Genomic DNA, 118,894 nt, shown 5'->3' on the forward strand with positions numbered 1-118,894 from the left:
GAACTTAAGAAGTGCCTGCTTGATCAGGCCAATGGCCCATCCTGTATCTTATAATTAATTTCTTTGTAATTTCATAGAATCATAGAGGTGGAAGGGACTCTGAGGATAATCCAACCCCCTGCAATGCAGGAATACGCTGCTGTCCCTTACCTGCAAACTTGGTGTTATTGGCACCAACCTTAGCCAACTGAGCTACCCTTATAATAAAGGGGTGCTCATCTTGAGTGTCCAAAGAAACCTTTGGTGTGACATGAATCAACTGTTTAAAAACATTTTCTGAACAGGGCTTGGTTTGACTCCTGAAAAAGTTCCCTCTTCTCATAAGCATGCTTTTAAGATTGAGTGTGAAGTACACACACACACTCATAGACATGCTCCCCAACATGTGACATGAGGCTAAGCAACAACAGAGGAAAAGGGGAACCTTCAAGTAATGTTTTAGGAACAAAGAAGCCTTATACCAAGTCAGACTATTGGTCCATCGAGCTAACTGTTGTCTACACTGATTGGCAGTGGCTCTCCAGGATTTCAGAGAGAGAGAGTCTTTCCCAACCCTACCTGAAGGTGCCAAGGATTGAACCTGGGGTCTTCTGCATGCAGAGCAGATGCCCTTGAGCTGCAGATTCTTCCCAAAGATAAGCAGGGGCACAAAACATAAAGAGGACTGAGCCCACATTGGTCTTCCAAAAAGCACCTTTACCCCCACCCAACTTCCCTATTCAGAAAGTACCGGTAGAACTTTCTGTCTCTTTTTTATTTACAGGTTTGATGCTTAGGAAGTCCAAGCTGTAAAAGTCAGCATCTGAACCCCTGATTAAATAACTTTGCTGTTTGAAAAGCAGTCCACCTATAAATTCTCTGCCTCCCTTTTAGCATTGCCGACTTTTATGGCAAATTCTCTTATAAGAGCAGTTTCTTCTGCAGCAAATAGCCAGATTACTTCATAGGAGAGTGAACCCAGGGAGTCTGTTTCCGTTGAATACTAATACTGTACCCAAATCATAAAGAACGTTATTTTTAGTCATCAAACTAAAACTTAACTAAACACGCTTTTAAAACTAACAACTAGTCTTTAAATTAAAAAAAAACAACACTTAAAAACACTAACATAAAAAATACCATTCCCCTCACCCGGTAATTACAACTAAGTTTAGACAAAGATACAGTCAATTTTCATGTTCTTTATGTTTAACCAGATGATGAGCAAACCGAAACAGATTAAGGTTTCTTCGCCTTCCCATTCTAGGGAATAAGATGTCAGTCACCAGCTGTGAGCAAAAGGTAGTGAGCAGGGCTTGGGCAAAGACAAAGTCATGAGACAGAAACAGGTGGAGGCAGCAGAAAAAGGTTGGGATGGATCTGCAGCTTCTACCTGCATAACTTCCAGAGACAGATGCAAGCAGAAGCTGCAGGTCCATTCTAAATCAATGTCAGTCTTTTTATTCTGCCTGCTTCTCTTTCTGCCTGCTTTCCTTTCCCCTCCCTTCAGCCTTTGTCTCTCCACCTGCACCACCTCCTCATAAAAAGGTAAAGGTAAAGGTACCCCTGATTGTTAGGTCCAGTCGTGGACGACTCTGGGGTTGCGCGTTCGTCTCGCTCTATAGGTGGAGGGAGCCAGCATTTGTCCGCAGACAGCTTTCTGGTCATGTGGCCAGCATGACAAAGCCGCTTCTGGCGAACCAGAGCAGTGCACAAAACACCGTTTACTGTCCCACTGGAGTGGTACCTATTTATCTACTTGCACTTGACATGCTTTTGGACTGCTAGGTGTGCAGGAGCTGGGACCGAATAACGGGAGCTCACCCCGTCGCAGAGATTTGAACCGCTGACCTTCTGATCAGCAAGCACTAGGTCAAGGCAACTGAGACAGTCTCTCTGGCAAGTGAGAGAGCCCATCTATACTCTCATTGAGATGGATCCCCCCCTTTTTTTTACACATTAGGGTGGGCTCGGGACCATGGTTTATTTCCAAATCTTGAAAAGAGAACAGTAGAGAGTTCAACAAAAACACTGCTGCAGTATATGGCAGCTGTGAAAAGGGCGAATCCCATATTAGGGATCATTAGGAAAGGGACAGAAAGTAAAATTTGCCTTTGTGCAAATCTCTGCTATGAGTACACCTGGAATACCGCAAAAAAGTTCTGGTCCACACCGCAAAAAGGCTATTGTCATGGTGGGGGGAAAACAGCAGAAAAGAGCAAGCAAAATAATGAAGGGGCCAGACCGACTGCTCCATAAGGAAAGATGGGAACATCTGGAGCATTTGGGTTTACAGAAAAGATGAGTAAGGGGGGGCATGATATAAGTATTTAAAATTGTTTTTGTTGTTATTAATTGAATTTATTACTCACCATTCACCATAAGGTCCCAAGGGGGGGAGGAGGTAATTTAAATAGTAATTTAAAATACAATATTAAAAACAGCATAAAGTAAATCAAGAATAGGGTAATCTGTATTTATATCTACACAGTGTCAATATTGATGGTGGTGGAAAAGTCGATGGAGATAAGCAGTGCTGGCTGACGTCCATTGTGGCTGGTAGGGTGGAAGACGGGGAGGCGAACAGTAGGTGTCGCCAGAGCCAATGACAAGCAGAACCAACTACTGAAAGTTCTAATCTTGTCCCCATCTTCTTCCCCCCTGAGTTCCACAAAGGCAGCAGTGACAGTAAGAACTAGGAGGAAGCTGGCAGTTGGGGCCACCCCCTGAGACTGCGTCTAAGAAACAAGGCATGTTGGTAGGGACTGCACAGGGCAGATTGCGCTTGGTGGGGTAGTGCTGGATTGGGCCCACCAGAGCAGCCTCCTTTCAAATAATTCCCCCTCTTTCTCTCATAACCCTAGAACCCAAGATCATCCACTGATGCTGAACGTTGAAGGGTTCAGGAGAGACAAAACGAGGCACACCGTGCGTAATGGTGAAACTACGGGGCTCAAAGCCACAAGTTGTAGTGGTGTTCACTAGATTAAATGGTTTTAAAAGGAGACTGTCTGTGTGACACGTTGGGAGAAAGCAACTAAGCCAACACACACCCTTCTCTGTTCTCCATCCAGGTGAGCATTCCCAGAGCTCAAGGGCACATCCCAGCCAGGCAAAAACACTCAAGGAAGGTGTGAAGCAGTACCAGTGATGGGTGTGACCTGGGGAGAAGGGGGTGTGCCCTAGGGAGAGTCCTGAGGGCTAGGTAGTCTGGAGGGCCACATTCAACTCTCTGACCTAAGTTTCTCTCCCCACCCCCACCCTGCACTATGGTTCTGACACAGGAAGATAAAAACAGGAGAGTAGGGAGTGCCACGTTCCTCCTATCAGCAAGGTCAGTTGTATGTGCCGGTCAAAGCGGACTTTGAAATGCAGCTGTTGTAATTGAGTAATACATTCCTCCCTCCCCCCCCCCCCACGTGTTGCAAAAGCGATACAGGAACAAACATGCCTTTGCCATGTAATATCCATTTAAGTATGGAGGGGGGATGTGTACACCTCTACTTGTCATAGCTTTAATAGTTTCCCTTGTAAACCTGCTGTTTGCTTTTCGTGATAGGGGAAAACTTCGCTATGGTGACACCTGATATGCAGGCCTCAAGGTGAAAGTGTTTCACTTCATGTTATCCCCGCTCTCAGTGCAAAGTTATACACATGAGTAAACAGGCAAGCAAAGGAGAAACCCCACTTCTCTATTTCTACATATCAGAAGGAACATCTGGATCAGGCCAGGGGCTCCTCTAATGCAATATCCTGTTCTCTCAGTGGCCAACCAAATGTATTTGTTTGTTTGTTTGTTTGTTTGTTTGTCCCCCGCCCGTTTTTCTAAGCCTGGCTAGAATGTAGGGGAGAGGGGGGTACATTTCAACATGGGGCACCTTTCAACAACTGGAATATCTGACTTCTAATACTGCACAATGATTGGCCAATATGCCAGCCAATAAGCTTTTAGTATGAGTAACTGCTGACATTTAGTTTTCAGCCATTTCTTTTTACAACTGTTGTGTTACTCAGTGGATCAATTTCTAACACCCCAAAAGTGAAAAAGAAACTTTGATTTTGAAACAGTTAATCAACCAGTAATCTTTTAATCAAGTAAGTTATATTTATTCACCTAATAGTTTATTTAATTATGCTTCTAAATACACTATCAATAAGTAACAAGTATTTTTCTAAAATGATTTACAATACTTTAACCAAAATGGCTGCACCAGGGGCAGATTTCAACAGAGCTTAGGGGGGTACATTTCAACAGTGTTGAAAAGTGTCCCTTACCATTTTTCAGTTAAGTAATTATGAAAATTGACTTGTAATTTTTTAGATCAACACCTAGCTTGGATTAAAAAGTTTCAGGATAATTGTAGGCTACAGTTCATGTCTACATGAAGCATGATAAGCCTAGGCCTATAACAGTCTATAGTAGGACTATTAGGCCTAATCAGGGTTGTTACATTTAAAACACTCAACTTCGTTTTGTTAGGCCTACTGTTGCTTTATAGAATTTATAAACAAATAACTCATTAGAAGCATCAATAAAATCTTTTTTCCTCTTAAAATTGTAATAATCACTTAAAATATTCAAGACAATTTATTATTTGTTTTTGAATTTAAAAAAAAGTATAAATTTAGATTTGAAAAGTTTAAGATGTTACTTTTCATACAGTTTAAGACATGTATTTTAATATTAAGATCCTAATAATTAAAATGCTTAGCCCCATTATTTTGGCTCTTTCAGATTATGTCAGGGAATTGTCCCTGCTGCAGCGGAAGGTGGTGGAAGGGCTCTCCGGATGCTACAAGGAGCCCCAGTCCCACCTTGCCAGCAACTCCTCCTCTGGTAGCGAGAGGAGCGGCGAGACGTCCAGCGAGGAGGGGGAGAGTTCACAGGGGAAAGGGAGTAGAGGCTCTGGGGATGCAAGAGAGTCCCAGCACTCCCACAGTCCCGAGGGAGATACAGGGGGAACGCAATTTCCGTCACCCCACAGACGTCATGGGGTGAAAAGAAAGGATGGAAGGCGAGGTTTTCGTATTCTGAAACTCTTTTGTTGGGGTCAGAACCGGAAGGGGGAATTCCCGGATTCTGACACCGCTTGATACAGACATGAACTTTTTAGCTCTGCACTGTACATAGTTTGCACAATAAAATATTTAAAGGAAACAGCGGAGTTCTGGCTGCTTACTCATGAGCAACTAACTGAGAACCTTACAGCAATCCGGGAATCACTGCAGTTATATAATAATAACTATATTATTTTGTGAATGAAGTTTATTTTGGAAAAATGTATGAACTTAGTAGATTTTTTTCTATTGTTGAAATGTACCCCACCTCCCGTTGATAACTGCCCCCCGGGAGGGGCAGATTTCAACAAAGTACATGCTTCACTAAAAATGTAAAATTTGGTATTTTGCCTTTGTCTAGAAACTACGGCAAAAATTGAGAGGATACCTCAAGTATGAATTTAGTTAATGGTACTTAGAACTTTAGTTTTTAAAGCAGTATTACTTCACAAATAATTCTTAAGTAAAAATTGTTGAAAGGTGCCCCCCTCTCCCCTATCCTCAAGGTGGCATTCGAAGTTCTCCTCCCTCCTCATAAGAACCCTGGGAGGTAGGTTAGGCAGCGAGTGACTGGCCCAATGTCACCCACTAAGCTTCATGACAAGTGGGGTTTGAACCTTGGTCTCCCAGGTCTAACCACTAAACCAGCACTCTCCTCACTTGTGATTCCCAGCAAAAGGGCATCCAGAGATGTACTGCCTTTGACAGTGGAGGGAGAATATAGCTATGGCAGCCACCGATAGCCTTATTCCCTGTGAATTTGTCTGATCAAATACCAAAACAAAATACAGTATATTCTGGCGTATAAGACTACTTTTTAATCCAGGAAAATCTTCTCAAAAGTCGGGGGTCGTCTTATACGCCGGGTGGAAAATCTGTGGTTGAGTATATCTCAAACTCTATATTTTAACTGGAAAAGTTGGGGGTCGTCTTATACGCCCAGTCGTCTTATACGCCGCAATATACGGTACATGGAAAGATTTAAAACCACACCCAACTAAAAGACGGATAACAATTAAGAGAGAAATGCCTGGGAGAACAGAAACAAATTCACCAAATGACTAAAGGGTGACAATGATGGTGCTCCTTCAGCGTATCTTTCTGGGAAAAACTTTCCACAGATGGGGAACCAGCACTGAGAAGGCCAGATTTTGTGTTTCCACCTTCCATACCTTCCTCAGAAGGGGCATACAAAGGGCCTGAACCCTCAGATGAGGATCGCAAGTTCCAGGTTGGTTCATAAGGGGGGAGGCAGTCCTTGAGGAGTTGCGGTTCTGAGCTGCAAAAGGCTTGATAGGTCAAAACCAGCACTTTGAATTGTGCCCAGAAACTAACTGGCAGTCAATGTAGTCAGGCCAGAATCAGTGTGATGCTTTCAAACCTCCTACTTCCAGTCCACACTCTGGCTGCTGAATTCTGTACCAGCCCACCGCAGTTTCCAAACTGTCTTCAAAGGCATCCCTATGCATTGCAGTAATCTAACCTAAGATCATGGCCACTGGTCCCATCACCTCCTGGCAAATAGAAGGGGAAGAAATGGAGGCAGTGAGAGATTTCACTTTCTTGGGTTCCATGATCACAGCAGATGGTGACAGCAGTCACGAAATTAGAAGACGCCTGCTTCTTGGGAGAAAAGCAATAACAAACCTAGACAGCATCTTAAAAAGCAAAGACATCACCTTGCCGACAAAGGTCCGTATAGTTAAAGCTATGGTTTTCCCAGTAGTAATGTATGGAAGTGAGAGCTGGACCATAAAGAAAGCTGATCGCCAAAGAATTTATGCTTTTGAATTATGGTGCTGGAGGAGACTCTTGAGAGTCCCATGGACTGCAAGAAGATCAAACCTATCCATTCTTAAAGAAATCAGCCCTGAGTGCTCACTAGAAGGACAGATCCTGAAGTTGAGGCTCCAGTACTTTGGCCACCTCATGAGAAGAGAAGACTCCCTAGAAAAGACCCTGATGTTGGGAAAGATGGAGGGCACAAGGAGAAGGGGACGACAGAGGATGAGATGGTTGGACAGTGTTCTTGAAGCTACTAACATGAGTTTGGCCAAACTGCGAGAGGCAGTGAAGGATAGGCGTGCCTGGCGTGCTCTGGTCCATGGGGTCACGAAGAGTCGGACACGACTGAACGACTGAACAACAACAATCTAACCTAGAAGTCACTGGAGTGTAGCAGACCCACCAAGTGTCCCTATTTTCCAGGGACGTCCCTGATTTAGAGAAGCCATACTGGTTTCTGATTTGATCCCGGAATGTCCCGCTTTTCCTTAAGGTAAAGGTAAAGGGACCCCTGACCATTAGGTCCAGTCGCGGACGACTCAGGGGTTGCAACTCTCATCTTGCTTCATTGGCCAAGGAAGCCAGCGTACAGCATCCGGGTCATGTGGCAAGCATGACTAAGCCACTTCTGGCGAACCAGAGCAGAACACGGAAACGCCATTTACCTTCCCGCTGGAGTGGTATCTATTTATCTACTTGCACTTTGACATGCTTTTGAACTGCTAGGTTGGCAGGAGCAGGGACCGAGCAACAGGAGCTCATCCTGTGGCGGGGATTTGAACCGCCGACCTTCTGATCAGCAAGCCCTAGGCTCTGTGATTTAGACCACAGCGCTTTTCCTTAGTACGTCCCAATTTTCATTGAAGAAACGTTGGAGGATAAGGAGTTATAGAAGAAGAAGAAGAAGAAGAAGAAGAAGAAGAAGAAGAAGAGGAGGAGGAGGAGGAGGAGTTTGGATTTGATATCCCGCTTTATCACTACCAGAAGGAGTCTCAAAGCGCTAACATTCTCCTTTCCCTTCCTCCCTCACAACAAACACTCTGTGAGGTGAGTGGGGCTGGGTGTGACTAGCCCAAGGTCACCCAGCAGCTGCATGTGGAGGAGCAGAGACACGAACCCGGTTCACCAGATTATGAGTCTACCGCTCTTAACCACTACACCACACTGGCTCTCTACACCCACTAGCCATCTGAAGGCAATCTTTTATAGAGAAATTTTTTTAAAAAATGTTTTATTATGTTTTTATATACTGTATGTTGGAAGTGGCTAGGGCAACCCAGTAAGATGTGTGGGGTATAAATAGTAAAATTATCATTATGGAATGGCAGTCCCTATTTTCATGGGAGAAATGTTGGAGGGTATGGTATAGACAATAGTATCTAGGCTGCCCCTGTCCACTTAAGGTTGCATCTGAGCCACCAGTCAAAGTTAATGGAAGGCACTCCACAGGTCACTTGTGCTTTATGCTTTAACATTGTGAACCACCCTGATATTTTAATGATATTGTGGTGTAGAAATACTTTTATTAAACAAGCAAGCAGATTGGTGCATTTGTACGCTGCTTTTCAGCTGAAAAGGCTCCCAAATAATACATTTGTTTATTTTAGATAATTTGCTTGATGATGGCTTTCATTATTTTTGCAACATGCAACCTAAGAGAATCAAACTACTGTACAACCTATGAAGCTTGCTAAGTGTCACTCATAGGGGATTCCCGGGAGATGGTTGCTCCTAGAATCCAACTTGCCCCACAATGCTTAGGCAAAAGGCTCAGAGATTCTGTAGACTTTTTTTTTGTTACCCTCCCCAACCCACCAAAAGGTTTTAGCTCTTTAAAGCAACTTCTTGGTTTAACTTCTCCCCTGACAATAAATCAATGTTTCTTTTTAATATTACCATGAACTGCTTTTGGAAGTTGCTCATTCCTGAAGAGCGATATACTGTATAAATATTTCAAATGACAACAACAAACAAGTGAATTGGGCGGGGGGGGGGGGAGCAGAGAAGGAAGATGATGAAAAAACACCCCTCCAGACTTTACAAAAAGTGACTGTGTATTTGGGGAACATCTCAATGTACATGCCTAAATAAACTTCTGGACTTAAAAGAAAGAGTTTCGTTCTGCATGGGTGAATGCTGCTCTCTAATGTCTTTGTTTGGAATTGCATTCAACATATTTTCCCAGGCAGGGGAGTAGCAAGGGGGGGCATAGGGGGCGGACCACCCCACGTTCCAAAATGGAGGGGGTGACAAATCATCAAGAAACAATTACTGTCCTACTAGGGCGGTTCATAAAAAACTTTTTTTTTAAAATGCCTGCTCCAAAAGACTTATCTTACTGTACTAGGGATTATATAGCTATATATGAAATTTCATGCATATCGGTTAATATCTTGACCCTCCGCCACCAAAATAGCTGTTTACTTGGCTGTTTTCCTATGTCGTGAAGGCTGAAATTTCAGTTCAGTGGAGCACTTACTGTTCCCAACCCTAACCCTGTGGAAAGCCATCTAATTAGACTTTAATTTGATTTTGAGATGTTCTTAAGAGGTAATTTAATTATGGTCTGATTTTATACCAATGTTATGTATCTGATGTTAGCCACCCTGATCCCAACTTCAGCCACGGAGCGTGGGATATAAATAAAAGTTTATTATTATTATTATTATTATTATTATTATTATTTATTTATTTATTTATTCCTTTGTAAGAAAATATGAAATAACGTAAAACCATTTGGGGGGGGTGTCAATGGAGGGGTGACAAGAAATTTTCCGCACTGGGTACCACCTGACCTTCCTACGCCTCTGTGAAAGGTATATCTAGGTACATATGAAGCCACCTTTTACAGGGAAGGCTGCTCTATGTGGGCAAGTGGGGCTCTGCCTCCACCAACCTCAGTCTGCCCTCAGCCAGACAGCGCCTGCCTGCGTTTTTACATACAACCAGTCCAGGGAGTTGTACTACTTGTCAGTTTACTCCTCCTCTTGAGTCTCAGTGCTGCCATTTGTGGAATGTAGAAGGAAAGAGAGTGGGGACAAAACTGAATGAGTTGGCTCTGCCTGTCATTAGCTCTGGCTCCCCCTACTGTTAGGCTCTCTATCTTCCACCCTACCAGTCCTAATGGGCACCAACCTTATCATTTGTTTTGGGAAGGGAGATAAAGGTAAAGGTACCCCGACCATTAAGTCCAGTCGTGGACGACTCTGGGGTTGCGGCGCTCATCTCGCTCTATAGGCCGAGGGAGCTGGCATTTGTCCACAGACAGCTTCCGGGTCATGCAGCCAGCATGACTAAGCTGCTTCTGGCGAACCAGAGCAGCGCACGGAAACGCCATTCACCTTCCCGCCAGAGCAGTACCTATTTATCTACTTGCACTTTGATGTGATTTTGAACTGCTAGATGGGCAGGAGTTGGGACCGAGCAACGGGAGCTCACCCTGCCGCAGGGATTTGAACCGCCAACCTTCTGACCGGCAAGCCCTAGGCTCTGTGGTTTAGATATTAGATAGGAGGCATTAATTGTTTTACCAAACATAAGAAGAGCCTGGCTGGATCAGGCCAAAGGCCCATCTAGTCCTGCACTCTGTTTTCACAGCAGTTAACCAAGTGCTCCAATGGGAAGCCTGAAAGCAGGGCTGGAGTGTAACTGCATTCTCCCCACTTGTGATCCCCAGAAAACTGGCACTGAGAGACATACAGCCTCTGACACTGGAGGGCAAACATAGCCATCACGGCTAGGAGTCATTGATAGCTCTTAGGAAACCACCAGAGTTGGTGGCCATCACTACCTCTTGTGAGAGCAAATTCAGAAGGACAACAGGAGGTAGGATCAAGAAGCAAGCTGGCATACTACAAACCTTTGGTGAAACCGCATTTGGAGTACCGTGTAGAGTTCTGGTTGCCTCACTCTAAAAGGGTTCTGTAGAGTCACAAAAGGTCCAAAAAAAGGGGCAACTAAAATTATCAAGGGATGGAGCAACTCCCTTATTAAGAAAAGTTGCCAGAGGAAGAGCCTGGCAGCTCACAAGAGCAGTACAAATGGAACATTTTTTTCCACAAGGCAAAGAAGCGAAAGTGTTGCTATTTTTTGGTTCTTTTATGTGTGTGTGTGTTTGTGTGTGTGTGTATGTATATATATATATATATATATATATATATATATATATATATATATATATATATATACAGGGACACGTAACACAAACTCTGGCTAGTCAAGAGAGCCAGTCAGAGTGTCTGATAAGTTCCACACCATGCTTTGCTACCCACACACCCCTTTCCGTGATTAAAAAAAAAAAGGTTCTGCAAATATCCATCTGAGAGATTTGACGTATATTTGCCTGAGCACTCTCGCAGATAAGTTTGAAGATAAGTTTGCAATATGCTTTCTCTCGCTGTGAAATCTGTCAAGGTCAAAGATTTGCTTTAGAGATGCATTTTCAATTCCTCTTTTGGAAAGGTCACAAGTGTTGGGAAACCAGCAAGAAAAATATTGTTACGGTCATCATCACCTTGAGCTTTGTCTTTTTCACAGGAAACATGTGCACATTTGATTCCCTACAATGGTTTTCTTCTGCAGCCACAACCCTCACTTCAGAGGTATCTGAAAAAGAGAAAAAAGTGTCTCAAAGAGAGGGGGAGAAGGGGTGCCTGAAAGAGAAAGAAAGAAATGGGGTGAGAGGGTGAGAGAAAGGGGGAAGGGGAAGGGGTGTCTGAAATGAGTGTTTGAAAGAGAAAGAAAGTGTCTGAAAGAGAAAAAGGCAGTGTCTGAATGAGAGAGAGAGAGAGAGAGAGAGAGAGAGAGAGACAGAGACAGAGACAGAGACAGAGAGAGAGAGAGAGACAGACAGAGAGAGAGAGAGAGAGAGAGAGAATAGGGTAGCTCTAATTCCATCTGTCACTTGCCCTGGCCCTGTGCACTGCTGTTATGTGGCTCACAAAAGATGACCCCTAAAGAAAGGGGGTGTTTGTGTGTGGCTGAGTTTTTCCACCCCTGCTCTAAACACAGAGAGAGTTCAATCATTTTTAATAGACTTTCAACACTTGTCCATAAAACTACATTCCCTAAATGTAATCAACAGGCATGCAAATACAGAGATTAAAAATGTGTGCTTGGGGCCGTGTGTGTGTGTGTGTGTGTGTGTGTGTGTGTAACCATCTTGCCTGACCTCGACTTGGCTCTTGTAAGTCTCACTCACCACCAGCAGAACATTCTGTATTGAGATTTAATGATTGTAGGGAAAAAGAACGCGCAGAACTCACAATGCAGTGGAAGGGTAAGAAATCTCCAAGCTAGTGCCTGGGCTATATCTCTCAAGAGTTTGGGGATGAGATAATAACAGCAAAAAGTGATGTGATGACTTAGGCTGATCAAAGGCCAGTGGAGGCTGCCCAGTTAGACCAAATGGGGCACCACTCTATGAACACCAGTTTGTTCTTGGCCAGCTCCCACCTGCCAGCCTGCCAGCTTCCTCCCCCTTAGTCTTTATGTTGCCTTGTAGAACTAATGGGGAAGAGGTTGTAGACAATACTAGCTCTGTCTCTCATCGCTTCCAGTTCTGCCTGTCCATAGGCTCTGGTTCCACCTACTCCTGGCCTCCCTGCTTTCCACTCTGCTGCTCGGTTGGTAAGAGCATGAGACTCTTAATCTCAGGGTTGTGGGTTCAAGCCCCACGTTGGGTGAAATATTCCTGCATTGCAGGGGGTTGAACTAGATGACCCTCATGGTCCCTTCCAACTCTGTGGTTCTAACCAACAAATGTGGTGGGAATGTCCACAAATGGAACATAACAGATAGTTCCAATGGGTAACAGCCATCCTAGTCAAAGTCCTGGAAATAGCAGAAGCATCCTCTGAAGGATGAGGGCCATTTACAGTATGTCAAACGTGGAGAAAGGCCACCAGTGCTGCAGCCCATGGGAAAACGGGTTTCCTTTTGGCTTTGTTAAAATGGTTCAGAAACTGATGCTACTGCAGCTTGCTGTTGCTGTAATACACCAGTGTATTAATGAGCACTTCAGAACGATGGTGTATAATAACTGTCCCGAGATACCTGGACTGGCTGGCTATATGTTGCTTGGCTCCATTTGCTGTGCTGAAATTAACACTAAGGTCACCAAGTCTTTTAGGCCTTATGGGCACATTGGGATTATTGAGCAAGCGCTGTGGGAATTGCCTCCTCTGGTCATTTCTCATTTCTCATCCACCACCCCCTTGGAACAGCAACCTCCAGGCAACACACACAGAGAGAGAGAGAGAGAGAGAGAGAGAGAGAGAGAGAGAGAGAGAGAGAGAGAGAGAGAGAGATTTCAAGGGATCTGTGGGTCAGATGCAGGAGAATTAAGAGTCCTGAAAAGCACATAGAGCTGAAAGGGGAAGTGGGCAAAACAAAACAGAAAATAAAAATAATTCCTTCCAGTAGCACCTTGGAGACCAACTAAGTTTGTTCTTGGTATGAGCTTTCGTGTGCATGCACACTTCTTCAGATACACTGAAACAGAAGTCACCAGACCCTTATATATAACGAGAGGGTCGGGAGGGGTATGACTCAGAAGGGTGGTGGGTGTCCTCCTTCAGCTCTATGTACTTTCAAGGGAGCAAAAGGTAATCATCCTCGCCACCTCACAACCAATGGAGCAGTGAGAAGTAGGGGCATTGAGGCTCAGGGGTGCTTTAACATGTTGTTGTTGTTGTTATTCAGTCGTTCAGTCGTGTCCGACTCTTTGTGACCCCATGGACCAGATCACGCCAGGCACGCCTATCCTTCACTGCCTCCCGCAGTTTGGCCAAACTCATGCCAGTCGCTTCGAGAACACTGTCCAACCATCTCATCCTCTGTCGTCTCCTTCTCCTTGTGCCCTCCATCTTTCCCAACATCAGGGTCTTTTCTAAGGAGTCTTCTCTTCTCATGAGGTGGCCAAAGTATTGGAGCGTCAGCTTCAGGACCTGTCCTTCCAGTGAGCACTCAGGGCTGATTTCCTTCAGAATGGATAGGTTTGATCTTTCTGCAGCCCATGGGACTCTCAAGAGTCTCCTCCAGCACCGTAATTCAAAAGCATCAATTCTTCAGCGATCAGTCTTCTTTCTGAACATATAAAGCCCTAAATAATTTGGAATAATAATTTGGAATCCCCATAATAATAATAATAATAACCCCCATAATAATAATAATTTGGAATCCCCATACCAGCCAGCCTGAGCCCAGAGATCAGCAAAGGGAAGAGAAGCTGGTCAGAAGAGAAGCATTACTTGATGTGTAGGGATCCGGAAGGGAGCCTTCCTAGTGGTGCTGGTGGTGCCCCCTAGTTGTGGGACTTCACACCCCCAGGAAGCCTAGATGGAATTTTGCCACATGGTGCAGACCTATTTGATTTCTCAAGGCTCTGGAGGTTATTTATAAATAACGATGATGGTTGTGGCGCTTGTGATTTTGACCGAATCTCCATTTTCTGTTTGTTCTTTTGCTACTGTTTCATTAGGGATATGCTTAAATTGCATTTTATGAATCTATATTGTTTGTGGAAATGGCTTTGAGATCACTCGTGCACAAAGTGGCATTCTACAGCTCTTGATAAAATAAAAATAAATAAACATACTTAGTCTGAATCCAACTCCTGGAAATCAATAGCATTGTAGATTTCAATTTATATTGAGCATTCTCTCATAATATTTTTTTTAATGCTAGTCTTGTTACCAATTAACTCCTGACCTAATTTACAGACTGCCTGCTACCTTCCCCATCAGCTTGTCAGGGAAATTACCTTCTGAGCACCCACTGTGAATTCTGCAGCTCCCTTCTGAGGGTGGATGCTACATTCTCCCTCCCTCTCTGATCCTTAAAGGAGCACAACCACCCTTAATTTTTGACCAAGTGGTAGCATGCAAATGTGGAAGACTATCTTGGTGGGATCTGCTGTAGGTAGAAATGGGAGGAAAATTGGATCCAGTATGCATTTAACGCCAAATCTATTGAATTTGGCACTTTCTGAAACAACATGAGAAGGGGAAAACAGCCATCCTAAAAGTCAGATCTAGTAGAAAGATCCATCCTTGAAGATTTGCACTTATCCATATTTTGCAGTGCAGTTCTCTAACCAAGCAATGTGTACAAAAATGCAGATGCTGGAGGGAAGTGTGCATAAAAATGCATATATTCATAAAAATACCAACAAATGCATTGTATTAAAGGAAATTGCAAAAATAAAGTGTACATTAGACAAAACTGCATATGAAAACACTCACTTTCCTAGAATCATAGAATTGGAAGGGAATCCCAAGGGTCATCTAGTCCAACCCCTTGCAATGCAGGAATCTCAGCTAAAGCATCCATGACAGATGACCATCCAACCTCTGCTTAAAAACCTCCAATGAAGCAGAGTTGTTGAACAGCTCTTACTGCCAGAAAGTTCTTCCTGATATTTAGCTGGAAACCTCCTTTCTTGTAATTTGAAACCATTGTATCAAGTCCTACCCTCCAGAGCAGGAGAAAACAAGCTTGGTCCATCTCCCATGTGACAGTTCTTGAGATATTTAAAGATGGCTATCATATCTCCTCTCAGTCTCTCAGTTTCATTTAACAGAAAACATTTAGAAGGTCACCTGCACATTTTGTTCCATAACTTTCTTTCTAGGAGGAGGAGATACTTACCAGTACTTCAAAAAAAGAAGAAAGGAAACTCAGAATCTGGGGCACCTGCCCAGGAGCACCAGTGAAAGCCTTTGCAGGTCCTATGGCTTCTGTGTTGACCTCTGCTGTAAGCAAATCAGGATGAAGGCAGAGCAAATGCTTGCTGTCATCAAAGCCATGTAAACATATCAGAGCAGCACCCTGTTCTCACACTGGCCAAACAGATGCCCATGCAAAGCCTGAAAGCAGGACCTTAGCACAACAGTGCTTTCCCCACCTATATCCACAGCAGCTGGTAATTAGCAGCACTTTAATCCACTTTAATATTTCTGGTATGCATTTGAATCCCTCCTGCAAAGTACAATCTAGAGGCAACCTAAGACCCAGCCAACCGGGCCAGGGGCCTGGGTAAACTTCAATGCATCCGTGGCCCCCAGGGAGCGTGGCATCTTCTCAGGAATGCCAAGTGCAGACACCAGTCCTGTCTCTACAGGGGGGGGGGAGGGGGGGAGAGAGAGAGAATCCAAACTGTAAACAGCAGGACCAAAATACCATGAAATGGAAGAGGCAGCTGTTGGTCTGCGACATTTTATGCAGAGACAAAATGTATACAAATCCGAACACTTCATGAAATGTAGTTCAGTCAGTGGCTGAGCGCATGCTTTGCATGCAAAAAGGCCCCCTCCCTGTTCGAATCCCCGGCATCTCGCGTTGGAGCTGAGTCTGAAAACTTCTGTCTGAAGCCCAGGACAGCCAGCGCCAGTCAGTTTGTAGAGTCTGTATTGTATATCAGGGCTCATCAGCCTTCATGTGCAGGAACCAGCAATGCTGGATGCAGCGGAGTATTGATTTCAAACTTAATTTTGGCAGGGACCCTGTGGAAGTGGCACCAAGCTGGCAACACCTGCTGCAGAAAAATGGAGATCTAGATGGACCGACCAATGTTCTGATTTGGTTTAAGGCAGCTTATCAGAATAGTCCCACTTGATCAGGCCAAAAGCCCATCTAGTCCAGTGTCTTGTTCTGACGTAGTAATGATAATAATAATTCCTCCCTATGGAACGCCCTCCCTTCAAATGTCAAAGAGATAAAGAATTACATAACTTTTAGAAGACACCTGAAATCGGGAAGTTTTAAATGTTTGATATTTTACTATGTTTTAAATGTGCTGTAAGCCACCCAGAGTGGTTGGGAAAACCCAGTCAGATGGGTGGGATATGTATAATAAAATTGTTGTTGTTGTTTGTTGTTTGTTGTTGTTGTTGCTGTTGTTGTTGTTGTTGTTAGTGGTCAACCAGATTTCCTAGTGGGAACCCCAGAAGTAGACCCTGAGTGTAAGAAATGTGCATGCACATGAAAGCTCATACCAAGAACAAACTTAGTTGGTCTCTAAGGTGCTACTGGAAGGCTTTTTGTTTGTTTGTTTTTTGTTTCTCCCCATTGGTATTGAGGCATCGAGCCTCCAGCAGTGAAGGGAGAACATAGCCATGAGGGCTTCCAGTCACAGATGGAGTTACCCTCCATCAATTGCTCTCTGTTAAAGGTCAGCCAAGTTACCAAACTCCTGCGGCAGTCCATACTTTTAATCATAACAAGTTAATTCTCACACACAACATCTTGCCTGACATACTTTAGACACAGGCCCTAAAGCCACCGATTAAAAAGCACAGTGCGTCTGGACACGTGCAGAGCGCCTGTCCTCCCCACCCCACCCGCTTCCCAGGGAACTGAGATGGGGAAGAGCTTCCAGGCGCTCCCGAAATGAAAGACTGGATTTGCGCCAGGTAAGGCATCGGCGTCGAGGGCGGGGGTGGCGTAGTTTTTCGGCCGTTCTCTTCTGCCTCCCCCCCCCCTCCACTTCTTCCGTGCGCCCCTCGCCAAATCTGGGCGGACCCAATCGCTCGGAGGGAGGAGAAAGGGAAAGAAAGAGAAAGCGGGGAGACCGGGCAGCTCTCTCCGGTTGCTCCAGCAGCCAGGACCAACGCAGGATCCCGGGGCTTTCGAGGCGGGGCGGTATGGACGATGGCGTTGGAAGCGGCTCCCTTGACTAAGCTGAGGAGCCGGCGTGCCGCGTTGCTGCGGAAAGGAGTCAGCTTTGAATGCGAGAGCGACGGCGACAAGTAAGGGAGCAATATTGCTATTATAGAGTGGATGCTTTGGGAACATCGGGCTGGATCTCTTGGTGGGAGGGGGTGCCTCTAGTCTCAGTAAGCCATCTGGGAGGGACGATCCATCCGCTCTGGATCCCCACACACCTGCATAGAGTGGTTGCTGCCGTAGCTTTGCCACGTTGGGATCTAGGAGTCAGAGCGCCTGCTGCAGTAGAAGATCCTAACAGGGGTCGGATGGGTTGGGACAGGCATACCCAAACTCGGCCCTCCAGCTGTTTTGGGACTACAGTTCCAATCATCCCTGACCACTGGTCCTGTTAGCTAGGGATGATGGGAGTTGTAGTCAGCTAAAGGGCCGAGTTTGGGGATGCCTGGGTTGGGATGTTGTCTCCCCACTCCGCCGAGTCCATCCCTGCTCTCTCCTCTTAACAGAACCTAACCGAGCCCAGGAAGTAGACAGCATTAAAGAGACACCCCACCCACAAGAAAAAAACCCACCCACCTGGCTTTCTTGATCCCGGATCCAGTTCCCTTCAAAGCTCTGCTGACGTTGTGTTGTATTCCAACTAAATTCTACTCCAAGTAGACCCGTTGAAATGAACGAACCTAAGTTAGGCACGCACGTTGATTTGAATGAGTCTACTCTGAGTAGGACTAACACTGGCTTTTTGTCTGTTGTGCAACCCATTCTATGCCGCTGTTATGTACTGTGTACTGTAGTTAATTATACGGTGCGAAAATATATCTATATCGTTTGCGCATATTGGAAACAGCAGGGTCTGAGTTTGGAGAGAATCTGCTTAGAAGGAAAAAGAGACTGGGGCCAGTGGGAGAAAGAAGTGCCTCAGTTTTGAGTCTGGGAGATCTCAGAAAGCGTGCTTCTGAGTTCATGAAGACTGCACTTTTCTTTCCACTGAGGAGCTACAACTGCACGAGGAACTGCGTATAGCCCCCAGTGGTGACTGGTGCTTGCTGGGACTGGTGGGGCAGATGGCAACAGGGGGTGGAGCCAGAGCCAGTGATGGGCAGAGACAGACCCCATAACAGGTGGGATCACAGCCAGTGAAAAGCAGAGACAACTAATTCTGGTTGTGCCCTAATTCTTCTCTTTGCTGAGCCCTACAAGAGCAACATTGAGAGTGAGGAGGAGGAAATGGACAGCCAGGGCCACCCTCGGATTGAACATAACAAGGCAGGGGTAGTGTTCCCCACCCCCACCCTCCAAGATGTTGTGGGACCACAATTCCCATCATCCTGAACCATTGACTATGCTGGCGAGGCAGTGTGTTTTCTGCCCTAACTCTTTTGCCTCAACCACAAGAATGCTGTAAGCATTGGTGTAGCCAGGATATATGTTAGGGGGTAGGCTTATGTTGGGGGTGGGGGGCGGGCAGAACCGAGCTACCTTTGACGAGATTGGTAAATTAGTTAAGTATTTTTATTTATTTATTCACTGTACTTGACTTTGGGGGGGAGAGGCGGCTGCCCCACTGTCCTCCCTGGCTACACCCATGCTTGTAAGTAAGCTCACTAGAACTACTGGCCCTCTGCATTTCTGTGCTAGGCAAGGAGGAGGAAGCTTCCATCCCCTGGCCGCCCGCATAGTTTCTGTGGCAGTTGTGGAGCAGGGATAGTCATAATCTGGTCCAATAACAGATCTGTAAGGCTGGCCAGTGGTTGCATGCTCACAGAGAGCACTGAGTGAGTAACTTGCTCCAGATGGGGACCTTTAAAACCTTTATCTTCAGAGTACCTCTTCAGGCTCCTCCCCCTTGTGGAGAACTTCAGAGTTTTAAAGGGCCAACCTTCTGCTGTGGAGATGTGCACTCCTCCAGTGTGGTGAGAGCCAGTGTGGTGTAGTGGTTAAGAGTGGTAGACTTGTAATCTGGTGAACCGGGTTTGTGTCTCTGCTGCTCCACATGCAGCTGCTGGGTGACCTTGGGCTAGTCACACTTCTCTGAAGTCTCTCAGCCCCACTCACCTCACAGAGTGTTTGTTGTGGGGGAGGAAGGGAAAGGAGAATGTTAGCCGCTTTGAGACTCCTTAGGGTAGTGATAAAGTGGGATATCAAATCCAAACCCCTCCTCCTCTTCTTCTCCTCCTCCTCCTCCTACATCCCATAGCCTCTTGTGTGGTACAGGTATGTGCCATGTGTTGTTGGATGGTGAGGTGCAGTGGGGGGCATTACTCAGGCTTAGGAGATGGCATCTGTGAGGGTCTTGCCTCTGACCCAACAGGCTCTGACCCAGCCTCAGGCACAGTGGTCTTCTGATCCACAGCAGCCAGCTCAGAGCCCTGAGCTTGGTCCAGCTCCCTAGTTGGTGCCTCTGAGTCTGGATTGCTGCTAGGTTCTGGGACCATAGCAGTGATGGAGCTCTACATTTCTTCCTCTAGTCCATTCACCTGCCTGCCCACAGTTCCTCCTTCTCTGTGTCTACCAGACTAGTAAGAGAACTAGCTGCTCTTATACCTAGTCAGATTATTGGTCCGTCTATCTCAGTGTTGTCTACACTAACTGGCAGCAGCTCTCTGAGTTATTGAGGCAGGGGTTTCTCCCAGTCCTATCTGAAGATGCCAGGGATTGAACCTGAGACCTTCTTCATGCAAAGCATGTGCTCTGCCGCTGAACTATGGCTCTTCTCATAAACATACAATAAGATTCTAGTCCTCGTGGTTCTGAATAAAGGGTTAATTCACGCAGGAGTCTGCCTTACACTGTGTCAGACCATAAGGCAGCTAGCTTCCTATGAGATGTGCACCTTAGAACATGCTCCAGAATCCTGTACCTCAGAACCAGCTCCATGGCAGAGGTGTTGATATGTTTGTTTTGGAAGCTTGCCAATATAAAAAAGTGTTCCCTGAGGGTAGAATGTTTCAATCCATTGAGAGATTAACTCCCTGCCCTAAATAAATATTAAACCTCCTCCCAATGATATGTGGTAAAATCATGTTCAGAGTGCACTTTTTATTAGAGAATTTACACAGGAGTAGACCTACAACCTAGATGTTCTACATCAAGCATCTGAGGCTTTACCATATGTTGTAGGACTCTAATGCCCATCAGCCCCAGCCACCATGGTCTTTAATCAAGGATGATGAGAGTTGTAGTACAACAACATCTAGAGGACCACAGGTTGTTTGAGGTGGTGGTGGTGGGGGAACGTTCCCATAAAAATGGATCCAGAAGAAGAGACTTGAGTCCCTTTCTTCTAACAGCACACTTAATTGATTTATTCTAGGACATTATACTACCCCCAAGAGACATTTGAATATGACTCGGGGGCCTAAAAATGTCCCTCCCAAATCATTTGTCTATTGTAGTTTAATTGGCTTTAATCCAATCCAACTGTTCCAGAAGGATGTCTTAAAAATGGGCTTGGAGCAACCTGGTAAATTAAGTAAGCGCTTCTCCAGATGACTTGCATTCATCCTGATTTGCTTGCACAAAGCTTGTGTGGTGGTTAGAGGTTGTCTGATCTTTATCACACACTTGTTCTGTTTCGTTTACAGGGTGGTTCTACTGCTTTGAGCATTAATCCTACATATTTCCTGGTTTGCTTGCAGGGTGTTTATGCACCTTCCTGCTTGTCATTTGTTCATCCTACAATGAGTGGGGGGGGGGCGGACGGACTTCAAGTGTCGGAGTACAAAGTGATGCACCCTGGGGCAGAATGGCCCGAACTTGACATATCTTCCTAAATACATAAAAAAATGTAATGTTGTTGTCATATTGGAGTTCGTGTTGTGACCAATAGGTGGCCACCCCAACTCCAGCATATAAATGGCAGGCAAGTGAGCCAGCGAGCAGCTATGGTGGCAGGTGGCCCAGGCGAGCAGTTTAATGGAGAGGAGGAAATCAATCCACAGAGAGGGTTAGCAAGCCACTCTGTGAAGCACCGCCTCTCCTTTAAATGTGGCGGCAGCAGGGTTTTACGGGGGGGGGGGGGGAGGTGCTTCACCAAGTAGTTTTAGCAAGCCACTCTGTGAAATGTCTCATCCTTTAAAATGGTTTGGGGTGAGCTGTATGGGGAGCGGTGAAAGGGTGGGTGAAGTGTAAAAGGAGGGGAGTTTTTCAGGTGTGGGGGGGAACACAGCTGACAAATGGGTTGGTGGGGTGACAGGGTTGGCAAGCAGGGGCGCATCCCCTAGTAAATTGATATAAATATAAATTGAAAGGATGCGAACTGGTGGGGGCTAACCAGGAAAGTGTTTTTTTTGGGTTGCGGCAGCTAGCTCAGTGAAGCTGTCAATTCAGCATTCAGCGTTGGTTGAAAAAAAGCAAAACTCATGCTAGGGATTATTGGTACTGGGGATGAATATAAGGCAGTTCAGTGTCTGTCATGGTGTTATATAAATCCAGAATGCAGCTGCACTCAGAATACTGTGTATTAGTTCTCGTTCTCTCTCTCTCTCCAGAAAAATAAGAATAACATAGTTATTAAACCAAAGTACAAAATAGAAGATTTGAGATGCATTTTAATAGGGAATGGTAAATATGGCCTCACACATCACAAACTTTCTCATTCCAGTAAGAAATTTAAAAAACACCCGCCTATCAACAGATTAGTTGAATTTGGGACCGTTTTATATAGCAAAAAAGAAGAATATAACTTTATAGAATTCTGCACAGCATGGAGAATGTTTGCACGGCTGTATCTGTATCAATCTTTAGCCATACATATATCAAATATCCATCAGGGTCATGCAATGAAATTGATCGGTTGGCAGTGGGCTGAAGCCAGAAAAATGAAAGTATTTCTTCATACTATACATAATTAATGTACGAATTCGCTGCCACAAGATGCTGTAAAGGCCACTCTGTTAGATGGCTTTAAAAGGGGAATTAGATGAATTCCTGGAGGAGGAGGAGGAGGAAGAAGAAGAGAGGGCTATCAATGGCTATTAGCTGTGTTGGCTGAATGGAACATCCACCATGAGGCTCTAAACCCCAGAATATCTAGTTGCTGGAGAATATGAATGTCTACTTGCATTTACTGTGAGCTTCCTAAGGGCGTCTGATTGGCCACTGTAAGATTGAACACTGGACCAAGACGGACCCTTTGATCTGATGAATCAGGGCTCTTGTTACAATATTTTATCCTATCTATGTTTCTCTGAAATTCTCCAAGAGAGGAGGCTGATGCAGCAGCCTTGTTACGGTTTAGGGGAGTTTGCAATCTAGACTCCCCCCACCCTGTCATTAAAAGCCACTGCTAAGCCCCCTCCACCCACCCACCCACCTGGAGTTGTATGCAATGTTAGACCTACTCAGAGCAGGCCCATTGAAAGTAATGACCCTAAGAGAGTTATTCATTTCAATGGGTCTACCCTGAATAGGACTATTAGTGGGTACACCCCCTGGGTATTAAAGCACAGATCAGTTATCAGCCCAGTTTGCACATAGTGGCAAGCCATAGCTTATTTGGGTTTACTGTGAATGAGCACGGAACATGCCCCACTCTGTTCTCTTCCCTGGCAGGGACAAAACAAATCCGATGGGTTAACTTAGCATTATGTGAGAATGAGCATTCTTGGAGGGTGCAATGAACAAACCTTGGCTTCCCCACTTCATCCAGTCTCTATGGTCAAACAAATTGGGATGGATACTCAATAAACAAGCTCTCTGGAAGCAACCCATGAAAAGGGAGAGGAGATAGACCACTGTCTATCAGCAGATCTATTGAAAATTACCTGTGGAGCCTTCCATTATTGAATTAGTTTTCCTCCCCCCCCCCCACTCCAAACTGTTCTTTCATATGGTTTGGCACACAGTTTGGGTGTTGTTGCTCAAACTGCTATACCGTACATCTGTGCCTATTTGTTATTCCTTTCCAGGTACCTACCCTTCTCCTCCCCCCATTTCTTGAAGGCCTTTAACAACCAGCAAGGGCATCTTTGTCCAGCATGAAGTTGAGAAAGCCTTCACCTGTTGGGTTTCTGTCTGCTTGGCAACTAATAAAGATTCAAAGATCGTGTCAAGAGATGGCGGGTCACAGGCTTATCTTTCTATTTAATTTGTTATTTATGTTCAGTACTACAGCCTAATGTAACTGTGATTTTTCTTTGGCTAGATTTCCCCCTCTTCCCTTGATTCTTCTAGGATTTGTTTTTCATAGGACTAGACAGAAATATCCTTCCTTTTTGGTTCCTCATGGTTTTGGCATGTGCCTGTATGAATTTCTTGGAAATTACAGCCTTAGCCGTGACGGTGACAATGTTGGGTTCCTTTGCTGCAATATTGCTTTGAGGTCTTAAAAGCTGGCGAACGATGAGAGTGGATTTTAACATTTCCCCCAGCGCTGTGGACAGAATAGCCTATGCCAGGTCTCTTGATGGCTTTGCTATTATAATCCTTGTCCCGTTTAAAAGAAAATGTTGTGACAACTCATCTAATTGATTTCTAGGCCACATTTTTATGTGAATTGGTTTGCATATGTAAATATTTGATTTCCGTCAATGTTATGCAGGGTAGAGTGGAGGAAACACCACAGTACCAATTCATCTTTGATCCCTTTAATTGAAATTGGATGCCCACTGTTATACTTTTTCTCCTGAAAAGGTTTCATTTTTTGAACACATGGGAGCAAGAATCGCCCTCAAAGGAGGCCCCTGTTTCTGCATGAAATACTATTTCCTGACTGGAAAGGAGCCTAGCTGAGAAAGGAGGGATTGTCTCTCACTGGCCGAGGACCCTTTTTTCTTTTTGCATGCAGAAGGTTCCTATGTTAATTGGACTTCGTAAATGGGCTCCCTGCCTCTCTAAATGGCAAAGTACAGGGTCACTTGCCACAAAACGTGCTTCATTTGGGGGCCTCTTCCACTGAGCAGAGCCCTGGACCTCTGCCCTAAACTCCAGCTCTGACAACACTGCTGAGCAGAGGATGGGGGAAACCTCTGCCTGAGATTCTGGAGAACTGCTGCCAGTCAGAGTAGACAACTGAATCTGGACTGAATCCACTGAAGTAGCTTCCTGTGTTCCTGAACATCATGCAGAAATGCAACTGCAAGCTGCTCTGGGGATTGGCAATTTGACTGTATCTTTGCACTGAAATGACTGCATGATCCTATCACAGCTGCTGCACAGATGTGGCAGAATCAGTGGAGACTGAGAAGTGTTCTGTTCAGAGGAGTTTGTCATGTAGAAATCACCACCCGTGACTTAACTTTAAAGTCCACGATCAGATGCATGATTTGTTATCCCAAGGTGTGTGTGTGTGTGTGTGTGTGTGTGTGTGTTGATATCTGTCTCTGTCTGTCTATCTATCTAAAGTTAGCAGTGAGGTTAGAAAGAGATGCAATGCAATAAATGCAGACTGTGTGATTACTGCATTAGAGCTTTATTGTATATAAAAATAATTACATCACATTTTGCAAAGCAGTCAAAGATGGCAGTTGTAACCTGCTTAACAACTGTAGTGGAATTAAAAGCCCACTTGGCTGTATCCAGTACTAGGCCTACTCAGTGTAGAACCATTGAAAATAATAGACATGACTAACTCGGGACTTTTAATTTCAATGGTCTACTCTTAACCTGTTTGGGCCACAGGATGGAACTAATAATAATAATAATAATAATAATAATAATAATAATTTATTATTTATACCCCGCTCATCTGGCTGGGTCTCCCCGGCCACTCTGGGCGGCTTCCAACAAATATCAAAATACAATACAAAGTCACAGATTAAAAACTTCCCTAAACAGGGCTGCCTTCAGGTATTTTCTAAATGACAGGTAGTTGTTGTTCTCTTTGACATTTGGTGGGAGGGCGTTCCACAGGGCGGGCACCACTACCGAGAAGGCCCTCTGCCTGGTTCTCTGTAGCTTTGCTTCTCGCAGTGAGGGAACCGACAGAAGGCCCTCGGCGCTGGATCTCAGTTTCTGGGCTGAACGGTAGGGGTGGAGATGCTCCTTCAGGTATACAGGACCGAGGCCGTTTAGGGCTTTAAAGGTCAACACCAACTGAGCTACTTGACAAGAAATTAGACAGGGTGAGAGCTGGGCATTATCAAAGGTTCCTCAGTCAGAAGGTCAGGAATGCAGAAGCAGACCAACTTCCCCAAAAGACTGCATCATCTGCTTCCACCCTTCTGTGGAGACAGCAACCCATGGCTGCACTTTTGGTTCAGTGTGGGAGGGCACAACAGGCACAGATGATGCTCCACATGAACCGAGGGTGCACCCTAGAACATTTCCCCTGAATCCTCTTGTGACACACACACAAACTAGCCTACTGAACAGTGGAAAAATTCACAACTGTTGCTGCGGCCATTTTTGCTTCTGGACCTGCCCATCCCTGGAATGTGGCCCTTGTGCTGAAAAAGATCTCCCACCCTTGCTGTGAGTTAATGCTTAGAAATCGCCCTGCTCAAGGGGGACAGGTTATACATCTGGGGTGCAAACAACTGGGATGGTATCCTCTACAAAGCCCCCTTAGAGTGAACACGAATAGCAAGAGATTTCCTTTAATTAGAAAGTCCCTGATTAATGTTGCCCTTTGGCTCCTGTCTCAGTTTTCACCCCCCTTTTTTCTCACACCCAGGAGGGAACACCCCTTTCTGAGATGACTCAGGTGATCATTTTACTAGAGGGCTCAATTATATTTTGAATTGCAGAGCAACTTGCAAAATTCCTAAATGTAGCCATTTCATAATCAACAATCTGTGGTTGCTTTTTGAATTCTCCCCACCCAGCTTTTTAATGAACTCCAGTAATTTATGAACAAATGTTATTCTTTTTTTTGTGCTTAACAGCTTGCCTGGTACAAGTAGGTGATCAGGAATTTCCTGCAGGCAAGTGTCCAAACCCCATCCCTCTTCCACCAACCTTCTTGGTTTCTGTGCCAGCTACAAAGGAAGGAAAGCCTTTTGCTGTACAAACAGCCTGGAAATGCAACAGGCAGACAGAGAAGAGATACATCAATGTCTTCCTCTTCCACCAGTCCACATGGCCTTTTTGTTTTACTAGCCTTCTAAGAGGCTAGTACCCTAGGGGCTCCTCCAGATGACATTTTTATTGAGCATTCATCATGATTTTCTTACACAAAGCTTACACAGCGGTTAGATTATATCCAGTCTTCATTGAGCATTCATTCCGATTTGCTTGTTTGGTGCTTAATAGGTCTTCTCTTTAATTATTATTTTTTTATCCCACACTTTTCAGTGCATTTTCCTGTCACTTTCCTAACTGCAAACAGTCTTGTTTATTTTTTTTAAGTTGGATTTGTGCTAGCAACAGAAGGTTTTAATCCACCTTAATTGTGCAAGTCTAAATTTCCCTTGTAGGCTTGAATCCCTCTTGCAAAATATTGACAGTCTAGAGTTTACCAATGTATGCTTGTTGGCCACTGAGGAAGCAGGGATCCTTTTTAGCAAGATGGTTACCACCCCACCCCCCCAATGCAGGCTAGTAACTTTGTAGGCTTATCTGCAAGGTTGATTAAAAACAAATTCTGCTTATTTCTTCAAAACTTATTTTTGTATCCTGATGCCACAGTAATTGGCTAAAAACTGTATGAGTTTACTAGGATGAAGTGAGGGGCCTCATTTATTTGCAAATGTGTGTAGGAATTGGTGAGCATGTAATTTCAGTTCTCTCTGCTTCTTGTTTTTCTAATCTTAAATTCAGTTCTCCATATTTCCACATCAGTTTTCAGTTGTTGTTATTATTATTGTTATTTTTAAAGGTCCTCATGAAAAATTCACCAGCATTTTAGTGCACATGTCTTGCAATATGACCATGCAAATTTGCCTGAGATACATGCTTTTGCAAAGCAAATTTCCTGTAGTGTGATGCATTTTTGTATGCTACTTTCACAAAGTGTGCCCTTTTATGCACATGTTATGCATACAGTATTTGCACATATTACTTGGCTGGAGAACCTCACTGCAACATTAGGAGAAGCGCGAAATTTGAAAGATGTTTGTGTTTCAGTTCGTGGATAGTTTCAGAAAGTGTGAATTAGACAGATTTGCCTTTAAATGCAAACTGAACTGAATTTCTCCCACCCACCCCCCTTCTTTACCAGTGTGTTCTTGGTGTGCAGCCAGGATTTTCAGAGCCGGGCTGGGCTTCTGAGCTTTGCTACCATTCCTTTTGAGAATGCTGCTGCATTGTGGATTGCCCTGACTTGGGATAAGGAGAGGGCAGGGAGAACTCTTTCTGGTTCTTGAAAAAAAATGGGATCTCAGTTTTTTTTAAACTTGGTAGCATCAAAGCTGAAGAATGTGCGTCATTCAGGCTTAACTCTTCCCCGTTTCTTATAGCCTTCCTTCTCATTTTTGAAAAATTAGCCTCTCTCTCTACCCCCCCACCCTCTTGTTCATGCTAAATGGGCAAGACATGCTGACAGCATGAGGTAAGGAAGGAAGCCTTTAGCGAGATATCCCCCCCCCCCAAATATTGCATTTCAGGCTGTGTGGTTTTTTGTTTGTTTTGTTTTTGCTTCTTCTGCAATCTTCCTTGACAGATGAATGTTTTTGGTGCTCATTTCCCCCCTTCTAATAACACGGGAGTTGATAGTGCATTGTTTTTGAGCTTGGAAAATGCTGCAAGCCAAGTTCCAAAGATGAAAACCTTTTCCTAGAACCCCTTTCCAACCCCTGGTACAAGCTTATATTGATGCTGCATTTTTACACACACACACACACACACACACACACACACACACGGTATAGACGTATATTAAAAACCTATAGCTTGGGGAAAAGGCTTTGGGTGTGCCAGAGTCTGCATTTCCATTGCGGGGCCACAAGAGGGCACTACAGAGTGGTTGGTCTTACTTTGCTATAAGAGTTTTGTGTTGTTTTTTATTCCTGGTTGGGGAGAGGAGGGGGAAGAAGACAGCAAAGACGAAGAAGATGAGGAGGAAGAAATACTTTTGCTGTGGCTGGAAATAGAAACTTCCTGAGACAGAGAGTGAGATTTCTGAGCTGCCGTTTGCTTTGTTTCTTTAAAAACATGTGCGTCCCCACACTTTTTTTTCTCCCTGGGAAATGAGCAATAATGGTTGAAATCTCCCTCTCTCCCTCTCCCTCTCTCTTTATTTTGGTAGTAATAGATGTGTCAATGGAGCTAAATATTTGGAGTTAAGCAAAGCTGTAGTTCCAGAACAGCAGGCTGAATTCTGTGACTAATTGGCAGATTGAACTGGCAAAGTCCCTGGCCGTTATTCAGAATGTTTTTCAGACCACATTTTCAAGAAAGCCAACCTAATCCACAGTTCCAATACTTGCGTTCAAACCAGATCTCAATTATCCATCGGAATATATTATTGTCTGAATTCTGTGATGCAGTTTTGGTTCAGAAGATGCTCTCGAAAACGTATATTTTGCAGTGGAATGGTTTTCAGAGATGCATATCTTAGGGGGGGAATTCATAGAAAACCAGTAAAAAAGCATTATTTGTGGGCAGGGATGCTTATGCAAAGGTGTGTTTTTAGTGAAATGGACATGCAGAAAGTGCGTATGGTTGAAATGTGGATTTTTTTAGTGTGCTTAAAAAAAAAAAAACCACAACAGAAAACAGGAGGAAAAGGACTGACTTGAAACACAAACTGACATGAAACAGAAATAGGCTGATCTGCCTATCCCTAGTTTGTAGCAGGGGCGCAGTGCACCTCTGCACAGAGACACATTGTGCCCCCTGTCAAAATACTAGTCAGCAAAGGACACGACACCAAAAGTCAAGTGAGCCAATTTAGAACTTGCCTCAACAGTATCGCTGACTGTTTATTCTTCCCAAATAAGTGAGCTGCTCCTCTGCATAATATCTAGTGGGGCTGGCCTTTCCATTAGGCCACGTGTGGGGAATGCTTGGCCCCCCAGCTCCCATTATCCTTGGCCATGGTCCATGCTGGCTGAGGCTGATGGGAATAGCAGTTCAGCAGCAACTGGAGGGCCAAGTCTCAATGGGGCTGTGTGGTGTGGCCTGTGGAGAGGGGGGCAGCGCCAGATTTAGGATGCTGCAGGCAGTTCCCCCGCACAAGGTGCCGAGCTGGGGGGCGGCGGCGCAGAATTGAGAAGATCCATCAATGAGAAGATTCATTGAGGGGCGCCAAATTTTGGGCTTGCTCAGGGCGTTGTTCGAACAAAAATTACTAAGGTCTGCCTCTGGAGGGAGTCTGGCTGAGGTGGGGAAGTAGCTTAGAGCAGTGTTTCCCAACTGGGGGGCATATGGCCCCCTGGGAGCCCCAGGATATTCCGAGGCAGGGTCACAGGTGAAAATCACATAAATGGGAGGCCACAGCACAAGGATAGGGGGCCACAGAGGGAAGTGAGAAGGGAAGGAGGGAATCCTGATCGGCTTGGCCAATCACAAGCGGGTAAGGTGGCAGCCCACCAGGGCCTAATGCTCCTTTTTGCCACATGTGTTTTCTTGGAGCAGTCCTGGTTTGTTTCTGGCGGGATAGGGCGATCGTTGAGGCTCCCGTTTTCACCAGTAGAGCCCACAATCCAGAACCCCCAGGTCAGCTAAGTGCAGTGGTGGGGTGGCAATGGGTAGGGCTGGGTGAACTGGAGCTGCTTGTTGCTGCTGCCAGTGCTGGACCCAGTGTCATCCTGGGCCTGATTCTACAAGGTACTGTACAGGGTGCAATCCACTCCTGCCCCAGCGGATCAAGGCCTTCAGATGTTGCTGAGGCGTGCAGGGCCCGTCAGCAGCATTGCCCGGCTCACTTGCATCTACCGTGTTTCTCCTAAAATAAGACACCGTCTTATATATATTTTTTGCTCAAAAAAACACAGTATGGCTTATTTTCAGGGGATGTCTTATTTTAACCGTGTTGCATCGGTACGCTGCATAGCCACGCCTCCCCAGGCTGTTTTAATGGGAGGTACCACGTCACTAGGGCTTATTTTCGGGGTATGGCTTATTTTTGGGGAACGGCTTATATTTCGCAAATGCATAGAAATCCTGCTATGGCTTACCGGTATTTTATGGCTATGTCTTATTTTAGGAGAAACAGGGTAGAAGGCTGCACGGCTCACTGAGTTCAGTGGGCCTTACTCCCAGGTAAGGGTGTGGGGGGGTATAGTGTTTTATCTATGCAGCCATGGCTCCTCCCAGATTACAAATTTTTTTTGCACTAAGTCAGTGAGGACCACTTGCTTTTTAAAATTATCCCATATATACAGAACTCCCTGTGCGCCTTTTGAACTGTGTCTGTAGGTTTCCCCTCTGTGTCAAATAACCGGGGTCAAATAAGTGTTGTTTACTTTTTATAATACTTCCTTGAAGGTTTCACAGCAGAGGTTGGATGGCCCACGTGTGTTTTAGATGTATGGTGCAGATGCAAGTGGGATCTATACTTCTAAGCAAGGCCTGGTTCGTATCAGGCTGCAGTTCTCACAAGCCTTTCCAGATTGCTGGCTTCACACAGGAAGGGGAGACAGCCAGTACACACAGACTGGGTTGCCCACGTTTTCGGCAGACACCCCCCCCCCACGCATCACCCTTGACTGTGAGCCAGCTTGGGTCTTTTGCCCTCAGCCAGCTATGAGTCTGTTGGCAACAGCAAGCCAGAGAAAGGGAGCTGAATTGGAGCAGAGCTCTGGTCAGAATTCTGGTTATGTATTGAAGTGGTTTATGACACTGTGTGTGTGTGTGTGTGTGTGTGTGTGTGTGTGTGTGTGTGTGTTTATTTTTATTAAAGATTTTCTTGGTTTACAAAAGTACATGCCGTGTCTCTTTTTCCAGGTTGTACGGTCTTTCTTACAAATCAGTTATATTTGTTGTGGGACATTAGTGTTGAGTACAGTATAAGGTTGGGGAAGAAGAGGGGGGAGAGGAGGGGTGGGGTGGTGAGGCTTATATTCTTTTATACTGTGTATGTGTGGGGTTTTGTGTCAGCGTCAGCTGGGTAGGTTCTCTTTCTATTCGTTTTTTACATTACTTTGGTAGGGAGAGGTATTGGGGTGTAGGGTGTGGTTGGTCATCTGTGGTTGTCTGCAGTGGGGTTTGTTTGCATTTGTGAGGTGGGGAGGGCTTGTTGGGTCAGGTAAGACAGATTGATTTGTATGCTGCTGGAAGATTCTTGTTGTTGTCTTGTTGGGATGTGTATGTGATAAAGGGGAGCCATACTGAGGTGAAGGCGTCCTCTTCTATTGTCCCCATGTCAGTTTCAGTTTATTGGTTAGCTTTTCTAGTAAGCCTTTTCCCCATACAATTTGATACCATTGGTCCATGTTTACTCCTGACAGGTCTCTCCATTGTCTGGCTATGAGGTTTCTGGATGCTGAGAGTAGGTGGGTATAATGTGCTCTGTATATTCCGTTCGACTTCCGAGGTACAGTGGCACCTCGGGTTACATACGCTTCAGGTTACATACTCCGCTAACCCAGAAATAACGCTTCAGGTTAAGAACTTTGCTTCAGGATAAGAACAGAAATCGTGCTCTGGCGGCGCAGCGGCAGCGGGAGGCCCCATTAGCTAAAGTGGTGCTTCAGGTTAAGAACAGTTTCAGGTTAAGAACAGTTTCAGGTTAAGAACGGATCTCCAGAACGAATTAAGTACATAACCAGAGGTACCACTGTACCACTGTATTGTGGATACCACCCCTTTGCCGTGTTCCTCTGCTGTTAGGAGAAGGTTTTCGAAGTGCAGCAATTTTACTGCTGGATTGTTTAAGAAGGCATGTAGTTGATGGTGTGTTAGCCGAGGTATTTGGGTGTCCCCTAGTTTGTCTTGTACCCGGTATTTCTTGTGTTGGTATGGGTTTGTTGTTTTTGTAGAAGGGTTTGTAGAAGGCTTGCCAGGTTTCTATCTTTTCATTTTCTGTTCAGCTCTGGAGGCCTCCAGGCGTTGGAACTCGGCTGGGCCGTTGGTGAGGTGCTCCCAGTCCCCGTGGGGTTGAGGGGGTTCCGCACGGCCTCCCTGGCTGTCATGTTGGGCACCCCTGGTTCCTCCTCCCCTGATCGTGGTGGTGGCAGTGTTGGGGGCACAGGGACCAGTTTGTGCTGGCAGTCCTCAGGAGCGGCTGTGGTGCTCCCCATCTTGCCTCACCGGAAGTCTCAGGCTTTTAAAGAAAAGTTAAAGTTAAAGAAAATATACTAGGGCCCTGCAGGACTTGACCTCCTTCCGCAGGGCCTGTAAGACAGAGCTATTCTGCCTGGCCTTCAATTTAGCCTGATCCTTCATTCCTTTTCCCCTTCCCTTTTTCTGTGAAGAAACCCTTCTGAGACCCCACATTTAAACTCTTCCCTGGTCTCCTTGCTGGCCCTAGCACGACTAACTTGGCCAGTTAGCCCTGGCGATGCTACATTTATGTTGTATTTTATTCTGTTTTTAAGCTGTTTTTTAAGTCGCTTTTAATCAATGTTTTATATTTGTTGTTAGCTGCCCTGAGCCCGGTTTTTAAATCGGGAGGGGTGGGATATAAATAAAAAATTATTATTTTGTCTTTCTACCTCTCTGTGTGTTTTAAGGGGAATCTGATTGCAGTCTATTTTTTTTCTCTGGTTGAATTTCCTGTATCACTGCAGAGTTTAAACTTCTCTCCCACTTGGGGGCTTGGCGGGGGGGGGGGTCATTTAAGCAAGGACCCTTGCCTTTTTGAGGTTTCTACTAAAGCTGCTTGCATCTAGGAAAGCTGCTAAACTGCCTTTCCCACGTGTTTTAATTAACATCTCTCTCTTCCTTGAATCACACTCCCCCATCACTTTCCTTTCTCAACGCGTCCTCTTATTGAAAGTCTCACATATGGAAACACTTCTGTGCCTCTTAGGAATTTCCACTGTGTGCATGGGGGCCCTCTTCTCATTTCCCTCTCCAGTGAAGAGAAATGCAACGTGCTATTTTGGGAGAGAGAAACCCATATATTATTGGATGGTGACATTCTTAGTATTTTTTTTAAATTAATTTGCTAACTTAACTGTGTTGATGATAAAGAGCCAGCTGTCCTTTGAATCTGGCATCCCACTGGGGTCAACTAGATAGTTATGGAATGGGAAGCACCTAAGTAGGTGACAAGGACAATAGCCTTCCCCTGTTGTGTTGCCTCCTCAGTTTCTGATGTTTTCAGGTGCACAGCTTTTGGACATTGAAGTTTTGTGACTAATGGCCACTGATGGATCTGTCCTCCATGAATAGTAACCCAGTGGTTTTCCACCAGTGTGCCGTGGCACCCTGGGGTGCCTTGAATGCTGGTCAGGGGTGCCACAGGCAACACTGGCCTCTGTCCCTCTTTCCTTCCCTCCCTCCACTGATGCCCTCTTGCAACTCTGCCTTCCAAAGGTTTCCACAGCTGTTTGTTGCAGCAGCCCTGGCTACAAGCTTCCCATGTGAATGGTGCCTCTAGGGCTGGCCAGGGGGTGCTTCCCAGGCCACACAGGGGCAGTGTGAGGACAGGGGGCAGAGGGGCAGCTCAGATACCAGGGGTGGCAGCTGTGGCTGCCCAGAAGACTCCCAAGGAGAGAGGAGTGGAGACAGGAGGCTAAGGGAGTGGAGACAGGAGGCTGGTCTAACCCAAGGATGGAGACCAATGGTCCTCCAGATGCTGCTGGACTACAAATCCCATCTCACCTGACTATTGGCCATGCTGGACAGTGTCTTCTTATCCAAACATATATCCATAGCTCGTTAGTGTGAAGCATCTGCCTTGCATGCAGAAAGTCCCTGCTTCATTCCCTGGCAGGGAGAAAATTCCTCTCTGAAACCTTGTTAAGTCTCTGCTAGTCAGTCAGTTACTTAGTGTAGACCAGAGGTTTTCTACCTTTTTAGAACAACAAACAGCTTGCAACAAACAGTTTTGCAAGCCTTTGGTGTACAGTGTACAGTAGGCTGCTGAGCTAGATTGATCACTGATTTGACTCAGGAGTTTACTTGCTGCATTAACTTCAGGGCTATGGAGCCAGTGACCCTCTAGATGTTGGGACTCCTATGAGAGCCCAGGCAGCAGGGTTAATGGTTAGTGATGATGGGAGCTCTGGCACAATGGTGGAGGAGCAGGACAAATGTATCCAATCTGTGGTGTTTGTATATTGCAATTTGTTTGATTTCATGCGCGCGCGCACTTGCAGCTACCAGCAGGTTAACATGCTTGCGAAATGCACCTAAATATTTGGGAGGTCGGGAGCGAAGGAGCTGCCTCTTTCACGCGCTTGAAAAGAAAGCAATAAACTCATCCCCGCTGCGCACTACAAATCCCAGGGTGCACTGCGTCCTTCAGAAGGTGTTGATTGGCTTCCGAGTCTGGCGGGGGCGGGATTTTGGGGGGAGTTCCACCCACTATCTTCAGAGGTGCTTCTTGAATGGTTGACTGTCTCGGCTCGCGGGTTGGTTAGGCAGCAGCAGGCCTTGCGAGGTGCCCCGGTATGCCGCGATTGGTCAGTGTACCTACGTGAGGGCGGGGCGCAGGCGAGCAGCCGAGGCGGCGATTTGCCGGCGCGGGAAATGTGGGTGGGCGCCCAGGCGCTTCAGCGAGGGGTTGTTGGCCGGCGAACCTAGTCGACCAGCCAAGCCGAGCCGGAGAGCCGGTCGGTTCCAGAGCGGGAGGGATGATACGCGGGAGGCGCCGCAGGCATGGAGCCTAGCTGCACCGAGGCAGCCTACCCGGAGCTTTTCGCGCAACGGTAATCAACTGTCGAACTCTCGGGTGGGCGTGGCTTGCGGTTCGAGCCACAAGCCTCGCCCAGTAGGCGTTGGCCTATCTGAAAGGGCGGGGCTTGGCATGCCTGAGTGGGTTGGGGACTAAGACGAGGCTGCTTTCCAAAGAGCTGGCATGACAGGCAGAAGTAAAAAGGGTGCAGCTCTCTCCTTCCCCCAACAGTAGGGCAGGCTGCACCTGCTGAAGTTCTTACCAATCTTATGGTCAGCCTAACATACCTTGCAGGGTTGTTGTGAAGATAGGGCAGGAGAGGAGATCTAGCATGCTGCTTTTTGCTCACCAAAACCTTTTAAGATACATTGTTTAGATTTTAATGGATTTTGTAGTCTGGTCTTTTATTGCACACACACACACGCATGCACGCGCACATGCACACACAGACACACACGCACACACCTCCACACCTTTTTAAACAGTTTCATCTCTTTTGCTCTTTTCTGATTATAAACTACCTCAGAATAATTTGATCTAGGAGCATAGGAAGTTACTTTATACCATGTCAGATCACTGGTTTGTCTAGTTCCCTTATTATCAACATTCAACCGGGAGTTCTCAGTTCTATCTCTCAGTGATTGCTACTGCTGAATACTACTGAATTTACAATAATTTCCCAAATAATCTACAAAGCATTTCCAGTTTTCTTTAAATAGGCTCACTAGAGTTTCAGGCAGGGAGGCCTGCCTGGGATTTTTGGTTTGAACTAGGCAATGTCTGTTTGCACAGTACTTGCTCTGTCACAGAGCTTTGACCCTAGTGGTATGTAAAATTTAATAAATACAATAAAAATAGAGTATTTTCCACCATTAATCATAAATAGCAATAACAGTTCCTTAGAGATCTATGAGCCTTGCCAGGGGCAGTGGAAAAATGACGGTACCAATATCCAGTGCTTTTTTTCTATTAAAAAAACCATTTAGGGGTACTCTCATTTTTCTACTCATATTGAAATACTGCCCCTCAATGAGGCCAAACTTAGATTCACAAAACATTTAGGGATATGCATCCCCCCAGAAAAAAAGCACTGCCAGTATCACTTTCTATGTCAACCCTATCAGCTACTGTGCTGGAATTATCTTCTCTTTTTCTTTTCCTCTGGCTGGTCTATTGCAGATTTCAAAAGCTGCATGGCAGACTGAAATTCAAGAGGTGCAGCTTTCATCCAGCAGTGGCTATGCAGTGAAATGATGGGCAGGGCTGCACTTCATGGAGCTCAGGTTTCTAAAGTGGAGGTGACTAAGCTATGGGCCTCCAGATGTAATTGCTGAACTGCAAAACATTCACCACCCTGACCATTGGCCATGCTAGATAGGAGTTGCTGTCAGTGTTTGGAAGGTCACAGGTTAGCCTTCCAAGGCCCCAAAGCATTGGTAGAGGGAGAGGTGGCAACAATGCCTGTAGCCTTACCACCTTGAGTTCTCAGGGGTGAGCAAAAGGAGGGGATTGTAGACCCACCACCCAAGCAGATGTGATGGGTATTTGGAGGAGCTGGGGTCATCTTTTCTACTTCACTCCTATGGCCAGGGGATAGCTCTTGTTCTCCTCACAATGTACAGAAATTTAGTGAGCAAATCTATTTCCTGGCATGGAGGTAGAGTCACATGTGGGGTGGGGGAGCTCCAGGCTCCTGTTAAAAGTACAGGAGCTGAGCCAACGTGAAAAAAATGAAAACCTCAATGGTGGGGAGGTTTCCTTCCCTCATCTTCCTGTGGGCATGGTGGCTAAGCTAATTGCCAGTGGATTTGATGGGTAATTATTTCCATCTTGGGGCCTGAGGTTCCTTTAAGAAGTGTGTATAGGACTTCTATACTTCCAGGGCACATTAAATGGGGATGATTCAGCAGCTGTTAAATCTCATGCGAGTTTCAGCAACAGACGAAACAAAATAAAAAAATTTCTTCCAGTAGCACCTTAGAGACCAACTAAGTTTGTTATTGGTATGAGCTTTTGTGTGCAAGACCAACACAGCTACCTAGCTGTAACTTTAAGCAACAGAGCCCACCTTGGAGTTTGTGGTTGCCCTCTAATGTGGAGAGCATTAAGGGGGTGCCACTGAAGTGCTCTCCCATCTGCCATCTAGTAACTGCCTTTTCATCAGGTTATCTGAACTGCTTCCATCCCAGCTTTAAGAACTGGTGCTTTTTTCTCTCCTCCCTCCTCATCCCTTTTTTCTTTTGTATCGTGTCTTTTAGACTATAAGCCTGAGGTCAGGGACTAATGATATTTAGTAAGCTGCTCTGGAAGCCTTTTCAGCTGAAGAGCAGGATTAAAATGCTCTAATTAAATAAAGCACTCTTCAGATATATGCATGTTTTGTTTAAAACAGGTTTGCTCTGCTCTTCAACTGAAAAGCCTCCCAGGGTAGCTTCCAGAAGCCCTCAACTGCTTGCCTTCTTACTTACAGCCAGAAAATAATGGAATGAGTTGGCTCTGCCTGTCACTTGCTCTTGCTCCACTTACCATTGGTCTTCCTCCCTTCTGCCCTGCCGTTCTCACAGAGCACCATCTGCAACAGAGAGTGACATCCACCTTTTCTCCACTTGCCCATTTTATCCTTGCAGCAGCTCCAAGACTTAAGCTAGGTTGAGGGATTTTGATTGGCCTATGACTACCCTGGCAATTTCTGCGGCTGCATGAGGAATTTGAACTCAGCTCTCCCCTGCCATAGTGTGATGCTCTAACTACTACACCACACTGCCTCTTGGATACATTCTATTCTCTTGTCTGTGCACTGCCATGGTTTTGGCTCACCCACTGCTGTTTAGGCGTAATTTTAGTTCCCCCCCCCCAAAGACAGCTGGTTTTCGTTTCAAGACCCATCTTCCCAAAACTTCAGGGTGTTGACTCCCCAGTTTATGGTTTTTTTTTCAGAATCTGCTGTTTGTTTTTAGGTCTGAACAATTCTTTTCAGCCTCACTGGGACAAGGGGCTTGATTTATCATATTGTCAGTATGGAGTCCTGCCTGTTTGCCCAAGTCTAATTCAGGTGCTTTGTAACAACTGTGATTATAAGATGTATTTTGGGCTCGTATTCACTTGAGAAAGCCTCTGTGTCTGAGGGAGGGAGGGTCTTGGTTTTTTTTTTTGGTTCAAATCAGCAAGTGGTTCTTGAAATCCACTAGTAAATCCTCAAGGGGAGAATCCATAAAGGCCTCAGAATCTCTCCTCCCCTTCTCAAAAAAGTTATTTAAAAATGTCTGGCATTTGGATTTGCCCAGCTATCTTGAGATCACAATAAACAATCTTGATCCAATTTTGTTCCTTTGAACTGCCTTATTCAAATAAATGTTCCAGTTGTTTTTATTTCCAGAGACACTGAAATTAATTGGACCAAGCAAGTTAGATTGAAACCGGGTTTGAATTTGAAACTCCTTCTGTCTTGTCTTCTGTGTACTTGTGTACACCATAGTAGAGCTGGGCAAATCAACAAGTGTACATGGCTGGTACCTGTGTTGTGTGCAATGTGCTAACTAACTTCTTGTAGAGTTGGACACAGAAGCTTGACAGTCTAGGTCAAGGACTCTTCTTTAAAAGAGAGTACAATGGCATGTGTCTTGGAGGAGAAGAGGACCATGACTCATTGGGCAGAGCACCAGCTTGGCATATGTAATGTAACGGGGCCAAGAAAGACTCCTCTTTGTCTCTAAGACTTTGGAGAGTTTCTGTTGGCTGACATCACACAGATAGATGGACAGGTGATCTGACTCGGTGTATCGAGTAGCTTTATATGTCAGCTGAAAGTAAAAAGGAGGTGTTCCTGTTTGTGCCTTCTGCTTGTCAACAAAGGACAAGTGAAGGAAAAAGCAAGGAAGAGATAGAGAGATGTGAGTGATGGGTAGTGGCACTGGTTAACAGACCAACTGTGGGCCAGATTGAGCCTGTGCTCCTCTAGGTGACACTATATAAGAAGAGCTCTGCTGGACCAGGCTAGAGGCTCATCTAAACCAGTGCTCTGTTCTCACAATGGCCAATCTCTTGACCACGAGAAGTCCACAAGCAGGACCTTGAGTGCAGCTGTTGTGTTCCCCAGCAACTGCTATTTTGAGGCATACTGCCCCCGACAGTGGAGGAAAACATGGCCTTTGGTAGCTGCCTGCTCCATGAATTTATCTAATTCTCTTTCAAAGCCATCCAGGTTGGTGGCCACCACTGCCTCTTGTGAGAGTGCATACCGTATTTTATATGTGTGTTGTGTGAAGGAGGACTTTCCTTAGTCTGTCTTGAATCTTCCAAAGCTCAGCTTCGTTGGATGTCCCTGAGTTCCAGTATTGTGAGGTTCTGACAAAAGAGTCAGACTAAATAAATCCACCCCTGCAGCTAGCAGTATAGGATCCAGCCAGGGCTAGGTCCTTCTCGGAAGACTTAGCAAAATACATTTACCAGGTGCAGTTGTATTTCTTCCTTTTTAATTGCATATTTTGTCACTGAAGCTGGTAAACACATCTCATTGTTTGCTTGCTCTTTTGATGCTAGGCAAGAAATCCCACCCTTTGGATTCTCTGTGCAGCCAGCTTGACTGTTGTGTTTTTGTTGAAAAAAGTGTTGGATGAAGAAAAGATCCCCCATTTGCACCAACCCGTCTCTTTTTAACCCAGTGCCTCTTTGGGGAACTCCACCCCCCCCCAAAAAAAAATTAGCTATAGAGTGCATTTGATACAGCTGGCTTTTCACTGATTCCTGCAGGATAGAATAATTTCAAACAGGATTTTATGAGGATCCTGAATATGAGTAGATCATGGGGCAGGGCAGGGGGACAGGGAGAGAATGTGCATCTGGATCTACTAATTAGATCATGATGGATAGTATGAATTTTCAGTTTTGTCACCAGGATGAGAGATCAATGCCTTGAGAAAGAGAACTGCTGAAACCAACTGGGTATGTAATCATAATCACTCCTTCTAATAGCAAACCCAGTGCTCCTGTGCCGACAGGACTAGAGCCAAAACTGAGAAATGAGAGGGCTCAGTTTGCTTGAGTAAATCCCAACAAATGCAGAAGTACAAAAATCTAAAGGAGTTGCATCCAGCCAAGTTCTACTTAGAGCAGAACCATTAAACTTAAAGAACTGCCATATATGGTGGTCGTGTGCCAAGGCGGCAGGACTCTGGGATACTGTTTTTAGTGAAATGAGCAAAATAACAGGCAAATATATGAAATGGAAGAATTGGTATCTGAAGTGTGCATGCACACGAAAGCTCATACCAAGAACAAACTCAGTTGGTCTCTAAGGTGCTACTGGAAAGAATTTCCTATTTTTTTAGGCAAAGATATTGTTAAAACCCCTCAAACTGGCACTGCTAAACAATTTTAAGGAAGAAAATGAGTACAAAGCAGAGAAAAATGCAATATTAATAGCAAAAGGGCTATATGTGTTGTAATGCTATGACCGTTCTCATTATCCGTCTTACACAACTGGGTGTTTTAAGAATCTTTATTATCTTCTTTATTGTACATATTTTGAAAATAAATAAATAATAAACAAAACAAGGTGAAATTAAAGAACTAAAATTAGCCATCTCCACCAGTTTCAATGAGTCTTAACTCTGAGTAAGACTAACATGGGCTACAACCAAAGCCTCCTCTCTCAAAGCCCAAACACACACACAAAAACACAACAGCACAGCAAACACCGAGCATACTTGGTGACCTCTAGGAATTTTGCAATGTTCGTTAGGGAGTGTCAAGTCCTTTTATTACGGTCAATGATCAGTATCAGGATAAAATCAGCAATTGCGAAGTTTAAAATCTCAGAACAAACTAAAATAAAAACAAAATTGCATATACATTAAAAAGCAGTAATAGTTGGTAATTTACCTGTCCGGAACGGAACCCTTCTGATCTAGGGATGATCACTTAGTGCTCAGTTACCGGAAAACTAACATTACGGCATTTGTCAAAAGAAATGTCCCTAGGGGACACTGCTGGACTATAGATTGACATAAAGTAGAACAGGTCTCCTGCAGTTACGGAATGAGGATACATGGCAACAATTTTGTTGCCGGTCTCACTTGCACATTTTTAAATCTTAAGCACCAGTCTGAGGTTCTGCTGCTCCTTGTTTGCCTTTTCCAGGTTCAGTTTAGGCTGCATTCTAAGAGGAAGCACCAGGTGGCTGGAGGAGTGTCCTTGCGCACTCAGTTTACCTGACCTAGAACATATTCAATGCCAGTGCTATTTTCCAAGAAAAAGATGTGCCAGAACTCACTTGTCCTTTTAGAACGGCAATGGCGCCCACTTGAGAGGGGCTAGAACTGAGTTCTGGCTGAAAAAAAAGCCCTGCCCAATGCGGAAGGAGAACGATAGGTAGAGAGAGCAAGCAAGCTCTCGCTGTGGGTGGTTGTCTGCTGTTAATGGCTGAAGCCCCTGCTGGGCCCCCAGAGAAATCCTAGGTTACTGGAGAATGCAGTTTTTGAAAACCACTTCTCCTTGGTGCTGGCTCATCTGTCATTTACAGCATACATACACCTTAGCTTCTGGGTGAAACCTCCACTTAACCACTGGCAGTGGATATGTCAGGGTGGGGTGGGAGAAGCTAATCTCAAAAGATTATTTATTTATTAAATTTATATGAATCACCCTGAGACCTGCAGGTATAATAATAATAATAACTAATGCCCTTCAACTGAGGATCACAGGGCAGTTTACAGTGTATAAACACATAAGTGCATATCAAAATAACAATGCCACTCCCCACAAACAGATGCAAAATGTTAACAAAGTGAATGTCATTGAATAGCTGCCCAAGGGTGCTCTTGGTTTGGGATCTCTCCCTTTAGCTCTTTGAAACAGCCGCTGCACCTGCAAATTTCAGTATCCCCTGCGTGATTGACGACACAACTTTCTTTTTGATTTGGGCAGCTGCAGAAAAGCGCCCCCCCTCCCCCGGTATCGCTGACTGTTTCGCTTAAAATTCCATCCACAGCCTTGTCAATAATAGAAGTCCACCCAACCAGAATTATTTCGATGCTAGTTTCTGTGGCAACCAGCATATCCAGCCACAGAATTAGATTACAGGAAGAATGAGTTTTAAAAAAGAATAATGGATGGGCTTTTTCTTTACTTTTACAGGATTTACTTTAAAAAAAGAAAAACAAGAACAACCCCTGATTCTCCCTTCTTTTTTCAGTTTCATACAAACTGTTTGCATATCCAGGAACTTTGGATAGTTTTTCAAACACATTTTTAATGATGCACAGTTATTGCTGCATCCTGTTCCAGTTCTTCCACATGGGTTCCCAAGTGATGCAGTTATTGGCTCCTGATAGTTACTAGATGAAACTGGTCTTCCTTGCATAAGCTCTGCTCCTCTGTAAAGTCTTTTTAGGTTGTGGGACGAAAGAGCTTCATGCAGCATTTTGCTCCAATGCAGTGTGTCTTTAAAGAAAAGAATTTCTCATCTGAATTTCTCCCTTGGATTTGGAGTTCTCAATGACCTCACCCTTGTTTCTAGTTGAAGTGATATGGCAAGGAATGCTTTGCTATTTCATTATTCCCACTACTGTATTTCTGATGTTCAGGATGTGAGTGCTGCTGCTTATTTAGCCTATGGTTACCAGATTTTTTTTCAAGGAATCCGGGGACACTAAAAAATATATGCTTTATTCTTTTAGGAAAGGGTTGTCCAGAGTTCTTGACCTTTTTTGGGGGGAAATCCCAACGTTGTCAGGCATGCACCTCGACACAAGGTAGGCAGAGAACTCCATCTACAAACACACAAATGCCCCCCCAAAAGAGTTTGGGGGTGGGGGGGGAGAGAGATCGAGTAAAGACGCTCACTGGTCTTGGGAAAACACGCATTAAAAAACACACAAGGTTCCCTCTCTCTCTGTCTCGCAACGCGGCACAGCTCTTTTCTAGGCTTCTCCTCCTCCTCTTCACTGCCTCAGCGCCTCACTGCGTGCAAACCCCGCAGCAGAAGAGCGCCATGGGCGGCTCTCCGCGAGTTCGGGGTGAGCATTGATCGAGCAAGTGAGGCAGAAGGAAGCTCTCTGGCTTGCGCCTTGGTTTAAATAGCCCCCCCCCCGCCAGCGGATTGACTGGCTGGAACTTTGACGTGGCCGGGACCTCCGGTGCTGCTCGCTGCCATGGCACCCGCCATGTTGCCTCGCTGGAAGTCTCCAGGCATAAATCAGGGGACATTAATTAAAATCCAGGGACATTCTGGGAACAGATTTTGTCCAGGGACAGATTGGTGAATCCGGGGACTTTCCCCGGGAACCGGGGACATCTGGTAACCCTAATTTAGCCCAAACAAGCACCTAACATGCACAAAAAAAGAGAGAAGTCTGGTTCAGGAGAACTCTAAAGCTTGGCAAAAGTTAAAAAAAAAGCATTAGGCAAATAACCCTCAGAGAGGGAACCCCTCTCCCTACCTTCCCCCAAAACATCCCCAAGAAGACTGAGCATGCTCAATAGACACATGATGCTGGCTGACTACTGGGGGTGGGGAACGGACTGGAGTGGTTGCAATCCAGGCTCTTAACATCTCATTGCAGGCCCCACTTGCTATATTTCCATATTTCCATATTTTGTACAGATCTTTCAGCTCTTTGGCCTGCTTTCCTCCTGCTGCATTATCAGTGCACCTGGTGTGCATGGGTAAAACATACAAAAAAGGGAATCTTGATATTACTGTGTGCATGATTGCATCACCACACTTTGTGCAGCTTTTTGATTCACAGGTGTGGTTGCTTTCATCAAGCCAAAATGAACAAGCTGCTGGAGCAACTCCATCATGAGAAAATGTTGCAGTGTTTGGAAATATATACAGTAGCAGGCACGTCCAACAGGTAGATCGTGATCTACCAGTAGATCACTGGACGTCTTGTGGTAGATCACTGGTAGATCACTGGCTCCCCCAAAGAAGCTCAACAACTTTGGCTCCCCTAAAAAAAGCTCAACATTTTTGCCTTGCACCCCAAAAAGTGGGGCTTTCCTCCTCTATCAAACAAGCTCAACTTCTTTGACCTGAACCCCTAAAAATGGGCCTTCCTCCTTCCTAAAAGAAGCTCAACAACTTTTACCTGAACCCCCCAAAAGGGGGTAGATCACTGCCAGTTTTTAACTCTGTGAGTAGATCACAGTTTCTTGAGAGTTGGCCACCCCTGCAGTAGAGGAAAAGCAAGCAAGCGGTGACATGGCTGAAGTTTATGAAATTATGCATGGCATGGGGAAAGTAGATAGAGGAAAGTTTTTCTCCCTCTCTCATAACACAAGAATTTATGGCCATCCAATGAAGTTGAATCTTGTGAGATTCAGGACAGACAAAAGAGAGCACTTATTCATGCAGTGTACAGTTTACTCACTTCCACAAGAGGCAGTGATGGCCACCAACTTGGATGGCTTTACAAGACGATTACACTAATTCATGGAGGCAGCTCTTGAGGAGATGGTCAGATGCTTGCTACCCAACAGCAGCTATGTTCTGAGATCTCATTTAGTGTGATGAGCACAGCTTGTCTTGTGCTCATGTTTCCCTTTCGTCTGGTTTGGCTTTAACTTCTGATTTTCGTCAATCACAGTTTCCTGTGCCATCCAAACTCAGTTCATGTGAATTATAGTTTGTTTAAAGTTTAAGCAATGTGTCTTCATAATCCATGGTTTGAAGTTGACTTGTATCAGACAAACCATAGTTAAGATGAACCATTTTTTTTTAGTTCAGACTACTGTTAGGAAATGAATGCTTCTGAACCATGCTGCAGGGGAAAGAAAAGCTCACTAGTTATCATTGTGCTAACCTGTGGGACATGAATTGTGAATATTAAACTGTGGTTTAGCATGATAGCCAAAAGAACTCAGCTGCGTACCTAGACCCTTGGAAGTTTTGTCAAACCCAGGTTATGATCATTCCCCGACAGAGGGAGGGAAAGAAGCCCTTGCCAATCTCCAGCAGTTAGGGACTCTTTACAGAAGGACAGAGGGGGCTTTTCCTGAGATGGAGCTCTGCTTAGGGCAGATAAGATGCTTTATGTGGTGCACTTGAGGAATCTCAAGTTTGAACAACCAGTGTGAGTGGACAAACACTTGTTAACATACACATGTGAATTAACTGGCTGTGACACTGTAATCAGTGTGTTTTCAGTGTGCAAAACCCAGCTGTAATGTTTGCAATGCTCCTTAGCTGCCAGCACCATCTGGCTATGGGGTTGCTATGGGAGGGGGCCATAGCTCAGTGGCAGAGCACATGCAGGATCTCAAGTTCTGTCCCCAGCACCTCCAGTTTAAGAAAGGTTCATGTAACTGGTGGCAGAAAAGACTTCTGCATGGTACCGTGAAGCATTACTACCTGTCACTTCAGAGAGAAAAATACTGAGCTAGATGGACCATTGGTCTTGCTCACTATAACACATATTTGCACATTAATAGGGGATGGAAAAGGGGTGGGAGAGTGAATTGTGTGTTCCCTCTGCTCTGCCACCCCACAAAACAACCCATCCCCATTGCGACTTGGGACCATAAAGCAGGAAGCTTGGGGAAAGATCTTCTCCCTTTCATCATGCCCTTCCAACTTGGAGCTAGAGCAGATTAAAAGGCACATAGGAAGTTGTCTTATACCAAGTCAGAACAACAGTTCATCGAGCGCAGCATTGTCTATGCTGACTGGTAGCAGCTCTCTAGGGTTTCAGGCAGTGGACAGATAAAACGTCTTGTATTCCATTGAGAAGTCTGGGGTTGGATCTGGGATATTCTGCACAAAAAGCAGATGCTCTGCTTCTGGGCTATGGAGCTTCCTAGGCTAGTACCGTAGTTTAGAGTGTCAGCTCATGTTCACAATGAAATAAAAAATTTTTTAAATCCTTCCAGTAGCACCTTAGAGATCAACTAAGTTTATTCTTGGTATGAGCTTTCATGTGCATGCACACTTCTTCAGATACACTGAAACAGAAGTTCATGTTCACATCACCATATAGTAGCAACATTGACTGAGTGATCTTGGGTTGGATAATCTCAGTTTAACCCACCCTGGAGGCTTGTTGGAATATTAAAATGGGTCTATTCAGTGAAGTATTGTCTACACTGACTAGCAGCGGCTCTGCAGGGTTTCAAACGGGGGACATTTTCAGCCCTACCTGGAGATGCCAAGGTTGATCCTGGGACCTTTTTGCGCACAAGGCAGGTTCTCTACCCTTGAGCTACAATGCTAGTAGCAATATCCTTGGATGTATTCATCTTGGTGCTGGAGGTAGGGCTTCCCAGGATTCTCCAGCAGTGCTGCATCAGTTTCAGCTCTTCCAGCTGGCTCTGGAGTGGCCTGCCGAAAGCCAGCCAACGGCCACTAGGTCTGGAATCAAGGCCAGGTTTAATGTTTAGCCAAGTGGGGCAGACGAGGGGTGGAGGTGGGGGTGATCCTGAGTGCTTCTAAGTCGAGAAGTCTTAGCTGACTAGAGAACAATGAAAAAGAATTGTGATAGCTAAAACCAAAGGCCAAGGTAAAGTTGGAAGTGGTGGGGACAGTTAGCACTGAGCAGACTCTGGATCAGTGTTCCAAAATGTCTGAAAGGTCAGGTATACTTCATTTATGCATCCCAAACACTATACATTTTGGAGTATGAAAGAGAAAGCCCATCCACTGTTTTTCTGCATGAACCCTTGTTCTTCGTGATTGAAGGGAAATTCATGCGGAGTGGCGACAACCAGTCTCCTCTGAAGGCAAGTAAATGTTGTGTGTCTACACTGGCAGTGACCGGAGAGTAGCATGAACAAAAAATTATAACAAAAACATCCACCACGTATCTTCATCTTAAGTAGAGGTTGGTGGGGTTCCTCTATCAGGGATGGACCACAAAGAGAAAAGTTATTGCAAAGGAAGGACATTTTTTATATATTTCTGTGTAGGAGTATGTGTATAAAAAAAAACCCTTTCCTCCCATTTTTCTTCTGAAAGATGTAGGCAAGCATGCTAAAAAGAAAGTTAAAATTGCACTGTGGTTTTTGAGCGGACAACTCATTTTGCAAAGGGAGGTGGACATGCTGCTTGCTCTCCACCCCCACCCCAGCATTTAAGCGCTGCAGGATTTTCTTTTCCCTTTTTGGTCAGATGGAGAGAGAGAGAGAGAGAGAGAGACTTTCACAAACGCAATTACAAGCTACTGTCTGCCTTGGCCCTTCTCTATTGATCATTATGTCATGACTAAATATTTAATTGAATCTTAGCTTTTTCTTCGTCTTCTTTTTGCCTTCCGATTAGGGGGCGTTTCGCTTCTGTGACTCCCTCCACTCCATCCACCCTTTCTCTCCCCCCACACCCTGCCACCCTTTATTCAGAAAGCCAGGCTCTGCAATGGCTGCGTGAAGTTGTCTATGTTTCAAGGAGGGTCTCCTGCAGTGATGAAGCTAAACGCAGCAGCAGCAGCAACAGCAGCAGCGGCAGCAGCAGCAACCCTCCATCAGCTGAACTGAGAAGCAAAGCAAAATCTTTCTTTCCCCCCTCATCTCCCCCCCCCCCCGATAGCTTAGAGGGGCCAGTTAGCTATGTCTACTGATGAAGCACTTTTATTCCAGCTCTGTCTCCGAGGACCTGGGCTGTAGACGTGGAGAATTCAGCCGAAAGCATTATGGATCGGTAGAGCTGGTAAGTTTTTTTTTTTTTTAAAAAAAAAATCCCTCCTTATTTTATTTTTAAACAGAATTTTAAGCACAGCCTGTTTCATCCACCCGAATGGCTTTTTGTGTAAAGCATCTTGGTGCCTCCTAGCCACAGCTTATCGATTCTTGGCTTATCCTCTCTCCCACCCCCCCACCCCGATTTTTGAGTTACAGCAGGCAAGCTGGGTGTGAAAAGCTTGGTGTCTCTTGTTGAGTTGGATTTTAATTGCTCTTCATTACTGTTTATCTTTCAAATCGAATGCAATATGTACAAATCCCTCTCTCTCTCCCGGGGTTTTTGTAGTCTGGTGGGAAAGCTTGTCTTTGCAGCCCAAGGGCAGTAAATAGACCCTGGTTTGTTCCCATGTAAGAGATGTTGAGGCTGGCATGAAGTACCATAAACTGATAATTGATTTGGGGAGGCTTTTCAATTTTTATTTATTTATTTTTAGTGCAGGAGGTTTTGGAAACATGACCAGAATTTTAAGATGTGGCAACAGGAAGTATGGAAAAGGGTTCTCCTTCCCAAACCTCTTGTCTGCCTGTCTTTTTTTTTTTTAAAAGCCATAGGCCATCCATTTCCTCCCTTCTTCCCCCACCACTTTGATTTTTGAATGAAGGTTGGAGAAAATGCTCTGGCACACACCATGCAGCAATCACCTGAATCAGGGTGCTGTTTTTGGACTCTGATTATTTTAGAATGGAATTGTACAAGTTGGCCACAGAGGAAGGAAGGAAGGAAGACTGGAGGCAGAGAAACCCTTCCTCTTATGCCACACAATTGCAGGGGTATAGCTAATGGTCAAATATGTAAAAAAAAAAAAAAATCCTTCCAGTAGCACCTTAGAGACCTACTAAGTTTGTTCAAATATGTGTGCATCCAGGTATTGGCGCCTGATAGATTATTGTTGGGCAGTGCTGTGCCAAGGAGACTGAATCTGTGTGTGTATTTTAAATTTGGCAGCCGTAGGGCTAGCAGTTTCAATAAGGATTCGCCAAAATATGTTCTCACCAAGGAGGCTACTTTTTGGTTGCTTGTTTCAAAAGAAACATATATAAATTGAGGGGATTGTTGGTTTTGTTTTTGCTTTTGCTTTTTTTGTGTGATTAAGGTTAAAGTTAATAAAGAGGGCCCTGGCTGAGTGGTAGAGCATCTGTTTTGCATGCAGAAGGTCCCATGGTTGATCTCCAGCATCTCCAGGTAAGGCTAGCAGAGATCCCTGTTTGAAACCTTGGAGAGCCTCTGCCCATCAGTATAAACAGTACTGAGCTACATGGACCCATGGTCTGACTCAGTATAATTAGTTTCTTGCATGCCCATTATATATCTGCAGGGAGGGCAGTAACTTAGTAGCAGAGCATCTTCTTTGTGTGCAGAAGCTCCCAGGTTCAATCCCGGGCATCTCCAGGTGGGACAGTGAATGACCCCTGCCTGAAACCCTGTAGAGCTACTTCCAGTTAGTGTAGGTCAGGGATGATGAATCTGTGGCCACACAGATGTCCCTGTACTCTAGCTCCCATCAGCCTTACCCGGCATGGCTAATGGACAGGGATGAAGGGAGTTGTAGTTTACTAGCTCATCCACACCAGTGGAAATTATACAGTGGTGCCCCGCTAGACGAAAATAATTCGTTCTGCGAAAATTTTCGTCTAGCGGGTTTTTCGTCTTGCGGAGCGGCAATGGCAGCCGCGCTCCGCAAAACGAAAAAAAAAAGATGAAAATTTTTCGTCTTGCGAGGCAGCCCCATAGACTTTTTTGTCTAGCGGGGCAGCCTTCCGCTAGACGAATGCCTTCGTCTAGCGAGTTTTCCGTCTAGCGAGGCATTCGTCTAGCGGGGCACCACTGTATTGGGGCCCATTTGCACTGAGAAAACTCAAGGGACCATTGTCATAAGTTTTATTTTAAAAAGTGGCCCCTCCTGCTTTCCCTTTCTGGAAAGGAGCTGCACAAAGCAGCTTACAAATAGAAAAGCAAAAAAAAGAAAAAGAAAAGAAAAAAGCACCAGTGATCCAGCCATTAAAACAGAAATGATTTAATTAAAAATAGCAGGAAAAAGCAATGTGCAAGCAGTATCTTCCTTGTCTCATCTGAGAGTAAAGGGCTGCTGGATTAGGCCAGCACCCCATCCAGTCTCAACACAGCCAACCAGATGCCCTCATGGGAAGCGCTCAGGCAGGCCCCAGGCACAACCTCAAGTCTCCCCACTTGCAGTTCCCATCAGCTGGTACTCAGACCAGGGAGGTAGAATGCAGCCATCCAGCTTAGCAGTCAGGGTCAGTGTGGCCCGAAATAGTCCCAGAGAGGAGCGTGTTTATCCATTCTCTCTGTCGCTTTCTTTCTTTCTTTCTTTCTTTCTTTCTTTCTTTCTTTCTTTCTCTCTCTCTCTCTCTCTGTGTGCGTGCGCGCGCACACACACACACACACACACACAGTCTTTCTTGGAAGAGTGCTGGATTGCTGCTGTGTTTCAGATTCAACCTACTTTCATGAAACTTGAACCTGCTACTTGCCCTGCCTTCAGTGGAGAAGGGTGAACACTCAGCTCTCTTCTCTCCCCACTTCCCTTTCTGTGGTCCTTGTAGATACTTGAAAAATTAGTTTTCCTTCCTTTGGAAGGGCTGACACATCCAAAGGAAGTGTTTGCATCAACCTTACAAGGTAAATTAGTATGAGTCACTCAGTGAGCTTCATGGTTTGATTAGGGATTTGAGCCCAGGTCTCTTCAGTCCGAATGTAACATGGTGATGACCATCCCACATTGGCTGCCTGGCTATCCCTTTTCCTCATATGTCTTTGAGTTATAGCTCAGCTGTCCTCAGCTATTGTAGGCCTTTAACCTCAACATGCCGCATGAGACCCAGTTTTAATTATATATCAGCTTTTCTACTTCTCTCTGTCTTTGTCAAGCCACATCAACCCTGCAGGCATGCTGGTTTAACAAAGTCATTCCTTCTCCTTGGGGAACACTGATACAAATCAGTAGCAAATATCAAGTGTGCTTCAGTCTGAGGGACACATTCCTTTCTTGGCAACCTTTTTTTTAATTTGCCAGGGGGGGGGGTGTTGCACATGCCAGTGATAGGTGGGATAAGAGGCAGAAGGGAGCAGATCAACTGGTGTAAGCTTTTACCTTTGGTGCAAAAGGCTAGTTTCTAGACACTTCATTTCACTAGGGTCTGCCCAGGAAGGACTAAGGATGGTGCCCCACAGTGGGTGAGGCACTAGGGAATGTCTTGCTGTGACAACCGTTGACCTAGATCACTTGAGAGAGCTATTAGACGAATGGAGGGTGGGTTTACCAAGGGGGGTTAGCCAGGCTGGTGAACTGGACCCTCCAGGTTCAGGAGTAGTCTGTCTCTCTGAATGCCACTTGCTAGTGGGGTGGGTGGGGGAAAGCTATTGTCTTCATGCCCTGCTTTTAAACTTCCCAGTACCACCAGGCTTGCTGCCGTTGGAGTCAGAGTCCTTGACTAAGTGGACCTTTGTCAGATCCAGCAATGCTCTTCTTATGTCCCAGGAGCTCAGTGGCAGAGCACCTGCTTTTCATGCAGAAGGTCCCAGGTTCAATCCTCAGCTTCTTCAGGTGGTGTTCAGACAAAGACTCTTTGTCTGAAACCCTGGAGATCTGCTGCCAGTCACTGTATACAATACTGAGCTAGATGAACGAATGGTCTGACTTGGTATGAGACAGATTCCTATATTATGAGCACCCAAAACCTCCAGCCTGAAGCACTGGCCTCATCTCCCCTCTGCTTGCCTCCTCGTAAGGCTGCTTTTTGCAAGCACACCCTGGCTTCCTTTGCTCAGCAGGACAATGCCTGGGTTTCTCTTCAGCCACTGCCTTGCAAGATTGGATCTGGCACACATCTTCTGTTCGTCTCCCCCCTTGTGAATCCGAGAACCTGGCTCTGGACGAAGAAGCCCCAGTGAATAACGAAGAAAGGAGTAACCAGTACCACATGCTGTGATCTTATTAAATCACTAATCCTCCTTCCTCAGTGATGTCATGCTTGCAGGATAATTCTGCTGGCAGGGAAGGAGGTCTCCTTGGTGTCTTTGGATGTAGGCAAGAAAAATTAATCTGCCAAGAGGGTGTCCCTTCCTCTTTCTTAGGCTTGAATGCAGTCTGAGAGCATCTGTTCATTTCCCAGCACATATATAAAAAGTTGGAGAAGGCTGAGCCTTTCTATATCTTGCACCCTCAACTCTGTCCCTAACTCAGGGATAGGGAACTGGATACTACCAATGAGCCAAATCCTTATCTCCCAGCAGGCCTTGTTTGACAGGCAGGTGGGGGCCATGGGATTGTCCTCTTGCCAATCACATGGCATTGCAAAGGTGTCTGTTGGCCTTGTTTTGACCCACAATGATAATCAGTTGATCCTCGAAGCTTGCAAAGTGTCACAACTAAGTCACTAAGCCCCACCGTAGTGGCTAGCCTGCAAAAGAAAAAGAAAATATAGAAATTCTAGCCTATTGCAACACTAGAAATCATTGTTTCTCTATGCTGGCCACAGAACAGGACAAACCCTTTACAGTGGTACCTCGGGTTACATACGCTTCAGGTTACATACTCCGCTAACCCAGAAATAATGCTTCAGGTTAAGAACAGAAATCGTGGTCTGGCGGCGCAGTGGGAGCTCCCTTTAGCTAAAGTGGTGCTTCAGGTTAAGAACAGTTTCAGGTTAAGAACGGACCCCCGGAACAAATTAAGTACGTAACCAGAGGTACCACTGAATTTGGAAATGCAGGCAGTAAGCCCACTTGTCAATCTGCTGGTGTCTCTCCAGTGGGCGACAGCAGGGTTCAGTTCTGGGGTGGCTGCACCCATCAGTTCCCCATAGAAAACTAGCACTGAGCTAAAGCAGCGGGATTCTTCAGCTGACAGCAGCTGCCTGCTGGAGTGACACCAGCTGATAGACAGGTGGGTGTGCAGTTAAATCCTCATATCCCTGCAGAGAGCCAAACTGTGCTGGGGAATGTGCTGGTGAAGCAGACTCCTGCAGAGAGTCTGCTTCACCTGAAATGCAGAGACTTCAGTTCTGCTCAGTGCTGCTCCCTGTTTGCTATCTCCTCCCACCCCATCTCTGCAGGTCAACTTTGAGAGATCACTGTGATGTCAGATGACTGACAGGTGGGTAGCCCAATCCACCTGTCAAATTCAACTTGCAGAGGTGCCGGGAGACAAAGACCTGGCCCTTAGGGCTAAAAAGGTTCCCTTACCCTAGTAGTAAAAAGAAAAGACTTCCAACTATCGCAGAGACCAAGCAGGCTGTCAGAGGAGGAACTGAGAAATCTGCTCCTTCTACCATACCCCCCCCAGGGATTCCTGGTTGCCTATGGCAAATTGTAAAGTGCAAGTCTGCCCTCTGTTAGGGCTCTCGCTGTGTAAGGTGCTTGCTAGCATCCATGTCTAAGGCTTGACAGATATATCCTCTCTGCACTTTGGGGAAAGAGTGTGACATATCTGAAGCATCCCTTCCCTTGCTCTCCTGGGTACTATCTCTCATTGACCATGGTCAAGCGTCCATCCATTGGATAATAGATATGTCCATGTGTGAGCAAGAGATTTCCAGAAGATCAGCAGGAGTCCTATGTAAGAGCAGGGTCTAAGAGAAATAAATACTTATTTAGAAATTATTGACCATTCATTCTCATTTTATTACATACGGTATATAACACCACCTATATACTCTACATGGTTCTTTACAAAGAACTGCTGGGAGGGTGTCTAGTGGAAGCAACAAAAGAGGTGCATAACACTATTATACATATCTGTGGTGCAATTGCACTTGGAATACTATGTATGGTTCTGGCTGCCTCACCTGAAAAAGGATATTGTAGAACTGAAGAAGGTTCAGAAAAGGGCAACCAAAATGATCGACGAAGTATAGAAACTTCCCCTATGAAGCAAGGTTACAACATTTGGGGCTTTATGGTTTTGAGAAAAGACAAGTAACAGGAAGACAAGATCAAGGTGTATAGCAGGATGCATGGTGTGGAAAAAGTGGGGAGGGAGAAGTTTTTCTCTCTCTTTAAACACTAGAACTTGAGGTCATCCAATGAAGCTGAACATTGGAAAAATATGCTTCACATGGCACATAGTTAATCTATACAATGCACTCCCAGAAGTTGTTATGGGCACTGACATGTATGACTTTAAAGGAGAGGATTGAACAAATTCATGGAGGATAAGGCGACTAGCCACAATGGCTATGCTGTATCTCCATTGTTGGAGTTAGTACGCCTCTTAATATCACTTGCTGGGTATCACAAGTGGGAAGAGCTCTGTTGTACTCAGGGCCCTGCATGCAGGGTTCCTGTGGAACATCTATTTGGCCACTGTGAGAACAGGATGCTGGACTAGGTGGGCCCCCTTTGGAAAGATCCAGCAGGGCTCTTCTTATGTTCTTATGTGAGAAAATGGAGACATGATTAAGCAGGTGAAAGATTATGTGATTATTCCAACTGGATTGTTACAATAAGGACTAGGGTGAGGAACCAAAGGCTTCCTGAAAAATAATGGTTTGGAGGGTGGGGCATAAGGGAGGTGATTGCACAAAGGCATTTTGGGAGGCTATTCCAGCAAGGCATAAGGCACAGCAAGGGGAAAGGGGCTGAGTTTTCCTGGAAAAAAGGAGACTGTTGGATGGTAATATGGTGAAGCAAGATGAGGGAAAGTCTCATGGATGAATCAGGAATTAAGCACAGAAAGATAAGGAGGGACAAAACCATGGGTTTGAAGGTGCACACAAGGTGCACATAATCCATTCCTGCTTGTCTCCCTACCCTCCTGTATCCTAAAAAGGAAGCTCAAAAGTGTCAATGATGTGAGCTTCCTCTGTTTTGGGGTCCTGTTGAGAGTTCACACGAGTCGTATTTATTTCTCAGCACACACACCCCACCCTTTTATACAGCTTGAGGACACAGAACTTGGTCCTGTGCAATTGCCTACTTGTAAGATCAACACAGAACTGTTTGTGTGGAACAGAGCTATAAACCTCCAGTTATAAACCTCCACCCTGACACTTTGAAATGCCAGATTTTGCCCTCCCCACCCATCTTGCTAAATTCACAAAGAGGGGGTGGTTGTAGTCCTGTGACAGAAAGCAAATGTACCGATATATGTATTTCTCTCCCCCCCCCCGAATGAGCATATTGTATATGTGCTGCTGAAGCAAGCACGAATGAGCATATTGTGATAAAGAATGGGCAGAACTTTTTAAGAGTCTTTTCATCAGATTGATGCTGAAATGCATTCTGCATATTCGACTCCATAATGAGTTGCTCAGCTTCCCAATTTGGCTGCTGTGAAGGGGAGAAGTGTGTGTGTGTGTGTGTGTGTGTGTGTTTGTATAGTATATATATAGAGAGAGAGATGCAGATGTAATTGTTCCAGATGAAATAACTTTTTTATTTTGTTGGTATCTAATGTGTCTTGCAGCAAAATGGGTAGGCTACATCAAAATTCATTACCTTTAAGGGAATTCAGAAATAATTCTCTTTCTGCTTTTACATTTTAGCGCTGGAGCAGTTTGATTACATTTTCTGAATGGTTTTCTTTGCCTAATGGCATCTGCATTCATCAAGAGGAGAGCCAGATTAATTCTGTGGGGTTTCAGGTGCTGTTTTGCTTGCAGACAAGTGGAATTTCAAGTTATTCGCCTAATTGTTGAAATCAAACAACGCAGGGTGATCACCTGATCTTCGATGCATGAAGAGCCCCCTTTTGCCCACAGTTTGATTTTGGTGATTAGGTAGATCTGGGAAGGGTGCTGTGAAAGGCAACTGAAATGATTAAGGGTTTGAAGCATCTTGTCTACCAAGGGAGTCTTAAGCAGTGGTGCAAAACTGATGGTCCAAGAGCCACATGCCACCCTCAACTCAATTTCATGTGGACGGGAAAATGGGGTGAAAGATGAAATAGACAGAGCAATGGAAAGAAGGAAGGAGGCCATTTACCAACCTGACAGGCTGATGAGAGCTGGGAGTCTACCAATGCAGTCGTACCTTGGTTCTTGAACGCCTTGTGACTCAAACGTTTTGGTTCCCAAACGCTGCAAACCCGGAAGTGAGTGTTCCGGTTTCCGAAAGATTTTTGGAAGCCAGACATCCAGCAGGGCTTCTGCACACCTTGGTTTTCGAACGTTTTCAGAAGTCAAATGGACTTCTGTAACGGATTCTGTTCGATAACCAAGGTACAATTGTACCTATAATGCACCAGGTTTGGGAAGGCTGAGCTAGAATGTTGGACCACAAAGCTTTCTAGAGATCCTTCAGCCAGTTGTTATCTCTCAGCCTTTACTCACCTCAGGACTGTTGTGTTAAGAGGAACAAGTGTGAGGGCAGTCATCTCTGTTACTCTTGAGTTCCCTGCAGGCAAGGGCAGAGCAAAAATAAAACAATGTACCCACTTTTTAGATGTGGAAAAGAAAGCAACCTGATAAGGCAGCATAATGGATATCTTTCAGATTATAAAGATGGGGTGAATAAACATTTTTTCCTTTTTACATGGTACTCTAATTTAGGCTGAATTGATGGAGATGATTTGTTGGCAATCGGTTTAGGATTGATAAAAGGAAGCACTTCATTGACTGTGTCTCCGTGACAGTGCATCCCACTGTGGTCAAAGTGGCTTAGTGGGGGCTGGGGTGGAGGGGGACATTGTATTTTTTGGATCCTGGCCCAGTAGTTGGAACACTCCAGTAGCTTCTCAGATTGCTAAACCAGTGGTGGCTGGTGCCCATTAGGACAGGTAGGGTGGAAGGCAGGGAGCCCAACAGTAGGTGGAGCCAGACAGATGGAGGCAACTAGTTCTAGGTTTGTCCCCATCCTCTTCCCTGCTGACTTATTCTGAAGGTGGTGGGGCAGTTTCCCGTTTGACCGAACAGACCAGGCTCTACTGCAAACAGTTGACATTATCTAGCCATAAAGAAGCCACATCTATGAAGCATGCATTTCTCAGTGGTACAAAGGCATCATCTTTGGGGATGGGGTGATAATAGCAGAATGACCTTGCTTCCTGAAACAATAAGATGTTCACATACAGTTTAGAAAGTTGGTGGTGAGCCTAGAAAGGGGTCTTACACTGCACTGAATCAGGCCACTGCTCCATCTAGTTCAGTATAGTCTACACTGACTGGCAGCAGCTCTTTGAGGTTTCAGGCAAGAATTCCTCCCAACCCTTCCTGGAAATGCCAGCAATTGAACCAGGGTCATTCTGCATTCAAAGCAGATGATCTGTCATTGAGCTAGTGCCCTTCCCTTAAAGTCTTTCAGGTGGTCTTTTGCCCCTCTGAAATCCACACATGGGAGCAACATTTTTGTAGCGTATGTGAAATGAGACCCACTGTTGCTTTTTCCTCACAGGGAATGAACATTTTCTCATTCACAAAGCTGGTCAGAGCCAGAAAAGAGGTTTCAGAGGGCCAGATCTGGCCCAGAGACACCCATTTGGCCTTCCCTCTTCTAGAACAAGACAGCATCTTTGAAATATAGAGTGTCCCTTAAATTGCAGGACATCAGGCACCCTCTGAAAGTGCACAGCCTTAAAATGCACATCTTGTTGACCAAACTGTGCCAGGAACTAGCATCTGAATTCAGTAGGCTACAATTTGATTGTATTTATTATCCATCTTCATTCTGGAGGCTTCCAGGCTCCAGTTGGGTCATGCAAAGCTGAATTCTACACAACACAGCCGCACCAGGACCGTCAGTGGCCAGTGGTATAATATTATGCACTGGATGTTCTTTCTTGACATGACATTGCTTAGAAGAGTGAAAGAGGATGGTGTGGTGACACCACCAGGCTGCCAGGGGCTAGGGGTGGCAGGGAATGGGAATGTGTCAACCTTGCTAATTGTCCTGAAGTTATTGATATATTTGTTGGGGCTTTTGAGGGCAAAAAAAGGAGAAACTTGTATTTATGATCCTAAAATGGAGTAGGGATGCAACAGTGTTTTGGAGAATGAACACTGCATTATTTGGAGGTGTGAATAAAGGTCCTGCATACAGCAACAAGTTTCCAAGAGGCTACTGCAGATCCACAGGGAAGAAAAGATAAGAAAGTCTTAACTAGTGGTAACCGGTGCCCATTGGAACTCGAAGGGTGGAAGGCAGGGAGCCCAACACTAGGTGGAGACAGAGTCAACCACAGGCAGAGGCAATTACTTGCCCCATCCCTCCTCCGTGCCGAGTTCTGCAAGAGCAGTACTGGTACTAAGGAACAGGGAGCTGAAAGCCTGGTCCATCCCTTTGACTGGTTGTAAGTAAGAAGGAAACCAGGTGAAGGCTGGTTAAAGGCAGACTGAGTTTGGTGGGGTTGGTGCCCAATTTGTCCACTGGTCTTAATCAATGACTTGTACAATATATTGTGTATTCAGTGCAGCAGGAAGCTGGCCAGCACTTTAAAATGAGGAATGAAGATGACTGATAGGTTTGACTTGTTTTCTTTCTTTCCGGAAGTGCAGTTTTCTCATAAGCTCATAGGATGTTCCTCTGAGTTGATCTTCAGGTGATGGAGCAGTCTCCACAAGTAGGGCACACACAGTAACATTTGTTTATTTATTTATTTGTTAGATTTATATACTGCCCTTCATCAAATGATCTCAGGGCGGTTCACAAAATAAAAACACAAGACAAAAGTTAAAACTGATACCGTATTTTCTGGCGTATAAGACGACTGGGCGTATAAGACCATCCCCAACTTTTTCCAGTTAAAATACAGAGTTTGAGATATACTCGACCACAGATTCTCCACCCGGCGTATAAGATGACCCCCGACTTTTGAGAAGATTTTCCTGGATTAAAAAGTAGTCTTATACGCCATAATATACAGTAGTTAAAACAGAAAGAACAAAACAACAACCCTCTCCCTTCACTTTCTTTTTTAGAGATGAAAATAAAACAAAAAGGGGGAAAAGTAGACAGGAGTTATGTTCATGGGGGTTGATCAGATGTGAAAGTGGGGTCCTACATGGCTCTGAGGTTCGGTGTGTCTTTACCCAGGGCCAAGCCCTTAGTGTGGTAAGTCCTGTCCTGTAGAACACATTGCCAATAAAACTTATTATTCAGACATACCTTTCAAGCCTGAGATTCTTTGCCAACCAGCCTTTACTCATCTGTTTGACATTTTAAATTGTTTCTACTGTAACTACTGTTTGTGTTTGTGTACCGCCTTCTGATATATTTATATTCATATTTTTATATGAAGGTGCAGATTTGAAAAACATTTAAGTAATAACAATTAAGGTTGACAAAGCAGAAAGTGGGCAGGACCAAAGTAGGAAGTAAGTGTAGTGCCCTCTTCTCTCTTCTTAATCCATCATCCATCCATTCATCCACCTGTAATGTATAGGAGGCATGTCCAACCAGTAGATTGCAATCTACCGGTAGATCCCTGGCTGATCCTGGTAGATCGTGGGACCCTTATCGATCGTAGAATTAAATAAAGTTTACCGAAAGTTAACAAATAAAAGCTGAAGAACTCTGGGCAGTCCTATCCCTCCAAAAAGCTCAACAACTCTGGGCTCAACAACTCTGGGCAATCCACCCACCCCACGCACACTCCTCCTCCCTCCAATGACAGTGGGTAGATCACTGCCAGTTTTTTTTATACTGGGAGTAGATCGCAGTCTCTTGGGAGTTGGACGTGCCTGATGGATAGGAATGCAGCCTTAATTTGCACCCCTCCCCACTGTAATAAGATAAAAATGAACTGACTGTGACTTCCCAAAGAGATACATTTATACAGTAGTTATTGCATATATTCCTCATTAGTTCTTTTGGGTTTCCCAGCCGTTTTGAAGATATTTGTAATTCACTTTAAGTCATTTAGAGATTTTTTAAAAGATAAATTCACTCAAGCAAGGGTAGTCAGATAACATCACTCCACCAAGCTTTGTCCTTAAAAAAATTATTAAAGATTTCTTAGTTTACAAAAATACATGCGTTGTCTCTTTTTTCAAGTTGTGTTTTTTACAGATCAGTTTCGTTTGTTGTGAGACATTAGTGTTGCGTACAGTGTTAGGTTGTCCTTTCTGGGTAACTTTGCAGCAATTGAAATTCAGGCATTGCTGTTCCCCACCCCACCCCACCCCACCCCCCTTTTTGGTACATTATGTTCTTTCCATATGCATTATTATTACTGGTTTTTTTTTTAAGGATCTAAATTTTATTACCCTTCAGGTTTTTAAGCAGCTAATTTATTCACTGACATGGCAGTTAATTGTTCAGGAGGAGATTTTAAACTCGACATTCGGATGTTTAAATTTAAACGCAAAATGAAGGAGAAAAAGCCTTCTCCCCTGACAGCCTATCAATGGCAACTAGCCAAGGTGACTATGCTCTTCCTCCACAACTAGAGGCAGTAATGCTTCCAAATACCAGATGAGCTCAGGTCCTGCTTGTGGGTTTCCCACAAGCATCTGGGGCCCCCCACTGTGAAAACAGAATGCTGGACTACATGGGCCATTGGTCCATTTATGATCCACTCTGTTCTTCTTTTCTGTTTCTCATTTTCCATCAGTGTTTACTACTTTTTAGAGGAAAGTGCTCTGTCCATGTACTTAGGCAATAGTGACCTTTTGATAATCTGTTTTTAATAGTGTTTTATGTTTTAATGTTGTACCCCAACCTTTTGTGAAATGACAGTAGATAAATGCTTTTATAAATAAAATAAACAAACCTTAATTTAAAAAAAATCTAAGCAGTATATGTACAATTTAGAGGCATTATCCATTAAACAAAAATACAATCTGAAACTGATAAAACAACAGTATAAAAGCAAATAATTCAGGGGATTTATATTCCTAAATTATGGGTCCAGTCCTCAGCACCTCCAGCTAAAAGGATCACCACCAGCAAGATATCTATAGTGGAATCCATACATATATAAAAACCGTTTTGAAAATGCTTTTTTTTTTTAAAGCGTTTTAAAAAATTCCGTATTTTTCCGTGTATAACACGCTCCCATGTATAAGACAACCCCTATTTTTTGGGACTCCAAATTGAGGAAATGGGGGGAGATTGCCCAGAGTTGTTAAGCTTTTTTTTTTCAGGGGGATTGCCCAGACTTGTTGAGCTTTTGGGGGGGGGGTTGCCGACAATCGCTCACCTGCTTGACTGCCACTGCCAATTGCATGCATTGATGAAGCCACCAATCATCTGCAGCCGCCAATCACACGCCCAATTGCCGCACCAGCCAATCGCCAGCAGACCTTGCCGCAGCCACCAATCACCCGTCCCACCTCTGCACTATCTGTGTATAAGACAACCCCCAATTTCTAGCATTTTTAATAATAAAAAACCTCATCTTACACACTGAAAAATACAGTACATTGAATTTTCCATAAGGCTCCTCATTGCCATCTAGTGTCACATTATATATTGCACATAAAACACACTTAAAATGTTTTATTTGCATCTGTATGTTGTTGTTGTTCAGTTGTTCAGTCGTTCAGTCGTGTCCGACTCTTCGTGACCCCATGGACCAGAGCATGCCAGGCACCCCTATCCTCCATTGCCTCCCGCAGTTTGGCCAAACTCATACCAGTCACTTCGAGAACACTGTCCAACCATCTCATCCTCTGTTGTCCCCTTCTCCTTGTGCCCTCCATCTTTCCCAACATCAGGGTCTTTTCCAGGGAGTCTTCTGCAGCTGTATAGCTGAGTCTTATTTCAGACCTTGGAGGCTTTCTGCCACTCAAGAGTTGATAATGCTAGACTCAATGAACCACTGGACTGACTCAGTTTAACACATGTATGTTTTGAGAGTGTGAGCACTGGTAGGTGCCTATATCATGTGTTCATAGGAACATAGGAAGCTGTCTTACACAGAGTCATAACCATCAGTCCATCTAAGTCAATATGGTCTATATTGACTGGCAGTAACTCTCCAGGGTTTCAAGCAGGGGTCATTCACAGTCCTGCCTGGAGATGACCAGAATGCTGCCATTGAACTACAGCCCTTCCCTATGTGGGTGTAGTGTGGAACATGCAAAGGCTGAAGATTTAAAAGGTAAAGAGAGCAATTGTTGCAGGGCTATGAGAGTCAGTATGGTCTGGTGGTTAGTGTGATAGACTGGGAAGACCCAAGTTCAGGTGCCCCCTTACTCATGAAGCTTACTTGGTGACTTTATACTTTTGCACTCTCAGCCTAACCTATCTCACAGGGTTATTGTAGTGATAAAAGGAAGGACGGGGCAGAGAATGAGGCATACCAACCTTTACTTCGTTGGAGGAACGGCAGGATCCAAATGCACTATAAGAAACAAAATTCACATCAACATAATTTGCACATTTTTACAAAGCAGTAGAGTTCATGTGACTGCCTTGGCAACAAATGCGTCTTTTGAGTGGCCAAAGCTGGAAAAAAGCCAATCTGTTTTGGGGCATAATTATCACTTTTTACAGGCTTAAAAATATCCATGGTGTTGGAGAACTTCTGATTTGGGTGAAAGGGGTGGTAGCTAGTGGTGCTTTTTTAAAAAACACACACCTGGATTTGTGAAAGGTGGTCTCTATATATAGACTCATTTAAAATGCTTCCTGTTTTATTTCTGAGTTATTGTGTGTCCCTCCTTGCTTGGCTTAGAAGCCAGTATGCGGCTTCTAAGACAAAAAAAGAAAAACAATGATTTCAAATTTACCTTTAAAAAAAAAAGTGTGGCAATTTAAAAGGCGTTTTTTTCAGTGACAACAAAAGGAGGGGAGAACTATTTAGAAGAGGAAGATTTTAACACTCACGGCAAGCCTTATGTAGTGGGAAAGGTGGCTTGTTTATTTATATATATTTATAGTTAGTTGATGCCTATTTCATATGTAGATCTATCTGGTTCCCTTTGACAGATGACCAGCAGGCAGGTGATTCACTGTAGGCAGAAAGCAGCCCCAGTAACAAACAAACCCAATAACAGCAAAAAATGCATATGAATGAAATTGCTTTTAGTTTTCATCTGGTAAGAGATTTAATATCTCCTACCCACCTGAATTTTCCTAAGAAGAAATATCTTAAAGAGTTTTATATCCTTGTAATCAAACATAATTCTTCTTTTTGTTAATGCAGCTTCTAACTTGGTTCCTTGTGCATATTCTGCCTGCCTCTCAAAAAATGCAGTTTCAAGCTGCAATTGGCTGGTAAAGGCCATTAGATGTGGCTAGAGTTTGTGTTTAGGATATCCCAAGCTGTTTTTTTAATGTGGTAATAGCAGTCACAGGATAGAGAAGAGTTGGACAAGGAGTGCACTAGTGGAAGAGGGAGATTTAACCTTGTTCCCTTTCACCGTTCCCCTTGATTAAAATCCGACAATGACATGTAGAAAGCTAGGGTGAAGCAGTTAGGCTGGTTCTGAAAGGGGTGAGATTTGTCAAAAATCGCTTATAGAAAATGTGCAATGAGTTTCCCACCAGGGAAAGCCACTAGGTTTTTGGGATCTTCAACCGCACCCCAGTGAGCATCAGAAAGTGAACATAACATTATTCTGTGAAATAGCTTAAATGATGGACATTGCAAAAGTTGCATCTGTAGAAATGAGGGGAAGGAAGTCAAGATTGAATGATTCTATCTTAGAGAATACCAGGTTTCAAGCATACCTCACTGAGACAGTGCAGGTGAGAAAGTTCTAAGGTTTTGAATTAAGAGCATGTAGGTGTTTGGAAAACCAGATCTCATGGGTGAGGGCTGTAGCTCAGTGGTAGAACATCTGCTTTGTAGTATTATTATTATTATTATTATTATTATTATTATTATTATTATTATTACCTTGGTTTGATCCCTGAGATTTTCTGATAGGGCCAGAAATGTCCTCTGTCTAAAGTCCTAGAGTCTCTGCCAGTCATGTAGACAGCATTGAACTAGATGTACCAATGTGTGTGTCTCAGTATAAGGAAGCTTCCCCTGTTTTTAATCTTCGAATCAGCTTTGATACTTCTGAAGGTTTCAGGTGACCAGATCCTGTGACAGATTAGGGACCACAAATGCACACCACTTTGCTCCTGTTTCTAGGTAATACAAACTAACCAGATTATGACATGATTTGGAAGTGGCTTCCTTAAACCATAACAACATGGGCCGTGCCTGCAATCTGGACACAAGGAAGCCTTCTAAATGAAGCAAACAGGGTTAAGCTCAGCAACACTTGCACAACGCATTCAGTAGGGAGAGAGAGAAGAGGGTGGCAGAGAGAGAAAGTATAGTTGGCTCTGCCTACTAACAGATCCCACACTGCCCACCAACCAGTTTCCAATTACCTTTTCTGATAGGTCAGCAGCCCTGCATAGAAAGAAATGCTCTCCATCCCTGATGTACATTATAAACTCCCAATATCCTTAAAGGGGCTCTGTCTGCTGCTGCTGCCGCTGCTGAAATATCACATTCCTTTCTGTGGTTGGATGTTATCCTCTCAAGCATTCATAAGGATGACCCTCTGCACTTTTTTTAATTAAACGTGGTGCTGAAACCTGTTTTGGGAGCGGGTCTGGGGAATAGTGCTGAGAGAGAATGCAATGTAGGTGCCTGCATTCTCTTTCTGACAGGCTTTGTGCTGTTGGCATCTGTCTGAGTGGCGCAGAGGGGATTCATCTCCAGATCTCCAGGGGCATGAGCCTCATGTAGAGAAGGCCATCCTTCTGAAGCACCTTTGGAGAGATTTTGATCTTCCTTCGTGATTTATTTCCCCCCTTCTATATGTAGATGTATTGATTCATTGACCAGAATTAAGCTTCCAGTTTCAAGTTAGAAGCCCCCACTCCCTTTTAAGTACGGGAGCAAAATTGGCCTACCCCTCATAGGAATGTAGGAAGCTGCCTTGCACCAAATCAGACCTTTGGTCCATCTAGCTCAGTATTCTCCGCAGTGACTAGTAGTGACCCTCCACAGAGTTTCAGTCTGGGGTTCCTTCTCAGCCCTACCTGGTGATGTCGGGGATTGACCTTCCACATGCCACCAAGCCATGGTGCTTTCCCTTTCAGCTTGCAGCCATGGCTGTAATGAGATTACCCAGATTTCGCTTCTGCTCTTTTTTAAAAAAACAACAACACTTCACTAAATTCTCCAGAAGTCTCCTGATTTATGCCACCTGTCCCTGTGGCTCAGTCCTAGTCAATTTTGCCATTTGCTCCATGCGACAGCATTCTTTTATGCTGCTAATAACAGTCATTTCCGGGCACAGCAGAGAGAGAGAGAGAGAGAGAGAGAGAGAGAGAGAGAGAGAGAGAGAATATCAAATTGGAGCCAAAGATTCACCGTAAAAAATTCTATATAAGTAAAACCAGACAAGTTCTGTTTACATCCAGCCTTCTCTGGCAGCTTTCAAAGGCTGCGTGTGTCGCTGAGCTTGGAAATGTTGAAATATAACGCAATTTCCAGTTCAGAGTAATACATGGGTGATATAAGCCAGACGCTGGATGATCTTTTTAAAGTGAAGGTTCTGCAAACAAGTGACGTCTCTCAGCACTCAGATCCGGCATATGCTGTTGTGACAAAGGGGATCCGATTCTGTTAATACCAATATGTTTCATAGTATCTCCAGGCGATATGTAAGGGCTCACAAGGGCTAGGGACCTCAAAGAAAAGGGGAGTGTTCATATGCAGACCTCACTTCTTTGTTTTATCGGCTTTATTGGCTCCAAGGCACGGAGCCTGATTGATTTTATATTGAATGTTCATACCCCACCTTTCAGTCAAATGATTCTCAAGGCAAGTTCCATGTAGTTATAGGCAGAATTGTTAATTTCAGTTTCTCATCTCTCTAATCTTTAGTTCAGTTCTTCATAATACAGCATCATATTGGAGTTGGATACGACTAAATGACTAAACAACAACAACAACATGTTTAAAAGATTCTCATGAGAATTCATCAGCATTTTAGTGCAATATTCTCATAACATGATGGTTCTGTATGTGATTTTGACCAATATACACATTTTTGCAAAGCTGTTTTCTCTAATATAAGACATTTTTAAATGTTATTTTTAGGGACACTTCCCCATGGTATATTTTTGTGCACATTGCTTAGCTAGAGAGCTGTATTGCAAAATTCAGAGATTTGAAGGATGGCAGTGTTCCAGTTTGCACACATTGTTTCAGAAAGTGCAAATAACGTAGGACTCAGTCTGTGCTTGAGTTGAATTTCTCTCCCATCCCTAGTTACAATATATGTTGTTAACAACACAAAACATGGCTTTTTTCAGCTGGAACTCGCTGGAACTCAGTTCTGGCACCTCTCAGATGGGTGCCATTGCCATTATAACAGAACAAGGGAGGTGTTCATGGTGAGTTCCAGCATCTCTTTTCCTCAGAAAATAGCACAGTAGAAAACCAAAACTCCCACTTCATATACCCAGTAAATCATAGGCCTGATGGTTCTTCAGTTCCAAGTGAACTCACATTAGGATCCAAGTGTGCTTACTATCAAGGAGGGAGATGCAAACTCCCTGCAGCTGAGCCTCCTCTGGTCAATGGATGTGGCCAGACTGGTCTCCTTGCCATTATATTATTTCTTGGGGACTGGGAGGGCAGCTCCCCAGTGGCCTTTAGTCCTCTGGCTAATGGAGGGGGGTTCTGGATACGCAGCCCCAGTGCAACTAGCAAGTTGGAGTAGAGTGGTATTTTTTTGGAAGTGTCGAGACAGCAAACTCCCTGCAGCTGCTGCTTCTATAGCCAATGGATGGAACCAGGCTGGTGGAGACCTTGCCGTTATGTTTTTCCTGGGAAGCAAGGGGTGCAGTCTCAGAGGGTTCTTGAGAGCACAGAATAGAGAAAGGCAGAAGGAAGGTTCCTTCTAGTGTGTTTGTGGTTCAATCTAACAGAGCTACATAAAAATGCTTATGGCAAAGGTGGAAACTAGTGCAATGTGAAGGGTAATCGGTATACAGCAGAGGTAGCCAATGTGGTGCCCTCCACAAGATGCTGGACTACAGCTCCCAACATTGGCTACGGTGTTTGGAGCTGATGTGAGTTATAGTCTAACATCATATGGTTGGCACCACGTTGCCTAACCCTGGTATTGAGGGTACTAGGGGATAAACAGGGGCTGGCAGTTAATCTGCTAAAGTAACCTAGTCTGCTGCTTTTAAAACACAGCAGTTGATGGGGTTTTGTTCTGATCTGGTAAATTCATGCTAAGGTATAGGAATAGGTAAGTGAATAGGAAATGGCACTTACCCAGGCCTTTCCAAACAAACAAACAAAACCCAACAACAACCAAAAACCTGACTCTACAGGGGCAGGATATAAACCAAGTGGACATTATATATAAATGGGGGGGGGGTGAAATAAAATCAGTAAAACTAGATAGATTGCAACCCAGGTTAGTGTGAGGACTGCTTTTCAACCTGTTGACTTGAACTAAATTGCTAAATCTTTTCACTCTGCCAGCCTGTTAGATGAAGCACTGAATAGCACAGACTATTTCTACGAAAAGAGATCAGGGCCACAGCTCACTCACAGAACATCTCCTTTGCACACAGACAGTCCCAGGTATCTCCAGGTATAACTGGGAACAAATCCCTGTATAAAACCCTGGAGAGTCACTGCCAGACTTTGTAGACAACACTAACCTAGATAGATCAGTGTTCTGACTCTCTGTAAGGCAGCTTCCTATGTTGATAAACCTTGGACGGTGGTTATATACACCCTGCGACCTTAACATTTATGGCTGGCCAACTTGGCCAAAAACAGCCCAGGAGTGAAGTGTATTCAATTCTTTAATTGCAAACTGCTGGCTGCTTTAAGTGAAATACTAAGAATAAAAAGCCTTATAATCTCTCTGAGCACGTCTGGAACGTGGGAACATAAATCTGGCCGAGCAGCATCTGGGTCAATCCAAGCAGCATTGACGGGGGAGACAGCTCAGAAACCAGCCAGCTGAAACATGCTGTGAATTTGCCTCCAAACATTAGCAGAGTTTATTGGCAAGAGCTCAGTATCTTTTCCCAGCAAACAAAGGCGTCTATTGGCAGGAGACCACAAGGGCAGGAGGGGTATGGCTTCAGTTGTTCCCACTTGGACAACTGTTAAGTCCTCTGCAAAGTCTATCAGTCAGGGTAAGGCTGAGTCAGTTTTGTCTGTTACCAAGTCTAGACTGGCAGAGTATTACCCAGCACAGGATCAGTTGTTGGATCTGGACTACGGGAGGCAGAAGGGGCTTATCCCTTGAGAATATGAGCCTTGCTGGATCGAGTCAAAAGCCCATCTATTCCACCATCCTGTTTTCACAGTGACCTAACAGATGCCTGGGGGACGCTGGTGGTGCTCCGAGTTAAACTACAGAGCCTAGGGCTTGCCGATCAGAAGGTCGGCGGTTCGAATCCCCGTGACAGAGTGAGCTCCTATTGCTAGGTCCCTGCTCCTGCCAACCTACCAGTTTGAAAGCATGTCAAAGTGCAAGTAGATAAATAGATACCGCTGATGGGAAGCAGCTTAGTCGTGCTGGCCACATGACATGGAAGCTGTACACTGGCTCCCTCGGCCAGTAAAGCGAGATGAGTGCCGCAACCCCAGAGTGTCCATGACTGGACCTAATGGTCAGGGGTCCCTTTACCTTTACCAGATGCCTATGCTAAACCCCCAAGGAACAGCACTCTACCCCACCTGATTCCCAGCAACTGGTATTCAGAAGTATACTGCCTTCGACGGTGGAGGTAGAATATAGCCACCATAGCTACTAGCCACCAAGAAACTGTTGGAATTTTTTCTTACCTCCTGGAGTAACTGCACAAGATGTTCCCTTCAATTTCTTTGCCCACAGATATGGTCGAGAATTTTGAAAGGCCTTCCTTTTGCACATACTACTCTAGTGTTAAGATTGTAAAAAACATTCTAAAAATGGCTTTAAAATGTAGAAGGAGTTTTTTTTTTTTTTTTACTGTCACATTCTCTCACCCAGTGATTTCCAGGTTGCCAGGACCAGTGACTTTCAGCCAACAAATACATGGGTAAACAGGAATGTTTTTAACTTACTTTTGAAAGTCTATAAAGAGGGAGACAGATGCACATCAGCAGGGAGGGCATTCCATAAATGGGGAAACACCACTAGGAAGGTCCTGTCACAGGTCAATGTCAACTGGGCAGCCCTCAGTCGGCAACTGCTAACAAGGCCACACTTGCCGATTGTAGGGTCTGAAATGGTTGATATTAGGGAAGGCGCTCTTTTAGGTACTTGGGTCCCAATCCATGTAGCACTACTAACACCTTTAATTGGTGTAGTAGCTCAGGTGTGTATATATATATATATATATATATATATGTGTGTGTGTGTGTGTGTGTGTGTGTGTGTGTGTGTGCACATTGCCATAACTTGTTCAGGCAGAAGGTCAGGCAGCTAATATATTTATTAGGTGGCTCGCTAAATCCAGACCCTTCAAAATATCTGCCTCCCAGTCACAGAAGCCGATGTGGCACACCTTTCTCCCATTTGGCGGCTCTGGGGGTTGAGCGCCCATGGTCCACTGTAGCTCACCGGTTCCTGGCTCAAGCTCTACAACCCTTGACAACAAGTGTCTGTGGCACAATTTCCCACAATTCTTTGCCTGGCCCCAGAAGGAACTTTTATTTCTGACAGGAAATGTGGACCAAGCTCTCCTGCCTGTTTCCCCTGACGAATAATCAGATGTTGGACAAGGTGATATCCCTGAAACCACATTTGATTTTTGTATACCTCATTAAGCTTTTATTGGCATTATTAGTCACTGTCCGTCTGCGGAGAAACTAGTCTGTTTGTCTTTTCTCTTTTGTTTATCCAACTCCTTTTGTTTCCTTTCTCCCTTTTTCTCTCATTCACATTCATTCATTCATTCACTTCCCACAGTTACTGTATTTTTCAAAGTTAGACACTGGTCTTTCTTGTTGGTTGTGGTGGTGCATTGCGGGGGAATGCTTTCAGTGGTTCCATTTTGGCCTGTGTGGTTAGAAATCACTGGTGGTTTCTGTCTGCAGCAAACCACAAAACAACTTTACAGGGGCGGTTAAAACGTTTTAAATTGCAGAGCGTTGTTACTGCAAACCACCGCTCAACGCTGGTGCACACCCACCCAAGAATGGTGCAGAGAAATGGTTAGATTTCCCTGGGGGTAATACTGATAGTCTTCTATACTATAAATAAAGCCTTGGTGTTTGAGATGCCTGTTAATGCTGCTTCTCTTCTTTCTGTCCTATAATTAGAACATTTTCCTAGACTGGGAAACATGGCAGGTTCCTGAGCTCTAAATTAGTTGTACAGTGGTACCTTGGTTTGCATACGTCTTGTTTTGCATACGTTTTGGATTACAAACACTTCAAACCCGGAAGTGCATGTCCCGGTTTGCAACCCTTTTTTTTTTTTAAATCTTCCTGCCCTTATATCATCTTCCCCTCCATATTCCTTGGCTTAGCTTGTTTAAATGTTGTTGTTGTTTTATTCCCAGTCCAGAAAAAAACTCCGCAGAGTAGCTTGCCATGGGGTGCCATACATCCAGTTTCTCCTTGACAGGTCTTCTTTTTGGGGAGTAAACATTTCAGTCCGGGTGGATTTTTTGAATTTGCCAAAATGTTGGGAGTTTTGCAAACAGAGCTAGGTAGTGTGCGTGCGAGTATCACTCTTTTTCCTATCTCTATGGATGTGCCTGCTCTCTGTGCAAATACTTGCTTTGCAAGCAGAGCCAGGAAGTGTGCATGTGAGGATCACTTTTAACCTTTTTATTATCTCCATGGTGCCCCCACATTGTGGATGTTGAGATTGGGCTCATCATTGAATGGCAGACCCAAGGCTGCTACCTAGACCTCTCCGAGCTGTTGGCCATGCCAGATGGTGCTCAGTAAGCCGCCCATGAGCAGGTGAGAAAGGCTCCCTTAGCGGGCCTCTCTCTCTGTCTCCCCTTCCCCTTTCCCCCCCTAAGGGTCTCCCATATACTCTGCATGCCTCAATGCCAGGATCACCACCACAGTGCATTATCCATTGATTGCAATTAAGCTGACTCTATTTTGCAATTAGAAAGTTCTAAGAAATGAGAGAGAGCTTGCTAGTAAAGAGAATTCCCCAAGCTCTCTCAGTCCTAATTAAAAGTTATTTGTCTAAGGCCAATGGACATTTGGATAGCTAGTGTGGAGATGAACCAAATCACCTTGGGTACCTCTAAACACAATTCTTGAATGTAAGTTCTCATGTAAGGTCAGGGAAAGCCTCCCTCCCCATTTTGTGTGTGTGGTGTGTCTGTTTAATAAATCTTGAAAACTTAGCTGGCTGAAGAACCTAGCAAAGAAAGTGTTGGGGGTTGGGGTGGGGGGAAAGAGTGGAGGAAATGGCTGAAGCACTTGGCACTGCATCTTTTCCCTAAAAGCTTTGCTCCTTTCCTTTGATCACCATACTGCTTGGATCTTCATATTCTATTTCCTTTTCCCATTATGTCTTTAGATGACATCTGAAGGCAGCCCTGTGTAGGGAAGTTTTTAAAATGTTTAATGTTTTATTATGTTTTTATGTACGTTGGAAGCCACCCAGAGTAGCTGAGTCAACCCAGTCAGATGGGCGGGGTATAAATAATAAAATAAATGTTGTTGTTGTAGTTGTTGAATAGGAGGCCCCAATTTTAATCAGTGAAAAGTTGGAGGGTATGGTGTGTGTGACGGCAGTGTGTTCACGCAGTGGAAGGCAAGGAGGCTCCATGTCCCCTTTTTTGCTCTTCAAAATATAGCAACACTAGCTTACAATCTAAAAAGGCATGTCACAAAAGGAAAATTGATTGGAAGGGAAGAAGAAACTAGCAAATCTGGGGGCATATTCTTACTGAAATTGGAAGCCTTTGCCAAGGCTGTGCTGTTTCGGAATGCAACTAAAGTCCCGTGTGATTGAATGTTCCAGCATCCAAGAAGATGAACCAAGAGGAGGAGGAGGAGGAGGAGGTGGTGGTGGTGGTTATAAAAACAAAAACAAAACGTATCATGGAGAAGTCTATTATTGAGCCCTTCTTGTTCCCATCTAGCTTTGTAAGTGAGAAGAATCTTTTACAGAGGAGCATTTTTAGCCTGCAATCTCAACTCTCAGAAACAGGTTTACTTTGGGGAATAAGCTGCTTACGAATGCTCAGCTTACAGACTGTGCTCATCCTTCCTGCTCCCGCCTGTCACGTGCCTGACCTTCTTTCACTGGATCATGACATTGTCCCGGTTCTTGGCTGGAGATTTCCATTTCATGCAGGGAGTGGCCCACTAGATATTCTTGAACAATGATTTCTATCTTAGCTATTGGCCAAGCTGGCTGGGGCTGATGGGAGTTGTAATTCAGCAACATCTAGACTGCCACAGGTTAGCCAACCATGCTCTAAAACATCTCAACTCACTTCCTTTTGCACATGGCATCCATGGAGTTACCATTTAATCCTCATTCAGGTGTTCCAGCGACCCCTTTCCCATTATTTCCCCTATCAGCCTTCTCGTGTGTACATCTTTTCTCTTTCATATATCCCAACTGTTATCCCTAGTACAAACACACCTGTTGGCACTGGCGGAGGAAGAAGGGGGCGGGGGGAGCACATCGCCCCTGGCAGCACGATCCTGGTGGGGTGCCATCGTGGTTGCCCCACCTGCCTGCACTGGGTGCCACACCCCCACAGGCGGTGTGCCACACCCTCAGGACGCACCCCACGCCCCAGGATGCGCACCAGCCACGCCCCCACCTGCTCTCCGCCCCCCAGTGCTGGAGCATGAAGCTCCACCACTGCCTGTTGGCACTGCTGTAACATAGCATAGTGACTAAGAGAATGAGCTGTGGTCCAAAAGGCTACTGGTTCCAGTCTCATCTTAGCCACAAACTCACCACTTGGCCTTAGATCTTAGTCTTTTTTTAAAAAAATGGTATGTTTTTTGTTTTGTTTTTGCATTGTCTTTTATAGTTTAAAGATAGTTTTGCACATGGGCCATATTCCATGGTGATATGCCCCACCTGTATTATGAAGTGGCATGGTCCATTCTGCTGCCTTATTTTGTTGTGGGTGTGGACCAAACCTTTGTGGTGTATCCTAAGAAATCTTTTCTGTGCCTATTTCACTGAGAGCCAGTGTGGTGTAGTGGTTCAGAGTGGTAGACTCGTAATCTGGTGAACCAGGTTCACTTCCCCGCTCCTCCACATGCAGTTGCTGGGTGACCTTGGGCTAGTCACACTTCTTTGAAGTCTCTCAGCCCCACTCACCTCACAGAGTGTTTGTTGTGAGGCAGGGAGGGAAAGGAGAATGTTAGCCGCTTTGAGACTCCTCCGGGTAGTGATAAAGCGGGATATCAAATCCAAACTACTCTTATTCTTATTCTTTGTTTTTGTTGTTGCTGTTGCTGTTGCTGTTATTTGCTTTGGAAAACTGGCTTGAAAAAGCTGGATGTAAATAAATAGCCCACACTTTGAAATTCCCTGCATATGAACAACAGGCAGGCACTTCTTTTTGGTACCTGATTAAAACTTTTTTGTTTAGGCTAGCCTTGCCAGACATGTAGAAGCTGCCGTGTGATTCAATCTGTTTTTAGCTTATCATTGATTTTAATTATTTTTTAATTGTTTTAAAGAATTGTTTTTTTTTTAGCTGATCATTTTTTGTCTTACTCTTTTGGTGAACCACTTTGAGGTTTTATTTCCATCAAGAGGTATTAAAATGTTGTGGGAATTAATTAATAAAATAGACAAGACACACACACCCCTCAGACCCTTCCCCCGCTCAGACATTATTTGCTATATGGGAAATAATTCTGACCCAGCTTACAGAACTGTTGTAAAGTTGACTATGACCATAATGTACTGTCTGCTATAAAAATGTCCATCTGTTGGCTTGGGAGCTGGAGGGAGGTAAATTAGGCCAGGGGGTATAAGTGGAAGGTTAGAAGCTGATAGAGAGGAAAGCTGGTGGTAATTCACTGTGTTCTAGAGCCTGACTGGATAGAAAGGGGGAAATACTTGGAGAATCAGCTTATCAGTTTAAGATGGAGGGGAAGTTGGCTGGAGGGCAGAATATTGGTAAGCCTGTATTGGCATTTATCTTTTAAAAAGCAGTTAGTGGGTCTGAGAAATCAGTGCAGATGGGATTCTTAGATCCCTTAGATGAAGGTTTCTGAATTAAAATAAATTCTTACTGTAAATATGCAGGGGGTTGTGGTTATATATAATTGTTGCAAACCACTTCGATTTTTTTAAATGAAATTGCGGTATACACATTTTTTTTAATGAAAAAGATATGTAACAGTGCCCTCACTAACAAACATACCTTTGTACTTATTTGCTTTTCCATTCCGTTATGAATACAACCTGTTATGTTGTTAATCTCGATCTGCCTCTTTATAGAATTCCTGTTTTAATAGTTTGAACATCCACTCCAAAACAATGTATATATTCGTAGTGGGACCATGACACTAGGAATCACAGTCTTTGAAAAGTTGCTTCACGGGACAGGTCTATACATGCAGAAGAATGAATGGCAAAATAGGCTGAACGGCTTCAGTCTGCAAGTTGTATATGTGAGAAAGAGGGAGAGAGAGAGAGAGTCGTAGGAAGTGGTACAGTCCCTTCTGGCACTTCATTCTGCTTCTGTGTGTGTAGATGAAGCCTTAGTGGTCCTTCCTATGAAACATAACCATCCCCTTTCTGGGTTTGGTTCACCTTTCTATGAAATAGTTTGCCTTTGGGTTTGGTGCTCCTGCCTCTTGGGAAATCCATGTGCCTTGTGGTAGGGAGAGAGGCTGCCCCTGCTGCCTGGAGGAGGGTCACTCGTAGATTGAGTGATGATGACAAACCTCTCTTTCGCTCCAATTGCTCTTTTCTCAGCAGTGAGATAAATACGATGTCTCCATTAGATGGCATCCAAACAATACAGATATTTAAAGCACCTGCTACCAATGAGTTGCATCCGAAAGAATGCTTAGAAGACGAAGAATCAAGGCTTGCTGTTCTAATGTTTACTTTTCCCCTTCATGGCACAGCTCATTTCCAGTGACGCTGATGGAGCTATCCAAAGAGCTGGGCGATTCCGGGTGGAAAATGGCTCTGTTGATGAGGTAGGAGGACTCACTACAGTGCAAGGGAACTCCAGTGCCCTGGTATCCCTACTACAGGTTTCTCTGATTTACACCTTTTTGCAAGCTGGTTGCCCTAAATATAATGCATTTTGTAAGTTGTGCTCACAAACACGTTCTTTTTATTATACACACTTTCCCCCTAACATAGTACATTTCTTGGAGAATGCCAATGCTGTTGGGGCCTCTGGTATTTCAGCAAGGAAGGCATTCCACAGCACTTGTGCCACCAGTGAAAAGCCCACCTCTGCATTATCACAAGCCTATAATCATCAGAGTGTGGCAAAGCTAGCCAGGTTCCATTTGTTGATCTCAATGCCCTTAACAGGCAGTGGTGGGGAAGACAGTATTTCAGGTAACCTGGTACAGAGTTGTTTAGGGTTTTACATCTAAGTAAGGTAAAGGTAAAGGGACCCCTGACCATTAGGTCCAGTCGTGTCCGACTCTGGGGTGTCGGCGCTCATCTCGCGTTACTGGCCGAGGGAGCCGGCGTACAGCTTCCGGGTCATGTGGCCAGCATGACAAAGCCGCTTCTGGCAAACCAGAGCAGCGCACGGAAACACTGTTTACCTTCCCGCTGGAGCGGTACCTATTTATCTACTTGCACTTTGACGTGCTTTCGAACTGCTAGGTGGGCAGGAGCTGGGACCGAGCAACGGGATTCACCCCATCGCAGGGATTCGAACTGCCGACCTTCTGATCAGCAAGCCCTAGGCTCTGTGGTTTAACCCACAGCGCCACCTGGGTACATCTAAGTAGCAGGACCTTAAAGTGGGTTCAGTAGTTAATAGGTGTCAAGTGCAGATCCTCCAGCATAAGGACACCCAATAAGGGGCTGGGCTGCCAGCTGCTTCAAATGCCTACTTCTCTCTCTCCCTCTACCCTCCTCCATTCCACATCCTGTTTGCTGTTTCTGTGTGGGGAGCCTTGAATTAAATGACTTCCTGGTTTCTCTTTTCTTTCCAGAATACAGATTATGCCCCTGGTACATGGCGCAGAACAGATGTGCATTTGGAGAACCCAGAGTACCACACCAGATGGTACTTCAAGTATTTTCTAGGAAAAGGTAGTTACACTTTTTTATTTGTGTGCACATGCCTGCATCAGTTACAACATTCTTGAATAATCAAACTCTGCTTTGATCATTAGCAGCGTCTTCTCTTGCTTTGATCAGAGTGAGTTTCTCTCTGAGAGTTCCTTTTTCAAATGAGACCATTTTAACTTTAGCCATGTGACCACATCTATGCAACCACCTTTATTAACTGATAGGACTGAGTTCCCAGCCTTTAGAGTATATGTTATGGCAGATCTCCACCATCTTGTCCCACTTGGCTAAAAGAGACTGAAGGACTGTGGATGGCCTCTGTTCAAATCTCACCTCTGTAATAGCAAAGTAGGCCATCTGTGTTCAGAGGCATTAAATTTGGTACTAGTCTCCGCACAGGGAATTTTGCATGCGGCACTAATGTGCTTTACTCTATGAGAAATGGGATTCCCCTGTGTGTACAGTTTGGGTTCCTTTGCAGGTTGGTTTTGCATTTTTTAACAGGCACTGTTTTTGTTCCCCAGTTCATCAGAACTATGTAGGAACAGACATAGAGAAGAACCCCTTTTTTCTGTCTGTCGTACTCTCTGACCAAAACAATCAGCGTGTTCCTCAATACCGTGCAATCCTCTGGAGAAAAACAGTAAGGGACAAACATTTTGCCTGCTCTTTTGTATTGGTTCTAGTTGTTTAGCTTAGTTTCTCATAATCCATGGTAATCAGTGGAGCATGCCAAGCTAGAAAGGCTATGATAGAAAAACAGGCACTGCTTCCATTATGAGTAGTTTCTTTCACCCTGACTTGCAGCTTACTGATTTGTTACATTCCACAAAGGCCTTTTGAATCTTTCACATTGTTCGGACGCACATCTAAACCATGGTTTATTGTGAACCAACCCCATCTGACAAACTATGCCAGAAGTCATGGTTCAGGCTACAGTTAGCACAAACCATGTTTGAGGGTTACATCTGAATCAACCCTCACCCATTAGTGTTCTGCATATTTTTGTAATTGGTTGAATTAACTTAGTATTTTCATTTGTATAAAAAAATACCCAAAGTCATCTGAGAAGGAGCATCTGTCTTAATGCAATTCTCTTCTAGGGTACTCTGAAAATATGCCTCCCTTACAGTCCTACCAAAACTTTGTCTGTGAAATCTATTTTAAGGTAAGCAGTTAAAAACAATTCAGCAGAGATTATGCTTAAAAGATCATTGCAGTAGATATTCCTCATGTTGCTCCGCATGAACAGACAACACTGAAATTTACAATTTCACCTGCATTTCAGTGCCATGAATCTTGACAAATTTGAGAAAGGCCCTAGAGAAATTCTTCACCCTGAAATTCAAAAGGTGAGCTTTGCAAAGCTTTTTCAGTATTTCTTTTCTCCATCCTATTTTAAGAGTGTTTATTTTTGTGGAGCCGGTTGGGGATGTCTTTTGGAAACACTTGCTTCAAATACAGACTTAAAGAAATGTGTTTTATGAATGCGGTGAGTTGCTTTGAGGACTCCATCCAAAAGCCACAGATCTAATAAATGGAATTAAATGTTTCGCAGAGGGTTTTAAGATGGTGTAGCTTAAGAACATAAGAAGAGCCTTACTGGATCAGGCCAAAGACCCACTTCGTCCAGCATTATATTCTCACAGTGGCCAACCAGATGCCCCAATGGGAAGCCTACAAGCCAGACCTGAGCACCAGTAGCTCTCCCTCCCTACTTTTGATGCCCAGCAGCTGGTATTCAAAGGCATACTGCCCCCCACAGTGGAGGTAGAACTTAGCCATTGATAGTCTCTTCCTCCTTGAATTTGTCTAATCCTCTCTTGCTCCATTTGCTTAATCACTTTGGTTTCCCCCTTTTTTTGAACCTTTTCCATCTCTACAATATCCTTTTTTGAGGCACCCACAACCATACAGAGTATTCCAAGTGTGGTTCCACCATAGGTTTGTATAACGGCATTGTGCTATTGGCAGTTTTATTTTCAGTCCTTGGTGTGTTCAGTGACAAGCCCATGAGCTGGAATCCAGCATCTGGGTGGTGATCTCATCCTCTTGTAGAGGATAAATGATCTATCAGAATGTGTGCTGTGATATCTAAGAAGGAAACCTCAATGCGAGGCGTGATGGAAGAGAAACAAAGCCTGTAAAAAATGGCTGAAGCCTAGCAGGCAGAGACAAAGGAAGGTAAAGCAAGGGCCGTGGCTCAAAGCAGATGCTTTGCATGCAAAAGATCCCAGCTTCAGTCCCTGGCATCAATGGGGAGGACTGGGAGAGACCCCTGCTTGAAATCTTAGTGAGTCATTGCCAGTCAGTTTAGACAATATTGAGCTAATGCTCTGACTCAGACTAAGGCAGCTTCTTGTGTTGCTGTATCATAAGAGAAGGGCTGTAGTGCAGGGGTAGAACATTTGCCTTGCATTGAGAAGGTCCCAGGTTCAATCCCCAACAACTCCAGGTCTGAAACTCTGGAGAGCCAGTGTACGCATTGCTAAGCTAGATGGGCTAATGGGCTAACTCAGTATAAGGCGGATTCCTATGGCTGTTGTTTGCTAGGGAGTGGGGGTTGAATGTCTGAGAAGCTGGTGCAGAAGTCTGAATGTTCATGGAGCAGAAAGGAAAAATATAGCCCCTTGGTATCACTTCAAGATGTGCGTAGAGACAAATTGGAAAGAATTCCGAGGAGGCAGCAAAGACAGCCAGCAGCCTGGAAAACAAGCCCTGTGAAGAAAAATGGAAGGAAGTGGGTATGTTTAGCCTAAAGAAGAGAAGACTAAGGCGAGGGGAAGACAGGGGTTCTCCATCTCTGTCCTGGAAGAAAAGCTGCATGAACTGTAGCCTGCTGAACAGGATAAAGAGATCATGAGCAGATGGCTAGCATATCTATGACTAGACTTAAGGGGTAGTGGCTGGGCACTATGCCAAAGCAGCAGGTGGCTTGTAACACCTTGTCCTGGACTCACTTTTAATTACATTTCCCTCTTTGCAGTTTGGACATTTCCTGGACACCCAACCTTTCTGTTCAAAGGTTGAATGGTATTTTTTATCCATGTGGTTGTTGTTGTTGTTCACCCTAAGGTCCTAGGGCAGGTTACAAGACTTTGAAGTACAACAATTTAAACAATTTAAAAACTTGCAAGTACTTGACTAGGGCGAGATGTTACTTTTTCCAATCCTAACCAAGAGGCCAGTATTGAAAAACAGTGTGGTTGCCCCTGCTTTTGTTTGACCAGTTACATTTAGGGTGTAAGCAAATGACAAATTAGGTTGCTGGGTTCTGAATGAAAATAAAAGCTGAATATATTTGTTCTTTTCCCTCCCCAGGATTTATTGGTTCTGGAAGAGCAAGAGGTAATTCACAATCTGATTCCTTTAAGTTCCCAGGAGCCTATCTAACAAACAATTTTGAAAAGTGCCGTGTTCTTTTCTGTGGGCTATGCTACGTGGTTTGATTTGGGGGGATACTCCTGTGTGCCCCTCCTGAGGTCAACATAAGTGGGAAATCATGATTGAGAAGGCCGATTAGAGTTGGGAGCTATTGGTGAACCAGTTTCAAACCATGCACTTCTACAAATCTGTTGGGGACTCTGTTACCTGAATTCAGGGGGGGGCATACTTGCTCAGATTGCTGCTGCTGCATATGACTCACAAAATGTGCTGCTGAAAACTCCAACCCCATCTCATGGGCACCCCTTCTCACCCACATTGGGCAGGAATACTTATCCCATGATGTGACAATCTCATCTTAATCCTGCCGTGCAAGTGGCAACCCATGGTCCAGAAAGGGCCGGGGGAGGCATCTTGAGATAAGTATTGCACAGGTTCTGGAAGTGAGCAAAGGAACTCAACATGGCGTGCTGTTTTCAGTGCCCCTGCCCCAGTTACATAATGTGTGATTTTGGCCTGAGAAGTACTTATGAAACAATACCCTTTCCTCCTACAATGTTTTGGACTCTTCTGTTCCTCTTTCGTCATCACTGCTTGCCTCGCCTTATTCCAAAGTACCGATTGGGAGAGAGGTCCATATATCAATTCAGTTTGATTGTGGACCCTTAAAGGTTCATGGTCCCATGGGCCTCACTTGAATCTGCCACTAAATCAGTCTGAGCCATTCAGGTGGTGGGGGGTCATGGTGTAAATCACAGCGAATGAGCTTGTGCTGATGCTGTATTGACTCATGGGAGCCATCCATGCCTTTGAAACAGAATGGGAAGTGTGAGTGCTGAGTGCCATGGCTGAGTGTCTGCAGTCTCCCCTAACAATAACAATGATTGGTTTTCATACGTGCAATGGAATGCCTAAAACCGATGATATTCCTATAATCTCCAAAATGGAGGAAGCTGGTGCCCAAATCTGTCCCATTCCAAACTTGTGTTTGTGCGGAGGGGGAGGGGGATGACATCCTTAGCTCTGTTAGGGAAGTTTTTAATGTTTGATGTTTTATTCTGTTTTAATGTTCTGTTGGGAGCCGCCCAGAGTGGCTGGGGAAACCCAGCCAGATGGGCAGGGTATAAATAAATAAATTATTATTATTATTATTATTATTAGTGAATTTTAAGATAGTAGGCTTGCACTAGCAGTGTTACTGAGTGTGAGAGATAGGGATTTTGCATGCCTATTTTTGAAGATGTTTGTTGCTGGTGTTAAATGTTTACAAGGTAGGGATATGGGGAAAAGAGCCTAACAAGGAAATCAGAAAAACAAGTTAGTGTTCCCTGGACATGAATATCATAAACTCCCACTGCAACAAAACCTTGCATTGTGGGCTACTGCTGTTCACTTTCCCAGTCACCTCTTCAATAATACTCCATTCCAGCCTCTTCCAACCTGGTTATCTGTTCCACTTGCAAATAATCAGCTAGTACTCTGTGCCCACTGAGGGCTGTTTTCCGGGTTTCCCCTCCTAAGTATGTGTGTGTATGTATGTATGTATGTATGTATGTATATCTATTTATTTAATGAAATGTATGTTTTGATTGTAAGAAAACCTCTGTGTTTTACTAAAATATAAATAAACATTGAAATTCTCCTTTAAAAAACCCAGGTGATTGAAAATAATTCAAAAGATTATTAAAATCTGCAGTAGCTAAAAAGAAATAAAATACATGTAACCTATATGTCTCTGGATAGGCTTGCCTAAACAAAACTGTTTTAAGCAGGAACTGAAAAGAGTACACCAAAAGTGTCAATAGGCAGGGAGTTCCAAGGTGTAGGTGCTGCCGTGCTGCTGCCACAAACCATTGGCATTACACAAAGCCTGCTGATTGCCTTCCTTTTTGTGCATGGACGGTGCTGTCTTGGTTGTACAAGTGACAGCACTTGTACCTGGAGTTCAGAAATACAGACAATGCTGAGAAATCCAGTTATAAGAAGAAATATAAGACTTGTGAGTCCTTTAACAGTCTGCTTGCAAGGCAGTCCCTTTAGTGGCTTCCAATTCAGGCTCATCTGCAGAGAGCGGGTTCAAGTTAACATTTTATTTATTTTGTTGCATTACAAATAAAAATGCGACAGCTGTAAATAGAGTTTGCTCTCCTATATTCTATTATTTAAATATCCTAGATAGTGGGTCAACTATGTTACTAAGTTAATAATTCCAGCCCAACGTAGGGCATTTATGCTGGCCCCACTGAATGTCTTCCCCTCGGCATTTGTCAGGGGTAGATACCGGAACATTCCTAGAGATACTGTAGATGCTCCCTGAAGGTCCCGGATACTGTAGAGCACATCCTCCTCTATTGCCCACTGCATAATACGCTGCGTGAACGTGTGCTGTACCCCCTCCTGGGTGGTTTGAAACCGCTGCATGGTGGAAGTGTTGGATTCTGGTTGTCAGATATTGACCAAAGGGTGACCGCGGGGGGTAGCCGAATTTTTGGCAGCAGTCCCCCAAGGAGTAGCTTAACAGGAAGAAATTCCAGATTACATATAATCAGCATGCGTATTCAACTCTTGCCTTTTTATATACATTTTAAGGTTTTTGTACGTGATACTTTTTCGCGGTTTTATCTGTAAAAATGCCTAATAATAATAATAATAATAATAATTTATTATTTATACCCCGCCCCTCTGGCCGGGTCTCCCCAGCCACTCTGGGCGGCCTCCAACAAATACCAAAATACAATACAAAGGTTTGAAATAAAGGTTAGAAGAAGTAAGTCATAAAAATGGACCTGACTTCAAATTCATGAGCAGGGCAGTTGCCAAAAAAGGCGGGTGGGGGAATAATATTGTATGCAAGTGAATCAGAACCTGAGCATATGAATGATAAAATGAAAAGAAAAAATGAAAAACCCTGAGTAGAGCAAGAATATGGTTTGTCTTCCCAAACTGGTTTCCCACATCTTGCTGGAGCAGTGTGCATGGGCTTGCATTTCTCAATGAGTATTCAAATGCATGAAGTCTCAATTGCACATCCTTGTCCCCTGGCGCCCCCCCCCCCACTTATTCACATGTATTTCTCTGGGATGCAGCTCAGTATGGTTGGAAGAGTCATAGCCCTACTCTAGCACCCCCTAGCTGTTAAGGGTTTAGAAGACGTACTCTGCTCATTGGCAAGATAGAATGCAGGATTATTATGGAACTTCCAAATTCGACTGCCCAGTTCAAAGGAGCACTTTCACTTATAAAGCTGTTTCATTTTTTGAAGAATGCCATTCTGGTTCTGTCTTACTAATATACTGTTCCTGTTTCATAGGGCTCTGTCAATTTTAAGTTTGGAGTACTTTATGCCAAAGATGGACAGCTAACAGATGACGAGATGTTCAGCAACGGTGAGTCTGAAGATTGAGTTCTATCTGAACTGAAGTGGGTGGAGAAATGTCTGTGTTTATGCCATTGTGCTGATCTTGGTTTAGATCTAGACCAGTGGTGGCCAGCTTTGTTGGTCTGGAGCATTGGATTCTACCTGGCTGAACTGCTTAGAGGTGCAATGCCATCTCCCTCCAAAGGGGAGGGGAAATCTGATTCCCTTAAAAAAAAAAAAGTTGGCAAGTGCTCTTTCCAAGGCAAAAGAAGAGCATTTCCCTAGGCACCATCTCAAACATCCTTTCCTGTTATTTCACAATCACTGCAATAGCCAATGCAATAGCCAATGTGGTGTCTTCCAGATGATGTTTGACTCCAATTCCCATCAGCCCCAGCCAGCATGGGCAAAGGTAGGGAAGATGGGAGTTGTAGTCTCCTGGTGTGCATTTTGTATTACATGGTAGCATAAGCAGAAAGAGAGTCCTCTGCCTTGAAAAGTTTACACTCTTGACTTTTGTCAGATAGAGAATATGGTGTGGAGTGTAAATAACACATAGCAACCAGACATACTTGCATTTCCTTTTTCTAAGGTACTTCCATACCCAGTGATTCTTTGAGCCAGCCAGGGACATATCTTGGTAGTAGAGCATCTGCTTTGCATGTGTAAGGTCCCTGGTTGCCTGAAATCCTGAAGAGCCACTGCCAATCATTGTAGACAATATTGAACTAGATTGACAAATAATCTTGGTATAAAGCAGCTTCCTACGTTCCTGTGAATGCTCAGATTTAAGTGAAATCCAGGGCTGATTTCTTTTCATTACCATATTTCTCTGCCCATCAACATTATGTTGGCTTACAGAACAAAGAGTACTGTGTTAAAGATGCAATACAATAAATACGCAATAATTAAAAGCAGCCTTAAAACCTTCCCTTTCTAGCAACTGAGATTAAAAGATGCTTTAAAGGCCTGGGTGCCTTCACCTGACACTGAAAAGACCGTTAAAAATGGCAAAATGAAACTCTGTTCCATAGCCAGGGTGTCACCACTATGAAGGCCCTTTCACTAGCAGCCACTTTTCCTATGCAGTTGTACCTCCGCTGTTCATTTTTGGGAGGCTTGGAAGTTAATGACTAAATGAAAGAGGTAGTGGAGGCTGATCCATTAAGGCAAATGGGGCACTGCCCCACCATCCTCAGTCTGCCCTCAGCCAGTCCCCGTCTGCCTTCCTTCTTACTTGCAACCAGTTCCGGGAGTGGCCCTGCCTGCCAGCTTCTCCCTCCTTAGTCTCAGTGTTTCCCTTGTAGAAGTCAGCAGGGAGGAGGATGGCAGGGGACTAGACCAGAATTAGTTGGCTCTGCCTCTCATTGGCTCTGGTGCTGCCACCACCTAATGGTGGTGCCTTGTGCTCTATCAGTCTCAATGGGTACCAGGCACCACTGGAAAGAGGTATACAAATACCCATAGTTTCAGTTTTCAGTTCTCCTATCAGCCCCAGTTAGCTTAGCCTGTGGTCAGGGATGATGGAATTTGTAGTCAACTTTTGAAAAGCCCTGTTTTAAAGGATTCTGCCTATTCCACATATACATTTATAATTCCCACCCACAGTTCCTTTAACCCCTTTCCTGATGGAATGCTGGGAAGAGTAGATGTTTCCCAGAGGGGAACAGGGGTGTTTCCTAACAACTTTCAGCACCCTTGAGAAGCTGCACTTTCCAGGATTCTTTCGGGGGAAGTTCTGTAATATTGCTTTAAATGCGCAGTGCGGATACAGCCTCCATCTCTTGCTTATAATACTCTGTTAAGTACCGTGTACACACTGGTGGCGCCACATTCATAACAATCATAAATCTGCCCCTCTGGCTGGACTTTCCCACAGAAAAAAAAACAAGTTGCACTTCCCGCGTAAACACACTCTCTGCTCTCCAGCTTCTTCTTAAGCTACTCTCCCAAGCAGCAGATAAAATAAAAGGGATAGCCAGTTTCTTGGGAACTCTTGCTATCCCCAGATGTTTCCAAATCCCACCCACCCACCCACAACCACCCTTGGCACGGATCCGCTCTGCCTCCTCCTGCTTCCCAGAGCACCTCCATCCATGTGACCTGAGGTTTGTTTTCACCTCCTGTCTCTGAACAACGGCTACAAAATATTTCATTGTCGGGCCGAGAACATTTTGTGTTTGTATGACTAAAAGCTCTGGCAGGCTCTTAATGCCTTGGTTATATTTGCAAAGCCAGCTTGACATATTTGTGTCCTCAACAGCCAAAGTGGGGGGGGGGAAGGGGGGGAGAAAATACCAAAAGCTTTCCATCTTCCTTGCCCTTGTCTCCTGCCCCGCCGCCACCAAAATTGCCTTAGTCTCATTCCTCATGCCTGTTTTGTCTTGGTCTCAAGGTGGACTTCTCCAACCTTTTTAAGATACTTGAAATATGGGAACTGCATGAACTATATTTAGCATGTACATCTGACTTTTTCTTTCTTTGCTGTTTCGTACACACAGGTTTAGAAGTGTTAATGGTTCTCAGGGTCAAATGAAGCATGGTGTTAAATGTGTCCATGCATTTAAAGCCCAGATGTTATTTAAATCTCTCCCCTCTTTCTCATCCCATTGTCTCTTCCCACTATCTTATTGCAACCCCCCCCCCCACCCAAAATTGCAGAAGCTGGCAGCGAAAGCTTTCAGAGGTTACTGAGTCTCTTGGGGGACACCATTACTTTGAAGGGCTGGACCGGCTACAGAGGAGGACTGGACACCAAAAGTAAGGTTTCATTGGAGGCAATTAGAATCATACCCAGATTCCAAGATATGTTGGCAGATCCAGAACATATCTTGTAATGCATGAAAATGCACCCATGTTCTTCTGTAGTTACTTGCTTTGTGTTCTCCTGTTGGCTTTTGCAACTCAAGTGTCTTGGCTCTGCTTCTGTTTCAGCCCAGCATGTTGGCCAGGCACCTGCATTGCTGCTTTTTAAGCCCCAATTAAAACATTTTGATGTGCTCAACCTTTTGGTGGCATTGAATCTCTGATGGTTTTTACCCATCATTTGTTTGCTCTTCTCTTTGCTGCTGTTTTCTGTTCCATTGTTTATTTTTATTGAAATCCATTTGTTGTAATTGGCGGCTTCAGGGGTATTAGCAGGAGGACAGTGGTAAAGGCTCTCATTCCTCATGAACATCCAGATTTGTTTGCGCAAAGCTTACACAGAGGTCAGATTATATCCTACTTTTATTCTGATTTGCTTATGGGGAGGTTATACAACAATGAACATTTTGTCCTGCATCCATACTGATCCTCTTGTAGAGTGACTAAACTCCTTCCCAGTAAGTGTTAATTTGTTCCACACTTTTTAATGCATTTCCTTATCACTTTCCTAACCACAAAAAGTCAGTTTCCTTTTTTAAAATGGATGTATTATGCTAGAATGACAGAGAAGAAGAAGAAGAGAAGAAGAGTTTGGATTTGATATCCCGCTTTATCACTATCCGAAGGAGAGCACTGTAATCCACTTTAACTGGGCAAACCAAAATTTCCTGATCTACGCTTGTATCCCTTCCTCAAAATATGGGTGGTCTAGAGGTACCCTGAATGTAGCAATTGTCCAATGGGAAAGGAAGGAGTGTAGGAGTCCCTAAACTCCATATCACCCCACTGAAAGCCAGTGCTCCTTTCCTTTCTTTTGCAGATGACACCACAGGCATTTTTTCCATCTACACTGTCTACCAAGGGCACGAGATAATGTTCCACGTCTCAACCATGCTTCCATATTCTAAAGAGAACAAACAGCAAGTATGTGGTTTCCCTATTGATTTTTCTTGGTTAGACCACAAGCCACTATCAAAGGAAGGAAAACACAGCAGCACTTCCAGGATGCACATTTTGGAAAAGTTTATGTGGAAGGCCAGTTTTGGATACTCTGTTTTAAATGAGGACATTGACGAGTTGGAGTGTTCAAGAGGAGGGTAGCCAGGATGGCAAGGGGTTTGGTGGCCCAAAAGAACTGGGTGTGCTTACGTAGCAGAAGAGGAGGTTAAGGGGAGACACAGGCCACATTCACAGCATACACATTAAAGCACTTTGAACAGCCACTAACTGAAGTTAGTTAAGTGTACTGAGAGTTGATAGGTAGAGGTAAAGGGACCCCTGACCCTTTACCAGCCGCGGACATCTCTGGGTTTGCGGCACTCATCTTGTTTTACTGGCCGAGGGAGCCGGCGTACAGCTTCTGGGTCACTTGGCCAGTATGACAAAGCCGCTTCTGGCAAACCAGAGCAGCGCACAGAAATGCCATTTACCTTCCTGCCAGAGCGGTACCTATTTATCTACTTGCACTGGTGTGCTTTCGAAGTGCTAGGTTGGCAGGAGCTGGGACCGAGCAACAGAAGCTCACCCCCGTGTCGTGGGGATTCAAACCGCCAAGCTTCTGATTGGCAAGCCCTAGGCTCTGTGGTTTAGACCACAGCACGAGTTGATAGGAGACCCCTATTTCCCTCCCAAAGCTACAATTCCCAGAGTGGTTCAACAATAAATCCTTCTTCACAGAAAAGTCTGGAAATCTTAGCTGTGTAAAAGGAATAAGGGTTTTGTAACAATTCTCAGCACCCTTAACAAGTTTCAGCTCCTAGAGTTCTTTGGGGGCTCCCAGAATTCCATGACTGTTTAAAGTGGTATCATAGTTCCCTAAATGTGTGGTGTGGATGTGGCCCCTTCAAATATCTGAAGGGGCACCCTTGTTCTCTGGTAGCCCCAGATAGGAAGAGTAGGACCAACAGGTGGAAGTTCCTGGGAATACTGGTGGCTGTTTCCCATTGGGACTCGCAGAGCAGAAGGCAGGGAGGCCAACCTTGGGCAGAGCCAGGGCTGATGGCAGGCAGAGCCAACTAATTCTACTTTGTCCCCCTCCCCCTCCCCCCTGCTGAGTTCTATAAGGAGCAGCACTGAAACTGAGGAGAAGGTTAATTAGTGCCACTCCCCTGGACTGGTAGGGCTCCATTCCCCTTAGTGGGCCTCTGCCAGAAAAGCAGATTTTGGTTAAACGTTAGAAGAAACCTCCTTGTGGCAAGAGCTGTCTGACAGTGGGGGGAGGCTGGCCCAGGCGGTGGTGGTCTCTCCTTCTCTGGAGGTATTTAAATCAGAGGCTGGAACTTCATCCTGCAGTGTAGGCCCTCCACAGAGGGTTGGACTGGATTACATCCAAGGCCCTTTGGCCCAAATCTTAAGATAAGTTGACTGTTTCCCCATCTCTGCTTCCCTTCATTTCCCACCCCCACACTCCAAACATACCCAGTTCTCTTCAGCCATTCCACAGAGCCAACTAAGCAAGTTCCAACAGACATCAAGGCTGTGTTTTCTCCCCCACTGCCCTTCTGGATTCTATAAAGGAGGAGGGCCTTCCTTCTGAAAGACAGTTCCTGGGGCCAATCTCCTGAACCTCCCAGATCACTTTGTTACAAGTTAGAATTTTGCACCCCGATTGTTCAGATTGCATTTCGCTCACTGTTCAAAGGCGTTGCAAACATGAACTGTCAGAGCTGGCAAGTTGAACCAAAAGATTCCCTTCTTTTGGTCCATTTCTTCAAATTGAACATGAGACTCAGCTGAATAATTTACAGAGGACTTAGTGGGGGTTGTTTTACACAGGTTTCATGAATCCATGAACAGCTCTTTTTGTTGTTGTTGTTTACAGGTGGAAAGGAAACGGCATATCGGGAACGACATTGTCACCATTGTGTTCCAAGAAGGAGAAGAATCCTCTCCAGCCTTTAAGCCATCCATGATCCGCTCCCACTTTACACGTATCTTTCGTCACTCCCTTTCCACTTCCTTAATTTTGTAAAATCAACTTGTTTTCCTTTTTTCAGATTTAACTAAGGAGCTCAGCTCCACTCATGGGTCAGGGCTTCTGAGCATGTTGGAATATATTTTCCAAGCTTAAATATTCACAGGCCTGAGTTTCTTAGGGTCTCGATGTACACATGATATTTGACTATGTTTTGTATTACATATCTAAGTGTGCAGATTTCAGGGTCTTTTCCCCTAGAAATTGAAGGCTGCTGCAAAATTAGAATTAAAGAATTCTGAGCCCAGTAATTTGTTTGGAGTTGTACGGAATTAAGTTATACACAGAACAGACCCACTGAAATTATTGGAGCTAAATTGGTCATGTGCATGAATTGCAGTAGGTCTAACTTTGGATACATAAGAAAAGTCCTGCTGGATCAGGCCATCCTGTTTTCCCAGTGGCCAACCAGATACCTGTAGGAAGCTTGCAAGCCCTGTGCACTCCTGCAACTTCCAGCAACTGTTATTTAGAGACATACTGTCTCCAATTATGGAGGCAGAGCATACAACCCTTTGAGTACCAGAAATGAATGGAGCCCATGATTCTTCCACACATAAATCCACTTCTGGTTATCACCAAGCTTAATCAGGGTTAAGGCAACAAACCACAGTTAAGCATTGGCCACATTTGCATCCCACAATGCACCAGAACTGCTGATTTATCACAGTTTAGTGTGAATGAACAATGTGCTGGGGCATGCTTCCTGATCATTTCTGCTTCACCACTCCCTTCCCCTAGCCTTGACTCCCCATCATCTCCAAACTGGAGGTCATAATTTGCTGCTCCTTCACAAGCTACAAAAGTATACCAGCAACAAACGATGGCTTAAGGTTGGCTAGCAATCGTGACTTGGGAGAAAGGAACAGGAAGCCATGGCACCATGGATTATTTATCCCGCCTGTGCCTGGGAAGGAGTGAAGTGGGAATGATCAGCAATATGTATCAGCATACTACTCATTCATGGTGTGCTATGATGAGCCAAAAACCCTGGCATAGCATGTGTGAACATTCTCTCTGCATCAGGTATTGCTGCTTTTCCAACAATATGAACTGCCCTGTGGTTCCTGTGATGAGAAGATAATTCCAACATGCTTGATCTTTTAATTCCCCCCGCTTTCCCTCCCCTCTTTGTTATTTATTTTGACACAAATGGTGGGGGTGGGGGTGGGGGGGAGCATTATCAAGAAACAAGTGGTTTCCATTTGCATGGGAGTAATGGATTGAGCTCCTTAACTGATGCTGCAGATATTTTTGCCTTAGTGAGATATAATACGCAGAGTGATAGTTACAGGTGGGTGTCAACTGTAGACAAACCATTCATTTCGTTAATTTGATATGACATGTTATGACTCTAGCTCTATGTGATATTGGTGAAAATGTACAGGGAGAGGGGGAAGTCTGAGACTAAAAAGGAAGAAAAGAAGGAAGAAACCTCAATCTGCTTAGGCTTACAGACTCTCCCTGGGGTGTGTGGACATGGGGTCCCTTCTCAGACCTATTTTGAATGTCAGGAACATGTAAAGTAGAAAGAGAAGTTGTTTCTGAGAATGTACAGAGTGCATTTTGGTTGTGGCCAGCTAACAGCATCCTGCATTATCTATGGGCTCCTTTGTGAGGAAGGACAGGATGTAAACTGAATTCAAGAGGGCCCCCTCTGCTGATCTTAACACCCAAGAGAGTCTGTAGGGGAAATTGGATGGGTGGAAGGTAAGCCCTAAGCTGTAGAATTACCTCCCCACAGAGGTGCATCTGGCACATTTCATTGCATAGCTTTTGTTGTATGCTGAAAGCATTCCTTTCCCCTGGCCTTCGACAACTGAGGTGTATGCCTTTAGAACATGGGTAGGCAAACTAAGGCCGGGGGGGGGGTGGGCGGATGCGGCCCAATCGCCTTCTAAATCCGGCCTGCGGACGGTCTGGGAATCAGCGTGTTTTTACACGAGTAGAATGTGTGCTTTTATTTAAAATGCATCTCTGGGTTAATTGTGGGGCATAAGAATTCGTTCATCTCCGCCCCCCCAAAAAATATAGTCCAGCCTCTGACAAGGTCTGAGGGACAGTGGACCAGCCCCCTGCTGAAAAAGTTTGCTGACTCCTGCTTTAGAACCTACTATCTTCATCTGAATAAAATCAGTTTAAATAAATTACAAGCTTGTTTTTTTATGTTGTTGTAACCTGTCCTGGGACCTTATGTTGAAAGGCAGGCAAGAAATCCAATTAGTGATGATGATGATGATGATGATGATGAAAATAATAATAATAATAATAATAATAATAATAATAATAATAATAAATGAAGCCTATGGTTTTAGTGCTTTAGTACTGCAGTAACCTGGGAAGCAACCCTATTGAACTCAACTTCTGAGTAGATGTGCCTAGGATTGCAAAGCAAATCTCCTCCCCAAGTATAACAAGTTATGTATGTATGTATGTATGCAATTGCATTATTTCCCATTCATCTCTTTGTCTCATATTATAATCCCCTTCTCTCTTTTGGCTTCCTTGCTGTTGAAGTTACACTGTAAGCTCCTTGTGGGTAGAGACTTCTTACTTTGCTTCTGTGACTTTTGTAAAGTGCCAGAAGTATCCATATAGTACTGTAATCTGATTGCTATTACATCACACCCAAGGTGTCTCTACATCTTTCCAGAAGTGCTTGAAGAGGGGATGAGTTGAATTTTATGAATTTTTGGTTAGAGGCATGTAGCATTTGAAATGAAACCATGTCCTGCCCCAAATATCTGATGTGCCCTTTTCCCTAGGCTGAAAATCTTTTCGGAAGAAAGCGTACCTCTCTTTGGGCCTCCTCTTCCATCCCCACCAGTGTTTACGGACCACCAAGAATTCAGGGACTTCTTGCTGGTGAAATGTAAGCTGGATATGCCATTTTCAGATCAAAGAGCTCCTTGTGTTAAGGCATTTAGACTGGACACATTTAGGAACATAAGAAGCTGCCTCACACCACATCAGACTATTGGTCCATCTAGCTCAGTAGTGCCTGCTCTGACTTGCAGTGGCTCCCTGGGGTTTCAGGCAGGGAATCTTTTCCAGCTCTCCCTGGAGATGCCAGGGATTGAACCTGGTACCCTTTGCAAGCAAAGCAGACACTGTACTGCTGAGCTGCAGCCCTTCCCACTTAGAACCATATAACTGTAGATTTGGAAGGACCCCTCGGGTCATCTAGTCCAACCCCCTGCAATGCAGGAATCCCAACGCTCAGTTCCCTATCCAGTTTGAAAGGACTCTGCTTAGCTTTGCAAATGTGCTAGAATAAACCCCCTTTGACACAGCGGAGCATAATTATCAGGGCCAAACTGAATATGACTTTTCATAAGAACAATTTTTTTAAAAAAACAACAACAATCTTTAATAGTTACAAAATGCCCAAAATGTTATAAGTGCTATACATATAGGAGTCCAGCCTCTGTTTCATAGTACATGACATGGTCTGCATGGTATGTGAGATGTCTCCTTTCTGTTTCCGTTGCCTTACAGTAATCAATGGGGAGAAAGCCACCCTGGAAACTCCGACATTTGCTCAGAAGCGGCAGCGTACTTTGGACATGCTGATCCGCTCTTTGTACCAGGACCTCATGCCTGACATGCACAAGGTAAGCTCCGCCTCTTCTGTGGAACCTCAAAAAAAAAGATTCTTGTGCAAGATGGTGGCGGCTGATCCGATGCCGCTGCCTTTCTTCTTCTTCTTATGCCTGAGATCTACGCGGTGCCAGCTCCCCCTCTCCCCGTGCTTTCACGATCATAGGTCCATCATGATTTCTGTCTTTTGGTCATGCTGGCATACGACAAAACTTTGGGAGCCAGCATTTAAATCCAAGGTTCAAATTCATAACTCGCATAGGAATTTCACTTGAGGTTTCGTCTGTGGTATGCACAAGAAGAGCCTGTTCTAATGTTGGAGGAAGGGGCGTAAGAAGCTGCCTTATACTGAGTCAGACCCATTGGTCTATCTGGCTCAGCATTGTCTACACTGACTGGCAGCAGCTCTCCAGAGTTTCAGGCCTACTAGGAGATGCCAAGGAAGGGCCGTAGCTTAGCAGTGGAGCTTATTGTCTGCATGAAGAAGGTTCTGGGTTCAGTCCCCAACATCTTGGCTTAAAAGGGTCACGTAGCAAGTAATAGGAAAGACTCCATGCCAGAAACCCTGGAAAGCAGCTGCCAGTCAGAGCAAGTAGATAGACAAATATATATAACATCTCCTGGTGTTCTTAATGTTCAGAAAACTCATGTGGTACAGTCTTCCTTGGACCACGCAGGTGAGAGATTCATGTGTTTGAACGCCTCCCTGTGTCAAGAAAGCCCTTCCAAATGGAAAACTATCATGTTGCACAGAATTAAATTTAAAAAACGCCCCCAGGATGACAGTCCGTTCAGTAAAACTCTGTTGTTGTTGTTGTTGTTGTTGTTGTTGTTTTGCTTTTGTTTAGAACATGCTGAACAGGAGATCCTTCAGTGATGTCTTACCTGAGTCCCCAAAATCGGCCCGGAAGAAAGAGGAGGCCCGACAAGCTGAATTTGTCCGTCTTGGCCAGGTGTGCTTGGGATTTGTGTTTCACTGTGGCTACTTGAGGTCCTTGATCAGCTAAACAGGCTAGGCAGTGCAATATGCACCAGTGAACTGCCTCTGACTCTCACACATCCAGGCTGTGAACACAACACACACTGCTTCACAGAGTTACAGTTACCAACACCCCTTAACAGACTACAATTCCCAGGATTCTTTGGGGGGAGAAATGTGCTTCAAAGGTATGGCGTGCGGACACAGCCTCCCTACCTTTCTCTCTTTCTGTTCATCTCTTTCTCATAGGATGCCTATAGAATTTATTTTGTATTTTTTTAAAAAAATATTTTTTATTAAAAGATTTTCAAATATACATTTCCATATTAAAATCTTTCATTGTTCCAATACATTCAGCGACTTCCCTCCTTCCCCTTCCAAGGCTCCTTTAATTTAGCCACAACTCCTGCATATTCTTGTATACGCATTTGGTGCGATTTCTCCCCCTTTTTATATCCCTTTTAGATATGTTATACCCAGTCCATTTTTGGGCTAACAAGACCCACGCTGCTGTTGTCGCATACATAAATAGATTTTACTGACACCTGGGTACCTCCGTCTGAACCATTCCTAACAGGAATGCCGCTGGGTTTTGGGGGGGGGGGTGTTATTTTAAAATAGGATTTATTTTGTAAGGCAGCACATAAGTATAATAAACCAGGAGTGGTTTTTCAGCCTGAGGGCCACATTCCCTTCTGAGCAACCTTCCAAGTACCACATGACAGTGGTGGGCAGAGCCAGAGGCTAAAATGGGTGGAATAACCATTTTAACCTTTACCTTTGCACAGTCCTATAGCTTCTACACACACCCCGTTGCATCATCCATCCTAACAAGTAAGAGACATACTTCTCAGAATTCAGTGACACTTTATAGCCAGGCTAAAGCACGCTGGGCATGAAGGAGGGCCGATGAAGTGTGTGGCCTGGGGAGAGTTACAAGGGAGAGATAGAGAAGCCCAGAGGGCCACATTCAGCTCCTGGGCCTGAGGTTCTCCTATAGCAAACAAGCAAATAAAAACTTTCAAAAGCACCCCACAGCCCCCAATAAGTTGCCAACTCTCAGTGAGCTGTAGCAAATAGAAAGGGGAACCTTGTCAAGATAATTCTTCAGGGTGACTGAGAGCTTTTGTTGATCATACTCAAAAGAAGAGACATTGAAATCAATATACTTGAAGCCATTAATTTAACTGGATATCCCTTGAAAGACCCGAGTCCAGAGCAGTTTGTAAATATAGGCGTGCCCTGCAGGGGGGAGATTCCCCTCTAAAAGCTGATGCCGCAGCAAAAGCTGCTTTTGAAATGTGTTGTTTCTTTGTGTGTTTATGAGACACTTTACAAAATAAAGTGGGGTGCCCCGGGCAGCGGGATCCCGATAGGGTTCCATCTCGGCGCGCCCTGCCCCCAGAACGCACACACAGCACGCCCCCAGAATGCGTGCCAGCCCCGCCCCCGCCTGCTTCCCACCCCCGGTGCCGGAGCATGAAGCAGTTGTCCAAGGGTGCTGCTGGGTGCTGTTCTCCATCAACAGAGGTGGAGATGCTTGTGAATATCAGTTGCAGGAAACAGCGGGAGGGTTGTATTCTTGTACTCAGGATGTGCTTGTGGGCTTCCTGGGGGGGGGGCTTTATTGCCCATTATGAGAACAAGTTGCTGGACTAGAGGGGCCATTAGCCTAATCCAGCAAGTCTCTTGTGTTAATATGACACCAGACCTGCTCCCAGGCTCTTGACTGCAATTATTTTTGCATCAGCCCTCTGTGGTGTTATGCATCTTTATTTTCACAGCTTTAAAGAAAACCCTGAAAAACATGCAACACATTCTATCAACGCCAAATTGATTTCCTCTCACCCTTGAAAAAAACCAACAAATTAGCACACCAAATGTTCGAGAGAGGGAGAATATTACATCAGGCGTACCCGTAGAAATGAGAGCAGAATCCTGTTCAACGAAGGCAGCAGCATCAAGTCTAAATTTCAAGCAAGGGCAATTAACAGGGGATCAGTTGTAAAGAAAACCAGGTTGAAACAGAAAGGAATTAGCAGGCTCTGAGAGCTCACTGACTTCTCCTTTGCAGAGGAGAAGGAGAAAACACAGTGTCTGGGGATCAAATAGAAAATGGGTCAAAAAAAGATCTGGATTTGGGTAGCCCATGGGTAGGCAAACTAAGGCCCGGGGGTTGGATCCGGCCCAGTCACCTTCTAAATCTGGTCCACGGACAGTCTGGGAATCAGCATGTTTTTACATGAGTAGAATGTGTGCTTTTATTTAAAATGCATCTCTGGGTTATTTGTGGGGCATAGGAATTCGTTCATCCCCCCCCAAAAAAATATAGGGAATTTGTTCATCCCCCCAAAAATATAGTCCGGCCCCCGACAAGGTCTGAGGGACAGTTGACCGGCCCCCTGCTGAAAAAGTTTGCTGACCCCTGGCCCGGTAGCCCTTTATGGCTGTAGTTTGGTAGCCCTCTTTACAGCATGAAAGGAAGCAGATTGCAATTTCACAGTATCAGGAGAGACCCTTCAACAGATAATGAGGGCCTGACTTAGAAAGATTATAGCGTTTCTTGTGGAGCAGTCAAGTACCCTCTTAGCAGATTTGCCAAATACGTCATTTCGTGAAGTGTATCATTGTGTTCTTCCCAGAACCGCTGTACCTTTTACATGCTGAGATGGTTGCCATAGTGGTCTGGTGGGACTTTGTGCCCAGGACAGCATGAGTTGTATTTGTCACAATAAGCATATTTAATTCATGGGATTTGCCTCCACGAGGTGTGCTGGTGGCCAGTAGCTTTGATAGCTTTAGGGAAATTGTGGATAATTTTGATGATGGCTGTTAGCCATGATGGCAAGATTGAGCATCTATGGTCAGAGGCAGGCTGTCTTTGAATACCAGAAACTAGGAATATGCAGAAAGGGAGAGTTGTTGCCTTCATACTTGTAGAGGGCATCAAAACAAAACATCCGAAAATGGATATGTCCCCAATGCACCATGGAAACAGGTAAATTGTCAGGCCCAGTCCACTTTGATCAAAGACTCTGATCAATATCAGAGTATTGATAGGGAAGGGGGGACGTACTGCTTTGTTTTCAATCAGTGCATGTCGCATAACTTTCTGCTTAAATCATACAACTTTTAATACCACAAATATTTGGGTTTATTTTTTGCCCTCCTTTCATTGTGCCATAGGGCAGGAGTGCCCCTCTAGATAGCAATAAAGATTGGGGAAGCATTGCACTACAGCCAATAAAGCAGAATGTCATGTGGATGGTGCAGTATAAACCTGTGATTAATGAGTTATCATTACGTAATTGACATGTTGTTGAATACACCTGTCTGGGGGGAAACCCAGCCTAGATGTTCCTTATGGCCATCCTTGTGCAGTGGAGGAATGTTTATTCACTGTACCATACAGATAACACATGTGAAACAGGCACTCCATATGTAAGTAAATCAGTTTTTACAGTCTCATGCCCTCTCACCACCACAAACTTTATAAAGGAAGGGGTCATAGCTCACTTGGTGAAGGCAAAATAAGTCTCTGGCATTCTAGTTAATGGGATCTGCAGTAGAAAGGTAGTAGAGACAGGGAATCACCTGAGACCCATGAGAGTTGCTGTCAGTCACGACTGACTCCACATAAGGTAGATTTATATGTTCTCTCTCTCTCTCTCTCTCTCTCTCTCTTTTAAGGCACTCAAACTCAAAACCATTGTGAGAGGCGATGCCCCAGCTATTCTGGCTTCCACGAGCCTCTGTAAAAAGGAGGTGAGTGAATGGTTAACAGGTAAATCTTTGGGGGAGGATAGGAGGTGAGTTGGCTCAAGAGCCTGCTATGGTTTCTGATTAATGTGGATAATAGGTTTGTGCTTAGAAGCAAACCACAGTGTAAAATAAAGGTTTTAAAAAATATGTAAATATGCATGATTTAGACAGGTCACGGAACTTACATTTTATTTTCATTTTTATTATTCTTAGCATGGGGTACACCCAGCCTTGGTGTTTCTTTTTTTATCCTCAGCTAACTGAGGGATTTCTGCCTTCGCAAGGGATGCAAGGCAACCTCTTGAACTCACCTCTGTAGACCAGTATGTTGTGACTCTAGTGCTTAGCACCCTTCCCTATTATGCTCACCAGTTCACGGTTCTCTTGTTCCACAGCCCTGGGAGTCCCAGTGCTTCTGCAGCAATTTCCCTCATGATGTTGTCTGCGCAGATTCCTGGGGCCAGTCATTGCTCGTCTCTACAGATGTTGGCGTCCTCCTCTTAGATGGTTGGTGGATGACCCTGTGATTGTTAGCATGTGCTGACCTGGTTGCCAATTGATTACTGTATTGTAGCTTATGTGGGGCTTCCTTCATATCTGGCCTGAAAGCTGCTAGTGAGGCCAGACTCCTCACGGGAGCAGGCTGCTGGTTACATTTACCACTCTGCTGAGAGGGCTGCGCTGGTTGTCAATTTGCCACCAAGCCAGGTTCTAGGTACTTGGGTTAATTCACAGAGCCCTAAATCACTTTGGCCCAAAGTATTAATGACCGTCTGATCCCTTATGTTCCACCTCCATCACTGAGATCTTCTGATGAGGCACTTCTGGTGGTTCTCCACGCCCCTGGCACTCGGTTTGCCCTTGCTGGGCATTGAGCCTTTAGGTTTGGCAGGCCCTGCCCTATGGAGCAGCCTGCCAGTAGAAGTTTAGCAGGAATAATCTCTGCCTCCTTTTAGATGGCACGTACAATGGTGCTATTTAGAAAGGCCTTTGAAATCTGAATATTATTGTAACCAGCCAATATATATGGATTTCCTCCTTGATGTTTTGATCTGAGCCTTGACACAGAGTCTCTTGAATTTTTCCTTCCAGATGGGCAGCCTCCCATCCCAGTGTTTGATAAAACTTTACAGATCAAACAGATGCATGTATTGGAAACTCTGGACCTTCTCATTACTAGAGCAGACAAAGGTAAGGCACGTAAGCCTGTCTGGGAGGAAATGTCATTTCCCTGGGCAAGCTTGTGATAGAAGCATAACTGCTTCTCTGGAGGTATTTCAGCTTAGGCTGGATCTTCCAGGATCCTGCATTTATTTTGTATGATATTGTGTCTACTGTTTTAACCTTCTGTAAGCCCTTTGAATGCAGAACTACATATTGTGTCCAATCTCTGGATGCTGGGATTTATTGAAGAAAGACAGCTGGATGGAATGTCCTGGATTGCCTGGGACTGTGGCCCTGCCTTTGGTGCATGGCACTTCAGAAACAACCCACAGCCTCCCTCCTTTTAACTGTCTCCTACCTTTCATTGCTCAAGAGGGCTGGCTCTTCCATCTTCCCCCTGTGGGTGCATTCTGCACACCAGCCTTCAGTTATTATATTTGTTAATATTCCTCCCAAAAAATTAAGTTTAAAAAAATCAATGGTAAAAACAAGGATAGAACAACCTAAAATATACAAGTGTTTTGTCTAATTTGTTTTTATCCCCTAGCATCAGGTGTTTAGCAGTAGACTGCTTCTGAACTTGGAAGTTCCATATATCCAGCGTGGCCAGTCATTGCAGGTAGATCTCTCTTGCAGGATCTGCCCCAGCTATCTTGATGCTGACTAGCAGGGGATATTCCCTACACCACATACCAGATTAGTATGGTTTGGTTTTTTTAAAGAAACATTTGTCCCTGTAACATGTCTTATTTGTGTGTCTCCCACCTGACAGGGAAGGATGCTCGCCTCCTCGTCTTCCGGCTGAGTGCCGTGCGGAAAGGCATGGAATCCAAGCAAGCCAGAAGCAAGTGTGACTGCCGAGAGAACAAACTGGAGAAAACGAAAGGTGCTTTTGGCAGGGGGTGGGGGAGCTTTTTCAGCCTACGGGTTGCCTTCCCATCTGGTGACCTCCTGGGGGCCACATGCTGGGGGCAAACGGAGGTGGGGGCAACAAATATGCACTTTGCCTTTGCACATTAGGCTAGTTTCTTCATGCACACACACACACACATCCCATTCTATTCTCCACGCAGCCGAGGAGTTTTGAGTTCAGGGACACATTCCAACCTGATAAAAACATTCATTGAGGGTATGAAGCAGCGCTGGAGAGGGGTGTGGCCTGGGGAGAGTATGACAGTAGTGCTGAGATCAGGCAATGGGTCCCAGCTAACCAACCAACCAACCAGCTGAACAATGCTTTAAGGGATCAGAAGGTTGTGAACATGTGAAAGTTGGAGTCATCTGGCCTACTATTGTTGGCGGCTTTCTAGTGTTGGCGGCTTCCCCATCCTTGACGTCCTCTTTATATGGGGAATCTGGGGATTTGAACCTGGGAATCTGTTGTCTGTAGGTGGAGTATGTGCTCCTATCATTGACCTAGGTGCCTGTCCTTGCATTACAGGGTTTTCCTGTAAGAACACCCCTGCATTAAAGCAGGTTGATTTCAGGTGTCAGGGGACAGCAGCACAGCTTAAGCCAATAGTTTTAGGTAGGTGAATGAGTGGAAACTACGAACTGAATTTCTTCCCCCTCTTCAGTCTCTAGTCAAGCTCAAGTCCCACACTGACCACAGCATAGCATTGAGTCTCTGGGAGAAGGGCCATATGTCAGTGGTGCGGAGTTTGTTCTGTATGAAGAAGGTCCCAGGTTCAATCCCTGGCAACTCCAGTAGGGCTGGGAGAGGCCCTTTTTCTGAAATCCTGGACCACAGCTGCCAGTCAGCAAAGACAGTGCTGGTCTAAATGGTCCAGTAGTCTGACTCAGTATAAGGCAGGTTCCTATGTCAATGCAGCTGAGCAGCGATGCCTTCTGTTCCTTTGCAAGAGACAGCCAGGTGTGGTGGTGCTAAAACATTTCTCCTGTAACCCAGAGCATGATCCACTGTGGTCAGTTTGCAGCTCTCCTCTCCCATCCCTCTGAGCCAGGCTTTCCTTTGGGTCATTTCTCTGAGCTGCGCTTGACACACACACACACACACACACACACACACACACACACACACTCCCTCAACTGAACCTTTGTTGCCCAGGCTGCCATCTGTATGCCATCAACACCCACCACAGCAACGAGCTACGGATTGTCGCATCCATCCGGAACAAGCTGCTTCTCATCACCAGGAAGTTCAAGCAGTGGGAGGGTCTGAACAGTGGCCTCTCGTTGTCGCCTCAGTCAGAGTCCCCAGTTGAAGAATTCCAGTACATCCGGGTAGGTTTGAGGTAAAGCACCAGCAAAATTACCATCGTCCACACATGCCTCCTCCACCTTGGGTGCCTGGCAGGAAACTGTAAGCTGCCCTTTTAAGCCTAGGAGCTGCTCCAGTCTTCCTGATCTTTAAAAATCCTTCAGAGAGGCCATGGGGCCCACGATCAAGAGGGGAAACTTTGGCCTTCCCAATGTTATTGGGACTTCCAACTCCCACCATCCCTGAGCACACTGGCCAGCCCATCAGCACCTGGAGGGCCACAGGTTTCCCCACCCTTGCCATAAAAGCAGCAACAGTTTAAAATTATAGGCCAGTGGGAGGAAGGTGTCACACTGGAGAGCCAGTGTGGTGTAGTGGTTAAGAGCGGTAGACTCGTAATCTGGGGAACCGGGTTCGCGTCTCCGCTCCTCCACCTGCAGCTGCTGGGTGACCTTGGGCTAGTCACACTTCTCTGAAGTCTCTCCTTCGGGTAGTGATAAAGCGGGATATCTAGTCCAAACTCCTCTTCTTCTTCTTCTACCACGCCTTTTGAGCCAGTGGGTGCATTTGGAATGCTGAGAAAGTTCCTTGGGCGCCAGTCACTAAACAGGTTGCTGTGGAGGCATGGCATAAGGGCTACCAGATCTTTACCAAAAAAAATGCAGAAAAAGAGGACCATAAAATGGTGCAGGCACTCACACACACACACTATTCAGCCATCCCATCAATGGGAAAAGGCACCTACATCAGCCACCACCATGCTCAATCACAGAGAGAGAGGTTTTTCACACCTCAGTTCAGGTTTTAGGGGGGTGTTCAGTGTAGGAGAGGCCAAGCCAACGCAAACAGGAACTGAGTTGGGAGAGCAAGCAGCCCGTCATCTATTGCAGATTTTTGAGGGAATATTTACCAAGACCTGTCACAGACACCAGAGGGGGTCCTGATGGGATGGGCAAACTGGCCTCCATGGGTGCTGCTTTGGCAACCTGTGTTGTAGACCAACAAGCCTTCTTCTGTTCAGAGCAGCTTGGAATGAGCTTCAAAGCCCATTTGAACCTAACCAGAGAGGGCACCAGACACACATCCAGTAAGAGGGAGTTCCACACTGGCAGGGCACAGAGGCCTCATTTCTAGGGCCTACCAGCTTGATGGATCTTAATAGCAGGTCTGTGGGCAAAGCCTCCATGGCTGATCTGTGCATACCTATCAGCCTTTATCACGCTCTTCTAACTTTAGTTAACCTTTTTATTAACTAAAATGTTAAAAACGCAAATGATTTATTGTGGAGGGTTCTGCAAACTCTGTTGCTGTCTTGGTTACCCTTTTCTGTACCTGAGATCCTCAAGAAGTGTGAATTTGGTGTCCTGCACCTCTGTTCATTCAAACACACAATACCTCTAATCCAGCATTGTTTGGGGATTGCAGGAGATCTGCTTGTCTGACCCCCCTGTTGTCATGACATTGGTGGACGGGCCCACAGGGGAAAATGACAACCTGATTTGCGTCGCCTACCGGCACCAGTTTGACTTGATCAATGAGAGCACGGGCGAATCCTACAGATTGCACCATGTTGACTCGAGCAGGGTAGGTTCATTGGGTGTCACAACAGTTTGCTGAAGCTGCTGTCCTCCGTTTCCTTCGAAAGGGTCTTAGCCTCCCCACCTGCAAGGCTGCCCGAACAAAAATGCAGTTGATCTCAGGATCAGGGCCATCTCCTGCACTATACCTGATGTCTACTGTCAACTTGATTCAGTTGATTAAAAAGGCAATCCTAGGTGATGAATCAGTCAAAATGAAATACTTTTGTCCTGTTACTTCCTGTGATTTATTTATTTATTTTACCTTCAAGATCACTGGGATTTCTAAACATGCTTGACTTGGGCTGGGTCATCCCCCCCTGTGCCAGAAAACCAAAATGTATAATAACAGAAGCAGCACTTCTGCAGTTGTTTACTTAGGCTTTGAATTAGAAGTGTATGTAAAACAATTAGATTAAATTACAGACTAGATGAAGGTGCCAGAATTTAGAAATGTTTGGTGGGAATGGGATGGGGAGGGGTGGGGGGAGACTTCTCCTTTTTCTTCTGATACGAAACCGCTGAATTGTTCTCAAAGAATTCGTAGGAAGCTCAGCCTCCAGCCTGCCCACTACCCTTGCCCGTTATCATTGCAGGTTAATTTTGTTGCAGCTATTGATGTGTATGAAGATGGAGAAGCTGGCCTGCTCTTGTGCTATAACTGTAAGTACTGTTAACTTGCTCTTTCCAGGGAGACGGTCTGGGGTCTATCTATGGTTCCATCTTGCATCAGTGCAGAATGGACATTTAAGGAGTAAAAGACTTGCTTTGCACGGAGAGGCAGTGAGGTAGAATAGGAACTGCTAGAGCTGAAGAGAAACACCCTCTGCTGGCAGTCAGGAGACCAATGGTGGTTGGCGTGTTTACGTGCATGTGCTTGCGTGTGCACTTGAAAGAAGGGAGGCCTACCTGTGGAAATCAGAGATTGTTATTGAGATGTTGTAACTTCAAGAATTTGCTTACCTTCCTCCCATTCCTTTCCCCCCTTTTGCATAATGTCTGTTGGATTATGAACCTGCAGGCAGGGATTCTCTCGTCTTTGATGTAAAACATAAAACAGTTGGAAAATGTTAGGTGCTTTATAAATGATATTATCATATTTTTTAATAAATGATATTATTAATGTTACTATCATTTATAAAGTAGTAATAATAGTTGTTGTTGTATTCAACTAAGTTCTACTAAGAGTACCTTAATTATGTTCTTGGATATAGCCCAATCATCATCATCATTATATTTCACAGAATTACAGAATCATAAAGTTGGAAGGGATCCCGAGGGTCATCTAGTCCAACCCAGTGCAATGCAGGGATCTCAACTAATGCATCCATGACAGATGGTCATCTTGCCATAGGATTGCCCCCATAGGCATGAAAAGCGTTTCTTCTCTTGCACATATGCCCCACAATATACGTCAGTAAATTGTACAGTTATACAATTTTAATAGAATAAGGATTAAACTGTTTGTTTGGAAAGGGGCAGAAGTAAGAGAAGAGAAAGACAGACATGCTTTCCTGCTGGTTGCACATGTTCTTTGCGTAAGCAGCACACGGTGGTGGTTGGGCAGCTGACAGGTGCATCAGAACAGTTGCCAGAAGCCGAAGTGAGTCTGGATTGATGCACTGGGCAGCCGCTAAGCCTTCTCTTCTCCATTAGCCTTATCCAAAACAAGGAGGGGCTCAAGTGGGTTAATGGTACAATGCAGTAGATGGCCAACCTCCAAGTCTTGCCCTCCCTTTCCCACTAGACTAGGCAAATGAGCCCACACATAGCGGTAGTGGTGAAAATAAAGTGTATACAGCTTGACTTGAAGGCAGGAAGACAAGGACTTATCTGGAAAGGTTTCTGCCTTCTGGCCACTTTGGCCATCACCCCACTTGCCAGTCCTCTGTTTCTGGGTGAAGCTGGCAGAAGCTGGCTTGCGCAAAAATCTCAGTTTCTTGTCAGTATATGTTACTGGCAAGGCAAAGCTAGGACCCTGGATGAGCAAAGCCCTCACACATGTGGACAAAGCAGAAGAGCAAGGAGAAAGCAAGCGCCAAACTTCCATTTCATACAACTTTAGGGTCGAAAGGGAGCCTCCTGGCATGATACAGGCTGTGCAATGCAGGGTGCAACAGCAGTATCTCTTGACAGATGGGTATCCAGCCTCTGCTTAAAACACCTCCAGCAAGGGAGAGCCCACCACCTCCTGGGGCAGACTGTTCTATAGTGAAACAGCTGTTACCTTTAGGAAGATTCTCCTCACATTTTGCCAAAACCTGCTCTCCTGCCATTTCTGTCTTCTATGCGGTGCTTTTGGGGGGGGTTCGCAGGGGTACACATACCCCTAAACATTTTGAGAATCTAAGTTTGGCTTCATTGAGGGGCAGTATTTCAATATGAGTAGGAAAATGAGAGTACCCCTAAACATTTTTTTAAAGAAAAAAAGGGCACTGCTTCTATGTATTTGAAAACAGCTCTCCTCTCTCCCATGTTGAAGGTTGCCAACTCCACTGGTGACTGTGCCTTTGGCATCGGCCAGATGCTCAAGCATAGAGTAGCCGAGGCCTTTCCCAGTGAAATGGTGAGGCTGCAACAGGAGAAAGCTTCATTCCTTCTAATTTCTGTGTTCCTGGCTGTTGCCACAGGAGCAGGGCCAGTGACATTGCTTGGCTGCCTTGTTTTTCTACATTTGGTGTCAAGGTCCATGTTTCTTTATTTGCTTGAAGTTAACAGGGGTCTCTTGTTACAGATGTCTGCTATTACCGCAAAGTGTGTCCCTTCAATGGGGGCTCGCCTTTGGTCCAGCCATCAGCATCTGACTTCCACTTCAGCTGGAACCAGGTTCCTTATGCCATTGGTAAGAAGAGCCAGTTCCCTCTCCAATAAGTCTCTGCTGCTGTGTGGAGAAATTGTAATGTGGAGGGACAGCCTCTATGGGCAGGCAGAGGGAGGGAGGAGGACAATGTGGTGGCAGGAAGAGAGAAGAGGTGGGGATAGTCAGCAGGGAATGCGGCCCTCAACAGAAAAAGGTTGTCCATACTTAGCCTGCCTTAATTGTTTTGATCACATTATGCCCCTGTGTAACACAGAGATACCCATCAGTTTCCCGTCTGCTCCTGGATCCAGCACACAGATGCCTCCTCCTGACTTCAGAGCCTGCCAATGCCCTGACCCATCTCTCCTCCCTTATATCCCTGCCCTTTGCTCCACCACCCTCAACTGTCCAAAGCTCTCCTGCTCCTAAAAATGACTCCACCTTTTCCTCTCTTTCTGCTACTTCTTCTGCCTGAAGCACCTGCACAATACCTTCCTCTCTCCCTTCAAATCCCTCAAAACCCACATTTTCTGGGAAGCCTTTGGCACAGCTCCATCAGCCTCACCCCCTCCTAAAAACAGAGCTTTAGTACGTGCAACTGAGCAGACCAGAAGAGTCTTCTTCCCCTCTCCATTGCCTCTGTCTTCCTCCCCTTAGTTAAATTTTAGGGGCAGGAGTCTGTTTTTGTTGTTGTTGGGCTCTGATGGTGCTATGTAAGTCAGTAATAACGTGGTAAAGGCTTATTGTAGGTCAGGAAAACTTCAGAGCTTCATGATGCTTAGGACTGACAACATGTGCACAGAACCCCATCATATACCATGTTGCATTTATTTCTTTATTAAATGCTTTTGTCTCCTCCTGCAGTTTGCGCTTTCCCCTATATTTTGGCCTTTACCACCGATTCCATTGAGATCCGATTAGTGGTGAATGGGAACCTCGTCCACACAGCTGTGGTCCCTGCGCTTCAGCTGGTGGCATCAAGGGTAAGGCAGTGAGATAAGAAATCTGGTTTCCTGTGCAAAAAACCCCCTTCTTCTAGACATGCCTCTTCTAGCACTACAAAGGCAGAATCATAGAATTGTAGAGTTGGAAGGGACCCTGTGTTTCATATTATGACTGCATCATTTAACCCATCAGCCCACTAAACAAGCGGGACATGCAACAAAACTTTACTGTGTGATTTTCCTGTTCAGGCTGCCGTTCCATTCCCATTGCAGTCCCACTCACTTTTCTGGGTTTTCTCCCTAACCGCCAGACAGCATTCTGTGCTCACTGAGTATCCTCTGTCCCCATTGGCCTATTTTGCCCCCATTGCTGCCCAAAGTATCCCTCCCTGAACAAACATTTTGGTACTTATACAAACCTTGGGGTTTCCTTTTTGGTGGGTACCAATGGAGATGTTTGTGGGCACACAGGTACCACGGTGACAACCCACAGTCCATTTTGCTAACACAGCCTCTTTCTCCTTCCAGTCAGATATCTACTTCAGAGCCGTAACGGCAGTGAGCGAGCCATCCAATGGCAGTTCCAAGGAGACTAATTCACCTACTACCCCTCAGACACCATCAGTCAATGAAATCCCTGTTTTCTCTCCTTCCGCAGCAGAAGGTAAGGAAGGGGCTGAGGGCAACTGAGAATTTGTTGCTTCTGTAGTATGTTCAGCTGAAGCATCAGTCTTCAACCTTATCGGGCTTGAAACTGTCCTTTTATCTTAAATCTGCACAATGTCGGACTTAGGGAGATAGGAAGACATATTTTTCCATTCCGTGTTCATTGCACGCGGTGCTGCTTCTGTTCCACTGCAGTCATCTTCCGCCTAAACTGGAGTTACTTGCCTTTCTATCATCCATGGTGAAATTAACTGATTTGTGTGATTCACTAATTAAATGTGTAAAATGTTTTGTTTTGTTTTTAATGCTAAGCCAATTCAGATGCATAGATGTTACATGTTTTGTTTATTTTGCTTTATTTCTATTTAGCTACCACTGTTTTTAACGGTATTGTAAATACCTGGGTTTTTTAAACTAGTTTTTAGATGGATAGTCTTATTGTTCTATTTTAATCTTTTATAAACTGCTTAGAGGTTTTGCTTTGTTTTACATTCAAGCGGTATATAAATTTTATTAAATAAATAAACCTGGCAGAAGAGTGCTAACTTCATATAAAATTGGCTGGTCTTTTTAAGGGAGAATAGGATCAATTGAAGGAGGATTAGGTGAATTAAGAAAAATGTAATGTGGATCTAATTAACGGAGCCATTTGTTTTACTTATAGGTTATAGAAAACAATGAACACTCTAAAGGGGGAAATAGTGTTAGATATTATAATAGATCAAATATTACGTTACATAGAAGATTCTTAATCCTTTTTGTAGAATACTTTAAGAAATGTAATTTGAAATACTGCTCAAGGAATGTAATTTGAAATACTGCTCAAGGGGGGATGGGTTTAATTTATACTTATGCTTCAATCAATATTGCTTTTGTAATACAGTGTGCTATGGGAAAAAATAACAAATTAGAAAAATAATAAAAAATAATAAATCAATAAGGCACGCCTGGAGGATGTGGACTATTTAAACCCTTTGCAGTTGGGTTTTAGGCTCCACAATGTGACAGAAACTGCCTTGGACATTCTGGTTGATGATCTCTGGTAGGCTAGGGACAGAGGTGAAAGCTGTTTCCTGGTTCTGCTGGATCTCTCAGCAGCTTTTGATACTGTCAACCACAGTATCCTCCAGGACCACCTAGGAGGGCTGGGGGCAGTGGTTTCGCTCCTTCCTCCTGGGTTGTGTCTAGAAAGTAGTGGTGGGGGATTAATGTTCGGACCCCTGGGCGCTCACTTCTGGGCTGCCCCGGGGCTCCAAACTCTTCCCCCATTCTTTTTAACATCTATATGAAACCGCTGGGTTTGGGCTGGGTGTTCACCAGTAAGCGAATTATACCCAGCTCTACCTTTCTTTTAATTCAGAACCAGTGAAGGTGGCGAACATCCTGTGTGGGTGTCTGTAGGCGTTGGGGGGGGGTAGATGGCAGTCAACGGATTGAGGTTGAATCCCGACAAAACAGAAGTACTGTTTCTGGGGGACGGGGCGGGCAGGTGGGGGGGGGACTTCCTGGTCCTGAATGGAGTAACTGTGCCCCTAAAGGACTCACAGCTGTCCATGGAGGCACAGGCCATGGGCACCAGGGTCCAGGGCAGCTGTCTACCAGCTCCATCTAGTACGCCAGCTTGGGCCCTACCTGCCCGCACACTGTCTTGCCAGATTGGTACGTACTCTGGTTATCTCCCGCTTGGACTACTGCAATGTGCTGTATGTGGAGCTACCTTTGAAGGTGATTCAGAAACTACAATTAATCCAGAATGCGGCTGCCAGACTGGTTACTGGGAGCTGCCACCGGGACCATATAACACCGGTCCTAAAAGATTTACATTGGCTCCCAGTACATTTCCTAGCACAAATCAAACTTTTGGTGCTGACCTTTAAATCCCTAAATAGCTTTGGTCCTGAAGGAGTGTCTCCGCCCCCATCATTCAGCCCGGACACTGATATCCTTCTCCGAGGGCCTTCTGGCGGTTCCCTCATTGTGAGAAGTGAGGTTACAGGGAACCAGGGCACACGGGTACAGCCTTCTCGGTAGTTGCACCCTCCCTTAGAACACCCTCCCACCAGATGGCAAGGAAACAAACAATTATCTGACTTTTGGAAGACATCTGAAGGCAGGCCAAATAGGGAAGTTTTTAATGTGTAATGTTTTACTGTGGTTTTATAATTTGCTGGAAGCCACCCAGAATGCCTGGGGCAACCCAGTCAGATGCGCAGCATATAAATGATAAATGCTTGTTGTTATTATTATAAGGAGGGTAAAAGAGGTTTTTTTGTGGACCACCAACTCACCCGCAAGCCTGCTTATAGTCACCTCCTGCTCCACGACCCTCCTCCTCCTTGTCACTTCAGGTGAAGCTCTGTGCAAAAACATCTACAAGATCCCCCTGAGCAACCTGGTCGGCAGGAGCATCGAACGCCCACTCAAGTCCCCCCTGGTCCCCAAAGTCATCACCACCCCGACGTCGGCCAGCAGCACCTCCATCCCTGTCGCTCCTTCCCTCTCTTTGTCGCGCATAGAGATCAAAGAAATCGCAACCCGGACACGCAAAGAATTACTTGGTAAAGTAATAGGGCCATCCATGGGCATAGGCAGCAAGGGATCCTGGCAGCAGCACTGCCAGGCACGCTGAGATATTTGGATGTAGCCATTATCTATGTTGGAATTGTAATGGGTGAAAATGAAACACCCTGGTGCTGGAGTTCATCGTATTAGGAACGTTGCTTGCCCCCTTTCCTCCTGCTTTCTTGAAGTTAAGATGCTGTTGACTGACACTGCAGGTACTGATCTCTCAGGCTTGCTTGAATCTCTTGACTGTGGCATGGGCTAGTCTGCTTGTCTGTTCATGGGCTTGCAGACTTCAGCAGAATATGGTAGCCAAGCCCTCCCCAAACCCTGTGGTTGTCAGGAATCTGACCTCAAACTGTGTGCCTCTGCATTGTGTGAGATCAAGGACAATCTCCTCCTTTTTGGTGGAGATTGTTGCTCTGCCACCCTTCCAGCTCCAAATTTGGAGCTAGTGGTTTGTAACTAAGTTGCCAAGGAATTTAAAGAGCCTTAACCCCCTTGGCACCCCAAATGGCGAATCCAACTCTCTCTCACCAGCTTGGATCTGGAGAGGAGGGCAGTGATCTCCCCTGTTATTGACCAGCAAAGCTCAGCACTATGGCAGTGGTCCAAGCTGGAGAGGAAAGCCAAGAGACTTCTCATCACCCTTTGCCAAAGGCAGCATATAGATTTATAGATTCCCCCATCTGTTGTTGTATTACACTTACCAGTGATCACCTCGGAGTCCCTTTTGGGGATCCGAACAGCCAGGTGGAATTAGTCATTGACTAATGAAACAATTCTATTGCCTTTACTCTGAGAATTCAGAAGCATTCCTTTCTTCATCATCCAGGTCTCCTAGACGGCCATGGTCCCAAGTCGGAGGGGGGACAAAAGCAGAAGAAAATCCCCCAGAAACAGTCGGACCCCAAGCCAGGAACAGTACGGTCAACAAGTAGTGACAGGTAACATATAGAAAGGTGCAATTCTTTTGAGGGGCAGAAGCAGCACTCTGAAGAAGAGTCCATATTCTCATTGCATCTGCAGCCCCTAAACTGCCCATTAGGTCAGAATCATGTTCTGTACTCCCGAATGAATGCCTTCCTTTCATTCTTTGTAAAACCTGCCTGCAGCAAGGGGTGGGGGGCTTCTAAGCACCACCACCCCCATCCTAGGTCTTGATCCAAATCACACATAGCCACAGCTGCATAAAGGAGAACTGTCCAGCTGCTTGAAGCAGTATGCTTTTGGACATGAGTTGCTGGGAATCGTAATTGGCGGAGAGTGCTGTTCTGCTTCTGGTCCCACTTACAGGCTTCTTATTAGGACATCTGGTTGGCCATTGTGAGAACAGGATGCTAGACTAGGTGGTCCTTTGGTGTGATTTAGCAGGGCTCTTCGTACCTTACATGTGCTACAAAATATAGTTAAGACCACCAAGAGGATTAGGCAAATTCATGGAGGATAAAGCTATGAATGTCTACTAGCTGCAATTGCTATGTTAGCCCTCCTGTGTCTGAGGCAGTCTGCCAGTTGCTGGGAATTGTAAAGTGGGTGGGGGGAGTGCCATCACAAAGTGGATTCTGTGGGCAGCAAAAAAAAGGTATCAGTATTCAGTGCCAGTAAGTGTTGTTGTTCTTCAGTCGTTCAGTCGTGTCCGACTCTTTGTGACCCCATGGACCAGAGCACGTATACAAAGATCCCTAGTTGAGTGTTTGCTTATTTATTTAAAGCATTTCCCCCCAGTTCTTCAGAGATCAGCTTCTTCTTCCTTAGGCTTGACACCAAAGGGAAAAGGGATGGGGAGGGAGGAGGGGGGGGGAAGCAATTCACCTCTCATACTTAGCTGCGGGTTGGTATGACTCTTTGTCAGACCTCCCAGTTTTTTAAAATCTCAAATCCTTCTTGCACTAATCTCACATGACATCACTTCTCCAAGTTATTATATGTCTAGCACAGGGTGGCCCAACTTTTCATAGCAAGTGGGCCACAAGAGTACTTTAACATGGAACCCACAGGCTTTGGGAAGGAGGTGAGAGAGTTCTAGGATCCTGTCAGAGCCCTCGTGCCTCCTTCCCTGGGTTTGGGAAGACAACATAAGGGCTGTGGGAGGTGTCAAATGTTGAACTGCCCTGGTCTGGCACATGGGAGAAGCTGTACATGGTAAGGGAGAATAAACATTTGATCCGCTGTGATCATGGGTTATGGATCTTTTTTTGGGGGGGTGAGGGGTGGTTGAATTTTCCTTGCTTGATTTCTGCCTTCCTCTCCACAGGCTCGTTGCATGCTCTTTCGAAAGCACTTCTGAAGAGCGCCACTTCTCCACCAGTTCAGACCCCGACACCACTACACGGGACGAGAGCCCCCAGTCCAGCAGCCTCTTTCAGCTTGGGGCTTCCTTTGACGAAGACATCATTGACTTGAAGTGAAGACAATCTGGACACAGCACTTGCACACCTTTCCTCACCCCCCCCTACCCCCATTTGTTATGACAGTATAAAAACATCACACTACACTTTCTGATAATTCTGGAATACAGAATATATACATAGGAAATTGAGATCTAGAATGCCCAGTATTTCCAGCTTATTCAGATGGAAAGGGCAGGTGGGACATAGCATATTTTATTTTTCTTGGTTGAATATTAGGGCACTCACCCCATTACAGGAATCTCAGCTGGTGGAGCAGATGAGTTTTAATCAGTTAATTGATTAAAGTGTATAGGACTTAAACATTAGTTTTCAATTTAGAAAGGTTGTCCACATTTGGGAGAATCGGACAGCTTGCTATAAACCCCACAGTGACAGAAAGCTGTGAGATCCTCCTACCCCCCCCCCCCAATACATTTTGTAGGAACATGGGAGCTGCCGTATACCAGTCATACCATTGGTCTATCTAGCTCAGTATTGTCTGCACTGAATAGCAGCAAGGGTTTCAGACTATGGTCATCTCAAATCCTACCTGGAGATGCCAGGGATTAGACCTGCAGTCTTCTGCAGGCAAAGCAGATTCTCCACCACTGAGCTATGGCCCCTATGCCAGCAGGCTGTGCTGCAATAGGAGCTTTGTCTGGGGGCACAAGTGGCCTCGGAGGAGGACCCATATCTCCTGCAAGAGGAGAGAGGGTGACATTTCCCCTGCTTGGTTTGTTGCAACAGCTTTATAAGTGAGAGGGAGACGGCCGAGGAGGGAAAAGCTCCACTCTCTCTCTCTTACATTGCTAAAGGGCTAGGAATGAGGAAGAGGGAAAGTTGGGTGTTGCACATCCCACTTCCCCAAAGCAGGATTTAGCTTCCAGGTTCCCTATCTTCCCAGCTGCTCTTTTTGCCAAACAGAAGCCCTGCCCCCTTCCTCTTCTTTCATCATGCTGCCCAGGAAGACTCACAGACAGCATCATTCCTCCATTTCTGAATGGTGCATCCATGTGTCACAGCAGGCACCATCTCAGAATAGGCCCTCCCACCCACCCACCCACCCACCCATGTGAAGCGGGTGACCCTGCTATGCCCATCTGCAATTTTTAAGAAGTACTTAAATTTTTTAAATAAATAAAATCTTAATTTAACAGGAAATAAAATTTGTTGCCCGGTTAGAAAGACTTTTTTAATCAGTTCAATCTGCTGTGATTAAACAGTGATCCTTACCTCTTCAGACTAGCATAGCAGGTATCCAGGGAAGGTTGTAGTGTTTAAAGAAGGTCTTAAACCATTAATTTGCCCCAGTTCCCTCCCCGCACCCACTTGGCAATCTGGATACTTTATTTGGAGTAGCTGATGCAGATGTGAATGGCAAAGCTCTTCCTCACATTCACAGCAAAAAAAGGTTGGGATGATCATACTGCAAATAAATTCTGTGCCCTCCAAAAGTATAAATGTTTTGAGTGAGCAGGCAACGCTCATCCTGGTCACAGGACTGTTGACACATTTGCCGATTGGCTAGAATGATTATCCACAGATACCAGGTAAGAGCTGCATTCCTGGGGTGTGGGGGATGCATTGAAGAGGAAAAACCGCTCCAGGGCATTTACACTCCTCCTGCTTCTGCTGAATAGACTTTGAGGGGGCATTTGTATTTCCAAAACCTGCCAAACCTCTTTAACAGGGAAGAGATTTATGTGCTTGCTGCATGGGAAGGGAAACCTCTCCCTCTCTCCCCCCCCCCCACTTTCAGAAATCTCAGAGACAATGACCTGTCTTCCCTCTCACATTGCCCTTAGCTGTCCACATACTGCTGTTTTCTGAGAAGAAAATGGAAGTTGAATATGGAAAGCTGGTGCAGCATGGAAAATACGCTTTGATGCTAGTTCTCCATCTGCCAAATAGGAGGTGTTGAACCCCAAAGGCCTTTGCCCTTCACTTACCTGCTCTTGATTCATTTTCTTATTCTTTTTATGAAGTTGCAGGCACTGATTTATACAACTTCACACAGATCAACTTAAACTACCTGTCCTGCGAGGGATCCCATCTTGCTTCCATGGGGGGGGGGGGAGCAGAGTCTTTCTTATGTATGTATGTATTTATTTATTTTCCTGCTGCTCTTAAAGCAACTGATCAATAAACGAAGCAATACTTTTAATTGACGATGTGCTTAGAAAAAGGACAGAATGGCTTGCCTTTGCCACAAAGCGGGGCTTTTATGGCATGACAATAGGTGAGAGAGATTTCAGCTTGCTGTGTGGTAGAATGGTTAACTTTTCATTTTTAAACAAAAACAGGTTTCTTGCAGGGTATTTTTTTTTTAAATGGCAAAGGCATGTGTCTGCTTTGGAACTGGAAGTGGGTGGGTCTAGAAAGGGATCCTAGCAGGGCAGAGATGTGAGATTCAGCTTGGTTCCTGCTTGCAGATCTCAAAAATTGCACCTTCCCGTCTCCTACCTCCTTTGCCCACCAATATTCCATGAGTCCAGTCCCTCTGTCCCCTCTATTACACAATTGCCTTATATTTGCTAGTAGAACAGAGCACTTAATCCATCCTTGGTGAGATGCTTGTAGCAATTATAAACAGTTCAACATTGTGCCCTTTACACACAGGAGCCATGGCATCTACTAAAGGTGACAACATAGCTGTATAGCCTGCTCAAGTATGTGCAGAAGCTGCATGACTTAACTTTCCAACTTGGTGCAAGTGGACTGAACCCTTAGCAAGGGAAAAGCTTGCAGTTGCTGTTCAAATGAGATGGGGTGGGCAGGATCTCAAGTCTGGCAAACTCAGGCCTCCTCTTTACATAGGGAAAAGGGACGCAATGTCATGTGTGTGCCCCCCCCACCCCAAGCATCATAGTGTTTTGTGCTTTGTGATGTTGCCATCTTGACAGCCAGTCGGCATTGCCAGTAGCAAATAAGATTGGTCACCTGTCTGAGCCTGAATAACAGGCCTGCTGAGTCACAGATTCAGCACAATCCCTTCACTCGCAGCTCACTTCACAGTAGGAAACTAATGATGGCTTAAGAACTGTGTGAGTGAAGAAGCCACACCTTTTACTGGCAGGAGGCAGGGTTATCTCTTACCTAGAAGCTCTTAACTTGAGCTGGCGTGGATGACCCCTCCCTCCGCACTTACACGGAAGGAGAGTTAGGCAGAGCCTTGTCCAGATTTGTGGAATCCCTAACGACAGAAGTGCTGTACACCTGAGTAGTTAGAGCACATAACTTTGCATGCAAAAGCACCCAGCTTTTCTTAAATAAAAACAAAAAGCACTGGGAAATTTCAGGTGTTGGGGAACCTTTGGCCCTCTAGATGTCTTTGAACTACAGCTCTAATCGGCCCCAGCCAGTGTGGTCAGTGGTCAGGGATGATGGGAGTTATAGTCCGTCAACAGCTGGAGGGCCAAAAATTCCCACCACCTACCTTAGACCTTGATGGAGGAACCAAGACTCTGGCTTGGTGCCTCTGCTTCAATGAAATCATTTTTTTTCCTATTTCCCTCCTTTGCCATTGTAGGCCACATCCTTGTCTCATTTCCAATGAGACATTTTGTTTTTTGTTCCTGCACAAGATACTCTAACTTGGGAGTTGCACCACATCATGTAGGTTCATGTTAACATCTAAGTGGCACCATCCCTTTCCAGCACCCTCATTCATCTTCCCACTGGCAATTCTGATCTCTCTAGTGCAAGCCCTGCACATACGCACCACAGGGAATGTCCTCACTGCAGAGTGGATTTCATCCCAGCAGCAGCATTTGTTCCAGATCAGAGTAGGGTAGGAAGCCACTACATCAGGTACGTGTTCCCGTAGGAGGTGGAGGTTCCCTATGAGAAAACTGCTTGGGTGGGGTCAGTGTGTAAGATGTAGGCCAGTCCTAAGGGCAGCTGCAATGGCTTGGCACCTAGAAGGCTATTTTATACCGAACTTGTCCATCGATCCCTCTAGTTCAGTATTATCTACACCGACTAGCAGCAGTCTACGAGGGTTCCAGGCAATGACATTCTCGAGATGCTAGGGTTTGAACATTCTGCATACAAAGTTATGTGTTTTAACAACAGAGCTCTAGCCCCTTGAAAGCAAGATTCTAGTCCTCATCATTTTGAACCAAGGGCTTAATTAAATAAGAACATCGGAAGCTGCCTTATCCCCACTCAGCCCATTGTTCTATCTAGCTCACTGTTGTCTACACTGACTGGCAGTGGCCTTCCAGGCTTTCAGGAAGGTGTCCTTCCCAGGCCTGCCTGGAGATGCCATTGGGGATTCAACCTGTGTGTAAAGCAGAATCTCTACCACTGAGTGATTATGGCCCTTTGGTGCTTGGCTTGAAATAGTTTGGCTGGGGTGTGTGTGTTAAAGTTTCCCCTGCACACCCCACTCCTCTGAGATATTCCATAGCTGAACATCTGGCATTTCCTTCTTTGTCTTTATGGAGCTATTTGTTTAGCATCTATTGCTTTTTCATTTGTTTGGTAACTAGGGAGCGCTAATGCTAGAATGTTGCTGATGAATCCTCTTTTTGGCTTTCTGGACCTGTTGATGATACCTTGCATTTTCTCTTTCCGTGACAATAACAATATAGTTATCTATATTGTACCTGGAGATAGAGACATTTTGGGGGGCACAGCAGCTTTTAATTGGAAGGTCACCAGCCTCCTCTAAACACTGTGGCCTCAATACAATCTGTGCTTCTCTTCCCACTGTCCCCCCCCCAAGAGTCAGTTCTTACAAGGACCTTGCATTTACCTCTGGTTGCAGCCACTGACTCACAAGGTAGCCTTAGGTGGGCGAGTGTGCCTCTTAAATGAGTGTTCTGCTATAGGGATGAGGTTGTAAGAAAATGTACGTGGCATCCTTGGAAATTGTGGTTTAGTTCTACTTGGGCAGCCTAATGGTAATGCTAACTCTGCAGTGGCGTTGTCCCCTGTCTACAGCTTACTTTTGAATAGTAAGCTCATTCCCCATGTCCTTTCTATCAGTTGGGAACGTATGAAAATTGCAGCATGGATTTGTCTCTTTGTTTATCCATTTGTGCTTGAAATGTTTGATCATGCTTACAGGGCTGAGGGGAGAAGATTGGTCCGCTTGCTGCTGTCACCCAACAGCCCCTACTTCCAGCTCGCAAGAAGTTCCAGCTATTCCTAAGGGGGTGTTACATGTGCAGGTCTCCTGCATCTACTCTGTTGCCATCCAATACATCTCATTGTTTTCTGACTGTATCTTTGTGTTTGCAAAGGCAGCTCTGGAGGGCAAAGCCAGCACTCAGGCTTGTTCTCAAACATTACTAGTACAGATGATCTATACTTTTCTATCCGGTCTTCCTCCAAAAGAGCTGTCCCCCCCCCCAAAAAAAAGGCTGATTATAGTAGGTGCCCAGGTGATGCAACAGCATTAGCTGCCCCCAGACCACCCACTGTTGCCAAATAAAAAAAAAGTGTGTGATCTAATAGATCTCAAAACAAAGAACATCATTTGCCAGAATAGTTGGCAAAGTTTGCCTCTTACACCCAGCCCTTGTGGCACTAAAGGTCCTTGCCGTGATTGTAGCATATCTTTCTCTCTGTGTGTGTCACACACACACACACACACACACACACACACACACCTTTGCATGTCTGTCCTGTATGTGCCATTTGACACTTGATGAACCCGAAGGTCCACATTTCCTTCCCCCACCACAACCCAGTGGCATTCTTGTGTGTACAAGTGAGCAGGATTTTACCTTTCTTTTTTAAAAAAAAAAAAAAAAGGGGGGGGTGGGTGGGGTGTTACTATTTTCTGCAGGTTTGGACTTCCTAATATTTATTATGTATTTCTCTTGCCAGATGGAAAGCACTCACAAATGCTAACGTTTGTATAAAACAAATTTGTTGTCTACCCTGGTTGCTTGTCCCCCCACCCTTCCTTATAAAAAGCCCTTGAGCAGAATCCAGCACAACTCATGGTTGGCGACAAACAGCCTTCTTTGGCAGGGGAACTGACTTCTGAGTAAAGCTGCAGTCTTGTGTGTGTGTGCACACCTGGGACCCCCTATCAAGTTATCGGGGGGGGGGCTTCCTTTTTATGGTGGGTTTCCTTAACCACTGCTGTTAGGAGATACTCGTGTGTGCAGGAGGGGTGATTTGCCTGAAATTGGGAGAGTTCAGTGGAGCTTGAAGATTTCATTAGGCTCCCTACTCCCCTATTCTAGCAGTGACTGGGCTTTACTGCTGAGTCAACATGTGTAGGCACAATTAAGTCCGTCTGAATTCAATGAAATTGGGCAGATCTGAGGCCTATGCAAGTTTCCTCAGAACTAAGTCTCAGGGGAATCAGGCCTTGTTCCCTGGAAAGTGCGTTTCATGAATCCAGCCTTGCAATAGTCATAGGAAGCTGCCTTGTGCCGGGTCAGACCATCAGGTCTACCTAACTCAATAGTGTCTGCATTTACTGGCAGCAGCAACCCAAGATTCTGGACAGGTTGCCTTCCAAGCGCTACCTGGAGATGCCAGGGCTTGAGCCTAGCTCTGACCCTGAGCTACAGCCCTTTCCCATCCTCTGCATGTTTACTTGGAAACAGGTGCAAATGTGTTCCATCGAGCTTAGTCTTTAGGTCATCATCCATAAGGCTGCTGCTTTCGTCGCACCAAACTTTTGCTGGATCCTGTCCCTTGACTGTTATCTAGTGGGGTTTTGTACTTTTCACCGATTATGTACTGTTGGGCTGTGGCTTCCCCTCTTGTGAGTCTCAAAGTTTAAATTACCACCAAGTGTCTTAAACTCGATTGTATCGCCATTGTTTTTAAACGCTAAAGTAATAATGTATTATTATTATTATTATTATTTTCCCTTTTTTGTGTTTTCAAATGTAGCCTGTAAAGAAAGAGAATCACAATACGATTATAATGGCAGAAATCTGTTCTAAAAGTTCCATAGACCACAGCTGTAAAATGAACTGTAGGGTTTTTCTTTTCTTTACTTCCTTGATATGTAATAAATATTTATGACATTTGGTCTCTTCTTCTGCCTCCTTGGGGTGCACGTGTGTCACAAATGAGACAAACATAAGATGGACAACACCACAGGTTGTTATCACTCATGTTAGACACACTCCTTGACACTTGGGGAGCGGGGGCAGAGAGCAACCTTGTACACACCTGCAAGTCTCATTGAATTGTGTGGGACTTGCTTTTGAGTAGACATTCCCAGGATCAGGCAGAAAGACTTAAAACATGTACCAGGCATGTGTCTGCTAGGTGTTGCTCACTAGCAATGCAAGTTGTGGTTCAGCAGCATCGAAATTCCCCACACTTGACAAAAGAAAGGCAGGCATCTCTTGGTATATATTTTGGGGGGAAATCCTTTGCCACCAAAGATTTCTTACTCAGTAGAAACATCTTCTAAACCTCAAAACCATTTTCTAAAGCGCACCTTAAAAATAAAACCCCAAGCCATCTCTACTCTGTTTTAAAAGAAATATAAAAAATAAGCATTATTAAGAAGGCAATTCGTAACAAAATACATAATAAATATCACATATTCTGGTTAGCAATTTCACTAATGAAATTTCAGTTACTAGATACTGGGTGGGGGGAATCCTCCAGTTTGTTTGTTCTTTCTACCATAAGCCCACAAAAATGGCACACACACACACACACTCATACACTCCATTCATACACACATTCATACACTCCATTCTGCACCTTTCAAATTAAGGATGACTGACCCAGTGCAGACACAAGTGAAAAATGTGTCTAGGAGGAAATTTAAGAATAGATTTGAAAGTAGAAATTGTAATGAATTCTAACTGAGAGGGGGGAATGTGCATGAATCCCCACCCCT

General features: G+C 44.9%; 1 protein-coding gene across 7 annotated transcripts; it reads left to right on the forward strand.

The window, feature by feature from the left end:
* The first annotated feature begins 17,366 nt into the window (after positions 1–17,366).
* On the forward strand, positions 17,367–111,415 carry GARNL3 (GTPase activating Rap/RanGAP domain like 3). 7 transcript variants are annotated; one of them, XM_033137185.1, is made up of 29 exons: positions 17,367–17,570; positions 47,660–47,729; positions 74,674–74,748; positions 75,733–75,832; positions 76,336–76,454; positions 76,915–76,979; positions 77,100–77,163; positions 79,133–79,159; positions 82,506–82,581; positions 85,215–85,313; positions 86,239–86,342; positions 88,240–88,348; positions 89,641–89,686; positions 91,158–91,264; positions 91,891–92,006; positions 92,841–92,945; positions 96,662–96,736; positions 97,129–97,240; positions 97,826–97,924; positions 98,670–98,783; positions 99,966–100,141; positions 101,544–101,702; positions 102,292–102,358; positions 104,430–104,537; positions 105,360–105,478; positions 105,968–106,103; positions 108,454–108,663; positions 109,503–109,614; positions 110,925–111,415. In XM_033137185.1, exons 1-29 carry the CDS (start codon positions 17,473–17,475, stop codon positions 111,076–111,078), a joined length of 3,021 nt encoding a protein of 1,006 aa, XP_032993076.1. In that variant the 5' UTR covers positions 17,367–17,472; the 3' UTR covers positions 111,079–111,415. The 7 variants fall into 7 exon arrangements, with proteins under 7 accessions (XP_032993076.1, XP_032993080.1, XP_032993082.1 ...); XM_033137186.1 differs by lacking the exon at positions 17,367–17,570 and adding an exon at positions 35,014–35,126; XM_033137187.1 differs by lacking the exon at positions 17,367–17,570 and adding an exon at positions 36,286–36,390.
* Positions 111,416–118,894: the final 7,479 nt, after the last annotated feature.

The sequence above is a fragment of the Lacerta agilis genome, chromosome Z (assembly GCF_009819535.1).
Source record: "Lacerta agilis isolate rLacAgi1 chromosome Z, rLacAgi1.pri, whole genome shotgun sequence".
NCBI classification, from domain to species: Eukaryota; Metazoa; Chordata; class Lepidosauria; order Squamata; family Lacertidae; genus Lacerta; species Lacerta agilis.

What these genes read in the sequence shown, in the direction of transcription:
- GARNL3 (XM_033137185.1), top strand. Translation starts at nt 17,473, where the DNA reads ATGGCGTTGGAAGCGGCTCCCTTGACTAAGCTGAGGAGCCGGCGTGCC. An exon ending in TTCACCCTGAAATTCAAAAG is followed by an intron (nt 77,164 to 79,132) that starts GTGAGCTTTGCA and finishes TTCCCTCCCCAG; the next exon opens with GATTTATTGGTTCTGGAAGA. An exon ending in TTCAGCTGGTGGCATCAAGG is followed by an intron (nt 105,479 to 105,967) that starts GTAAGGCAGTGA and finishes TTCTCCTTCCAG; the next exon opens with TCAGATATCTACTTCAGAGC.